General features: G+C 36.1%; 6 protein-coding genes and 1 pseudogene across 14 annotated transcripts; 2 read left to right on the forward strand and 5 right to left on the reverse strand.

Annotated features, from left to right (window-relative positions):
* The first annotated feature begins 5,149 nt into the window (after positions 1 to 5,149).
* On the forward strand, positions 5,150 to 11,202 carry LOC104605319 (putative disease resistance protein At1g61300). Of its 2 annotated transcripts, XM_088888023.1 has the most exons (2): positions 5,150 to 9,240; positions 9,343 to 11,202. In XM_088888023.1, exons 1-2 carry the CDS (start codon positions 8,058 to 8,060, stop codon positions 10,878 to 10,880), a joined length of 2,721 nt encoding a protein of 906 aa, XP_088744149.1. In that variant the 5' UTR covers positions 5,150 to 8,057; the 3' UTR covers positions 10,881 to 11,202. The 2 variants fall into 2 exon arrangements, with proteins under 2 accessions (XP_088744149.1, XP_088744146.1); XM_088888020.1 differs by having other exon boundaries at positions 5,152 to 11,199.
* Positions 11,203 to 14,773: 3,571 nt separating this feature from the next.
* Positions 14,774 to 42,196, reverse strand: LOC104605318 (selenoprotein family protein). Its single transcript, XM_088894331.1, has 4 exons — positions 41,863 to 42,196; positions 31,202 to 31,260; positions 15,588 to 15,769; positions 14,774 to 15,058 (listed from the first exon to the last, which is right to left on the reverse strand). Exons 1-4 carry the CDS (start codon positions 42,128 to 42,130, stop codon positions 14,983 to 14,985), a joined length of 585 nt encoding a protein of 194 aa, XP_088750457.1. The 5' UTR covers positions 42,131 to 42,196; the 3' UTR covers positions 14,774 to 14,982.
* A 2,501-nt stretch (positions 42,197 to 44,697) lies between these two features.
* On the reverse strand, positions 44,698 to 47,785 carry LOC104605225 (B-box zinc finger protein 24-like). 2 transcript variants are annotated; one of them, XM_010269899.3, is made up of 3 exons: positions 47,071 to 47,785; positions 46,024 to 46,326; positions 44,698 to 45,107 (listed from the first exon to the last, which is right to left on the reverse strand). In XM_010269899.3, the coding sequence occupies exons 1-3, from the start codon at positions 47,251 to 47,253 to the stop codon at positions 44,880 to 44,882; spliced, it is 714 nt and encodes a 237-aa protein (XP_010268201.1). In that variant the 5' UTR covers positions 47,254 to 47,785; the 3' UTR covers positions 44,698 to 44,879. The 2 variants fall into 2 exon arrangements, with proteins under 2 accessions (XP_010268201.1, XP_010268200.1); XM_010269898.3 differs by having other exon boundaries at positions 44,698 to 45,110.
* An 8,539-nt stretch (positions 47,786 to 56,324) lies between these two features.
* On the forward strand, positions 56,325 to 67,579 carry LOC104605224 (Eukaryotic translation initiation factor eIF2A family protein). Of its 2 annotated transcripts, none has more exons than XM_010269896.3 (14): positions 56,325 to 56,561; positions 57,016 to 57,151; positions 57,265 to 57,616; positions 57,712 to 57,898; positions 58,372 to 58,606; positions 58,690 to 58,758; positions 58,985 to 59,086; positions 59,209 to 59,249; positions 63,262 to 63,395; positions 65,580 to 65,643; positions 65,731 to 65,827; positions 65,917 to 66,035; positions 67,007 to 67,032; positions 67,147 to 67,579. In XM_010269896.3, exons 2-14 carry the CDS (start codon positions 57,112 to 57,114, stop codon positions 67,241 to 67,243), a joined length of 1,563 nt encoding a protein of 520 aa, XP_010268198.1. In that variant the 5' UTR covers positions 56,325 to 56,561; positions 57,016 to 57,111; the 3' UTR covers positions 67,244 to 67,579. The 2 variants fall into 2 exon arrangements, with proteins under 2 accessions (XP_010268198.1, XP_010268199.1); XM_010269897.3 differs by having other exon boundaries at positions 56,449 to 56,561; positions 57,265 to 57,567.
* A 2,523-nt stretch (positions 67,580 to 70,102) lies between these two features.
* Positions 70,103 to 72,832, reverse strand: LOC104605223 (putative receptor protein kinase ZmPK1). The gene has a single exon (XM_010269895.3). It carries the CDS (start codon positions 72,776 to 72,778, stop codon positions 70,346 to 70,348), a length of 2,433 nt encoding a protein of 810 aa, XP_010268197.1. The 5' UTR covers positions 72,779 to 72,832; the 3' UTR covers positions 70,103 to 70,345.
* Positions 72,833 to 82,220: 9,388 nt separating this feature from the next.
* LOC109115266 (protein NUCLEAR FUSION DEFECTIVE 6, mitochondrial-like) lies at positions 82,221 to 97,883 on the reverse strand. Of its 5 annotated transcripts, XM_019199095.2 has the most exons (4): positions 97,233 to 97,501; positions 97,010 to 97,131; positions 82,697 to 82,726; positions 82,221 to 82,522 (listed from the first exon to the last, which is right to left on the reverse strand). In XM_019199095.2, the coding sequence occupies exons 1-3, from the start codon at positions 97,382 to 97,384 to the stop codon at positions 82,719 to 82,721; spliced, it is 282 nt and encodes a 93-aa protein (XP_019054640.1). In that variant the 5' UTR covers positions 97,385 to 97,501; the 3' UTR covers positions 82,221 to 82,522; positions 82,697 to 82,718. The 5 variants fall into 5 exon arrangements, with proteins under 5 accessions (XP_019054640.1, XP_019054641.1, XP_019054639.1 ...); XM_019199096.2 differs by lacking the exon at positions 82,697 to 82,726 and having other exon boundaries at positions 97,233 to 97,500; XM_019199094.2 differs by lacking the exon at positions 82,221 to 82,522 and having other exon boundaries at positions 82,573 to 82,726; positions 97,233 to 97,499.
* A 13,095-nt stretch (positions 97,884 to 110,978) lies between these two features.
* Positions 110,979 to 119,276, reverse strand: LOC104605317 (uncharacterized; annotated as a pseudogene). The gene is made up of 7 exons (XR_002023118.2): positions 118,997 to 119,276; positions 117,790 to 117,861; positions 117,587 to 117,654; positions 114,339 to 114,495; positions 114,149 to 114,232; positions 113,323 to 113,412; positions 110,979 to 111,365 (listed from the first exon to the last, which is right to left on the reverse strand). The product of XR_002023118.2 is annotated as an uncharacterized LOC104605317 (transcript).
* Between the last annotated feature and the right edge of the window lie 9,284 nt (positions 119,277 to 128,560).

The raw sequence follows: 128,560 nt of genomic DNA on the forward strand, positions 1-128,560 counted from the left end.
GCCAAAATGTATAAATCCTCTTTACGGAATCATTGGCATCAATAGTGGCTGTACTAGCTAAAATATGTACCATATGCAAAAGCATCAATGAAATGAATGTTTCCCATGCACTTTATTTGTATGTTTAACTTACCCAAACCCAATCCCTAAAATTAAGCCTTGACTTTGCACAACAGTCAGGCATTACACACAAGCCCAGTGCCTTACAAACTCTCCGAGTTCAATAACAGAAGGGCTCCAATGCCAAAAACCACTAATTCCGAGGGAGAGGCTCTGGCTCAATGATAAATTTGGTAAAATTAGTAATTTCGATGGGTTCATCAAGAAAAGCCACTTTAATTTTGAAGCGGAGGACAAACCACCAGGTTGCTATTGATCTAGCAAAGGGTGTGAGACCATATTTTAGGCCAGGCAAGACGTTTACTGTTTTAAGGCCGTGTTTGTGAGTGCTTAAAATGAATGTTTATTTGCCCCATTAAACACTTTTTGGTGTTTGGAAAATAAGCTCGAAATAAGTGCTTATTTTAAAAATAAGGGATTATTTTTTAAGCAAAATTTTCTAGCTTTTTATAAGTGCTTATACAATAAGCACTTATTCAATTTTTTCTTCCAAAATTATCCTTAATTGAATTTTATAAATTGCTTTCACAAAAGAGCTTTTGCAAAAGTGCTTTTATAAAAGTAATTTCATAAAAATGCTTTTATTAAAGTGCTTTCATAAATGTACTTTTATAAATTGCATTTGTAAAAGTACTTTTGTAAAATTATTTTTATAAAAGTGCATTCGCATAAGTGTTTTCATAAAAGTGCTTTTATTAAAGTGCTCTCATAAAAGCACTTTCAAAAAAGTGCTTTTGTAAAATTTGAAAGAAAATGAAGGATAAAATAGTCACACATGATTATGTATTGGAGAAAAAGACTACCAAACACCCAATATGAAATAAGTGCTAATTCGAATAAACACTTGCTTTTAAACACTTATTCAATAAGCACTTATTTTTAACATAAGCACTCCCAAATATGGCCTAAATATTGTTGCACCTTTATAAAAAACTAGGTCACCTAGCGATGGGGATGCGAACTTTTTACCCAATTTGAAAATTTTATACTATTGCACCCACAAGAACACTACCAACACCTACCCACTAGAACACTCAACCTAACCTTAACCCAATCTGGTTGGTTGAGTTCGGGTTCAGATTGGACCTTGATCTACCAATTTTCAAATGCATGCACTGATACATGAATTCTGTAGTTTTAAACTCTTAGTCATCAACCTCTCTCCTCTCCCTCTTATGTAAGCATACTTGTCTATATCTATATATCTATCTATCTACTTATATATATATATATATATTTCAAAATTGGATGGTCCATGTCAACATGTTTTTTCTTTGAGTGAAGCTATTTATCTATTTTCTCCATTTTTATATTTTTTCTTTTTTTTTTGTTTTAAAAATATAAAACAGTAATGATTGCTTATCTTTATTAGATTAATAAAGTTGCACGCTCTTAGAGAGACCTTTGGATTTTCCATTTTGTCTTATTTTAATGCATGCTATTATTATATTTAAGAGAGAGAGAGAGAGAATAGTAATAATATAAATCAAGGTTTCTAAAACTGAATCGGACAACGAACCGATCTGAAGTCTAGTTCCCGGGTCGAATGGTTCGACCGTTCAAACCGAATGGATGGTCCATTTTGACAAAAAATAAAAAAATTAGAAAATGGCCAAAACCGATGAACGGTTCAAACGTTTGACCACCCAAATCAGCGGTTTGCTGACCAAATCAACAGTTTTTGGCGAAATAATGGTTCTGGGGTAAAAGGGAACCAGTCACCTGACCAGTTCCTAGTTTTTCCAGTCTAGTCTGGTTTTGAAAACCATGATTAATTAAAATAATATAAATAGGTTGAGGTTAAACAATAAAAAGTTATTAATTTAAAAATCCACTAAACTTTCACTAAAAATAAATATTATCAAAACCTAGTAAATATTAAAAATGTGTTTCAATTCCACTTAAAACTCCAACTTAATAAATGCTAATAAAAATAATAAATATAAATATAAAAATATTAATTGATAGTTTTAATAATATTATTAGATAACTTATGAGTTGAGACCTTAATAAATGCTAATAAAAATATTAATTGAAAGTTTTAACATCCAAAAAATTAATTAAAAATCCAAAAAATTTTAAAAAACCTAAACATAATTAAAATACTAAAAATAATTAAAAATATTGAAAATTAACAATATTTTATATTAATAAGGGTAATTACTAAAAATAATTAAAAAGTATAATTAACGGTATTTTATTATTAAAATATAACAAAAAATATTAAAAAAATACCCAATCCAGAAATTAGTTGTATTTTTATTAACTATGGTATTTATTTGGTTACTTAATTTATTTTTACTAAGAGCAATTGCAAATTAATTTTGTAGTGACTAATAGGAAAAAATAAATAATGAAAATACTGAAAATTATTGAAAAATACTCATATGCAAAAATTACTGAATAATAATGTAAAAACACTAAAAATTAATTAAAAACCCAAAAATTCTGAAAAACCTAAAGCTTAATTAAAATACTAAAAAAAATTAAATAATTAAATTAATTGTATTTTTTTGCAAAATAAAGAAAAAAATAGTATATTTTAATTATTAATAGTAATATAATTAACAATAATTATTTTTAAACTATAATTAATAGTAATTAAAATTTATGTTATAAATAGTATAAAATTACATTTTATTACCAAAAACTTATATTTAATGACCGGAAAATTACATTTAATTTGTTTTAGCCAAGAAATTAGCAATATTTCTAATAATATGATATTTTTTAGAAATGACTATATTTTAAATAAATATAGTAATTTAATAATTACAATATGTTAATAGCTTACGATATTTCAATAATTAATATAAAAAGTAACAAATCATTTATAAATTAACCTAACCCGATTAGATCTACAAATTTGTAGGGTCAAGCAACTATTTTCTTTTGTGTTAGGTTTAGCTGAGATATACATAATGCCTACACATTATCAGGGATAATCATATTCAAAGTCTAATTGGGTATCAAACTTTTGGAGTCCAATGATGGCTTTAGCAAATAGGGCCCAAGCTAAACAACCCATAATAGGCTCAACTTGGAAGTTATATGCATTTATGGTAAATATTATTATATAATACTTAAATAAATTTTTTTTATTAATATATATACATAAATGTTATATATATATAACCCGGCCCGACCATTGGGCCTAGATCTTGAGCCCTAGCCTAGCCCTTATATAAAACTTGAAGCTCGAGTCCGAGTTCGAAGCCTGATATGTACACAAAATGTCTTATTTTCAGCGTACTTTTATAAACTAACATTATATTAATTTAGTAATAATTTAATAAACTAATTTATATTTCCTAATAGTAAATTGATATTTATTAATAATTTAAGAAACATATATATGTATTATATATTATATTTATTATATATAACATAAGTATTTTTTTTATATATGTAATAGTATTAGGCCGAGCTTATTTGAGAAGGCCCAAGCTTGAGCCCACGAGCCTGGAATTTTGTTCAAGCCTAAAAAGTAATGGGTCAAGCCAGGCACGCCGTCAAGCTTCTTGGCCCATGAATAGGTCTAATTTATATATAAATAATTGTATACATAAAAAATCATATAAAATAAAATTTAAAGATCTTTTTTAATTTTTTTTAAAATGGACCTCTCATGGCTTGGTCCGGTCTGCGGCCTAGCCTGGCCTATAGCTCAACCCACCACGACCTGATTTACACATTTACTTGAACCTGCCCAATACTGGGGAGGGGGCAGGGAAATTTGAGGATTCCCCATCCTTAATGAGGAGTGGGGTGCCTTGTCCCTAAACTCGTCCGACATTGAGGAGTTGTTGCCTTGCCTTGAACCCGCCTAACACTCGGGATGAGGCAAGGTTGGGGTAGAGTATCTTCACTATGGGCCAGGGACAAGGATGGAGTGCCCTACCCTGAATCCACTCCATTGTCATTCCTATATAATTGTTAATTGTTAGTGAAATTAATAAAAAATGTTAGTTATTTTAATTATTTTTATTTATTTAAAGTTAATCAAAATTTTATTTAAAAATAATAACAATTTTTAAAATACTATAAATTATTAACAGAACTAAATTTATAAAAAAATATTTATTCATATTAAATTAACAACAATTATTTTCTGTAAATCAACATTAAATGAAAATACATTTATTAAAATTTTAGATATTAACAATAACTTTGAATACTTTTAATTAATTAACAGCAAATTTTGATTATTAATATAATTTTAATTAATAATAAATAAAATTATTAAATCATTCAGATATTCCCATGCATCACATCGCATGAATCTCCGCTAGTAACCCTTACCTAATCCAACATTTGTTTTAAAGATTAGGTTGTGTTAGATTTGGATTGATCTACAACCCTTCTCATAAGAATAACCTTCAGCCCTGTTTAAAATTTTCTAAATTTGTATATGGTATTAAAGAAACCTTATAAAAGACTTTCCATCAACTCTCTATTTTTCCATTATTTTTCTTTGAATCAAAGACAAACCAAAACGCATCCATGGATTGCAATTCAAAGAATGTCCCCACTCATGACCTGTCACCACGTTCTCAAATCTCAATCAGAGTTTTTCTTTTTTTTTTTTTTAAGGACCTCTTGGCTTCTTGCGTTGGCAAGGTGTTTATAGTCACCCCGCGCGCGGGGCCAGATTCCTTTACATGTGAGCTGGGAGTGTTTTTCTTTTCTTTTTCCTTATATTTTATTTTACAAAATCAAAATGGGTATAGGGGTATAAACGGATCGAATTTGAAACGAATCAAGATATATCTGAATTCGAATACGATTGCATAAATAAATATTTGAATTTGATTCGATTTGATATCGGTCAAATATTTAAAATCAGTAATTAAATTTGAATTAGAGCAAATAATCGAATATTCAACCGATTCGAATTCAACTGTTTAAGTTTAGCATAAAACATAAAAATCTAATTCTAATAAAAATAAAATAATTGGGCATAAATGAAAGATGAACACTTGAAGCAAAATCTCGTTGTTCCAAACCCAAAAAACAAGCTACCTATTTCTGTTTGTGAATTAAAATACAAAAATATTACTTTGAATCAAAATATGTTGGCTACAATTTTGAAAAAACTGAACCTAAATTCGGCAACCATTCCTATAGTAAAGATTAAGAAAAATAAGAAATGAAAAAAGCTATGAACACTAGAAAATTTATAGAAGATAAAGCAAAAAAGAACAAATCGAAATCTGGCCTTAGTTGATCGATTGATCTATCATTGCTGCTAATGCTCATTGTCGTCGTCGACAACAATCGCATCTTAGACAAAACGACCTCAATGTGAACATCGATCTTTGTTGAAAAGATGTTAATAATATTTGTGAAGAATGTTGCAGCAGTAGAGGTTTCTCCAACTTGTTCGTTCACCATTTTGCTTGTGCAAAGTTATTAGCACTAAACTTTGTGAAGGAATGTTTCTACGACAAGATATCTCAACTTCAGTTGCCATTTTGGCTCTTCAAAGAATAAGAAAAAAAACAACCTTTTGAAAAGAAAGGACTATTTAGAAAGTTGCAAAAATTCAAAAGAAAGCAGTAGAAATTAGAGTTCAAGAGGTGAGAACTTGGGTTCAAAGAAAGAGATTTTTGAACATAATCTCTTCCCTTACTCCCTTAATTCTATTTCATTATGTTAAACTTTAGTAATTTACAAAGAAGCCCCTAGTTGGGCAGAAAATTAAAATGACATAATATAAGAAAGAATAAAGCCTAGATTAAGGCCCATTACAACAAAGAACATAGAAGATAAAAAAGGATAAACATCCTATGGGCCATTCGGCCCATCTTCTCTACACTCCCCCTCAAACTGAGCATAGATGTCAACCATGCCAAACTTGCCAGTATCATGCTAAAGTTTAGTCTTTGGAATGCCCTTGGTGAGGAAATCAACTAACTGTCCTTCAGAGGTGATGGCGGCTTGATTATCACAGTATAACATCATTGGCTTATCATGCTCAATACTTAGTTCCTCCATCAAGGATCTAAGCCACAATAGTTCAGAAACTCCATGAGCCATGATTCTGTATTCTGCTTCGACTGAAGATCGAGCAACAACTGATTGTTTCTTGCTTCTCCAAGAGACAATATTACCTACCACCAAGCTACAATACCCAGAGGATCTGTCATCAATGTTTCCGGCCCAGTCAGCATCCGTGTAGGCTTCAAGGTTCATATGGCCATGCTTAGGAAATGGAATTCCCTTTCCAGGGGAGTCCTTCAAACAACACAACATCCGCTCTGCTGCCATGTGAGTATCCCTGGGAGCATGCATGAACTTACTGATGCAACTGACAGCATATGCAATGTCTGACCGAGTCATGCATAGATAAAGAAGTTTTCCAAGTAGTCTTTGAAAGACTCCCTTATCTTCTAACAATATTCCATATAACGCAGAGAGTTTATGGCTCATATCGATAGGAGTAGCAACTGGTCTAGCACCCGTCTTCCCGGTTTCAAAGAGAAAAACAAGAATATACTTTTTCTGAGAGATAAGGATCTCATCCTTGGATCTAGCAATTTATACGCCAAGAAAGTATCTTAATTCTCCCAGATCTTTGATCTCAAACTCTGTATGAATAAAACATTTGAGATCATTAATCCCTGAGACATCATTACCAGTCACAATAATATCATCAATATACACGATCAGGTAAATGACCAATGATCATCTCCTCTTTACAAAGAGGATATGATCAGACTGTGTCTGTACATATCCAAAGCTAACTAAGGCAGCCCTAAACCTTTCAAACCATGATCTAGGGGACTGTTTGAGTTCATAAAGAGATTTCTTCAACTTGCAGACCTTTCCTTTCATATCTGTTTCATACACCCCTAGAGGAAGAGACATATAAACCTCCTCATGTAACTCTCCATTCAGAAATGCATTCTTTACATCCAGTTGATAAAGTGGCCAGTCTGAGTGTGCAGCCGAAGATACCAGAACCCTCACAGAAGTCATATTGGCAACAGGGGAAAAGGTCTCTAGATAATCAATCCCATATGTCTGTGTATAGCCTTTTGCAACCAGCCTAGCCTTGTACCTTTTAATGGTGTGATCAACATGATATTTGATAGTAAAACCCACTTACAACCTTTTAAATCCTTCCCTTCAGGCAAATCAACCACTTCCCATGTGGCATTCTTGTGCAGCGCATCAATTTCTATTCTCATAGCATCCCCTCTATTCTGGAATAGTAAGAGCTTCTGACACAGACCTAGGAATTGGGTTAGAAGCAACAAAAGAAATGTAGGAAAAATATGAAGGAGAGAGCAAACTATAAGAAAAGTGTTTGGAAATGCAATGTTCAGTACACTTTCTTTTTCCTTTCCTAATAGCAATGGGGATATCAATGTCTGGGAAGGATGGCTCCAAAGGGTCTGTAACAGTACCTGTTGTCTCATCTGTAACTGGAAGTGCATGATGCTCATGTGTTGGAGGCGAAACAATTTGCTCATTTCTGGTTTTTTGTCGTTGGTACAACTTGGGATTAAAAAGAGGGCGAGGAGGTAAAGGAGGAGGAATAGGAACACTGGAATAAGAGTGAAGTGACTGATCCTCCCTTGACTCATTTGAAGGAGGAAGAGACTTAGCTAAAGATTCAACTAGGACAGGAAGAGAAATAACAAACACCGATGACAAATCCTCCCCCTTTGGACAATGTCTCTCCAAAGAAGAATCATAAAAGGGAGAAAGTTCATCAAATGTGACATCCATTGAGACATACCAAGTGCTAGTCTTTGGATCAAAACAATAGTAACCCTTCTGTATAGGGGAATAACCAAGGAAGATACACTTGTGGGCTTTTGGTTCAAATTTATGTCTCTGGACACTTGGGACACTTGTAGAGGAATAACCAAATTTACAACTGCTCCTTCCTTTCCTCTTTGTAGTTGTTAGAATCTCCAAAGTGCACCATGGCTGACCCGATGTCGTTGTGCAATCTTGTCTTCCAATGCTGGACTTGCATTGGAGGGCCTAACCGTTCAACCTATGTCTGCAACTTGGAAGATAATCAAAAATCTCTGAGTGACCGGTTGGAGGAATTGCAGGATTTACGAAATGAGGTGAAGAGAAGAGCGGAGGAAGCAGAGACGAGGGGAATGACACGTACAGATCAAGTGGATCGCTGGCTGCATCGTGTAGAACAAAAAGAAGGGGAAGCCCAGAATATGTTACATCAGTGTTCTCAGCGGATTGCTAACGATTGTCACTGTCTTGGAGATTACTGTCCCAAGAACTGCTGTGGAAGCTATAAGCTCGGTAAGAAAGTAGCTTTATTGCTATCAAATGTGCTGGAATTGATCAACCAAGGTAAGAGTTTCAATTTGAGTGACTTGGCTTACAAGCGGAGTGCACTTCATGGAGAAGAATTTCCTCTGCCAGCAATTAAGGGCATGGACTTGATGTTTGGGAAGGCGTGTAGTTGCATCAGAGAAAATCAAGCTGCTCGAATTATTGGGTTATACGGTACAGGGGGAATCGGTAAGACAACCCTTCTAAAAAAAATCAACAACGAGTTTCTCGTCAAAACAGCAAACAACAGTGATTTTGATCCTGTTATCTGGGCTGTTGTGTCCAAGGAATTAAACACGGCAGAGATTCGGAAGCAAATTGGCGATCAATTGGGGATTACACGAAAAGAAGATGCAAACCAGGTTGCAGAGGCTACCGTCATTTTCAGGTTGTTGAACCGTCAAAAAAAGTTTTTGCTCCTCTTGGATGACGTATGGGAACGAGTTGATCTAGAGGAAATTGGAATTCCTCACCCCAGTACCGTCACTGAATCAAACAACAAGTCAAAGGTGATATTCACAACTAGATCTGAAAAGGTGTGTGGAGAGATGGAGGCTAAAAATATTTTCAAAGTTGAATGCTTGCGGGATGATGAAGCATGCAACCTATTTGAAGAGAAGGTAGGAGAGGATACCCTGAATTGTGATCCAGACATACGTCAGCTAGCCAGGGATGTTGTGAAGGAGTGTGGTGGGTTGCCCTTGGCTCTCATCACCATCGGCCGCGCCATGGCAAGCAAGAGGACTCGTCATGAGTGGGAACACGCTATCACAGTGTTGCAGAAATCTCCAGCAAAGTTTTCAGGTATGGAAGAGAAAGTGTTTTCTATCTTGAAGTATAGCTATGATGCCTTGGCAGATGATAAAGTTAAATCTTGTTTCTTATATTGTTCCCTCTTTCCCGAAGATTTTCCTATTAAAATCGAAGGTCTCATAGAATATTGGATTGGGGAAGGATTCATAAAAGGAAATGAGGAAATGAGGGAAGCAATGAATGAAGGGTATGATATCATTGAAACTCTAAAACGAGCCTGCTTGTTGGAGCCCGGTGGGAATGATTATTTTTTAAGCAAAAACTATGTAAAGATGCATGATGTGATCCGGGATATGGCATTATGGATTGTCAATGACTATGGAAGGAATGATAAAAAGAAGCATTTGGTGGTAAGGTATGAAGAGTTGATGGATAAGCTTTTCTTCAAATGGCAGGGCGCCAACAGGATATTTATGCTACGTCCACGTCCTCCTTATAATAATAGTGAGAGTGATGCAGAGCAGCAGCAAATTAAAGATGAGGTGGTCGTCCCTCCTGATGAAGAGTATCCCAACCTTATTCCAATTGCAACCTTCTTAGTAGCCTATGATTCAAGGAAGGAATTCCCTACTAGCTTGTTCCGATCTACCAAGTCTCTTAGAGTTTTGGATTTATCTTATTGTTTATTTGGAAAAGTAAAGTTCCCAACTGAGATTGTTGAATTGGCTGAATTGGAATACCTCAATCTCTCATTTACGGATATCAAGGAATTGCCATACGAGTTGGGAAAGTTGAGGAAATTGAGGTACTTGAATTTGTATTATACAAGAGATCTTCATGTGGTTTCAGTTGAGGGGATCCTAAAGCTGTTGGATCTACAGTATTTGGACCTATTTGAATCTAATTTTATGGATTGGGAAATGGAAGGTAGATCAAGATTGATGGAAGTATTTGAAGCCTTAAAACACTTAACTGATTTCCGAGTCACAATTAGCAGTGACACATCTTTCCAAAGTTGGTCAAATTCCTACAAGTTACAGAAGTACACAACAGCTCTCTGTCTTGGGAATTACAAGGCCAACTCTTTCCGCATAACTACTACTCTTGACAATATGTTTCTAAAAACACTCGCGTTTTTCAAATGCGAAAAGTTGAGAGAAATTAGTTGGAGAATGGAGACAAAGAAGGGGTCAGAGAAGGAGTCAGCCTTGAGGCCAGAGATATTACTACTCGAGATCGTTCATCTTCCCAAGTTAGAGATAATAGAGTTGCCGCACATGTGCTTACAGAACATCCAATATATTCAAATTAATAATTGTATGGTGTTGGAGGACCTAACCTGGCTTCGTCATACTCACAAGCTTGAAAGGCTTTGGCTACTGAAGCTGCCAAGACTAAAAAAGATAATAAATGCAGAAGAAATATTGATACCATTCTCAAATCTTGAATTTTTATATCTTTGGGATCTACCGGCATTAGAAGACATCTACCCCGGTGCCTTGCCTCTTCCGTGCCTAATGGAAATTCACATGGTAGAATGTCCAAAGCTGAAGAAGCTCCCATTTGGCTCCAACAGTGCCAACAACAGTAATTTGCGTAAGATTGAAGGAAGGAAGGAATGGTGGGAGGCGCTAGAATGGGATGATGAAAGCAGCAAGTCCATTTTCCAACAATATTTCACCGAAAAGTAGCAGCAAGGTAATAAAGTAATTAACCCTCATGATCGATTTTATTGTTTGTAATGTAGTTTTGGACGACGATAATCGTGACTTTTAATTTTTGTTATCCCTATTTGTATATGAGCTTTCCTAAAGCAAAATAATAATTATTTTCTGTCTTCTATAATATAAATAGAGTATTGATCCCTCCAGTTTGTCCCTGATGCTGTTTCAAGTTATATGAACAATCCAATTTGTCCGCTAACAAATTGAGTATTGCAGTGTAGCAAAGACAAGAGACAAAAGAATGTTTCTCCATCTCCCTAAGGTTTTTTTTTTTTCTCAAATTCTTAATTGCTTAATACTACCTTTTGTTTGAAATAATATCATGCTGTTATGCAAATTTAATTTGAATTAACTTTGTGGGTTTAAGAGAAGAAATAAATTTTAGGAGAGAAAATTGTGGATCTTTTTTGTCTTACTGTTTAATTTTTTTGTAATTTTGTATATCAACAAAATTATGAGCTAGCCATATATATCAACATAAAGAAAGAATGCAGGAGATATGAACCAACCATATTTGATTTCTCGTTGACCCTCGAAAGATCATTTATCGTAAGTTGCTGAAAGGGAGGTTGATGATGGGTCGGATTGGGTCGGTTTATTAGTGTTTTCCGATTTGGTTGGATTGCCTATAGATCAAATCGACCTCTATTAAGTAAAACCGATATGGTCGGTTTATGTTTCAACCAAGGTATAAAATTTCATCACGTATTAACCCATATTCGTCGATACATATCGGTTTTTCGACTTACCGATACGAGAGACAGTCCTAACTCAAAGTTACTGTCTCTTTTTGCCGTGCCGAAATAGTATCAACTTCGTATTGGGCTGGTATCGGCCCATTTCAGTATGTTTCGGCTGATACGCGATGAATTCACTATTACAAACAAAACAACCTTCGAAAGAGGGCTTCTAAACCCATTTCAGAAGCCCTCTTTCTTCCCTAAACCCTCTAGAAACTTTCTTTACATTCCTAGAGACTCAAATCTAGGAAAAACCCATCAAAACACCTACAAAATTGAAATATTCACCAAGTTTTTTTCAAAATTTGAGAAAATAGGATGTTTTTTCAAAATTTTTACATTTTCAGCCATTGTTTTTGTTTTTGTTTTTTTTTTTTAGTTTGGATACTTGAAAACATCTTTGTGTATGTTGACCAGCTACTCGTGTGCAAAAAATCCCACTGACTTTGCTGCTATATGAAACTTTTTGTGAATATTTGAAGAAATTCTACAATAACAAAAAATCTGAAAAAAAAATGAAATTTTTAGGTTTCTCTTTGGATCTGCCTATAGAAATTGATTACATTGTATACCTATGGATGATCTACCATGTCCATAGATCAATTGATTTTTTTCTAAATAATTGTTTTTTTTATTTTTTTTCAAAATAAATAAAATATATATAATTTCTTTAATTTTATGTGATAGATCTACAACATACTAACCTTATAGGTTGAGTATGTTGAGATCTCTGGATGATCTTGATCTACATATCCATAGATCAATTGATTTTTTTTTCTAAATAATTGATTTTCTTATTTTCGGAATAATATATATATATATATATATATTCTTTAATTTTATATGATCAAACCCTATAGGCTGAGTATGTTATAGATCTATGGATGATCTACCATGTCCATAAATCAATTGAATTTTTTTATAAACAATTGATTTTTTATATATATATTTTTTATTTTTGGAATAAAAAATATTTATAATTTCTTTAAATTTATGTAATTTAACCCTATAGGCTGAGTATGTTGTAGATCTATGGATGATTTACCATGTCCATAGATCAAATTCATTCAATTTTTCTGTTACATATTTACTTTTCTTAATTTTCATTTAAATTTTAGAATAAAACATGAAAAATAATTATTTGAACAAAAATAAATAATTATTTAGTTTTTAGAAAATTAGAATGAAAAATGCAAAATAATTACTTGATTTATTATTCCCAAAAATCCATTCGATTTTTCTGTTACATATTTACTTTTCCTAATTTTAATTTAATTTTTAGAATAAAATAAGCAAAATAATTATTTGAATAAAAATAAATAACTATTCAGTTTTTAGAAAATTAGAATGAAACATGCAAAATAATTACTTGATATATTATGTCCATAAATTCATTCAATTTCTCTGTTACATATTGACTTTTCTTAATTTTAATTTAAATTTTAGATTAAAAAATGAAAAATAATTATTTAAATAAAAATAAATAATCATTTAGTTTCTAGAAAATTAGAATGAAACATGCAAAATAATTATTTGATTTAGTATGCCCATAAATCCATTCGATTTTTCTGTTACATATTTATTTTTCTTAATTTTAATTTAATTTTTAGAATAAAACAAGCAAGACAATTATTTGAATAAAAATAAATAATTTTTCAGTTTTTAGAAAATTAGAATAAGACATGCAAAATAGTTACTTGGTATACTATGTTCGTAAATCCATTCAATTTTTCTGTTACATATTTATTTTTCTTAATTTTAATTTAATTTTTAGAATAAAACAAGCAAGACAATTATTTGAATAAAAATAAATATTTTTTCAGTTTTTAGAAAATTAGAATAAGACATGCAAAATAGTTACTTGGTATACTATGTTCGTAAATCCATTCAATTTTTCTGTTACATATTTACTTTTCTTAATTTTAATTTAATTTTTAGAATAAAACAAGCAAGACAATTATTTGAATAAAAATAAATAATTTTTCAGTTTTTAGAAAATTAGAATAAGACACGCAAAATAGTTACTTGGTATACTATGTTCGTAAATCCATTCAATTTTTCTGTTACATATTTACTTTTCTTAATTTTAATTTAATTTTTGGAATAAATTAATGAAACATCCAAAATAACTATTTGAATAAAAATAAATAATTATGTAGTTTTTAGAAAAATTGAATGAAACATGCAAAATAATTACTTGATCTTGTTATGTCCATAAATCCATTCAATTTTGCTATTACATATTTACTTATCTTATTTTAATTTAATTTTTAGAATAAAACAAGCAAATACATTGGAACTGAATTGAATACTTTATTAAATAGTATGTTTTAATTCCTATATGTTGATTATAATATATTTTTTTCATAAAACCCACAAACATATTATTTCTATATATAAATATCCCATTTATGTCATATATTTAGTGATACTGATGTTTATTTATGATTTATTGAAGTATTTATAGCATTTACATGTGTTTCCATGCGTATCTTAATTTTTCATCCGTATCCATGTGTATCCAAAATGTATCCCGATACGTCTCTTATATTTGCCTTTCCAATACGCATAGCGTTTCCGATACTTGGAACCTTGGTTTCAACCAACTCCAAGCTTGTACAATGCACATAAAGTCAGTGCTAATATTATATGTAATCTTTCAGAATATATTTTCTGGAAATATATATTTAAAATCAAAACATATATACAATTATATTGGAATATACTTTCTAATTTTTGAAAATATATATCTGATATATTTCAGAATATATATTTTTTCAGATATATATTTATTATTTAAAACTATCTATATTTAACAGATATTTTTTCAAATAACTCGGTTCGTTTCAATTCAGTTTTCACACATAAAAACCAAAATCAAGCCAAATTATCGGTTTAATTATCTTTGCAACCCAAAACCGACCCGTAGTGAAAAAAACCAACTCAGGTTGGGTCGGGCTGGGTTGATCAGTTTGGTCGGTTTGGATTTATATGTGAACAGCCCTAGTTAAAGGTTCCACAATTTTCAAATCCAGTATTGCTTACTAACGAGTAATGATATCAATTTAGGTGAGTCTTCAAGATCTTGTCTACTCCTAGTCAATTAAGGAACTGGCAACATTAACTTCAAACTGTAGGTACGAATTTATAATCCTCTCACCTTTCTAATATGGAAGTCCACTGCTTTTGAGTTTTGATCTATATATCTTAATTAAGAGCTGAGGTGATTTTCCATTTAAAATGAAACCCCCCAAAAAATTATTAATAATAAGATCAAGCAGAACGAAGAGGATTAATTGCAGATAAACAAGGCTTAATTTGATCTGGTCTCAAATTGCAGATGAACTAGGCTTGACCTTCTCTCTTAGGAAGTGCAGCAAATGTTCACGTTTCCAGTTGTCAACTCTGCAAATAAGATAAACCAAGGCAATATAAGTAAAATGAAATAAACTATAGCTTTAAAACATACAAAAAAAAAAAGAAAAAAAATGAGTGAAATATGAAAACTAGTGGAACCACCTGAACTCCTGAACTAAAGGTCTAAAGCCACATATAAAAAGGGGATTAAAAGGCAAGAAAATAGCAACAAGGTTAACGTTTGGACGATCAAATATATTTGCATCATCAATTTTAGCAGACTACATTGTATGGAAAATTATAATAGATAAAACAACTAGATTGTAGTTTGCTTTACCATGGATGAGTAGGAAAAAACAAAGTTGGCTTTATCAATTCCATGATTGATTTTTTTAAACAAAGGGCTATGCTGCTTGTTTTTGGATTGTCAAGAAAGCCCTCCTGAAGGTTAATGAACAGGGCCCAAACAGAGGAGGCCTTCCACTAAATGCCATAAGCCAATTTTCAGCAGTCCAGATGGCCCATTTTGTGTCAACATTTAATGAAGTAAACCAGCTAGAAGACATGACAAACCTACCTAACGGTTTCCTTATGTTGACCATCATGAGCCAACATGACGAGTTTGGGTGGAGAATTGAAAACATATTGAACTTTGACAGAGGGGAACTGATCTTTCTCTTCCTCAATGAAACCCACAATTTCAGGGTAAAATACTAGTTTCCTCATGCATACTTCTAATACTGCACCAGCGTAAGTAATCTGCAATTGCAAAAGGAGATAAATTACATCATTAAAAGAGATTATAGATTTCCTTTTTTTTTGATAAATAAGAATATACCAAGATCAACCCATTGCATTCATATGCCTAACATAAAAAGTACATCCGGTATTAATTTTGCACAGAGCATTTAAAATTTGGAGCATCGAAGAAGGTATTATATTAACACATGAAAAAAAAGGATGCAGACACCATAGATCACATGGCCTTCACTTTTATGCATATACAATATATATCATTCTACAGGCTACACAACAAAAGAAGGTTCACAAATGATTTTGTTCAATTGCTACAGAAGTTGTAGAATCAATTCTTCCTAAATAGGCAAGAATTTGATCTTGAAAATGGATTAACCACGTTTCCACCAACTTCAAGAAATATTTAACTAGTTTTGAAAGATGTGGCTACTAAATCCCTTAAAAGAAATGAAGCAAATAAACAAAAGGAGGTTCAACAAAATGCAATCCCTTCTAAAACCTTTCATTGGGCCAAGTTTAGACCAATAAGTAGGAATTACATGGCACCATGGTTCACAATTTCAATATCAATGGACAATTTTCCATGAAAAGAAGGGAAATGTTTGGAGATATTTTACTAATTTTACTAAATATTTGAAAAATCTAAAAATATCAAGGAAACTTTTTAGGATCACTAATAAACCTTCATGGAATCATTGAAAGTATAGTTGAACATGAGTCTCCAAAAACCATAGCAAACGACTATATAAATCAAACAAGAAAGGAAAAGAGACTTAATAGGTAAGTTCTCCCCATCTCCCTTCTAATCTTTTAGCCATATTCTCTTCATCACGTCACTTATTTGTCATTTTGACATTGTATTTGTTGTTACTGTACATTTTAATTTTAATTAGATGTTTTTTAGTGCAGAGGAATCGGAGGTGGGGCAGGGCAGGGTGCATATGAGGCCCATCATCCATACCATGGAAAGCCTATGTTTTAATTAGATTAAGGCCAAGTTTGGGAGTGCCTATTTGAAAAATAAGTGCATATTCTAATAAGTGTTCATGAGCGTTTGGTGAAAAAGCATTTACTTCAAATACGGGTAGTATAGATATTTTCAAAATGACATGGACGGCCAAGATAGCCCAGAAAGAAGTGCTTATTGAATAAGCACTTAAAAATAAGCCCGGATTTTGGGTTTCTCAAAAAAATGCTTATTCTCAGAATGAGTACATATTTCGGGCTTATTTCCCAAATGCCAATAAGTGGTTATTGGTGCGGTCCCGGCCCAAAATAACAAATAAGCACTTACTTTTAAGTACTGCAAACATGGCCTAAGAATCTTCTTTTGAGTTCTATGCATCTTCACTTTTCTTTTTAATTATAAAATAGGCCAATCATCCAAATCCCCAGATTTAAATAGCCATTTAAAATAGGAAATCATATAAAGTGGATTCTTTTCTTGCTTTGCTGATTTCTCAAGTAAATATTTTATCCTATTGCAACACATTAATACATGGCATCCAAAGGCATAAAACACTGCCCACATCCAAGAACCCCCAATACGTGACAGGTCATAACCACTCTGGAAAGACCATCTTCTACGTGCTAAATAGATCTAGTGTTCCATATGAAGGGGTGCTCACTCTGGATGCCAAAGCTCTTGCCTCGCTGAAATGCAATATGCTCTGCAGTAATGCATGTTTTGACGGCCAGGGCAATACTCGAACCGCCTTACTAATATACAAATAAAAAAAATCCTACACCTTGACCACATTCAAGTGGCTATGATTAAGGATCTAGCAACTCTCCTACTAAACCCCAGAATAAGAGAGAGAGAGAGAGAGAGAGAGAGAGAGAGATCAAACTAAAAGAAATTACTTCTGGTTCATGAATACTAATAAAATTGGGAAATTTTCTTCAAGCTAGAATTCTTTGAATCTTTTCTGTTCATGCAATTATAAAATACAAAGTAAATATTACCTGAAAATTTACTGGTATCTTAGCTTACCCACCCTATGGAATGACAACAGCATCTAATAAAAGCAATAACTATCGTACTTTAAAAGTTTTCAAATATATAACTAAAGGCAATAACCCATATAAGAGGCTAACATTTTTCTTTTTTTTTATACTTTTACTACACCATCTTCATAGCAACAAAATCATATGGCTAAAGTGTTGGCTGAAAGAATGAAAGGGGTTTTAGGCAGTGTGATTTCTAACGATCAGAGTGCATTTGTTCCAGGGGGGCAGATGCTAGACTCAGTTCTCATTGCTAATGAACTTATTTGATCTGTAAATTTGATATTGAGAAAGCATATATGAACATGTTAACTGGAAATGTCTGGACTTTGTGCTGGAAAAAATAAACTTTAGGCAGCAATGGAGAAACTGGATCAAAGTCTGCATTATGTCTCCTAAATTCTCAATCTTGGTTAATGGGCAGTCTATGGGGGTTTTTTACAATTCCAGAGGCTTGACACAGGGTGATACCCTCTCCCTTGCTTTTTATTTGTGTCATGGAAATCCTTACACTTTTTAGCAAGAAGGCCACAGTTTCTGGAGAGCAGAATAAATGCTCTTCCTCTTCTTCCTTTCAGGATCTGGAAGCTTCTTGTTGGGAAGGCTTTGCAATCTCTCCGCAAAGGGAAAAGGTCAATATCCTCCAATTGCCAGATGACACCCTATGCTTTGTTGATGCCCCTCTGAATCAGCTGCAGATTGTCGTTGGAATTCTTAGCTGGTTTGAAGCGGTTTCTGGGTTAAAGTTAATTTGAGAGATAGTCAGATTATTCCAGTGGGCCAAGTTTCAAATTTAGATGAATGTGCTAAGGTATTGGCTTGCCATGTTGAGTTCCTCCCGGTGAAGTATTTGGGGTTTGCCCCTTGGGACAAAATGGTCTTCCTCTTCGGCTTGGGCCCCAGTCATTGAAAGAATGGAGAAAAAATTGGCTTCTTGGAAGGCAAAATATTTTCTTTTGGGGGTAGAGCGACTTTGATGAAGAGTACCCCCTCAAACCTACCCACTTACTTTCTTTCTCTCTTCCCTATCCCAAACAAAATAGGGAAAAGATTGGAGCAATTACAGAGAAATTTCTTATGGGAAGAAGAACAAAAAGTACACCTTGTCAAGTGGGATCTAGTGTGTCTCCCTAAGGAAGAAGGGGGACTAAGATTAAGAAATCTGAAGAAGTTTAATTCAGCTCTTCTCAGTAAGTGGATCTGGAGATTTGCTTCTGAAAGGAATGCTTGGTGGAGAAACTGTTAGACAATGTATGCCCTTAGCTCCAATCAAATTGATATACATATGCATTTATTGTAAATGAATAAAAGTACATAATTGATTTGTGTTATATTTGGTGTTTTTCTATGTAATTACCCTTAAACTAGACACTTATGAGACTCGTGCTAGTTTAAAATGTTCTCAGCCATTGGAGACCTGGGGAGGTTTATCCTGCCAAGGCTGACACTAATGTGCTGCCAAGTTGGTTGGGGGGTGGCTTGCCTCAGTTGCCAGGGTGAGACCCAAAGCACATGTAGTGTGTGTTTGTTTGAAACACTAAACCCGAACCATTTTCCAATTATGCCCTAGACCTTGAAGACTGGTGGGCAAAATTGGAAAGTTACACCTAACCCCTAGACTCGATTATGGTACTGCACTGGGTGTCGGATTGGGTTGCCTTTGATATGCCAATCAGTGAGATCCTTAGAGGGGGTAAAAACCTGGGCATGTTGGGGCAGTCTAAGAATTCACTTGAGTGGGTGATCATAGTGACAGGACCAGCCCCTTTGTCGAACAATGTGAATGATCGGGGACTGCACTCTCTCTGATGAAAACCTAAAACTACCGGTATTTGACTTCAAACTTGTTTGATATTTGTTTTGCAAAAATATATTTATATGAAAATATATATATATATATATATATATATATATTATATTTTATGAAAAAGGTTTGCAAAAAGTTTTAATTCCTGGAATCCATTCGAGCAAAGAGTGCAAGACTGTACCTTGCAGCCGAGGGAGAGGTCCTCTCTTGTCTGGTAGTGTTTGATCATTAAGGGCTGAGAGGTCAAGTGTAAGACCATTTAGGGCTTTTATACCTGATGGGCTAATCTCACTTAAGATCATTGTCCTTGGGCCTTCATAAGATTGGTGGACTCAAGGACCATTTAGTGTAAATTTCCTCTCTTGTCTGGTAGTGTTTGATCATTAAGGGCTGAGAGGTCAAGTGTAAGACCATTTAGGGCTTTTATACCTGATGGGCTAATCTCACTTAAGACCATTGTCCTTGGGCCTTCATAAGATGGGTGGACTCAAGGACCATTTAGTGTAAATGTCGGGCCCATTAAGAGCCCATACTGATGGACTCAGGGGTTCACTATGTTTAGTAGTGAATTCGGCCAGGCTTTGTCACAGAAGCTAGGTTGAACCCATATGGCTTTTGTGAAGTTCAATGTTAGGGTCCCACGCCATACAAAAAGAGGCAAATTAGCCAGCAATTAAAAAGGAAAGTGAGCCTGTATGCTTAATGGGCCTAAGGCCCATAATTAACTAGATTAATTAAGAAGTCACATGACTGCTTAGATTAATTAAGAAGTCACATGACAGCTTAAGCAATCATGTGACTTGGGTGAATTTGTGCTTAGATATGGGCTTAGATCAACAATGGAATAAGAGGATAACTTTTATCCACTTAAGGAGTCCAAATCCAAATAAAGATTTGGATTAGGAGAAGCTGATCTTTAAGGCTTATAAATAGAGGGGGGGCGAACTGCTCTAGGATTCACCTTTCTGTTCTCAGTTCTCTCCCTTTGTTCTTACCGCCTTAACCCCAATTCGATCTCCAGTTTCTTGAACTAATAGAGATCAGTTCCTACCTCTGATTTTTCTAGAAAATCGGATCAGATTTCATGCTCACACTCCCTTTCTCGATCCAAACTATTGGATTGCATTTCTTGCTGAAGGACTGCATTGCTTATCCTACTTCATCTCAAGCTGCGCCATCTTCAGTGGAAGCGGGTTTTGGTACCCTCTTTGGGTGTGAACACATACTTTGGGAGCTACACATGTGGATTCCATATCAGGTATTGCTCTCATTTTCTTTTGGTTTCAGATCTGATACAGGTTGGTGCAAGAACGATCCTTAAGAAATGTAGTTTTTCTAAAACTGGAAATACGATTCCCAGAAGGGAGAAGAAATTTTTGAAATTTCGCCCATCCACCATGCATGGTTCGACCATCCATATGATGAATTTCCCCTTTCTTCAGAAACCTAAGTATGGGGTGGAGTGGGACAATTGGAGATCGAGGGAACATCCTCCATAGTGGGGCAGCTCTCTTTGGATAGGCATTATGAAGAATCTTCCTACCCTCTTGGAAGAGATCAGTCTTAAGGTTGGCTAAGGAGATAGAATTAAGTTTTGGAAGGCCCTATGGCAGAAGCTTTCCCTCTCCTTTTCCAATGTGTTGTTAACCAAGACTCCTCAGTGGCTAAGAGTTATAACTTTTCTGGAGGAACCATTATCTAGACCCCCCCCTGCAAGAGAAGCTTGTCTGATTGGGAGCTGGAAGAAACTCTGGAGCTGATGGGGTTGCTTCAAAATCAGAGGATAGATATAAATTTGGAGCATGAAAGGAGCTGGAAATGGAATTCAGATGGTTGTTTCTCTGTTATGTCCTTATCCCTCAAGCTAAACAGTTCAGGTACTTCGAATTTTCCTGCCAATCAGACTTGGAGTCCAACAAGTCCCTCCAAGTCTAACTTTCTTGTTTGGACAATGGTCCTTGGTAAATTTTTTACTAGAGCTAACCTGGAGAGACGTGGCATTCAGATTCCGGACCCTTGTGGTCTGTGTGGTTCTACCCCAGAAACTACAAATCACCTGTGCATTCACTGCCCAACTTCCTCCCTGGTGTGGGGACATTTCCTGAAAGTTCTGGGCATTAATTGGGTTATGCCAAGATCAATCAAGGACCTGCTATGCTGTTGGAGATTTAAAAGGCCTCAGCAGTAAAGGAAAATTGATGTGGAAGACCATTCCTGCAGTTGTTCTCCGTCTTGGTGGAGTCTAATCTGGCTTGCTCCCAGGCCGTCTTTTTGGTATGGGTTTTTTGGTATTCCTCTCCTTTTCTGTTTGAATAAATTTGCCTTACCTTTTCCAAACAAAATATCGTAAAAGTGTACTGAGTTAAAGATGTGGAATACAGAAAGTCCACCAAGACTCATAAAAAGAACGATTCCTAGGCAACAGTTAAGACCCCTATCTACAAAAAACTTCCTCAAGTTGACAATGAGAGCTCTATTAAAGATGGCTACTCAATACTCAAAGCTATTTACTAATGAATCGACTGGAACTATAAACAGGAATGCAGGGTTCACACTGGATAACAAAGATCTCTTGCCTCTGAAGTCTGACATAGTGGCATAATCTCCAGGGACCACTTCACAACTCCTTCAACCATCCTATAAAATATGATTATCCATTGAAGCTAGATATCTGGGTTTTTAAGCCATTGGTCAGTGTTCTGCCCATTCACTTCTACTAGATAGACAAGGTATTATACCCCCCATCTCCATGCCCCCCCCCCCAAAAAAAAACACGAAAAAAAGAAATAGGAAAAAAGTGGAGTTGAAGAAAAGAACTCCCATCCATCCAATTCACTATATTAACATGTATAATCTATTACATATATTTGAGCATGGCAGTGTCAATCTGAGCAAAGTTATTAGTTAACCAATTACCAAAGAACTAGGGGCCTTTCCAAATTGACCTTTAGGTCAAATATAGCGGACAGTTTTCAGAACTTGTCTTTTTCAGTTGCTTCAACCTAGGGCTTCAAACAGATCCAATCGAATCAGATATAGTCCCAGCAAGAGAATAAGTTCTATTATTTTTCAAAAAAAAAAAAAAAAAGATATAGGTAGATCCAAATTGGATTTGTTTATATTCAAATTCAAATTGAATCTTATCCATCGAATTTATATTGGATACAAATCGAATTTGGATTGCAATGAGATATCAAATAGTATAAATAAATTAAACTAAAAACAATAAATAAAACATATACTGTTATCAGAATAACTAGAAACAACTTTGATACTGTACTTCATGAACAAAATGGATTGAAAATTACTTGCATGAGACTTTAGCATATCATAATTTAGTAAAAATACAACATTCAACCAGCATTGCTAATAGATACAATATAAATTTTAAGTACATATATACATTTAAATAGAATCAAATTGGATTATAAACGACCGAAATACAGCAGAAGATCAAGACTGTAATCAGTCTTGAATCCTAATAGGTTTTAGGTTTACAAAACAGAAGAAAAGTGAGAGAAAAGAGAAGGAATAGAAGAGAAACAGGAGAACACAAGGGGTTGAAAGGAGGGACGGATTCTAACAGATCTGCCACCGCCACTCTCTTATTATTTATAGGTTATGTTCAGTACATAATGGAAATGACAGATCTAACCTTAGTATTTACATGATAAATAAAGTAAATAAAACTGAAATAAATGACAACTGAATTAACAAACTGACCCAAACTGACACTACTATAACTGAAACAAATAACTACACATGCTGTCCTACGAACACAGTGGGGTCCACTGCTGTGGGGCCCACATCAGTGTTCTCTACACTCCCCCTCAAGTTGGGAGTAGATATCTATCATTCCCAACTTGGATAGGTCTGTCTCTAACTTCTTCCTTGGTACAGCCTTGGTGAGGATATCCGCAAGCTGCATATTAGATGTGATGTACGGAAGACACTTCTTGTGATGTGACCCTCTCTCGCACAAAATGTCGATCAACTTCGATATGTTTAGTTCTGTCATGCTGCACTGGGTTGTGGGCTATATTAATAGCTGCCTGATTATCACAATACAATATTAAGGGCTTTTCATAATCAATACCCAACTCTTCAAGTAGTGACTCAGCCATAAGATTTCAGCCACTCCGTTAGCCATTGACCTGTATTCCGCTTCAGCATTGGAGCGGGAAACAACACTCTGCTTCTTACTCCTCCAAGAGACAAGGTTACCTCCCACAAGGGCACAATATCCAGAGGTAGACCTTCTGTCATCAACACCCCCAGCCCAATCGGCATCTGTATAGACCTCCACCCTCATGTGATTATTGTTCTTGAGCAGTATACCTCTACCCGGGCATCTCTTCAAGTATGCTAATATTCTCTCTGCCGCAAGAAGGTGAGAAGTTCTAGGGGAGTGCATGTACTGGCTAACAACACTAACTGCATAACTGATATCTGGCCGAGTGAGGCAGAGATAATAGGAGCTTTCCAACCAACCGTTGGAACATAACTTTGTCTTCAAGAGGCTCCCCGCCCTCTGCACTAATCTTGTGATTTTGTTCAATGGGTGTATCAGCAGGCTTAACACCCAACTTTCCAGTTTCCGCCAACAGATCTAGAGCATATTTTCTCTGAGAGATAAAAATCCCCTGCTTAGATCTAGCAACCTCAATACCCAAAAAGTACTATAGTGCACCAAGATCTTTCACCTCAAACTCTTGATGAAGGAGTTGTTTGAGGGACTCAATCTCATGGCTGTCATTTCCTGTCACCACAATATCATCAACATATACTGCAAGTAGTGTCAGAGAGGACTCCACCCTCTTGATGAATAGTGTATGATCTGACTGGGCCTGTACATAACCAAACTTTCCAAGGGCTAATCTAAACCTATCAAACCAGACTCTAGGTGACTGCTTCAAACCATACAATGCCTTGTTCAGTCGGCAAACCTTCTTACCTGTCTCTGTATCATAGAACCCAGGAGGCAACTGCATGTAGAGCTCCTCCTGTAAGTCTCCATTCAGAAAGGCATTTTTAACATCCATCTGGAACAAGGGCCAATAATGATTTGCTGCAAGGGATAACAAGACTCGGATGGTGGTCACCTTGTCTACTAGGGCAAAGGTCTCCAAGTAGTCTATACCATAAGTCTGAGTGAACCCCTTTGCGACCAGTCGGGCTTTGTACCTTTCAATGGAGCCATCAGTATTATGCTTCACAGTGAACACCCATCTGCATCCCACCGGTTTCTTTCCTTTTAGTGGGTCAACCAGTGCCCAAGTATTATTCTTCAACAGGGCATCCATTTCGACTTGCATTGCATCTTTCCATCTAGAACTGATAAGGCTTCTTGCACTGTTCTTGGAATAGGGACATCGGCAATGGAAGTGAGATAGGACCGGTAAGATGGAGATAGACAATCATATGATAAGAACTGTGAGATGCTGTGAGCTATAGAAGTGGTGCAATGTCATTTCCCTTTGCGAATGGCAATAGGGAGATCAAGATCATCCACAAGAGGAGAAGTGGCAACAGTGGAAGGTGTCTCAGTAGGCTCTGGATCTGGAACCGCAGAAGGGACTAGAGCTGGCCAGGACTGCCGATGACTAGGATCAACCTGCCTGCATCGCCTGTGATAGACTCTCAACTCCTGCTCCCTCTGACCACCCTCACCACTACAGCCTTCATTACCCAGTGGAATAGGTAAAGAAGGAACAGCCCCACTTCCACTCTCACTGCTCTCCCCCTGAGGAAAGAAACTCAAAACAGCCCCACTCTCACTGCTCTCCCCCTGAGGAGAAACCCTAGGATAATAGGGTGTCTCCTCAAAGAAGGTGACATCCATGGAGACAAACATTTCCCCTGAAACCGGATCATAGCAGCAATAACCCTTTTGAATTTGTGCATAACCGAGGAAAATGCATTTGGAGGCCTTAGGTTCAAACTTGGAATGATGAGGCCCGAGAAGCTGAACGAAACAGGTACAGCCAAAGGTTTTAAGGGGAACAATGAACAACTCCTCGTTTGGGTATAGAAGGGAAAATGGGGTGTTCATATCAAGAACCTGGGAAGGAACTCGATTAATGAGATAAATTGTCGTGAGGATGGCATCACCCCAGAAGCGAATAGGTACATTGGAGGTGAACATAATGCTTCTAGCCACCTCCAAGATATGCTTATTCTTCCTTTCGACAACGCCGTTCTGCCGTGGTGTATAAGGGCAAGTGCTCTGGTGAATAACTCCATGGCTAAGAAGGTAGGAGGTCAATGGCTAAGCAAAGTATTCCTTTGCATTATCAGATCTAAGGACTTTGATTTTGGCCCCAAACTAAGTGAGAATCATCTTATGGAAGTTTTGGGTCAGAGCAGGAACCTCATCCCGAGAACGCATAAGATAGACCCAAGAAAAACGGGTATGGTCATCAACAAACAGTAGAAAATATCTGTACCCACCCATAGAAGAGATATGATATGACCCCCAAACATCAGTATGCACAATATCAAAAGAGGAATTACTCCTTTTATTATTTAAAGAATAAGAGGTTCTACAATGTTTGGCAAACTCACAACTCTCACACCTCAACTTTGATAACTCAACAGACTCAAATAAAGTAGGAAACAGACTCTTCAAAGACTTAAAAGACAAATGACCTAATCGATTATGCCAAAGCATAACCGAACTCACAGACTGGGAAACAAAAGACTTCTTATCCACTGACTCCTCCCGACGAGAACTCTCTCCAAACAGATAGATCTCGTTCGTCTCACGGCCAGTCCCAATCACCTTCCTCGTCTCCAAGTCCTGAAAAACACATCGGTCAGGGAAAAAGGTTACTGAACAGTTCATGTGGTTGGTAATACTACTAACTGAAAGCAGGTTAGTATCAAACTTAGGAACATGCAAGACAGAAGATAAAGAGATAGTATCTGATAGCTTGATGTCCCCCTTGCCTGAAATGGGAACAAGAGAGCCATCAGCAATGGATACTCTATCTCGGCCAGAGGACAAGTGATAAGAAGTGAACAGTGATGGCAAGCTAGTCATATGGTCGGATGCACCTGAATCTATTACCCAGCAGTGGTCAGTATTACCTGGAGCTGAAGCATGGTAAGCTGAGGCTCGAGTACCTGAATGTGCAAATGCAGATGTGGCAGGGGTTGATGGTGACTGAGATGGCTGAGCTGAACTCCCAACTTCCTTTTCCAACTGTATGAGGGCAGCCCGAACAGCAGCTAAAGTCTCTAGGGATGTGCCTGATGAGGATGCTGAATCAGTGTTCACGGCCACATGAGCATTACCCTTCTTATTTCTTAGTTTTGCTGGGACCAAGTGAGGATGTAGCTTCCAACAAGTATCTTTTGTGTGCTTGGGTTTCTTGCAATGTTCACATACCAGGTCCCGTTTATCTTCCTTCTTCCAGTCCCTTTCTGGATCACCCCCTGACTTAGGTTTAATAGCTGTCAGGGCTGGGAAAGGGGGTTGAGGCTGCATCATGACTTTCTTCCTGATCTCTTCACTATGCACCAGGGAGTATGCTTGAGAAAGGGTCACACTATCTCTTGTCAATATCTATTGTCGCACAATGTCATATTCTAAATTCAAACCAGTCAGAAACTCAAATACCCTATTCGCCTTGACTTGCTTTCTGTGAGTCTATGCATCTTTGGGACTCTCCCACTCAAGGGTCTCTAGATGGTCAATCTCATGCCACAAGGATTTCAAGGTAGAGAAGTAGACAAAAACTGGCTTCTCTCCTTGTTTAAGGTTGTTCACTTCACACTTCAGTTCATAGGCTCTGGCAACATTAAGGGGTTGGGAATAGGTTTCTTTCACAACATCCCATATCTCTTTGGTTGTCTTTGCCCACAAGTAATTTTAGTTGATATGTGGCTGCATAGAATTACACAACCATGCCATAACCAAATAGTTCTCTTGAACCCACTTGGTGTATGTTGGGTCCTCCTTGGAAGGTTCTTTCACATCTCCCAAGAGGTAACCCAGTTTTCCCCTTCCTCCAATAGCCATCATGGCTGATTGAACCCACTCCAAGTAATTTGACCCATCAAATCTCATAGTTGTAATCTGAAACCTGGTTTCAGATACACTACCATAACTGTTGTTTCCAAAACTACTTTCTCCCTGACCCTTAAACTCCATCTTTGATTAAGAATCAGTGGCTACAAACTGTTAGAGCCACTATACCAGAAAACAGAGTGAAAACAAGCAGGTCTGAAATCTGATCTGAAACCAACACAAATCTGATCTGATCTGAAATCTGATTTGAAACCAACCCAAATCTGATCTGAAATCAATCGCCTATCACAGTATATGCAAGAAATCAACTCAAACCTGATCTGAAATCAATCGGCATGCACAGTACCAGGCAGCCTGTCAAGGTTTTATCCTCTAGAAGAGCAATCTGAGATGCTATTTTCTGAAATCACTACTGTGGGGCCCACTACTGCGAGAGCAGAATTAGGGTTTTCAATTGTAGGTTTGAAATAAGTGCACAGCTACACTCTCCAAGCAGTCCGTACAAGTGGGACCTGTCGTAGGGTCAATATGAAACCCTAAAACTGATCACCTCTGAGAGAGGGGGTTCGGCCCAACAGTCAAACCCTAGAAACAAACTTAAAACAGTTCGGCCTCTCCTTCTAGATAGGTCCAACCTATCTCGACTGATTGTAGTCTCTGAAACTAAATAAAAAACTTATGGATTTCGGTTTACTGCTTTCCAGGGTTACCTGAACCTTAACCTTCGCTGCTTCTTCCTGATTACCAACTCTCTGCAAGCCGCGGCAAGTCCCCAACTGCTGCGAACCTCTCCCGGTAATCTCCAAGATTCAGCTGCCGAATACTTCTTCATAAGCTTTCAGCCCTAGCTAGTCCTCATGTTGTCGGCTGGACTAGACACACATGAGAAGCCCTAGATAGGCTTTGATACCAAGTAGAAGAAAAGTGAGAGAAAAGAGAAGGAATAGAAGAGAAACAGGAGAACACAAGGGGTTGAAAGGAGGGACAGATTCTAACAGATCTGCCGCCACCACTCTCTTATTATTTATAGGTTATGTTCAGTACATAATGGAAAGGACAGATCTGCCCTTAGTACTTACATGACAAATAAAGTAAATAAAACTGAAATAAATGACAACTGAATTAACAAACTGACCCAAACTGACACTACTATAACTGAAACAAATAACTACACATGCTGTCCTACGAACACAGTGGGGACCACATCAGTGTTCTCTACAAATACTATATACTATTATTAAAATAACTAGAAATGACTTTGATATTATACTTCATGATGGATTGAAAATTACTTGCATGAGAGTTTAACATATGATAATTTAGTAAAAATACAATATTCAAACCAGCATTAATACTAGACAAATATAAATTGTATATATGAATATATGTATTTAAATAGAACCAAATCGGATTGGATAGAGGTGGATCCATATGCAATCCAATTATAAATGGATCAAATTCAGATCACTCTTGACATGATCTAATTTGAATTTGAATTTAGACACATAGTTGTCAAGGCGAAGCCTAGGTGACAAGGCATCGGATTATATTTGATTGGATAGAGGTGGATCCATATGCAATCCAATTATAAATGGATCAAATTCAGGTCACTCTTGACATGATCTAATTTGAATTTGAATTTAGACACATAGTTGTCAAGGCGAAGCCTAGGTGACAAGGCGCTGCCCTTGGAGGCTCGCCTCGCCTAATCGCCAAGAAGTTTTGGACATTGTGTAATACTTTTATGGTCTTAATTTTTTGAGATTATAATTACAAAATAGACATTATTAAACTAAAATGTTCATTTTGTGTATTCACATACTAATCTCTTTTAGGACTTAAACTAAAATATAAATTTTAGGATTTAATCAACACAAACATTGCTGCATACTTTATTTAATCCTCAAAGACTTCAAAATCTGGACCAGTAAGGAAGAACTTAAAAGTGTGTCTAATCAACATATCTTCTTGCTAAATACTTAATTTATCTTCTTCTTCTTCCACTTTTTATTTTCTTCTTTTCCTATAACAAAATAGGGGTTCAGCGAGCCCCCATATTTTTTGGATTTTCTTTTCTTTCTTCTTTTTCTTATGAGTATGTCAATTTTCTATACTTTAACATTAAATTTATACTTTTCTAATGAAAATTGTGGATAACCATTAAGGAAATATGGTTATGGAACCTAGGGAACTACCCTAGGTACTTTAAAAAAATCAATTGCCTAGGCAACACCTAGGCGACTAGGCGACAAGGCACCCCTGCCGCCTAGCCTTGCCTTTGCACCTTGAAAACTATCTTTAGACAATCAAATACCATTTACAGCCCTACTTCAACCCTTGTCCATTTAAACTTGACTCTTTTGAAAACCCTCTACCCTATACTTACATCCAATCCTTTCTACAAAGATAACCAATCATCTTATCTTAGGTTACTTTGCCTCATCTTGTCACCCGTAGGAGCTAGTCCTAGGTTATCAAAATGCACCTATTTCTAATCTTATCCTTCAATCCTTTCTAGTATTGAATGTCCATTAAGTGTCATCTGCTAAGATCTTCCTTCTGATTTAATGGTTAGCATTGATAATTATAACATTATGTAGGAGAATGTACCAAACAAACATTATTATCAAAAAAAAAGAATGTACCAAACATTACTAGTTCTTTTAAACCTTTTTATTTTTTTTTTTCTTTTTCAGGAAAAGGTAAGGTCTTTTAAATCCCTTTAACTGCTTCTGTCAGATGTAATGAAATATTCTGAGATGATTAAAAAAAAGGATGAAACAATGAAGTATTATGGATAAAAAATAATGAAACAGTGAGGCATGAAGATGCTCTAAGAAGGGTTTACAAATGTCAGCATACTTCCTAACATTCCCATGACATACTTCCATTTCCATGAGACCGACAAAAATATTACTGGAACGAACACATTCCTCTTGTGAAAACTACCAGTACCATGTGGAAGAGTACATGAGTTGGTATTATAACATGAAGAATTGGCAATAATGGAGATGATGACAACTTTGTGCCAGCTCAAAATTCTTTCTGAATGTGATGTTAATTCTTAGTTTCCATTTGTGCAATAGATTATTTGATTGATCTATTAGAACCATTTGCACATTTTGTGAGTTCAAATTTTGCTTGAGCTTACTCTATTATGTAGTTTAACCTTAGCTTCTTTGTTTTGATTGATGGTTGAGAACAAGATAGTAATCTGAAAGAGTGTATCTATGTCTCTTTTATTCATAAAATACCGTTGTATATTTCCATTTATTTCACAATGTTTCCATCGCATTCATAATTTCTACAATAATTTTCATACAACATTTCTAACATGTTAATGGACATATTCCCACCAAGACCAATATTTCATAATTTCAAATGTCTGAGCCGTAGCACATATAAAAAATTTAAGTTCAACCCGTTACACATAAAGCTAAAACAACCATTGGAGAGAGAGAGAGAGAGACTTTTAAACTAAAACATTTACAAATAAGAATAAAACGACACAGAAAAAAAAAAAACAGTATAAAAGCATTCAAGAATCAGTAGGAAACTTCTATCCACATAAAGTAGTTCATATTCATACCTTGCTCATGGAATCATCAGAATCTTCTGTACAACACTTCTTACAATCTGACACCAATTCTGCACATTAAAGCAAATGTATAAAATAATTTGTGGAATTGTTTAATTATGTTTTTACATATCAACGAGAAACCAAATCAAGAGGTATGACCACAAAATATTTCTCTTGAGAGAAGCAAAGAAAATAGTGAAGTTCTTCTATTAGATCCCCCCAAGTGGAATCATCTATCCCTAATAACTGTGGAGTTCCTTTCAAAGGAGGTTTAACATCCCATCCTAAAGAAAAACCCGAAGATAAAAATAGATCATTTGTTAATGATGCTAGTATCACTCAACCCAATAGGCAATATTTTCAAACTCAAACTTACTAGGCACATCTGTGAGATACAGAGAAAGGGTCTTCTCTTTTGTAGGTTATCCATAGTGTTAACTTTCCCATGGCACACTTCCCAACATAAAGCCATAACCTTAGGGGGAACTAGCCTACACCAGACTTCTTTGAAAGGGAAAACCTGTTGAGAGGGCGAGTTGCAAAGTGACTTAGAATGGAATGGGATTCCAACTCAGCACCTTTTAAGATTTTGAGAAGAGTTGCTCTTTGGAGAGCACAATGGAGTTATTGTCTATCGTTGGCACTGATGAAAATTTGACTCCACGAGAAATTTGGTTCTTAAAAAGAAACAGTTTGAAAAGGTTCAATTGTCCGAAGCGAAATGAATTTCTAGATTCAAGGATTTATCAACATCAAGTTAGTTGGTTGACACCAACGAGTAAAATCTCCTTGTGCTTCAAGACCCCATAGTAATAGTAGTAACAAGGAATGTGCTAAACTATTAACAAGAGTAAAAACTGCGGTGATTAAGAAATTGCAACCTTCCAAATAGGAACTAGCCAATCCATGGGCATACCATGAAGTTACAAAGGTTGTACCTGTGAACCAACCTCCTAAAGCAGGAAAAAAAGAAAAAGAAAAAGAAAAAAACTTTTGGATGAGGGGCCTAAATCCTCTTATCTGGCTTCGAGAGCTCCAACCAAACCTTTTCAAGGAGACAAAGCAGATTAGACAAACACTGGATTTCGTTATCCCTTAACCCTCTACGGAAACCAAAATCCCAAGTCAAGGCCGATGGGTTTAACATGGAAGGAATTTTGAAATCACCTCATTTTTATACAAAGAAACAGAGAACAATGATGGAAAAAGGTCTTTAAAAGGAAGATCCCCTGCCCAAATATCTTCTCAAAACCGAACAAAATTACCAGAGTCAACATCATAACTGACGAACTGCGGGAGAATTTTGTGAATTTCCTTCCATGGAGTTGCCATATTAGCCCCCTTTGATGCACCAACATCCCATCCGTTCTCTGGGCACCCATGAATACTCTTCACCACATCACGCAAAAGCCTCTCTTGCTCTAGGGGCCACCTCCACAACCACTTCCCCAACAATGCCAGATTCTTTTTTACCACATTTCCTAGGCCTAATCCCCCTTCATCTTTGCTTCTACCCACAATCACCCATCTGATTAAATGATCTTTTTTACCCTCTCCCGATTCCCAAAGAAAGTCTCTCATCAATTCTTCGCTTCCCTAAGCAATATCATAAAGACAAAGACATAATAGGTAGGTAGATTCGTGAGGGTAGCTCTTATCAAGGTGATCCACCCAATGAGATATAATTCTTTTTCCACAAAGCTAACCTCTTTTCAAATTTCTCTATGACTAGAGTCCAGAACCTACTCTCCCTAGGATTTGCCCCTAATGGAAGCCCTAAATAGGGCATAGGCCAAGAGGATATAGTACACTCAAGACAACTTGCAATAGCCTCAATATCCTACATCTCCAAGTTGACCCCCACTATGCAGCTCTTTTCTAAGTTGATTTTCAAATGGGAGATTTCTTCAAAAGTTTTATTCAACTCCTTTAGGTTTCCCACCTTCTCACTATAGCCTCCATTACAGAAAATCATCAAGTCACCTACAAACTGAAGATGGGTCACCGGAATTTGGTTTCTGCCTATTTTCCATCCTTTTATAATCTCTTCCCTATCAGCTCTAATGATAATACAACTGAGGACATCGGCTGCCAAAGTAAAGAGGAAAGGTGATAGAGGATCCCCTTGTCTTAAACCCCTACCAAGTGGAAAAAAAATCCCTTGCCACCCCACTTACCAAGATGGAATAATGACAATTTCTAACACACCCAACCATCCAACTACACCTTTCCCCAAACCCACACTTCCTCAAAACCTCCATTAGAAACTGCCAGTCCACCAAATCATAAGCTTTCTCAAGGTCTAGCTTACAAACAAAGCATCTTTGCTTGGCTCTCTTTATCTCCTCCACACATTCATTTGCAATCAAAATCTGATCAACTATTTGTCGTCCTCGAATGAAAGCCCCTTGTGCCTGACTAATGATGGAGGGGAGGGATTCTTTAATCCTCAAAGAAAGAACCTTGGCCAGAATTTTATAAATACTTGTCATCAAGCTAATCGGTTTAAAGTCTTTAGGATGGATTGCATCAGATTTCTTTGGGATTAGCACCAAAAAAAGTAGCATTAATGCCTCGACTAACTAAGTGTTGATCTACAAACTCCTTAAAGACATCACACAGATCATCTTTACCAACGATCTTGGTAAAATGCTATAGTGAATCCATCTAGGCTTGGAGCTTTCGATCTATCCATTAGGAACATCGTGTGTTTAATCTCTTCTTCCTCAAAATTCTTTTCCAGCCACCTCATCTTTTCTTCATCCATTCTTGGCCAATCTATCCCTTCTATTTCTCTCCTTTCATTCAGGGGTCTATTACAAATCGGTTTCAAGTGGTCCACAAACTTCCTGGCAATATACTCCTAATTATTGAACACCTCCCCTCCAATCTCTAGCTTAGACACAAAATTCTTCTCCTCCTCCCATTAGCCACATCATGAAAAAACTTGGTATTTCCATCACCTTCCTTAATCCACTTGTGCCTCGATTTTTGTCTCCAACTCGTTTCCTCTCTCAGTAGTACCTCTTCCAGGTCCTTTTTTAATTGTCTCCTCTATTCTATATCATTCCTCAGGCAAACCATTTTGAGATTCTTTCTCATCCAACTCTTCTATCCTAGAACTTAGACTCACTTTTTCTTCTTCAATTCCTCCAAATTGATCCTTATTCCACTCTTTTATTTTGGATCTTAGCCTCTACATGTATTTCTTCATGCCATTTCTCGATTTTGGTGAATGGAGTAGCTAGAGATTTCTTCCTGCTAAAAGGGGCCTTAGACAAGGAGATCCTCTACCCCGCTTTCTTTTTACCTAAGTAATGATGTCCTGAGTGAAATGATTGTAAGGGCATATGCTAATAACATGATTACATGATGGAGAGTTGGAAGGGAGGAAGTGGTGGTTACACATCTACAATTTGCAGATGATATTATTTTGTTTTGTGAGGGGAAAGAAGAAGAGATTTATCAATAAAAAAAAGAAAGAAAGAAAGAAGAGTTTGTGAACCTAAAAAGGACAGTGCATAAATTGGGTTAAGAGTTGTGTGGTAGGGGTAAATTTAGGTAGTGAGGAGGTGGATATGCTAACGAGACTCTTGGGGTGTGAGGTGGGGGAATGGCCATTACAATAACCTAGGACTACCATTGGGAGGAAATTCAAAGATAGAGAGCTTCTGGTATCTAATGATTGAGAGATTTACAAAGAAACTTGTAAACTGGAAAAGGAACTACATTTCCCTGGGAGGTAGGGTAACTCTAATTAAATCAACATTGACTAACTTACCTGTGTATTTCCTATCTACCTTCAAGGTATCAGTGAAAGTGGAAAACAAGTTAGAGAATATTATGAAGGACTTCCTTTTGGGAACCAGAAGACTCTAAGAAGGATCACCTAGTGAAGTAGGAGGTAGTTTCTATAAGTAGAGATGAAGAGGCCTAGGGATGGGAAATGTCAGGATGAGAAACACGGCATTATTGGGAAATGGCTATAGAGGTGGCCGTTGGAATAGGATAGACTATGGATAGAGTGATTGGTAGCATACATAGTTTGGCAAACAATGGTTGGGATGCGGGAGTTGATCCTAGGGTTGGAGAGAGTCCTTCCTTACTTTAAACTTGATGCATATGCAGGAAACAAAGTATTGTTTTCGGAAGATGTTTGGGTTGGAAAGTGTCCCCTTAGTGATATTTTCCCTACTATTTATTCGTTGTCAAAAAATAAAAGAAAAGTGATCTCCTCAATTTTTATTGATAATCCCTGGAACTTGGGATTGAGGAGAGGTCTAAGGGAGTTGGAAATGGCAATGGTGGATGAACTAGTTACCCTTTTAGGGTCGACCTTTTTGGATCAGTCTTGTGTGGATAATAGAATTTGGAAAACTCCCCCATCTAGTGTTTTCACTTGTTCCTCTTTCTTTAATGACCTCATTCAATCAAATAACCTTGCAAGGAACTTTTCATCAAAGGAGGTATGGTGTAGCCTTTTACCTCCAAAAATTCGGGCTTCTTGTTGGGAGGTGGTTCTTCAAAAAATCAATACTCCGGATGTGTTGCAAAGAAAAAGGCCAAATTTATGCCTTTCACCCCATGTTTGTAGCCTCTGCTTAGGTTCTAGTGAGACAACCACACACCTATTAATACCTTGTCCTTTTGTGCACTTTATTTGGTCCTGGTTCTCCTCTCTATTTGGTTGCAGGTGGACACCTCCCCCGGATGTGGTAAGCCTTTTTAACCCAAGCTTCTTTGGGCAACTAAAGAAACGTGGTAGATTTATGTGGAGAGCCACAAGAGCATCTATACTCTAGTTAGTTTGGGAAGAAAGAAACAACAGGATCTTTAAAGGAGTGGAGAAATCCAAGGAGGCAACTATAGAAAGGATAACCGTTATGACTATCCATTGGTTGAAAACTCTACATTTCTTTAAAGATTTCCCAACTAAGGACATATTTAGGAATTAGGGAGTGGTGGCATCTATAATATCCATAAAACCTATTGTGTAGGAACTATGGTCCCCTACAAGACAACAAAGAATAAAGTTGAACTCTAATGGGAGCTCTAGAGGTAACCCAGGGCCTTCAAGTATAGGGGGAGTATTCAAAGATGGAGATGGGAGAATTGTTGGTATGTTTTCTAAGCCAATAAGGGTGGGAGATTCACTGAGAGTGGAGGTGATGGCTCTGCTTCAAGTAGTGTTTTAAAAGCGCAAGGTGCAAAAAAGGCACAAGGGCCACTTTGCGCCCGAGGCACAAGGTTCAAGGCGAGGTGTGTGCCTTTTTGAAGCAAGGTGCAAAAATACAAAAAAAAATGCTAAAAAATCAAAAATTCAAAAAATGCAAAAAAAAATAAAAAATATTAAACATAATATTAATAAAAAATATAAACTTAAATTTTGAAATTAATGTTTTCAAAAACCTATTATCTAAAATTAAAATACATAAACATAACATGTAAAGCATATTCAAATGAAAATTTAAAAACAAAACCAAGCATGCAAAAGCCCACGATCTCTTTTTTTCCTCAATTGCATTACCTCAAGTAGTTAATGTGATGTAAAACATATTACATTCCTAATTCTACAAGTCGTTTTTGTGCCATGCCCCTCGAGGCAAGCCCAAACAAGTCCATGTTAGGGTCTTAAATTTTTAATTCTCACACAAAAAATAATGATTTTATAATTTTAATTGCCTTTTAAGAAGATATTTTATTAACATGAATGAATGAACAACATTAACAAATAAGGGGTTCTCGGAGCCCCCGACGCAGCCGCTAGGTTCAAAAAAAAGCAAAAAGGTGTAAATTTTTCAAAAGGCGCACGCCTAGGCTAAGGCGCAAGGTGCATTAGGTGCACATCTTGGCACACCAGGTGTGCGCCTTTCTTTTGAAAGTGTTGCGCCTAGGACTTGGGTGAGGCGCCTACTCTAAAATGTGCCTTGCCTATGTGCCTAGGCGCACCTGGATCATTGGCTTCAAGGTGTAAAATGGCCAAACAATTGGGGTTACACCAAGTTGAGATAGAAGGAGACTCTAAATTGTTAATGGACTGGCTGCAATCAGGCAAGTTGGGAGCATGGATGTATCAATAGCCCATACGGGAAATTCTCAATATAACAAGAGATTGATGCAGGCTTCAAGTGAATAAGAAGATCAGCTAATGGTCTGGCTGATACCTTAGACAAACAAGGGGCAATGAGGGAAAGTTTTTTTTGGACAGCTTTGTAATTCAAATTACTTGGTCTCAACAACTATTTTAGGGATTGACAATTGTATCTTAACTTTGTAGTAATGAAGTTACCATTTCCAATGAAAAATAGCTGAATTTGCTTATAATATCTCAATAAATAGATCCACAAGAAGAAGTCCATTTGAAGTAGTGACTAGTATTCAGCCTAAGCGACAAATTTACTTAGTTACCTTACCACCAAATACATGTATTAGCGTTGAAGCAAAAGCATTTGCTAGGCACATAAGAGAGAAACATGACGATTAGGAAAAAATTGCATTGAACAATGATTTATACAAGGCTAGAGCTGATATTCATTGATGGTTGGCAAATTATCAATAGGGAGACATGGTTATGGTATGTATACGACTAGAGTGTCTTCTTAAAGGTGTGTACAAGAAGCTCCACTCAAGGAGTGCAAGTCCTTACAAAATCATCAAGAAGACAAGTTCTAATGTTCTAGAGTTGCCAAATAACATGGGAATTAGTCCTATCCTCAATGTTGGGGACATGACTCCTTACCATGGACATGTGGATTCTTTTAAGACTCGTATACCTAACTTGCCAACTATTGCAGCTACAAATGACATTTCAAAGGATGCTTTAGATGAGGAAATAATATCTACTACTATAGGAAGATATCAGAAATTCTTTGTAAGTGGAAAGGCAAGCCTATGTCTAAGAGTTCTCGGATCACTGCTAAAGACTTTCATCGTCTCAACCCAAACCTTTATGAAAGGTATCATGCCTTTAACTCGTCAGGGTCAAGTTCTTTCAAGTCAGGGATAGATGATAGGAATCAATGAGTACCCTTGAAGACTTATTCTAGAAAGAAGAGGGCCTTAAAACAGGTCCTCATATGGCATAGTGATGATACTTGGGATTTGGACTGAATTGAACACCAAGGGTATTTTTGCCATTTTACAACTGTTTTGTAGGGTCCAATAATAGGGTTTGATTGTATATTTATAGTTTGTTTATTTCAGAGTCATTGCATAAGTAGGATTAGAGTTATTCAGTCTTCTTTGAATTGAAATAGGATATGACAGCTTAGTTTGAGTCCCACTAGGATTATTGAGTCTAACAGTTTGACTCCTAGGACTATTATGAGTCTAACAGTTTGACTCCTAGGATTATTATGAGTTTAAAGTCTATAGATATGTATGGACATTTTACACGAAGGCAATGAAGCTTACTGAGTTTTCTTCAGCTTATGGTAACTATGGTGAGTGATTTATTTATTTATTTATTTGATCAGCAACATAAAATTGATTCATTAGATTAAAAAATAGAGATACAACAGAGAGTTGTGAGCACAAAACAAAGCCCAATCAAAAACTATTCACTATTTACAGAATTGCCCAGAACAACTATGGTGAGTGATTCCCATGCCCTAGAGTGATTTTAGGTACCTTGTGAGTGATTCCAGGTATTTTCTCTCTTCTTTCTCTCCCTATTTTCTCTCTTATTCCTTCAAGAAGCCATTAAAGACATCAACATCCATAAAAGTCTGATCAAAGAAGACCATTCAACATTCTCTAAGGACTAGACTCAGCTGGTCCTACATCAATTAACCACAAATATTGCAAGTCTCTCCATCTAATACCAAGTTTTTCAACTATTTGATTTGCTCTCCTTGAGTAATTTGTGCCAATATAACCCACAAACGAGTCACTCAGTCACCAACCCATTCCACCACCTCTTCACTCCATAGATGAAAAGGTAGGCCCAACACACTAACCATAAATACTCTAGCCTCCATAACTCCAACTGACAGCTCTCCTTTGGTTCCCACAGAAGTAGATGCAACAACTCCCAAGCAATACTCCAAGGCTCAGTATTCCATATACAAAGAGCTACAGCTTTAGATGGGAGCATCTAGAAGAAAAGCAATTCCAGCATCCTGCACACCTAAATCCCAAATGCTAACCCCATTTCCCAACCACCCACTTCTAGACCTCATCCACCAATAAATGCAACCAGGCAGGATTTAAGGAACTTCCTGTGATGCTCTTTGCCTTCCTTATCTACCACCAACAAGAAGTTCTTGCATCCATCCTTTGACATAGCATTTCCACCCATAAACCATCCCTAGAACTTGGCTTCACCTTGAGCTTCATCATCAATGCCCCTGTTGTCGTATCCATGATTCCATGTTGTAATGGTAACCCCATTTGTTTCTCCAACATCAATACCTTTGTCTCATTAAGATATGTCCTCCCATCCAAGGTTCAAAATATCAATACACCCTAATGGCAAAAGGGTTGTATCAGTACTTTGAATCTCACACTTTATATTCTTTTTGGTTTTTTTCAAAATTTCATTGGAGCCTTTTATGTAATTAATTTTAAAAACAGTACTTTCTTAAAATGCCTTAAAGGTATAATGGTCACAAAAAGATACAATACATCCAATACAGGCCATACCGTATTGAAATTTTGAACCTTGCTCCTATCAACCCTACTCTCTCCAACTACTACAAGTGTGCCTTGTTCCCCACAGCAACCCCCAAGATTTACCTAAGTTGAAAACTATTCCTCTCCAATCTTACTTCTGGCAATCACCACTTTTCCTTGACGATCTAGGCTACACCTACACACCCCATGTGGAAATTCCATATACAGCTCCTCTTGCAAATCACTATTGAAGAAGGCACTCTTAAAGTTCATTGCTGTAAAGGCCAAGAATAGTACACAACTAAAAAAAGAATAGCACAAAAAGGGTTCATTTTTTGCCACAAGAGCAAGTGCATCCTAGTAATCAATATCACAGGTCTGAACATTCCCTTTTGCTACAAGATGAGCTTTGAACCTCTCAACTGAACAATCTGCCATGAAATTCATAGTGTATACCCACTTACAGCCCACTAGTTCCTTGCTTTTTGGGTAAAGGAATCAGCTCCCACATCTGGATTTTTTATAAGAGTATCCACATCTGGTTATTCCACAAAAGAACCCTTGTGATCTCTATTTTGATAAGTATCTAAGCATGAAGTAGGGCATCTCTCCTTTTTCTTTAGATGCAAACTAGGGCTTATTTAGTCCTTACAAATAATATTTTAAAATATCATATCCTAAGCCACATGTCCTTATTTAGTACTGCTCTGGCATACTCAAATGAAAGGATCCAACAACTTGGGTGTATTAATTAAAGAAGAACAAGTTCTTCAACCCTATGACAAAAGTAGAGAAGAAAGAACTAGTATATCTTGCTGTGCTAAGAATGACATTGAGATATTAAAAAGGAGGTTTCTGTATTCATCAAAACTAAATTCATCAGGTTAGCTGCAGCTAACTGTTAGGGCATCCAGATAATGCATAACCTCACTTAATCATTTGCAATAATGACTGAAAGCTCTTTCCAATGGGTTGAACAATAAAAAAGAATAATGAATTCCAATAATGTCAAAAAAGTAATCAAGCATTGTGTGCAAAACATCTACATATTTTCATTGGGACATTTGCAGATAGGAATAGTATTTAACAAATTAATATAATAGGGAAATGCAAGTAGACAATTTCATATAACTCTTGGAATTCTTCAGTGCCTTATAGACAAGGTGGATCCATTGAAAAGACATGTCCGTCTCTGTCTCATGGTGCGTCTTTTCATGGGTTCAACATGTGTTTATGGCAAAGGATATAAGAATTGCATAAAGTTGTTTACTAGCATCATCAAGGACCTCAACATACCACTATCTATTTGACACACACCAACAGTTTGTCTTTATTGAATTCCAAAAGTTCTTATAGAAAAAGAAAATGGAAAAGCTTATTATAGAAGCCTTTTTAACATGAATGATGAGGCAGTAAACTTTAGACATAAGGAGAGGCTTGTAAGAATGTAGTATGCTCTTAAGATAAAATTTTAGCTCATGGAAGCAACCCGACTGCAAACACTCCCCACAAATCGACAACCCTGGGTCTTTGCATAAATGCATATACATGCATATGTATACATGTACATGTACAATGAGCATACTTCAAGTTCATCGCACGAAGAAGAGACAAGTCACAGAAGGGATGAAAGGGACCTAATGAAGAGCGATGACATCAATTGCCAAACCTTTTCCAATAAAGAAACGAGGTATACATAAGCTGAAATAGAGTACAATAAAGCTGAAAAATTAAAAATCCACTTAAACTTCCATTCTAGTATCCTCCTCAGAAACAAGACAGTTTTCTTTATCCATATATTCTGACCCTCTAAACCTTGTTAAACAAACTTTAATTAAGTTAAATGGAAGATAACCTGATCTGTTCGATGAACTAACTTCATAGTCTATACCATGAAGCCCTAAAAATCAAGCAGGAGTTACCGCAATTTCGTTCAGAATGAAGCAAGATCAACGCCCCAATATATGAATTGTTTAAAATAATTAAAAAATGATGGCTGAATTCAGAAGCACATAATCCAGAATACCAATTCAAAAGGAAAGGAAAGGAATATATACCTTCGTTCTTGACATACTCGGCAAACGTGTTGCAGTCGGAACAGAGAGCAAGACCCGTAAACCCTAGATTCTCGCATTCTTTGGAGCTAAGCTGTTCCCCCGAAACCAAAGGAAGAAGAAATAATAGAAGTTTTAGTGCAAGATGCAGACTCATCTCTCTCTCTCTCTCGTGTCCGCTCTGACGTCCGCAGAACGCTGAATTGCCGATAATCAGAAAGACCTGGATCCGGAAGGAATCTATGACAACGTTAAAATGCGGGGTGTTCATGGACCGGTATTGGGTTGGAGCCGTCTAAATTAAAATTGATTTGATTGAATGATGCAAAAGTATTTATTGGATTGAATTGGACGTGTTATTGATAATGGATTTATATTTGATTGGATCAGATTGATAGAATATAAATAATACGACTGTAATGGACAAGTTTTTGTCTTGCAATATATCTAAATTAAAATCAATTTTAACATACTGACATTGACCGCTCCAGACATTAAATTACATCAGTTTAGAAATGGTCCAAAATGTTCATTAGATCGGATTAGATTGAATATATCTAAATTAAAATCAATTTATATTCGACCGGTTCAAATTGGACCAAATCCTGTCCAATTAACATCCTTACCTATATATTATGTATATATATCTATATCCATCACTATTTATAAGAGTGCCAATCGGGCGTACAAGCTTCTAGAATTTTAAACTTTGAATGGAAAGTCCGTATATGTGAATGGGGTGTATTGCATCACGAATTTACACTGGACGTAAAAAATGCGTTCAAACAGATTAATAAGAAATGTGCTCGTCTCATTCTGAGTAAGGTTAGATGGATGGCTATTCGGACTCTGATGTTTTGGTTCCTTCGAGGGCTCAGAAGAGAGAGGCCATTGTCTGTAGTAGGTAAGGTTTCTTCCATGCTTTAGGATATGTTCCAGGCAGAAATTAATGTTAATCTGGCCTGATGGTTTGAATGAATGAAGTGGTCAAAGTGAATTAATTGTGATACAACAGTTCCTCAACCTTCAGGTATAGTTGTTATTACCTGTGTTGTTCATGATTATAATGGTGAAATTATGGTGCGTAGGTGTTGGTGCCAAGGAGTTGCAAAATCACTAATCGATGCCAAAGCTTTGGTGTTGAATCCTAGTTTTGATGTTGCATCTAAGGCCAACTTCCAAGTGTATTATCCTGGAGTTTGATGCTAAGGTGGTAGTTGCAGAGATCAATTCGGTTTTGGGAGAAGTATGGATCAGCCCAGCTCAGAATTTACTAGCCACAAAGTACAGGGGAAATGCATCCGACCGTGAATTGATGTCAAATTCACGGGCAGGATGTGATTTATAGGGGGGGAGAGGGCTAGTTGTAGGGGGTGGCTGGAATTCAGAATTCTGCATCATGTGTATCCATACTTTTTCCTTCGATTTTTGCCTTGGCCTTGTACCCTCGTACAGCTTTCCTTCACTTTTGCAGGCTTCCTCCTGTAGATTCCTAAGCCATAGGGCTAATGTGTTGGGTCATTTTCGTACTAAGAAGGCATTATATCAACCTTTTAATTTTTGGGAAAAATACTGAGTAGCCCAGCTCAGAATTTAATAGCCACAAAGTACAGGGGAATACATCCTAACCGTGAATTGATGTCAAATTCACGGGCAGGATGTGGTTTATAAGGGGGAGAAGGCTAATCGTAGGGGGTAGCTGGAATTCAGAATTCTGCATCACGTGTATTCGTACTCTTCTCTTAATTTTTCTCCTCCCAATCCATGTCCCAGCTTGACTGTTTGATTGCCCTAGACTATTTGAGCTCATCTTGTCAAAAGTTTGGTTCAGCTCAGTTTATGAAGCCTAATCAAGTTTATATTATATATAAATGTTTTTAACTTTTTATATATAATAACAAATAATTTTTAACTTTTAATTTATATGTATTAATCTTTTACATGTATAGTTTTTATTTTTTATATGAAGCTTAACTCACCATCAAGCCAAACTTGAATCAAGCCCAGCTCGAACATACGAATTTTTGTTGAGATGAATTCGAGCTCATGTTTCCAATTCGTATCGAGCTCAAGCCTAAACTCGCCCCTAACGTTTTTGTGCCAAGCTACGCTCGAATAGCTAGACATTTGGAGGGGGGTTGCTAAAATATGGCCATGGATACAGGAGATCAATAGCAACTCATCACTCATCTCCGATTTCATTGAGCTCCTCCATCATAATTTCAACATGAAAGACTTGGGCCCGTTGTTGTATTTTCTGGGCATTCATGTTCAGTGCACCTCTACTGATATTTTTGCAATCAGACGTGAGTGGTTGCAAACATGTTTCTTTATCAACTTCCTCATTGAAAGTCACTCATGATAACAATCCTCTATTGTTATGTCACCATGTACCGTAGCCTTTGGATCACTTCAATATGTAACTCTAAGGAGGCTGGATATTGCCTTCTAGTTAATCAGGCCTTTCAACATTTACAATCACCTATTAAAGCCAATTTCAATATTGTCAAGTTCATTCTTAGATATCTCAAGGATACTCTAACTGGGCTCCATCTACAGGCTGGCCTTTTACAGCTCAATGCTTATTATGATGTACATTAACTGTTATGTAATGTTATAAATTCACTTCTCTTGATCAACCCAAGTGATACTGGTGATCTTTTTAACATATTCTGTCTTGTTTTGTTCGGAGCTGTAAACTCTGAGATGATGTACCCTCTAAATCTTTAGCTAGGTTACTTGGATCCAGTAGCTTGGGATACCTGGGCTGAACAGAGAGAGAGAGAGAGAGAGAGAGAGAGAGAGGGAGATTGCATGACAAGAAGAGTGCAAGACCCATTAGACCAAAAACTACAATGGACACATAATAGCAATTACGGCTAGAACAACTCTTTCTGATCACCTTACAGCACCTACTTTGATACATTAACATCTTCATATAAATATATCTATGTATCCTTGTGTATTTTATCATGCTACTTACAAACACCTATGCCATGTAGTGGATGCTTTTTTCGGCTTTAACCAAGATCAGGGACAGTGAAGAACTCCTCATCATCTGATATCTCGATCCTAGGCTTCTTAAGAGGCATGTGAGGTTTGGTGGGTCTGTATAAGGTAGCATTACTTGGTTGTAAAACGGGAAGTTGAGGAACTTCAGCTGCTGCCAGTGTCTCCTGAGGTACTTGCTCACCAAAGAGGCCAATATCCGTAAACCACTCAAGTTCTCCAAACTCAACAGACTCTTTCTGCTGGACAGGGAAAACGGATGCAAAAAATGATATCTTATGACAGAATGAAATTAAAGCAACTGATAATCAAAATGAAAAGGGCTCTATGTTAGAGTAAGCAGCACGAGCGCATGTAAAGACGGATGGAAATTTTATTAAATACATATGTACAAACACACACACACAGAGAAACACTATATTAATGTGTGAAAATTCAATATTAGTGACCATGAGCCAGAGAGATACTTCTATGCTTACGAGCCTGCAGAAGTATGAAAAGCAGCTTCATAGTAAAAACCAAGAGCCATAGGAGGTAGTGAGGCTTATTTGTCCATATGATCCACATCCTAGATTGCGATTACTGTTAGGGGTCGTCTGATAACAGCTGAAGTTGCTGAACTAGCTAAAAGGCTTTTTTGCTTTGTCTTTTAATGAAGAAGCTTTTGAGGTTGTGAACTTCTTAATGGCTGAAGCTGAAGATGAGTGGACTACCATACCCTTGATTCTCCACCAAAAGACAAAGCAAAGCGCCATTTAGTTCAGCAACTCAGTGGCTGTTATCAAATGACCCAATCTAAACCTTGCTAAGAGATCTCCTAGGTCTCCAAGGGGCACAATGAAATCATTCCAATTGCAAAGCTGTAAAATCTGTCTAATTTAGGTCTGGTAATCTGATCTGCAAAGTCGCTAAGCTCATAGCTGGACTAGTGTAACATTTTTACATGCATGTGGCCCATCCTAGTCATTTACATCACAAAACCAGAAGGTGGAAATTGAAGCAGGTACGTATAAATGCACATGTCGAGATTCAATTTTAACAATGAAGCTCTCCATTTCATGATGCACTATGAAGCTTATGACAATAGCAGTCCATTTTAATCATCTAAGTCTTATGACAATAGCAGTCCTTAAGAAGAAATCAAATTATCCTTACCTTATCACTGGGTTCAAAATCTGAAAACTGTAACAAGTCATCAACTGCCCATGGTGGAGAAGCAAAAGTTGAAGGTTGCGGTGAAGGTATTTTCATGGCCACTGGTTGTGGCTTCTGGTTTGGTGGCTCCAAAAATCCTTTGTTGTTGTCCTTGTTACAACCAGATCTCAAAGCCACTTTGATTCCAGTGGCAAGAAATCTTTGGTGGTTGGCAGAAAGGCTATTTGCAGAGTGGATCGACTCATCACAATCTTGACAGAAGAGAGCTCTATCTTCAACACAGAAAATAAAAGCTGTTTTCTCCTGCAAATTAAACAAACAAGGTAGGAAAAAAATAGACTATGTTATAACTCTAACCCTGGTTAAGAGATAAACCACTAATGCTTCTCCAAGTAAAATCAAATTGAATCATTCCCCTCTTTCTGATAATTATGTATGAAAACCACCCTTGTTATTGTTGCCCCACCACTTAGTTTTTCAAATCTATCAATCCTAAAATGATGCAAACAACTTAGATTACAGACATACCACTAATCCACCATCAATATCCCTATGAAATCTCAGGATTTTGGGATCCATGAGGATAGTCTTTGCTTCCCTTCTAGTTCTAATTCACAGAGGCCACAAGCACCCTGAACTGTATATATAGTATAGAGGAAAAGGGAGCATGCTGCAAATAGTAATATGTGCAACCATTTCTGTAACTGAATCTCTTCTACTCGTGAACTGCTAAAAGTTCGTGCGGGACTCCTCTGCCTAATGCAATTCTATCAAGAACAAGAACAAGAAAAATAACAGCGACAACAAGCAACTCAAACATATGTACAAACCCAAATATCGAGACAAAGAAAGAAGAAAAGGGAATTGATATAGCAATTAGGTGTATCAGTGAAAAAAAAAACAAAGAATCTATACTAAAGCCATAAAACTACAAAAGCAGAGGAATATACAGATGAATCACTCAAATGAGATAAGAAACGCCAAATTCCGGAAGCTAATAAAGCAAAATAGAAAGCAGAGAGATAGAGGAGGTAGGGTTCAATTTACTTGGCAGATATCACATCGGGGAAGTTTGTCGGAGAGGCACTGCAGTAGAAGCCTCTGGTGCTTGCTGGCGAGCTTGTTTGCAGCATGCACTTCGATATCGCACTTGGCACATAAAGCGGCCTCGTCGGCGCAACAAATCACGGTAGCCGGAGCTTTCTCGCAGACATCGCACTGGATTTTCATCCTCCTTCACTTGCTTTCTTTTTTTCCCTTCCTTTTTCTATTTATTCAAACCTTTTCCAAGCTTCTAGATGAGATTTAGGAGGTACCCATCTAACTGAATTGACAAAAAAATGATGATTTGGAGTCTAAAACGCATAATTCTTAATCAGAAAAATAAAGGTAATGAATTTCAGAAGCTAACCCCCAAAAATGGGTCTTTAGGATATGTTTCTGATCTGAAAGTGGAGACGATGTCAAGAAAAATCAAAGAAGAGAAACAAAGAATGAGACTCAAAGATCCCAAATGGGCTGAAGACGAACTAACAAAATGAAGAAACAAATGGAGAAAGAAAATTCTAACAGGAAGAGAAGAGGACTATAAAAGAAGAAGGAATAAGTGGAACCAAACAAGAACTGGAGTACAGACAGAGAAGCGAATGGTGTAGAATGGAGGAGAAGATAACGTTCTGGATTCTCATATCTAAAGCTACACGCTGAACTCTTCTTCGTGGAATCGTCTCCTCGTTTGTGGCCGAGAAGCTCCAACAGTATTAGTGGCCACCAATATTCTGGAATTCTTTAATTGGAGAGAATCGGGTGGGTGTGTCTGTAGTGAGTCGCCACTATTTTGTCCGTTGTTAAGGGCTCCTTATGTCAAAAACCGTACGGTTGGATTTTTTTAGTCATGAGTTAAGGCTTGATTCCCGGATATTATTAATAATCTAGAAACAATCCAACGGTTGAGTGCCTGAGGTAGGTATATATATTTAGTCCATCGGATAGTACCCAATTTTAGAATGTTCATGAACATGCATTATACTGTTAAGGTCCCCCGAGCCCTGAGCTGAGATGAGACGTTAGACCGGCTTCAGTCGGCGCAAGGCCTGTTCGAACACCCCCTTTACAGCCTTGCATCGGGATTTTATGGGAAGATATTTTCAATCGGATAGAGAAAAAGCTAAAACACAAGGTTTGAGCTCAGATTTTCCCCCGAAAGCAGGAACGGAATCTCTCCTCACACATGAGCGCTTCATAGGCACATCCACTGTGTAACCGCATACCCACTAACTTGGGCCGGGTCTTTTGGGTCTCCCACCCACTAAAACACTACCCACATGATACTTCAGCCGTGAATTGAGAAGATCTCCCCATGTATACAGTAGTGTGGGTAGGAGATCCGAACTGCTTTTTATATGGTTAGACAAGTCCAACTGTCCATACTTTCGGGCTTTTAACCTTGTACGCCCTGCACCTGTATAATGGGCTACATAATTTGGGGTAGCCCATCCCCATTCCCTAACTAGGTGCAGGCGGGATTTCATCCTAAGTCTCCATTAAATCATCCTTAGTGGCACCTTGCTACCCCTTCTAAGCCATCCTTATTGAAGATCTTTCCCATAAGAGACTTTGATTGAATAAATTTAATGGTCTAACCATCTTTTTTCATCTCACTAGGTTCGACTAAGAAAGGCATGATCAGGGAAAAACTTATCACTAATAAATCTGTATCATATAAGAGGTGACTAATCAAGTTTTATATTCATCAAAGCTCATGGGATGCTTAATTTGATCGGTAAAAACTCTTATGATTTCATGTTTTTCAGGTATCATATATTACTCTTAGAAAAAATAAAATGTACATCAAATACCATATAAATAATAGGTGTTTTAATAATTTTTTCATAAATTCATTATATATATATATATAACAAATGATAGAACAAAGGCAAAATTACTTAAACCTTCCTTCTATGATATTAGAAAATTTTGTGACCAATCAACAAGTATCATAAACATGTCAGATGGAATTTCTCACGTATGGGCTTTGATTGGTCAAAACTCTTTTGATACCATGTATTTCCGGCATCATATATTTTCATTTTAAATAAATATGTAAATACATTCCTTCTATTAAACTCTTTTTTTCCCATAACAAACTTTTGAAATGAAAGTTTATTGAACAAGAGAATAGCCATGAACTCATAATTCCAATAGAAACGTGCAATAGCATGGTTCTCTTCATTCGACAGTAACCACCCACAATCCCCAAGAGTATCCCTCGAGATCTATAATATAGGAACTGGTAAAACCAAGCTCCTTAATATTCATCTAAAATTTTCCACCAGCATTTCAACATATTATTTTCATATTAGGATGTGGAGGGTTTGTTACTTCATTCTGCAAGGTGAAACAGCTTTCAGTATGAGTAGGTTTAGGCATTTAACTCTACTAAAGTCTCCCTTCGTCGAAGCTCTCTAACAAAGGGTTTTGTTGATGAAATAGTGAACATCAACTCTAGCATGGTGATAAAAGGTCAAGGATATATATATAGCTGGAAGCAAAACCATACACATCAGGCTAGACTATATTTTATCACAACTAAACATGTCAGTGTTCTATGTGCACAGAAACCACATGAGATCAACACCTTATGCATACAAAATACTAGCATGTTCATTCGTGATAAGTAGCCCAGCTTAGTGTGCACGATTAATGGTTGGAAGCGTATTATTTGATGAAGATCAATGCCCACAAATTCATAAACAATATATACATCATAGAAACTCCTTTTTTGGGGGGTTGGACTATAATATCCAAAAGATATCATATCCCAAAAAAATTATGACCAATCAACCAGTATCATAAAGATATTAACCAATCAGATGGTATATATCAAAATTCATGGATAGACTTTGATTAGTCAAAGCTCCTCCAGTGCCATATCTTTCCAGCATCAATGATTTTCTTTCTTTTTGGAGGTTGTATGATGCCTTTAATGACAATAACTTGGGTTAGTTCAAACAAAGCAATCAGGCCTCTATCATGCCAAAAAAAAATGGCAAGAAAGAAAAGTCCTAATAATTACAGCTGTCAATTGGTTGGGTCTAGTTTAGGATGAAGTGTATAGTCTGAACGATTATTAATGGATACCATAACAAAGACCCAGCACCGGAACCGATTAACAAATGGGATAATCGGGTTTAACCCAATTAGACCATATTATACTTTAATAACAATTTAAAACTTTATTTTAATAATGTAACCTTCATAAAAATGTTGGTAAAATAGTAAATTTTTTATATGTTGAGGAAAGAAGAATTTTTAACCAAAATTCTTTTTTTCCTACAAAACATAGCAAAAATTGCAAGATACTGACATGCTTTTAGATATTAATAACAATATAATGAGTTTGGAACAGCTATAGTCGGTCCCAACCCAAAACAAAACCATGTATGCTATAGTACATAATAAGAAGCATAATTTTCTACTGTTGGAAGTAATTTCCTCGAATCTAGATCCCCTATGGCGTGCTCACTCTATTGTTCAAGAATACCAATGGCTAGTTAGAAAGTTTGCTTCTTCTTGCTTATCTCATATATTAATAAATTTGCACATAGCAATTTTGGAAGATGAAGATAGTAATATACATTCAAATATTATGTCTATAAAATAATTCTATATTAAAGATGTCATAAATGTCTTTTACGCGCAAATATTATGTATTTTTTGTATATTTTTTCTTTTTGTCTCTCTTTAAATTTGATTATTTAATTGTGACATAATGGCATAAACTATTTGACCCAGATGATTGAATTGCTTACCTACCACATAGGCAAAAGAATAATTTCATTTTTTGGTTCAATCTTGAAAAAAAAATTAGATTTAGAGTCTGTTTGGTTCGCAAACTGGACCGAAAGTAATTGTATTAGTCTATTTATTATTTTCTTATTAATTTATTAATATTTTATGATTATATAATTATTATTTTATTAGTACTTTGTTATTATTATTTTATTAGTGTTTAATAATTAATACCTTAGTGTTTACTATTAATTTTTATATTGAACAATCAATATGTTAGTATTTTATTATTACTTTAATTATATATATATATTTGTAATTAATTATTCTTATTATTTAATAAATAATATTTTAGATTTTTATTACTACTTTGTTTTTATTATTTTATTAGTATTTATCATTATTTTATGATTATTTTATAAATATTTTACTAATATTTTATTATTATTATTATTATTATTATTATTAGTATTATTATTGTTGTTGTTGTTGTTGTTATAATTAATAATTGATGTATTGTTTTTAATTATTAATTTATTAATATTTTATTATAGTTTTATTCTTTTATTACTATTTTACTAATATTTTGATAATATTTTATTATTTTATTATTAATATATTATTATTTTTTATTACTATTAACTTATTATTAATTTATTAATATTTTTTATTTTATTAACACTAGGGTTTGGGGGGCTTTTTCTCGTGAGTTCTTTATTTCTTAATATGGAATGGCTATTCCCCTAAGAATGGGAATCGACATCCCATTCCACCACATGGGCGTTAGCACCTTAAATATATGACTTAATGAGAGGGATTTGAATGAAGTGTAAAATAATAGTTCAAATTACATGGTTTGCCCTCACAATTAAAAAGGGACTAAATTCAAATTACATTTTTTATATTTTCATGTTTGTAAAAGTAATTCTTATTTATGGCACTTGTTTTATTTTATAAGATGAATATACAATATTAGAGATGTGCCCAAATGTTTTTCTTTTGCAAAACTTTTTTTTTTCATTTTTCATATTTATTATTTAATTATGACATTAAATATTGACCCATTTGACCTTAAAGTTAAACTGTTGATCTAGACCAAATAGGAAATCAATTTCATTTTTTGGTTGGTTTTAAATTTGTATTTCATTTCTGATGTAGCGCAATCTGGCCGCTCCCTACTGGAGGTGATTTGGCTTCCAGCAACGATGGGCTTGATGAATCTGCAAGACATGAACCAGAGAACCCGGGGTAACTTACCCGGCGAGGTCGCTCCGATGTTTAAGTTAGCACTTGATTGCGAGCTGAAAATAATCTTAGATTGTAAGAGAGCTAGAGAGCAGAGATTACACATACCCTCACCCTCGGGGGGTGGAGTCTTTATATACTGGAGTCCTTGCGGGTTTGGTGGAGTAGTTCCGGAATTCTCGCTGCAATAGGATCTGTTTCTGTGTTAGTTAAGGATAACGCTACCAACCGGTAAGGTTGCCCATTTCCGCCTGAATCGGGGAGTGGGGAGATAATACTAGCCGTTACAATGTATGATCCCGTAAGACGCGGAGTATGGTGACGAGATCCTCGGGGTTGCCATACAGTGGTCGGTCAACCTTGCCTGAGCTTGTGCTCTTTAGATCCGACCTGATATGAATGCCAAAGTGCCTTGGGACCGAGGTGGTCCTGATGTGACCTTGCACCGAAGTAGACTCGTCCCGAGGTAGTCTTGTCCCGAGGTAGACTTGTCCCGAGGTGGTCTGTTTATCCGAGCTCGATCCATTGCGAACTTGGCGTGTCAGGCTGAGCTGTTGTCCTACTAGTTAGGTCGCATCCACGTGTCCCCCTACCATTAGGTTGGGCCAAATCACCCTACATCAATTTCCATTATCAATAAAAAACTCCTATTTATGACATTTATTTTTCTTTAATATGATTAATATAAAAATATCAAAGAAATGACATTTTTTTCTACATTTTTTGTTTTGTAAATTTGTTACTATTTTAAATATTTTATTATTAATTATGATATCTTGGATTCACCCAATTAACTAGGATGGTTGAATTGGATTATGATATCATGGATTCACCCAATTAATTATGGTGTCATGGTTGAATTGGATTACCCACCACTTGGATGGAAGAATAATTTTGTTTTTTTTTTGTTAATTAAAAAAGATAAATTGCTAAAACATCCCCTGAAATTTATGACCATTGTTGAAATCTCCCCTAAAATTTGGTAATTGCAATTGCCTCCCTTGAACTTTCTAATACAGTTACAAGTAGATCCCCTCTTACAATCCTCTAACAAGAGGCACAAAAAAGTCCAAAATACCCATGTAGTTATTATTGAGGTTAGTTTTTGCACAACAAACAATACAAACTTTATGGACAACAAGATTAAAGAAAGTTTAAATTGCAACTTTGAGGTATTCATATGAAAGGAAAATTTGGAAAATAAACATTTTAGTCAAATTAACTATATGTTTATTTTTTGACATTTTCATGCCTCTTGTTTGAAGATTATAACAGAAGCGGTCTTCTTGCAACCATGTTACAAAGTTTAGAGGAGGTGATTGCAATTACCAAACTTTAGGGGAGGTTTCAACAATGGTCAAAAAGTTTAGGGGATGTTTTAGAATTTTACCCCTTAAAAACATGGGTTCATATTGTTAAAAAGTATTTGTAACGATCTAATTATTATAATTTATTAAATAAAAAATATATTAAATACAAGATTTAATGTGAAAGAATGTGAGTTAATATCTTAAATACAAGACTTAAGGCTGAGTTTGGAAGGAGTACAAATGCAAATATGTAGAGTGCAAAACCTTGTATTTGTATTATTTTGTGTGTATTTACGTTGTACATATTTGCATTTGTACTCTTTCCAAACTAAACCTAACGAGAGGGAATTAAGTGAGGTGAAAAATTGTAAATGATATTACATTATTAGCCCTCATAATTCAAGATGGACTAAATTAAAAAATAGTGGTGGTTTAGTCAAAAATAAAGTTCCACACTCTTATTATTGTTTAATATGTCAAATGTATGATGTTAAAAATGTCCCCAAAATTTTCTTTAATTTCTATATTTTTTGAATTTTATTATTTAATTGTAGCAACATGAGTTAGATTTGACCCAAAGTGGATTAATTTCTTACCAATGCCTAAATGAAAATGCTATTTTTTCCATTTAGATTTTAAAAGTATAAATTTTTATGTTATTGAAATTGTTAATTTATTATGTATGAATTTAATTAGTATAATTTAGTGATAAAAATAAATAAATGCTGTAAATATATTATTCAATGAGGGTGAATGGGAGTTAACACCTTAAATGTGAGATTTGATGAGAGGAAAATGAATGCGTTGAATAATAATATTCAAAATACATTTTCTACCCTCACAATAGAGTGACCATGTTTCAAAGAAAAAGGGGCATTTTAGTAAAAAAAATCCAAAAATTTTAGAGGTTATTCATACTTTTAATAGTAGTATAGATATCTCCTTCTTGTAATAGGGTGGTCCATGGACTTGCCAAGTATGCCTTAAACCATAATTAGGTCTTACTATCCTGATTTTATTTGGTATATGGAAATATTTGCCTTTTTAGCTTAGAAAAACCTCTAATACAAAAAAGCAAGGTTCAAAGTTACTTAGGACCTACTAGTTGTAACCCTTGTTAGATCTATGTAAAATGAAGTAAGCATGTGAATTCTTAATGCACTCAAGAATCAAGATCTGGTATTAATAATGGTGTGAAGAATTCTTTATGCATTTTAGATCTAGCATTAACAGTGGTGTTAAGTATTGGTTTCAATTTTTAGTGGTAAAATATTAAAAAAAGAAAATAAAAACACTTGGTTTTTCACACAGATGCATACTTGGCAACTCCTTACTAAAAGGAGATGACACAATGTGAAAAAATTTCTGAACCCACCAGATGCATGGGTGTGTTCACGCCATAATAGCACAACCCAGTTGTTCCTCAAGGTATATATGCAAACAAACTAGGTGACACCATCACAAGAAGAATCAGATTCAAGAATCCAGGTATCTTGTAAGTCACTCTAGAACTAGTTAGATAATACCAGAGGAAGACTGGAGAAAATGTAAGGCACTAAAAGTGAAGTCAATATGTTTGTCCTTCTATTTCGTCTCATCAGGCCAAAATCAACGAATAAATTGTAGTGAAGGAATCAATCCATTCGAAATGGGAAGTTCCAAACTCTAAGCCTCCCAACTTGATGGCATTATTGGCAATCTTCTTCCTGCCAATTCCGAGTTCCTTCATGTCTAAACTAGTCAACTTGGTTTTCATCGGATTAGTTTTCATGGCCAGATACTGAATCCTCCCCATTTTGTTTTAGATCTTAGTCCAGTCTTTGAACTTTCGTCTAGATGTGATTAATATCGTGGCAACCCTACATCCTCCTATGAGAAGAGAAATAGGAATTAGATAGCTCTGTACTTGCAGATTTCTCAACAATTTTTTTTTTTTCAAAAGCCCCACATTTCTTGACATCAAATCTATGCAACACATGCAATAAAATTAATTCACATACTTAGAGTTGTTGCAATAGTGATTGATGCAATAAAGTATGGTTTCAAAACATTATCGTAAATTAGTACTCTAAGACAAAACTTCGATGGTGATGGCATTTGAAAATCAAACAAGAGCATAAAGAACAATGATGGTTTCTGTGATAGTGGTGGCGAGTAAATAATTCTTTTAACAGTCTTGTTCTTTATTTTTTTGGTAAGGAGTTGCAGAGAGAGGGAAGCATTGAGAATAGGGTGGAGGGGGCAAGAATTAAAAGAGCAGGGATGGCAATTTCTACCCTTCTTATTGGTCACAATTGGGTGTTTTTTTTTTTTTTTTTTTTTGTTTGAAGGACTGATTTTGTGATGGGAACAAGTTTTGGGATTCTACAACTCATACAGATATGGTATTAGACTAAACCCAACCTCTGTGACCCACATATTATTAGAAATTATATAGATTTTATGTATTAAGTGTTTAATTTAATAATATTTTGAATTTTATGTGAAGGATAATTAATAGTTTATATGTTGTTTAATGTCTTAATCAATTAGTTAGATATTTTGTTATCTATTTGTGTTATTTTATTTTATTTATTTCTTTTATATAATAAGAAATAATAGAAAATTATATGCAAGTTCTAAACTTAATCCACCCTACCCTTGAATGTGGTAGGATAAGATAGGGTTGAAAAGTACTTTGCATTTTTTATATACAGTTAAATTCTCAAAATCCAACTCAGTAGGGAGTTTTAAGTTTAAGGCAGATATTCTTTTTATATATTTGGTTGGTAAAAATTGAAACCGATTCTTAATACCTCGCTAAAGACCATATTCTTAATTTATTGTTATTTCACATGGATATCATATAGGACAGAAGAGATCTAACAAGGGTTACAGCTTACAACTGATAGGCTGGGCTGGGCCCGACCTAGGTTAAGGTTACCACAAATCTAAGCCCAAAACTCTTTCTTTTGGAAGTTTGGACTGGAGACTTTGGTCCAGGACAACCCCGGTTCTCGGAGTCTTTGCCCAACGGCCCAACCCGGCGCAAAATTTAGAATGCATCTCCTTTTTCTCTCTGGGCTTGGTCACAGGTCGCAGCTTAGCTAAGTGCAAGGGTTTGTGAGCTGTTCAAAGACCAGAACAACCAAAGTCGCAGCCATTTTCCGGTCGGCCTCGCAAGAAATCGATTGAATCCATTCTTCAAAGTTTGTGAGTTGTTCATACTTACGACTACTAATTTTTGTTTTTTGCTTTACCGAGCTATTTCGTCAAGCGATTTCTTATTCAGAAGCGAAAATTCGATTCTGGTTAACCAGGTAGTTCCTTTTTGAGGAATTTACTTGTTTTTATTAGTCTGGAATGAATTTTGTATATAACTGAAGCGAAAAATTCTACTCTGCAATAGCTCAGCTCTTTCATTCAAGTTCAGCAATTCAGCAATATCGTTTGCTAAATTGAAGGGATCCAGTCTGAGTAATTTCTGTTTATTTCATAATTTTAATCAATTTTCAGCTTCAATTATTGGGGAGCTTTGTTGGGTTTTTTTTTTTTCTCAGTTGTTGCAAAACCATTTAAACAATGTGTAGAAATGCTAGCTGGGATTTATTTACTACTAAGAAGTAAGAAGAGTGCTTTTGATTTCTAAAATCCTCGGTGACTGCAGTTTGGTGCATTGGTTATTTGCATAAGGTCTGGACTCTCTTTCCACTTGTAATTGGCTATGCCTCTTTAATCTTATTGAATTCCAAACTAGTCTGTAATGGCAGTCATGGACCCTTCACGGTCTTTGGAGATATTAGGTATTTGTACATCATTTCTTCCTACTCTTCCTTTCTCTTGAATCATTTTTCCTTATTTTTGTTTTTCTGTTTGCCTTCATATTCTCTTACTGTTATTACCGTCTCAAATGTAGTCCGAGAGCCAGAAGGGTTTTCTCTCTGTACCGGCCCTCCATTTAGCAATGGGCAACCATGTATTAAGATCGAAAAAGTTCCCTGTACCAATGCCAAGTTCAGTGAAGATGGATCAAGACTCATGGTTACTAAATCTGATTCTATTAGTATCTATGATTGCCGCAGCTCTACAGAGATTAGATCCTTTGAAGTACCCAATGATCTTGCTGTTACCCTTTCTCCATGTGGGACTTATCTCCAGACCTTTCAGAAATCCTCAACACCACAGGAGAAGAACTTGATCTTGTGGAAGATCGAAACAGGTACTTCTGTTTATAGTCAGTTCCAGAAGAGCATGTCTAAAACCACATGGTATGTGAGAATACCTTTCTTTTCTTTCCCTTTTATGCCTCTGTAACTTCCTTTTGAGTGTTTGAGGTGCTTATTTGATTTGTTGGTTTCCTCAGGCCTTCCATCCAGTTTAGCTCTGATGAATCTGTTGCTTGTCGGATGGCAACAAATGAAATACAATTTTTTGATGCTGGTGATTTTTTAAAAGGAATTATATATCGGCTTAGAATCCCTGGTGTAGCTGCAGTTGAGCTATCTAAAACACCTGGATCCCATGTTGCAGCATTTGTAGCAGAATCTAAGGTTGGTGTCCTATTGATTCTATAGAGTGTTTTGTAGTTTTTAAAGAAATAAGAAAAAGGGTATTGTTTTGGAAGTGGAGCACAGTTCAATCATGTTGTGGGCCCTTAGTAACTTACGTAATTAGAATACTGGCTAATCTTGGCTAGATAATTCTGCAAGTCCCAGTTATTTATCTTTTTCTTAAATATCAAGCTTGAATATCCCCTTCCCCTGAAAAAAAGGAGAGGAAAAGAAAAGAATAAAGGAGAAAAGCACAAAGGAGATTACACAAGTAGATGATCAAAGCTGAAGGTTTTATAGACAGGTGGCTAAAAGTTTTGGGTATTAAGAGATGCCAACATTGACCTACCATTTTGACAGTAAGGAGCTAGCATAACCAGATGTGACTAAGCTGTGCTCTGTCCAGAAACCTTATGTTTCTTTTTATTGTAAGTAGCCCTTTTTGACTTCAATTTCTTTCATCCTTTATGTAGGGAATTCCTGCTAGTGTCCAGATATTTGCATGTGGAAAGGATGCACAGGCTCAACCTATTGCTCGACGGAGTTTCTTCCGGTGCTGCACAGTGCAATTGAGTTGGAATTATGGTTCTACTGGGCTTCTGGTTGTAGCACAATCAGATGTTGATAAGACCAACCAGAGTTACTATGGTGAATCAAAGTTGAATTACCTGACAACTGATGGGGTACATGAAGGACTTGTGCCTCTACGTATGTTTTCTAGTTAATTTGTGAAAATGAATGTTGATTTTTGCTCTGAAAGTGAGGATCTGACTATTGGATACGTTTGGCAGGTAAAGAAGGGCCTGTTCATGATGTTCAGTGGTCTTCTTCTGGTTCTGAATTTGCTGTTGTTTATGGATGTATCCTTTTCTCTGATTACAAGGAAAATGAAAATTTCCATGTTGGCTATAGGAAAAAGATACATAAAGGAGAGAAAAAAAGATTAAATAATGATACTAGAGGTCTTCCTTTAGTTATTTTATGGGATAAATATGGAGCATGTGAGGATAACATTGATCAGATTGGTATTTTGACCCTTAAAAATGTGCTACTTCTAATCTCTTAATGTTCCTTGACCTACTTCAGTTATGCCTGCAAAAGCAACAGTGTTTGATAAGAAGTGCAATCCAATACTTGAACTTGGAACAGGGCCTTACAATACTATCAGATGGAACCCAAAAGGGAAGTGTATCCTTAAGCAAGACATTCACAGACTTTCTATTTTATTCTTAATTGCTTAAATTAATATCAGGAACCTTGAAAATGCAAATATATGTTTATACATGCAGCCTTAACTGTCTGACCTACAGTTTTATGTTTGGCTGGTTTTGGTAACTTACCTGGGGATATGGTACGTCAGTTTTAATGTTCTTTGTTGTTTAATAATCTAACCATTCAGTAATTTATGACTGCAATGTTTAATAATCTGACCATCCAGCTTTTAGAATATAAATGCAATTTTGCGTTCTCTTAAAACAATTTCTAGGTCTAACCATGTTAGCATTGTATATCTTTGTTTGCTTTTTCATTTATTTTTATTTCCTAAGAAAGTAACATAAGTTTGATAACTAAAAAGAGGCTGTGCATATTAGAGGATGATTCAAAATGTTCTATCCTCAAAAAAAAAAAAAAGAACAAAGGTATAGAGCTGTCACTATTTACTATAAATATAATAAATATGCTACACTGTAGCAGGGGTAATTATGTCATTTTACCTATTTCTTAAATAATGAACAAATAGAAGGGAGAGATAGACATGGGTCTCTTTACAGTTTTCTCTGAAACATATTTTCTTATTTTCTCCTTTTTTTCCCTCTTTTCTTCCTCATTTGTAAACCACAGAATTGGTTCATAACTTGGTATAAAACAGGTTCTACCACAAAAGAAAACTGATTGCCAGCCTTGAGGGTGGTATCATCATGGTCCCTAGATGATGTCAGAGTGTCAGACTTGTATGGAATCTAACCCTAGAGTGGAATAGGTTGAGACCAGTCTACAAGTGACTAGGGGAGTGACCAGAAGTCACTTGAGAGAGAAGACAGAAAAAACAGAACTACAAGACTCAACACAAGCACTCCAAGTCCAAGCCAGCTTAGCCTCAAAAAGACCAGCAGAAACCAGAACCCACATAATCGTCAAAAAACAAAAGCCCCACAACAGCATAAGATCCCCAAAACAGCCCAAAGACAAAACCCAAAGCTCAAGCCAACAAAGACAATAACCACATCAGAACCCCATTAACATACATCTAAACTCGAAAACAACCAAAACCAGAACTATCTCACAAGCTACAACCTTTGATCTGTTAAAATACTAATGTCTTCTTACAGTTTTCTTGATCTTCAACAACTTCTTGTTTGGTCCAATCCCAAGGAGACCCCCTTTTAGTCTAGTGAAAGGCTTTGAAATCAAAAAATTTCCATGTTTTCTCTGCTTTTCAAGTCTTCTATTTGCTGCAACAATCTTCCTGGATTCCCACGAGCAAAAAGAGTTCTCATTAACCTCCAGCTCCAGGACTGTGTTTTTCTCAAAAAACTGAGCATCAATCAATGCTGTAGTTCTTTCATTATCAGCTTCTTCTGGTCTAAATGTACTCAAGTCATTATGACTCTCATCAGTCAAAGGTGGATGTGCTTGAAGATTTCCATCATTCTCCCTTACAGGCATCTCGTATTGTTCCTCTAATTCTTCTAACGTTTTTCTCGTGAAAGATTCACCTCCCAACACAAGAAAACCCAGTTCTGATTCTTGCTTTTCTTTCCTAGTTTACTTGTAAGATTCAAGGAGGGGCTGCAGCTCGCTCCTCTCCCTGGGATGTTGTATGAATTCACTCTAAATCTGCTTCTGAATTAATAAATTTATTATCATTCATAAAAAAAAACACAAGCAAACCCAGAGCTTTACCTACCTCCGCTACCTTATCAACCCCTTTGTTTAAGTCAAAGGTCTTGTCAATGTAGTTTGTTTCATCCAAATAAATTTCCTCCTCAGTTGCCGCACTTAACCTCTCATATGTCAGAAAAACCATCACCTTCCTGCGTTTTTCTTCATCTGTTAAAGTCTTGTTCGATAAGGATCCATATTCATGAGGGTCTGGCAAAAGTTTTCGTGCTGGCTGTCAACCTGACGCATCTGATGCAACCCTCCTTTATCTGGCTTGGGGCCGGCAGTGTGACAAGCTCACATTGGTGGAGTTCTACAAGTGCTCATTTTTTAATGATGTTATGAATGGTGCAAATGATTTTTTTTCCTAGTATTCAAACAAAATTGGTATTTGGTGCCAAACCTTTTAAAATCCTCCTCATCTTAGATCATCCCTAGTCCTTATCAACACTGATATTACCATTTTTTTGTTGCAAAATTCCATCCATGGTTTTGTATTCTGCTGAACTTTCATGGATTTTGGTTTTGGCAAGCTACATTGACTTGCTAAACCAAATATTTTGCCTAGAATTATCTCCTCCAAAATATCTGAAGTCTTTTTAGTATCTGGCAAGGTTTTTAAAACCGAACCGGACAGCGTACTCTGGTCAGGGGTCCGGTTCCTGGGTCGAACGGTTATTCGAACCAAACGGACGGTCCGTTCTGACAAAAAAAAATAAAAAAATAAAAACGGCCAAAACTGTTTGATGTTTCAAACAGTTCGAATGGTTTGACCACCCGGGTCAGCAGTTTGCTGACCAAATCAACGGTTTTTGGCGAAATAATGGTTCTGGGGTAAAACGGACCGGTCACCTGACCGGTTCCTGGTTTTTCCGGTCCGGTCCGGTTTTGAAAACCATGGTATTTGGGATAAATTTTGAGGAAATGTTAAAATACTTCTAAAATTTTGGAATGTTCTGACATAACTGACATTTTATTCAATAAGTTTTGGTTTTTAATGGGTTTTAATGGTATGTATTGTGGACCTTATAATATTTAATAATTTTACCATTGTTTTTAATGGATAAAATAATGAAATTTCAGTTTATCTTGTTTGAAAGAATGGGACCGAAATGCCCAAAATTTTGGTTTTTTTTTTTTGAAATATTGATTCCTGCTAAAACCCCAGTTCTTAGAAGTTTAGTGTTTATTATCATAAATTCATAAAGAGATTTCCCCAGCCTCCTCAGAATACCTATAGATTAAATCACCACATACAGCCTATCATCCTAAACACCTCTTCAAGTTACTCTGAAAATTCTACCTTGAACTCTTTATTTTAAATTTTGTGTATTTTTTATATCCCTGGCAGAATTTTCAGTTTGCAACAATTTGATGCATGGCCTTTTCAACCCCAACATATGTATATGTTTGGTAATAAAACCATTCCTAATTCTTATTCTAGTGAAATCAATATTGTTGGTAGATTCACCTTTGGGTCAGATCCTACATTAGTTGGTAATGGAGCAGTTAGTCCTACATTAATTTGATATTAAAGTGCTTTTTCCTATATCAGCCAAGGTGTCAATGTGTCACCTTGATACAAATATGATACTAATACAACTTCTTTGCAATCAAAAAGAGGAAAAGTTGAATAAGAAAGGAAACATTCAATTTTGTAATTTCTTGGGTGTTTAAGGGCCTTAAAGGAGCCTGGACAGATTTTAGAGAATATTAAATACTGTCACTATTTCATTTGCACTTCTTTTTTCTGAAGGAGAAACGTTGAAGTAAGAAAAGAATGAGTTAAATACTCATCTTGCATGTGGTTATACCCTTTTCATTGGGTAAATCTGGCTAGGTATACAAAAATAAAATTATATCTTCAGGTGTTGTCTGTGAGAATGCATATTAGTTCTGCCCTTACATGATGATTGCCCCTGGTCCCTCGTTGAGTAAGGGTTTTACCCTCTTTCAGCACTTATGGATTAAGTTAAACTCTTGAAAACTAAAATACATTTCTAGAAAAGGTTAGTTAATCACTATATATAACTTGTATAGGTATATTTTTATTTTCACATAGTTTCTTCTGATACCATTTCTCTGAATTTCTTTAACAGTGTTATTTTTTTTTTGTAATTAATGGCTTAATTTTCTTTGCTTTTTTGATCAGCAAGAAAAAATGTTAATTATTATTAATGTGTGAACAAGTTACAGTAGAATGGGTATTCAGTCATCCAAAAATACAGAAACCTGAAACAACAATAAGTCCAAAACAACTGTTGCCCATTACAGTAGAATGGGCTTAATTTTCTTTGTTGCATTTTCCTTTTTGATGTTTACATTCAGTTTTTGGTTTTGCATATTAGACCAGAACATGCTCCTTTAAGAAAATGTTTGGCAGAGGACAGTGTTTTCTTGTTGATTTTTCATATTCTCCTTTTATTTTCTCCTTTTTTCATTATCTTATTGTTTCTCATTAGTATATGCCAAACCTTTAGGCATTTTGGGACTATGTGGAGAAAAAGTTGCTTGGAACAACAAAAGCTGAATGCTCTGTAACAAGTGAATGGTCCCCAAATGGACTCTATTTCATGACTGCAACAACAGCTCCCAGACTTCAAGTTGACAATGCGTATGTATATCTTTTTGGACAAAAGCATGCACACTTGAAACAAAGAATTTGTATCACTTGGTCAACTTTGCAATTTTCCTTGATATTCAAACATCAGGTTGAAGGATGTTAGATATTTAAAACTCAAATATCTTGTGTTATATGCACTTTATCACAAGATATTATGTTCTTAATGTTTAACAACTGAATAGACTGTTGATGCCTTTGTTATTTAGATTTTATTTCCTTTTAGATGTGCAATGGCAACCATATGAAGAAGGATAATAGCAAAAAATTTGTGGAGGGTACAAGCTGCTTTAGAACAGATTAAATGCCTAATAATTCTTTCTTTAGCTGAAGGATGACATCACTGTCATGCGTTCCTGAGTTAATGTTGCTTATTCATTCATCCTAATAAAAGATATTTTTAAAAGGCAATTAAAGTTATAAAATATTTTCTTTTTTTTATAGGGATTAAGAATTTAAGACCCTGATATGGACTTGTTTGGGCTTGCTTTGAGGGGCTTGGTACAAAGGCGGTTTGTAGAACCATGAATGCATAATGTTTAAGTATGCAACTATGAAAAGGATAATGAGATTGGGAGTTTTATTTGCTTGAATATGCTTTTTATGTTTTGTTTGATTTTACTTTTAAGTTTTCATTTTAAATATGTTTTACATGTTATGTTTACGTATTTTAATTTGAAATAATATGTTTTTTTGAAACATATATTTTAAAATTTAAGTTTCTATTTTTAATTAATCATCACCATCATCCACACCTTATCCCAACTATATACATGAATCCTATCTCACCAACCTATTCTATTTAAAGCCATATCCACTGACAAGCTTTTAGTGCTTAAATCATTTCTTACTACTACCCATGTCCTTTTTGGTCTACCCCTAGCTCTTCTAGCCCCTTCCACTTGTAACAAATAACTTCTTCTAATTGGAGCAGTTGGTGGTCTTCTATGCATGTGACCAAACCATCTTAGTTTACTCTCTCTCATTTTGTCACCTATAGGAGCTAGTACTTCTAGGTTTCTATGGATAACTTTATTCCTGACCTGACCTGACCCGTTTCTCTCACGTGGCAGACAAAAATGTTGTTTTCTCTTAAAACCCGGTGTGGCATTTGAAATATAGGAAATGCAAAAAAAAAAAAAAAAAAACATTAGTTTGGGTGAGCAGGTCAATATCGGTGGGTGAGGGTCAAGGTGGGTTGTGACCCACCAACAAATATATGGGTCACTGGTGGGTTGTGGGTCATTAGTGGGTGGGTTGGTACTCAACTGACAGACCCAATCCACCCATTTGCCACCTCTTAAGGAGGGGAAATATCTCAATATTGATGACTTTGCCGCCATTTAATGAAAGGTTCTTCTAAAAAAAATGAAAGGTTCTTCTGAATTGTTCTCCATTTTAAAATCATTCTTTATGGAAGTGAAAATTCAATTCAATTTTACTATGTCTTTTACAGTTTAATAATGCCACTAAATATACTTCTCATCCATTTCATAAGTTACTTGATGCTAATGGAATTAAACATTAGGTTTTGTGCATTAAGACACCAACAAAATGATGTAGCTAAATGATTAGAAAAGAGAGAATCAGTTGGGTGGTGGTTCTCACTCAACTCTTTTATAAAATCAAACTATGCCCCTGCGCACAAATAAATAGAGAACTACAATCATTCTGTTGGTGGGCAACCATTTTCTAGGGCATAAACCTTCATCAGACTGCTAGGTCCAATTTAGCTGATCATTATTCATTTTCTTTTCAAGCTCTCTGTCATTCTGGTTGTTCAACTATCTTTTTTCATCAATTATATTCTTTGTCCTGAATATGAAGTTAAAAGTGGGAAATAGTGTATTCTTGGGACTACAAGTCATCCAGGAGTTAATTGGAAGTCCATTTGATGCATGTGTTGGTCCTAGATTGGTACTCCAGTTGAGCATTCCATGTGATGCCATAGGTGGCCCTGTGTGTGGTTGTGGCCACGTGGGAACTAGTAAACTGTCTTCTGGTTATTGTTATTTATTAATATGCAACAAAATTGAACTATGGCTTGATGTGAAGATTGCAATAGACTTGAGAAGTGGAATGACTTGGCACTCCTTCAAATTTTATATTTTCATTTGTGTTTCCATATTTCTTTTGCATTCTTTGGTAATCATACAGCTTTTCTTTTCCATTTTAAAGGATTAAAATTTTCCACCACAATGGATCATTGTACTTCAAGAAGATGTATGACAAGCTGTACCAGGTCAGTTTTATGAATAATTGTTCCTCATAGTCTTGAATGATTCCTTGTTATTAACCTTCTAATATGTTCCTGCAATTGTTCAAACAGGCAGAGTGGAAACCAGAGGCTCCTGAAAAATTTGGTGATGTTGCTGAGCTAGTAAAATCTGTAGATGCCTTAAAGGTTGATGAAGTCAAACCACAAGGTTAACAATCATTTACCATATTGAGTTTAATTTGGTTCTGGATTTCCTCTATATGCTATTCATTCATGGGAGATATTAATTATTATCAGGCCAAGGGGCGAAGTCTTCCCAAGCTTCCACAAAGAAAGCCACCAGCACCATACCTGTGCAGAAACCTGCTGCATATCGCCCACCCCATGCTAAAGAAGCAGCTGCTGTTCAGGCACAGGTATGCAGAAATTATATTTCTTTCTCTAACTCACATCTAACAACCTTGGTATGTTAGGATTGGGTTTTAGTTTAAGACATGGATCTTTTACCTTGCCACTAAATCTTTTTTGTAGCTGTCCAATCTATAGCTAAAGTACACATAACCTGCATTTAGGTTACACTTGTTGGTTATTTCATTGGTCTGACTGTAGTTTGAGTGAAATAGACCTCTGTTCCAGGCTGCTGCAGTTGGTAAAGCCTGTCGATGTTTTACCAGATATCATAAATCTGGAGATTAATCTTGTATTCACCTCATCCCGAGGCTAATAATTCATTAGGCCTTTCCTGAGGACCATCTGATTGCTCTGTAATTGTCTTGAGATTTGTCCAATGAATTAGAAATTATTTAATTTAGGCTGTTTCTGTATGATCATCAGTCTCAAGGCATTAATATCAAGGCACTTAATTCTAGGGGTGGTGCAATTGATGGTCCCTTAGGTTGCCTTGGAGCATTTGTATTTCAATCACCAGAGTTGTTGGATACATCGCTTTATTGAATTCACTATAATGACCCCCGTACTAAGTACTGGGTTAGTATTCTGATATTTTTTTGATATATAAATTTATTATTTAATTTAAGAGATTAAATCAAATTTTATTTCTAAATATAACCCACTTTATGGATCCTACATTATTTGAAACGAGTTTTTATTTTTGTTTTCTTAATCTTTTTAGTGGAGGTAACTACCATTTGAAGCTCACAACTTTTTTTGAGTGGATGGGCACATGGTCCGGGAAGGAAGCTTTTGTTTGAAAGTGGGTGTCCACTTTTGAGATGCTCTTTGTTGAGAAAATAAGTTGCTACTTAGACTGGGTCCATTATTAGATTTGAAAATTTGTTTATTAATTTTTTTTTGGTTCAAATTTTGAAAATTTGAAATGTGTTAATTCATTTTTGTGGCTTTGATGATTTCGTTTTTGAAATTGCAGTTGTTTGGAGGAGGTAGTCCTTCAGAGTAAGTATAATATATTATCTGGGTTCATCCACTTTTAACTTGTAGCTTAGATCTTCAGCTTATACTAGATTCCACTACTAACTATTTGGTATATGTTCCATACCATTAATTTAGAGAAATGAGCAAGAATGCATTGAGAAACAAGAAGCGTAGGGAGAAACAGCGAGAGAAAAAAGCTGCTGAGGCCGCTTCTGCTGCTGGTGGTACTTGACTGTGTTGTGTAAAAAGTCTACAGATCCGCATGAAGGCTAATTTTATACATATAGCCTGTCCCAAACTAAATATCAAGTCTTGATAGAAAGCGTGGTTACATTCAAGCCCTTGCTCATGTTCATCATAGTTTTGTTATGATTGGTTTTCTTGATCGGGGTGAGGGCATCATTTGGTTAATATTCTTGATTGGGTTCAAGTTATCCATACTTTCCTTTTTCTTTTCTTTGCAACGGCAAATAAGAGTAGTTTTACCGTCATTTTCCTTTTCGGTTCTTGTGGTTGATAAGCTGGATATCTGAAACTGGTCGAAATTTTATTGATCTTGTTGTCGAAATTGTCATTGATCATACTCTCTCTCTCTCTCTCTCTCTCTTTCTCTCTCTCTCTCTCTCTCTCTCTGCGCACATGCCCAAGTCTGATGTGGAAACTGAATATCATATAATGAATCATACAATAGGAAATTGATGTGGCTTAATAATCTATTACAGGAGATGATAATGAGAATGAGAATGAGAATGACAATTATTTTGAGGGTTGGCTTATAAAAGGCTTGAGACTTGGTTTAATCCAATTCAAACACAAATCAAACTAGCCCTGTCCAATCACGGAACCAAGTTCTCGAAATTATTCTAGAAGTTCTGTAGGAACTAATAATGGGAAAACATTATAAATAGGGGCCCATGCCAACATGGGGACCCAAGACCCAAATAGGGAGAATCAAGAATCAAGACCCCCCCTCTCTGGTTTTTTACCACCATTGCTCGAGAGGCATGATCACTCCCTTAATACACTTAATCAGCTTACACTTCCTATGCATCTCATCAAACCTATTTTTTTATTTTTATTTTTTTTTATTTTTTTATAAATGGACAACTCATTGAGGTGATCTGTTATTTTGATTGTGAGAAGATTCAAAATGGTGTTGCAAAAATCCTATTTGTTAAATCGGAGAATCAATTCACAAATCTATTGTCTAAAGCCTTGAATCCCCATATATATATATATTAATTATTAAGAGAGTTATGAAATGTAGTGATAAGTGTAAAGGGGAAAAATAAGATCATTATTTTTTAATACAATAAGCTCTTTAGTCTAGAAGAAAAAAGAGAGAAATCTCAATGGAAAAAAACTAAAAATCCTTAAGATAATAATGTGGTTTGACCATTACAAGCTTATTTGTAGACTTTGAACTATCCAACTTTGACATGTTCAAACTTAAAACAAAGAAGTAAATTTTACCCAAATAGAAAAGTGACTCAAATTTCTTATTGAGCATGATGAATTATTGACTTTGGACTAAAAAATTGGCGAAATTTCAAAGATCACTAAGGCCCGTTTGGTTTGCGGGAATAGGGGTCTGGAATCGGAATTGGAATGGGCTATTCCGATTCCAACTGTTTGGTTGGGTAGAATCGGAATTCCATTCCCGTTTCTACTGGAATGGCATTCCCCCATTTGAGAGAATGACCATTCCCCGCCCCTCCTTTGGGAATGAAATCCCATTCTTGCTGATTTTAATTCTCATTCCCATTATTGTCTGAACCAAACAGATTATGGGAATGGACCATTCTGATTCCGATTCTGGAGGATTCCAATTCTGATTCCGACCGTGAATTAAATGGACCCTAAAAATAATAATACTCCTAAAGTGGCCAATTTCAGAGTCAGAAATAAAACCTCTGTGGGTCTTATATTCTTCTAGACTGATGAATCATGCCATTGCCATATGCCACATGCATAGTGGCCACTTCGTTTCCCCTTTTTAATTTTAAGGATGGCGATTCAAAGGGGCGATTCTACTCATGGTTTAAAGCAGTTTCAAGTTTTAAACAAGGTCATCTCTAGGAAGGGTATTAATGAATATGACTTTTCTCCCAAAATCCTAGGGTTCAAATGCCAATATAGCGATACACGATAATGCGTTGTGATATTTTAAATCTTGTTTTCTTCTGATCCATCTGCTCTAGGAAGTCCATGGCAACTTGTTCTAAACCATAACAACACTATGAGAAGTCCTTATCTTTTAAAGGGGCGATCACATCATCATCATCAACATCCAAGCCAAGGAACAATTGATTGTGGAGAAACAGAAATTTCGATATTTTCTAACCTAGCTTCTTGCTCTTCCTCCCTACATCTTACCAAAGAAAATGGACCTTATTTTCTTTGTCTTTATAGTTTTTACGATCACTAATCCTATATATTTTAAATTATTAAAATGTTATTAAAGGGCTTAATTTCTTTATATTAATTGATATTTATTAGCTTATAAGGAACTATTTTTATATTATTTTTGTTCCTATTTTCTATTTTTTGTTGGGTTTGCTTGCTCTTACTCATTCTAGGCCTCTGGGGTAATTGGTTCCCAAAATCGGTCCTGATATACCCTTTTAGCGCTAAATTTTAATAAGGAACAAAAGAAAAGATTTGAGACCCCATTCATCCTCATATTCAAGGGAAAGCCAAAAAAGCAGTGTGGATGTGGGTAATCAAACCTATAGAATTCCATTTCGAGTTCAATACTTCCATTTCCATTTTTTTTTTTTTTTTATTTCTACTCCGTCTGTTTGTTGTTTGAATTTTATTTGCAGGGGAATGCAAATAGGCTGAGTCTGAAGTCTAGCTTACTTATTGATGTGATCCCTACTTCATGGGAAAGAGAATGGAAACCGAATGAAGATTTTTTGTTTGAGAGTAAGGTAGGAGGCAAAATCATGGAGTCTCCACTTATATATATATATATATTGTTGTATGTTTGATGTGCACACTCGGACATCTTCAGTTGAAAAAAATCAGGATATTAATTGAGTTTTTTTTTTTTTTTTTGGTAAATAGCTAATTGAGTTCATTCCAGTAGTTGATCTTACAAGTCAAGGCTATGGGTTTTTTAAATGCTCTGAAGAGTTTTCTAGTTCTCTTATTGCTGGAATCTGCAGTAGTTTGCACAGATTATTTATGTAACTAATTCACTATAGAAGTGAAAGTATTACAGGTGAAATAGAGGAACCTAGTAGTAAATACGAGCCCAGATTTCCTACCCACTCTCCAACGTCTGGTCTATATACTTGTATTCTTTGCAAACATATGCACGGCATGTTTGCTAGGGTACATTTGCTGTGTTGAATTCTGGGTCATCTGCACATTCTAGTAGAGATTCTACTACCATATCCATGGTTAGTCTCTTGCTTCTATCCTCCTCCACACAGGAAATGCCTATCTTGATCATAACGACTGCTTGCTTCTTGTTGAACTGCCCATTCAATCTGGGATCAACAATATTCTCAATCCATTCTTCTTCCTCATCCTCCATCTTCTTCTTCACCATCCTCAGAAATCTTGTGAGCTCTGAAATCTCTTCCCCATCTACCACTACCCAATTGGAAAGCCGAATTCCCTGTACAATCTCCAGAAGCACAACCCCATAACTATAAACATCAACCTTTGCAGTGATTGGGAGGTTTAAAGCCCAATCAGGAGCCATATACCCCTTCGTTCCTCGAATCCTAGAAAGCTCTGGACCAGTCCGACCTCTCTCAGGAGAAAACTTTGCCAAACCAAAATCTGCAATCTTGGGTACGAGATTGCTGTCCAAGAGTATGTTCTCTGGCTTCACATCACAGTGGATGACCCACTCGAGACACTCATGGTGAAGGTAAGCCAAACCCTTGGCTGTACCCAGAGCAATTCCAAATCTTTCCTTCCAATTCAGCAGCTGGTTACTGTTGGCATTGGAGAACAAATGCTTGTCCAGTGACCCATTCTCCACGTACTCATAGACCAAGAGTCTGTGATTCCTTTCTGAACAAAATCCCCACATTCTGACTAGGTTTATGTGGTTAATTCTTCCGAATGTGCTCACTTCAGCCCGAAACTCTTCTTCCACCTGAATTACGTCCCCTAGTTTCTTCACCGCCACCACTCTATTGTCCTCTAGGCCTCCCTTGTAAACAGCACCGGAGCCACCCCTACCCAGCTCTTCTCTGAACTTCTTGGTTGCCTTTTTCAGCTCAGAATAAGTAAATCTCCTAAACTGACTGAACATCACACGGTATCCGTCCTCGGTTGACGTTGGCTCTCTGTCTCTCCTGAAAAGACAGCACCAACCAGAAGCAAAAAGGAAGGCTTCTATGGCACCAATTGACAAAGCAAATGAATAGAGATAAACCCATTTTGCCTTGCTTTCTGAATGAAAGATACCAGAGGAACCCACCGAAATTTCGGTTTCTCCAGATCCACAAACTGAATAGGAGGGGTCTGATGTTGGTGATGTTTCTAAATTTTTAGGCAGCTTCAAATATATGGTAGCCGGAAAGGCCGGAGAGGTGTATCCATTATAGAGTGCACTTTTCAAGAAGCAGTATTGTTCTCCTGATATCCTGTAAGTGAAGGCCACACAAGAGCAAATCTGCATGCAGAGATTCCTGCAAGATTCTAGGGGTATGAATTCGGTTTTAGTTCTAATATCAAACCCATAGAAATCTGTATGCGGAAGCTCCACGAATTTCACCTCCTCAGGATGGTGGCAGGTCTGATTGAACTTCGGCTTGCAACCTTCGCTCCAGTCGTTTGGGTTCGTCTTCTCGTAACCAGGTGGGCATGAGCACCTGGGCATTGGCGTGTAGACACAGATGCCGTTTCTTCCACACAGCCTACTCACGTTGCACTGTTGCTGCATGGCTTCCCATGATATTTTCCAGGATCCGTTCGACTCGTTTAAGCTGTAAAGCCTAAGGTTGCCATCGTAATCCATTGTTAATCTCCTTTTAATCCCAGAACCCAAATCAGTAGCAGAAAATTCCATAGTGTCGCTCCCTAAAAACTTGCCTACTTCATCGAGCACTGCAAATCTGGTGCTGTTGTAGTTGGTTCTACTGTTTCCATAAATACTCAGCTCCGGATTTGGCCAGTACAAACTGGAAATCTCAGGTCCATCATACATCAACTTCAAGATGTTGTCGTTATCGAAATAGAAATTATAATAACCCGAGGAATATGCACCATTACCCTTGGAAGATATCAGCCTCGTTTTCTTGTTGAGAGGTTGTAAAGGGAGAAGCGTATCAGTAGGAGAATCAAAGCTTTGCCAGGTTATGTTACCGGAACTGTCCTTCAGCACAAGATTGCCGGTGTTCAGGAGCTGGGCTTTGTCCCCAACGAATGTGGTGTTGGTGGACCAGACGATTGAGCCATCGGCATCAGTGAGGACCAGGGTGCCGTCTCTACGCAGCAGAACTCTCGAGTGGCGTCCATTGACGGGTCGGTCTCGATTAGCCATCCAAACGACGGCCTTGTCTGCAGAATTGGTGAACCAAATGGAGAAACTGAAGGCGTTTGTGCCCACCTGGTAAAACCCACAAGTGAAGGTTTTGTCAGGGGATGTAAGAACGTCGGAAGCATAATTTTCGACTGACATAGAAGAGCCTTTGGAGAGGTAAACCCAGGGAGTTGAAGAGGCGAGAGAAGAGTGGAAGGAGAAGATGGCAATGAAGCCAAGAGAAAGAATAATGATTTGAGGAGGATTAACGTTTGTCATGCTTGAATTTGCAGAGAGACCAAAGGAAAACGATGGAAAGAAAGGGAGCGTTAATCCCTTGGTCAGTCCTGTTGCTAGTGAGTCCTTTTGTCATTCTATATATAGAAATCTGAATCAGAGAGGCTGACCGTTCTTAATTGTTTCTTGACTGAAGTCGCCGCGTGTGGGAGTACATGGTTGGCCGGATTTTGACTGACTTCCATCTGGATCTAGTCTCTGTTATTTTCCAGAGATAAGGTCCATAAGCTAAAACCTGTCGTACAATTTACGTTTTATTAAAACGAGTCCGGATTTCCTGCACTTGGTTATCTATGTGCTGTGGTAAATACGTCAGATTTCGCATGGTATCCCATGTCACATGTGTGATACATTTAACGGGATCATTTGCATTTTTTTAATATTTTTTTTTTTTAAATTAACAATTTAAAAGAAAGAATAAAAATAAATACTTTGACCGCCCAGCTTGACAGACAGTAAAAAATATAGAGAAAACTGTTCAGGCCTAACCTTTCCATGGAATAGATGCCATTAACGAACGATTGCAGGGGAAAAAAATTCTGGTGTTGAATTGTTTATACTGAAGTGCTAGCATAGCTCCTCCATGGTAAACTTGCTTTCTCTAAGTCAATGTTCAGTGTTTCTTATTCTGCAAATGAGAACTGAAGCAACAAATTTGCAAATCTGATGACTTTATAGTGTATACTCTATCCAATTGATTGAGGTAAAGATTCAGAAATCTTCAAGTTGAGATAAGTTCATAAGCAAAATTAGTAGACGTTAATTACTCTGTAACATGCTTCCTAATTTGTCAAGTCTCCATTGTCTTTCTGTTCATGATTCTTTTTCTCAATACCATCACTAGAAATTTGACTTAAAAAGGGAGTCATTACCGAATCCAGTTCATAATGGGTTGCAAGTGTTTTGAAAAAAGCAGAGTACTCAAGTGAATAAGAAACGATGGGCACTTGAAACAATTTCTTGCAAATGACTTCTACCCTTATTTGGTCTGCAATCGTTTATTAATGCATCGGCACCAGGTTAGAGTTGGTTTGGTTTGCAACAGTTTTCTTTGTTTTCGTTTTTCAATACTCATCAGTCAACATTTCATATACTTCACTAATCTCTTGATAGTTTTCCATAGCAATGTGGAGATCAGCATTCATGGAATAATAGATTTGTGCCCATTGACAATAAACTTTTCTATTTTCTTCATCCCATGTTTCATGAGATATGTAGAGTAGAGTGTATATCTCTCTATTTGGAGTTCTGATTTTTCCTTCATTCTCTGCTAAACGAAGAAAAAGGGATTAGGGTTTTACTGACAATATTAAAGTTTGTCATGGAATAGTCATGGGGTTGCGGAAAGTTTTCACCATTTCTTTTATTTTCTAAGTATTATTAAAAAAACTAATAGAGGCAAACTGGCCATTTAAATGGCTCGCATATTTGAGTTAAGAGTACTATCCAAATTCTAACGTGTCCCAAATTGGGAGTGCACCCTTGCACACACAAAACCAGGTGCAGGAAATCCGAACTCTATTAAAACACCCATAGTTTGCAAGCAATCTAGTTCATTCCGATTCCGATTAAATAGTTAGAATTAGAATAGCTAATTTGTGGATTCTGGTTTCAGATCTCTATTCCCGTGAATCAAACAGGGCTTAAATGAATAATTTTAACCTTAATATATTAATAAAAAGAATAAAATAAAAATGTCATTCTTGTCTCTACTAAATTGCAAGCAACTACTCTTGTTTGGATCAATTTTATTTGTTGTTTGAGGAAGAAAGATAGACTGTTTCAAAAAGACGCAATCTACTTCTGTATGGTTTAAACGGAGAAGTACGAACAAGTCCAATGTAGATTTTTGATTTCCTACAGAGTTATAAACATTTGAAAGGTCAAAAATCCACACTCTATGCACCTGTACCCGCCCATGAATTGGCATCAATTCTGAGTTGACACCTACTAAATGTACTTTGACCAAAGGTTTAAAATATCGATACGCCTGATACACCGGTAGGGGCATATCGGGCAAATCGGTACTATATTTTGTCTTTTTTTTTTTTTTTTTGCAACTGATTCAGGGGGCTGGTTTAGGGTTCCTCCACCCCCTAAACTGGTCAGACCCCGATACACCCACTGTAGGGGCATATTAGAGGGTCCCAAAATGATATGTATCGGCCAATATAGGTCGATACATATTGATACTTTGAACCTTGTTTTGACCCTACAAATTTGGACTCTGGGCTGAACCGTCATTCTCCCAATTTTAAACCCATACCTTAACTCAAGTGAGAGATGTTGATGTTGAATTGTTGACAATCAGCAAAGCCCCAAACAATGAAGTTGAACGTTGACTTTGACTTTTACCAAAAATACAAGGGTGTTGACTTCCCACATTTCCGTCTTTTTTTTTTCCTTTTTTTTCGGCACTCCAGGACTCTTCTTTAATTGGATGAGATTTGGATCCGGTTATAAACCTTTGGATCATACTTGGGTTTAATCTGCATTTGTATTTAAAATAATTACTTTAAAAAGATAATTTTTTTAATCGAATGTGATACTATATACTTGAATTAATTCTAAATCCAAGATAACTGGATTCGGAGTTCAATAGGGTATCGGATTTTTGGAATCCACTGACAGCTTCACTTCTACAGTTCGACTCGTTTAACTTATTTTTCTTGGCCTTACCCAGCATTTCTCGCACCTGTGCAAAGTTTGTTACCTGTTGGTGCAACACCTGCTGGCTTGGATATATTCGAATGATTGAATCCTCTACCTGGTCCGGAGGATGCTTGGCCAATTATATACCAGTCAATGGGTCGGGTTGACCCGGAATAAGCAAAACTGAACCAACCCATTGCCCCAACTGTAATTGGATTGATTTAGGTTTTGATATTGTGCCCAGAACAAGATTGGGCAGAATAGTTGTTCCGAACAATGTTTCAAAACCCGACTCGAAGTTTGACATGTTTTCTTTATTTAGGGTTGGATGGGTTGGACTATTAGTCATGGTTTTGAAAACCGGGTCTGGAAACAGATCTGCTTTGACCAACTGTTCCTAAGTCAAAAGGTCTGACTGTCTGGTCTAAACCTAGGTTCGATGGTTTTTGGGTCCAAAATTGGATCCAGAGCCATGACCGGTTCCCTAGTCAATTGGTCTAACTGCCCAATTCAGTCCGATTTCAAAACATGCTATTAGCAATGAATAGAGGTACAAATCAGGTGGGCTAGTGAGGTTTTAGCTCAATTCAAGTGCAACCCTAGGAATTGGGTCTAAAGCCCAAGCCCAAACTATTCAACCCGAGCTTAACTCATACTAAAATTTGATACACTCAAGTTAGATTCAGATTGCTCAATCAACCTACACTAAAAATTGATATACATTATTATATGTATACATACATGCATTTACGTATGATTTATTAAAAAAATATGCATATATGCATGTATATATGCAAATATTGCATATATATAAATGTATATAATCATAAGGTCAAGAAGATTCTAAACAAAAAAAAAAAGGTTAGATTCGAGCTACCTAAGGACTAGGCCTGTGCCTAACCCAAAAAATTGCAAAACCCAAACTTTTGAGCCGAGACCTAAGATTGAAAATTAGAGGCTGAGTTGATCTTGGGCCCCCGCAAGTTGCAGCCTTAGCAATGAGTGACATTTAGATAGTTTTAAGTTCAACCCTTAAAACTAATGCAACTCTTTTTTATAGTTTTTTTAAAATTAGAGGCTGAATTGGTACACGGGTAGGGATGTATCTAATGCAACTGTTTTTTGTAGTTTTTTTTAAATATATAAAAATAATGGGGTATGTCTTAGGTTTGCTTACCCTCTCAAACCCACCAATACGGTTTGAACCTTGATACCAGTCAAAGAAGAAAAGAAACAAAAAAAAAAAAAACACAAAAAAGAGGGTGGAGAGGACTTACCTCTGCTACCATTAAACAATTCTCTCTATTATTATTATTATTATTATTATTATTATTATTACTTTGTAAATTATAATTGCTATATTTAATCTTAGTGCAATCTATTTGAACTGCGACTGTGACCCATAAATGACTTGAATGGTTTACTAATTTAATTGTTCAGGTTTAGGTTTCTGACCAAAATCAATGGTTTTTTATTACTACCAAGACTGGGGTATGACGGACCTATGCTGGGGTGATTAATTAGTTAGTTGATTAGTCTGATCGGTTGGGTCAACGATGGGTAAAAAAATGAATTAAGCCTCCAATGCTAAAGACTAAGACTTTTCGTTCTCTTTTTAAAATGGACTTCATTTGATATTCCTTATTTTAAGGATTTATCTCTTTTTTGCTGTTAAAATGACTCAATAAACACTGAGTTTTTAACTATAAAAAGGAGATAAATTCTTAAAATAAAGAATGTCAAATACAACCTAAGACCTCCTCTATCATATTTTTAACCGTTATATCTAACTGAATATTTAAAAAACAAATATGCCTATTGTTCCAGATATTGGACTTTTGTAGTTCTCATACAGGGTCTGACCCTCTTCTTTTCCTTCAAAATGAAATTCTCCAAGGAGAAAACAATTAGAGAAATCAATACAAAATCATTTGGTCTTGTTCATTAAGGGGATTTTTACAACATGAATGTTTCAGTTTTCATCTGCTGTTGGAATTGCCACAGTAATAAAAAGTAAAAATATATTTTTATTTTCAAAGGGAAAAATAAGTCGGTTTTGTTTCAGAAAATAATACATGTTTTTGGAACCAACAAAATAATATTATTTTGTTTCAGAAAATAATACATGTTTTAAAACAAAAATTTTCTAGTATAAAAATATATGATTTATGGAATATGATGTTAATTAATCAGATGAAACATATTTTTAAAACCAGATTCAAGAACATGTTTTTGTATTTCTATTTTAAGAAACAACCTATTTTTAGACCAAATGATTTTGATTTGTTTTTAGAACTGACAACAAGAAAAACAATTTACATTATAGTTGTAGAACACATCTTAAGTAAGTCGTGGTTATGGACTGCAATGTGGTCATCATGTTTGATGGTGCTTATAATGATGGTCTTGCTAATGCAGCTTGTGTGGCTCTTTTTAGCACAGCGGTACAAGATAATGATAAGAGCTCTCCGGGTTCAAGTAAAACTATGAGAGCAGAGTCTAGTTTGAACTCATTAGGATAATTGTATCTGTCACATATCCAAATACACCTAAGCAAATTTCAACTTTTTAATTGTTGAATTCATCACGTCGAACCTAATTTGGGGATTTTTGGCTCTAATAACTCTTGAACTTTATAATAAGGCTTTGACCTTATATTTTCAAAAAGTTCATTTTCTCCCAAAGTATGGTAAAAAGATCATTTTCGCACAAATGGCACTAGAGATGCCATTGACAATTCGGTTAGATATAATAAAATAATAAATCTTGATAATGTGGCACTATTCAAGTAAAAGGAATTATTCGAAAAATTATATGAGTGCCACATAAGATTCCCACCTTTCACTGTTCAAGTAAAAGGAATCATTTCAACTTAAGTAATTTCAAGGAAAAAACAGGTGAGTCTCACTTAAAATTTCCATTTATACACATTTGACCAAGAACAAAAAGAATATTTTTATTTAATAACTAATTAAGGGGATGTTTGAAACCATGGCCGTTTTTTTAAAAAAAAAAACGGTGCCACGTTGGATCCACATAGGCGCTTCAACAAATGCCGATGTATCTCATTGTTTGGTTCAACAAATTATTAAAAAAATCGGGCATGCCTCGAAAATAGGGACCCCACCGATGCATGAAACGCCGATGCTTACCTGTCAGCACATACATGAAAAACAGTGATGAAAATCACTTTACCAAACAGCATAGTGTTGCTCACTTCCTAGTGGCAGAAGCATTTTTTTTTTTTGTGAAAAACAGGTCTTGGAAGCATGGCATTTTTTCTTGAAAATCGGTCCCAAAAAGTGCTCACGCTTCCAAACACCATATAAATTAAAGAGTAGATTCTTTTATTTTATAAATACCCACCTATTATTTTTCCCCTTGAAATTACCCAAGTTGAAAGAGTAGATTTTTTTTTTTTGTTTTATTCATGATTTATAAATAATTAATTATTAAAAAGTAATTATTTTATTTTTATTCTTGGTTAGATGTGAATAAATGGAAATTTTAAGTGGAACTCACCTATTTCTTTCCCTTGAAATTACTTTAGTTGAAAGAGCTAGACTTTTTTTTTGTTTTATTAGTAATTCATTATTTTATTAAAAAATTATTATTAAATAAAATTAATTATTTTGGTTTTTTTCGTTGTTTATCTTCTTTCCCCAACTCCCTCTCTCTTTAATAAGTGACAGTGTAGCACCATTAGTTTTATTCTGTTTTGAGTTATCAATGATACTTTATTTTGTTCATTGTGCCTCAAGGAGATGGTATCTTTGTGATGGGTGACACTGTGACAATCGCTGCTTTCCTCCTTTTCTTCTTAAACTTTCACACTTGGAGAAGCCTTCACAAGTAGTGAAAACACTTGACATAAACGCAAGGTACATGCATACAAGGTATCTTATTAAACAAAAACCCAAAATTTGGTCTAATCTGATGAGGATATGGATAAATCCTGTATTTACAACATTCCACTTAAATCTGACGAATTTAAAGGAAATAAACTGAAAATAATTTTGGATACTTATAAATAAATTAATCTAAATATATAATACAATTAATGTAATTTTAATATCGTCAATTATTATATCAGAAAAAAATTGTAATTAATCAACCGATATCATAAAAGTGGCAATCAATCAGGAGGTTCTTCATCAAATTCAAGGGTTTTGATTGGTCAAAGCCCTTCTAGCATGTCTTTTCGGCAGCATGGTTTTATCCTCATTAAATTAATACATAATAAAACTTATAATCAGTAAGAATGATATATTAAATAGTATAAATGCTATTAAATAAGTATTATATTATAATAATATTATATATAAAATATAGAACATATATAATATAAAATAACATATTATACACAATATTTATCAGGGCAAGTGACAAATACTACCTATACCCTATCCTCAGTCAGCAGAGTTTTGGATTTCCTCGAAATCCACCATGAATCTGATCAATGGTAAAAAAACCTCCACAATCAGGGTAGGGTGGGTGAGAGCCTTGGTGAGGGCAGGTCATATATCTTTGATCCTCAGAAGCATATTATATTTGATCTCATTCCTTTTATCTTATTATTTGCAAGTTCAAAATATAGATATGTATTGGGCCATATTGGCCAATATGTATTGTATCAGGAGCTTCCCGATATGTCCCTATAAGAGGTATTTCAGGGTTTCAACCGGTTCAGAGGTGGGCAGACCGGATCTTAAACTGGTTCCCCTGAACCAGATTTGAAAAAAAAAAAAAAAACCACGGATTGTACCAATGTATCAGACATCAATATTTTGAGCCTTGATTTTTTGATATCAGATTTTCTTGTACATCACATGGGGCCCTACTAGAGCGTGTGTGTATGTGTATGAAGGGAAAATCTTTAATAATTAGCTTGGGATGCATTGATAAAAGCCGTCCAATCTTTCATCTAATTGCTAGTGATTGCATTTTCATTTGGGAAAAATGACTAGATTTTCAATATCTTTAAAACAAATTTCTGTAACAGGTAATCATTAAAGAGGCTACATTCCCTGTTGGCTTAACAAACTTCTACTTATAGCAAATCCAAGGTTGCGAGAAGAATATAGATTGATTCAGCAGCTGCATAAGAATGGTTAGATATAAGTTTTCTATATAGCTCAACCGTTTTCACATTTTGAGAAACTCCAGTGCAAATACACTTGGATTGATGGTTTTTTTTATTATTATTATTTTTTGAGTAGATGGTTTAAGATCATAACATTTAAGATAGAATATAAAGCATTTAAAGTAGCCAAATATGTTTTCCCAAATTGTGCAGTACGTAGGAGCTAATGATGTGAGAGAAGATGAGGAGTGAAATGGGATGGAGTTTGGCCATTCCACCCGTGACATGATCTAGTAAATTGAAAAACCAATTGTCTGATAAGTATCAATACTTTAAACCCCCTGTGAACTTTGAAGAATATGACTTGATTGGTTATTTGTACAATGCTGATTTTTAGGTACGTTGCTTTCTCTCTTTCTTCAATGGAATCGCTTTTCTACCAAAAAAAGAAAAAAAAATCATGCTCGTCTTTTATTTATCAGAGTTGCAAACTGCAAACAGATCTGACCGAATCAGATACACCTTTGATTCGTTAATATTTTGATTTGGATGCAATTTTGTCCATCAGGTTTGTATCATATTCAGATTCAAATGGAACATTGAATAGCATTAATAAAATGAACTAAAAATGGATTTGATAAACAAAAAGATGAATTTTAAATTACTTGTATGAAACGAAAATCTGTTCTTTTTAATAAAAATACAACATTCACACCAATTTTACTAATACACACGATGTAAATCTTAACTTGCATGAGCATATAAATTGGATAAGATATGGATGGATTCATATTCAATAATTTCAGTCCAATCATAAAAAAGGATTTAATTAAGATCACCCTTAACTCGGTCAAATTCAAATTCAGACATATCATTTTGAAGCCCTAAGTTTAGATATTTCTGGGCGGGTGGATAGGATGAGGCGTGTTCATCCTAAAGGGCAGGTCCTGTAAACACTCTCTGCCTGCTCTACCATGCATGGATTAAGAGCAGGTAGGGACAGCCCCTTTCTGCTGGTGCTTTTTACATTTTACTAAAATCCCTCACCAATAATCTCTACTTAATGCCCAAATCAGATGGTAAAGTAAATATTTTAGTGTGTCCTACTCGGTGGCAAGTCTCAAATTTTAACGTTGAACAGGACAGGTGCAAGGCAATGGCGATTCGAAACGCAAATCAGGTTCTTCAGTTCTGCCACACGATTCAAGATTCTCCATTGATCTTTTTCATGACAACACAATCGGGTAAGTCTACGAGTCAGATCAGACACACTGATTGTGTTGACCAGAGTGCTTAATGTTGTGAATGTTTTTTTGGCATTCCTGAGCATAACCCATCCAAAGAAATTGCGCATGTAAATTCTAGTCGTCCTGGTAGGATGATCAAATTATCTATTTTTAGGGAGGTCATACTTCAGGTTTTCCCTATCCTTATGACCCAGGAATGACAGAATACCAAAGCTGCAAATTATAATCGTACAAGCAAACATTCAGCATAGGACCGAAGCATGGGGATGAAACAATGCACCCTGCTCCTTTGGATGATTTTTATTATCAGAAGTTTGTTTTGAATGGTACTTGCAACTAGATAGGCCCACTTGGGATATTTTGGTTGTCCAAAGATTCTATGATGTCCAAATTGTGCATTTGGGACCCATGAGTACACAGTTATGCACACAGGACACAATAATGTCTAATTGCCAGTCGAAAGAAATGGCTGTTTCATATACTCCTTAATTATTGAAACCTTGTCAGTTGTAATTGTGAAGAAGCCGATTCAAAGGATACAAGCAACTCAACAGCCAGGGTTCTCTTTTTTGGAAGACATGATTTTCTATTGTAAGATTTATCAGACAATGGTCAGAAAATATCTTTCAACCTTGAATCCACACCACACCAAATCAAGAAGTCTCAATCAGGAGCTTTATATGTCCATTGAAATCCATGGAACTACCACCAATGCACTGAAGGCAACAAGCTACACTCATCCATCTACAATACAAGAAAATATGTATGGAACTAATAAGAATTCAGTAGAGAGATGACTGCAAGACATTATGACATAAAAAAAGATGGCATTAACAACTGCCATTTTGTTTAAGATATATGTGAAAATTTCTGTTGCAATGTAAAAGGAAATTAAAAGTGATATTGCAAGTCTCCAACCTCAATTTCCAACGAGAAGTCATCACAGCCCTAAACAAGCAAAAGTCCATATAACAAAGTAAGAACAATGAAGTTGAGTTTTATACTTTCATTTAGCAAGAGTTGTTCATCCTGCCAACAAGCATGTGCAAGCTAAGGTATGTGAATTTGTGAAAAGGGAGCTGCTCCAGAGAACCAAATATACAGCTCAAGTGTTATAAGGGTAAAAAAATAAACGACTGAACAAGCTGCCAAGTGTCGGTCTTTGAGCATAAAATCATGGCACTAGTAGTCAACCTAGTAAGTTATGACATAAGAACACAATTGATCCGCTCTTCCTAGCAGTTCTCTAAGACAAAAATGCAAAGTATTGTTAGATAAGTTTATTCTAAATAAAAACAAGACTTGTATCAGAGTTCTCCCATGCCAGAGAAAAACTAAATGTCTGATGTTCTTCCATTGTATTGGCTTTTGGCCATCTGATCTTTTAGACAAGACCCATCGAATGCAGGTGATACCCTGCTTGCCTACCATGTGTCTATGTATGGCAATACCTGAGACCTTACCCCAGACAATACATCCAACTTACACAAAATCACCACTAGCTAAACATTTCCCAATGTGCACATCTTACTTTACCAATGGAGACAGTATCTCACAATCAGCAAATAATATGCATAAGATCAAAGAAACCCTTTCAATGGAATGAAGAATTAGAAATATTTTGGTTCAATTTGATTCCATTATTGCACAAAAAATAGACAAACCCAATGAACCTTTATAACAGTAATTACAAAAGGCAATTATCCAATGGCAATCCCAGCTATCTAGGGGGGGGGGGGGGGGGGGGGGGGGGGGGTGGACTGGTTACAGTCACCAAGCTTTGGCTTTTTTTTCTGCACAAAGTGGTTGCTCTCAGACTCAAACCTGTTTTAGCTTTTTAAACAAAACCAATGACCATAGAAATTTCATCGCCATTATACTAATCATTGTCATTAGAGAAATATCCAGTTACAGAACCATCTAGTGACAAGATAGAAAGACAGAAGGCCCTTTACATGTAATCTCTTATAGCCTATAGGTGCCAGGATAACTGCAGGGGAGGGGAAGAGAAAACACAGGCATCAAACTTAACTAGTAAAAGGAATACCATCAAAACAGGTATTTGTCATTTAAGTAGAATGATCAAAAGAAAAGACATCATTTGCAGGTCATTTAATGCTTCTAATTTATCAGTCATCACTGTCTTAGAATGCAGGGAATTTGCACATAAAACTTTGCTCAGGCCGATGGACAATCATCATACGTCATCTTTGCAAGCTGATTGAATGACAAAAGAAAAAGAATGCTCCTTTAGCAACCATTAATTAACAAGGCTACAGGGATAAAGTGAAGCAACTTGATATCAAATTGAATATCATGTCTTTCAGTTTAATGTCTGCTGGCCACATACTAACAATCAGAGCATCAAAAGAATGCAGGCATCAAATTTCTCTGGTAGGAGAAGTAAAAATACAAACTTGTCCAAGTTTAGAGACTCAGAAATACAAGTTAGGTGCTTGCAGCTCAATCATTAATTCTAATTTATCAGCCTTCATTGTCTTAGTATGCATAAAACTTTTTCTGGAATCCACTGGAAGTTCATCACACGTCATCATTGCAGGCTGATTAAATACACATAATCAGTATGCTATATCATTCATCTTGACACCAACAATAACAAAATATAGCCAGTTCAAGCAAAATAAGAATGTTTAGACTACACTATTGCAGCTGATCTATCTAGGTTCCATACCAAGCAGAAAAGCAATTGAAGAATTTTGGAAGAACATTGCTGAAAACTGTTTACCAAAAAACTAAAAAAGAACATTTGCTGAAAACCAATAAAACCTCAAGTGTTAAGATTAAAAACAAACATAAAGCTACAACCAATTTAACTCATAAAGATAAAAAAAGAAAGGGGGGGGGGGGGGGGGGAGCCCTTTCATATCTTATACTGCAATTACCCCTGTCATCCTGAAGAAGACAAGTTTGCCTCCCCACCCGCCTACACCCTACCTTAAAATTCGCCCTTCTCCAACTCCCCTAAATCCTCCTTTGAGAAAGTACTTGCTTCTTTTGATTTCCATTTATGTTCAGTCCCTATAAGAAATCACATGGATCCCTCCCAAGAAAGTGTACCTAACCTTCTTACCAACAAAATGTGTTCAATAAATTCTTCCAGAACTGTTACAAATGGTTCTTCCACTGAAGTGATCGAGAATGATTCTCATAAGCCAGATGCCTCTGATTCAGTCCCTTAAGAAAAATTTTATTAAAATAGAAACGGGTACATACCGTTTGGGTGTCAAGATGACACCCCATTACAAGCAAGCATCCATAAACACCTCAATACAAGCAATTGAGCAAACAACAAAAAACATTTCAGACAAGACTGAACGGGTGCACATTACAAGCTTGAATCTCAAGAATGTCCCAAACATTATCTGTAAAATCTGAATAGCTGAAATGCTCAAACTCTTGAAGGGGTAGAACCCAATTAGTAACAAGTTTGCTGACTGAAGCCACAAGCACTTCAGTGTTTCTTTCTTTTCCTTCAAATAGCCTCTTGATCCTCTCCCCCCAGAGACCGGCACACTGCAATGGGGATACAGCTCCAAATAATTTTTGCTCTCTTGCTTCCTCTGAACTTTGGCCGAGAAGATTTCAGCTGCTGAGGAAGGTTGGAAGATGGGTACCCCAAACAGGAAGAAATAAAATCTCCAAATAAAGTTTCCTAGTTGACAAGAGACAAACAGGTGGAAAGCAGTTTCCTCTTCAGATTTGCACAGGGAACAATAGCTGGCCAGACTAAAACCTCTGCTTTTCAGGTGATCCATTGTGAGAACACTGTCCAGAGCAGCCAGCCAAGCAAATGCTTCTACTCTCAGAGGAACTGGGTTTCCCCAAATCCCACCAAGCTGGTCAGTAGATACATCGTCCTTGATGAGAGCCATGTAGAAAGACTTCACTGTGAACTTCCCATTTCTGCACTCTTTCTACTACAGTCCATCTTCAGAAGTTATAGAGATATTGGACTTTTCTAGCTTGTCCAATAGAAGGATGCATTCCTCTACCTCTTGATAAAAAAGTGATCTTCCAAACATAGGACTCCAAATCACCATGTCATCTCTGACTTCATAGCATTCGGCTACTGAGATCTGATGATCAGCCAATCTGTACAATCTTGGACAGATTTCACAAAACTTCCCCAACCCACTCCAATCATCCTCCCAAAACCTCACTCTAGAACCAGCACCCACTTTAAACTTACCAAGCCTCTGAAATCCTGATTAAAGTTCATTATGCCCTTCCAAACACTCACCCCATAGGAATTTGATACTGCCCTTGGCTCCCACCCCATACTTCCCTACCACCACCCTTCTCCATACAGACTCCATTTCTTTTTCTAACCCGAACCTCCATAACCATTTCCTCATGAGTGCTTTGTTAAAATTCCTTATTCTTCTGAAGTCTGAACCCCAAGCCCCCTAGTGCTTTCGGCCTGCACACCTTCTCCCACTTAACTAGATGAAATTTTCTCGATCCCTTTGGCCCTTCCCAAAGAAAATCCCTTTGAATTTTTTCTATCTTGTTGGCAACAATAGTTGGTATTTTTAGCAGTGAAAGGCAGTAAGTGGGCAGACTTGAGAGCACACTTTTAACGAGGGTGGTTCTGCCCCCAAATGAGAAACAGCTTGCTTTCCATCTCTCCAGCCTCATCTCCACCCTCTCTATTAGAGGTTTCCATGTACTTGCTGACCTCTATTTGGCCCCAACTGGGAGGCCTAAGTAGGAGAAGGGGAGCTCCCCTATCCTACAATCCAGGGCTGCTGCAAATAGAGACATCTCTTCCTCACTAATCTCTCCAACTCTATATAGAGTACTCTTCTCCAAATTCACCCTCATACCTGATATCAGCTCAAAATTGGCTAGTATTTCTCTTAAATTCAGATTTGATCCTCCTTCGCATTTAGCAAAATGAGAGTGTAATAATGCAAATTGTAAATGGGAAATGCTTGGCCCCTCTGACCCGACACTAAAACCTTCTAACCAACCCTGCTGAACTCCCCTCCTTAGCAACAGATTTAGAATTTCCATTACCAACGCAAACAGAAAAGGGGATAGAGGATCCCCTTGTCTCAGCCCCCTAGAGGTTTGAAAGAACTCTTAGGATTCAGGATACCCCATTAAGGATCACTGAAAGTGATACAGAAGAGATGCACCCAAATATCCAACCCCTCCATTTCTCTCCAAATCACATCAGCCTTTGAATTTCTTCCAAGAATCCCCACTCCACATGATCATAAGCCTTCTCTATGTCTAATTTGCACACTAGACCGGGTCTTCCACTTCTCAATCTTGAGTCTATGCACTCAGTTGCCACCATCACCCCATCTAGAATCTGTATTCTCTCCACGAAGGCCATTTGAGTTTCCCCTACTACTTCGTGGAGCACTTTTCTCAGCCTATTTGAAAACACTTTGGCCAAGAGTTTATAAGGGCTGCAAATTAAGCTCATTGGCCTAAAGTCCTTTATGACACAGCCCCAGGTTTCTTCTGTATTAGTGTAATGAAGGTTGCGTTGGCTTTCCTTTCTACCAATTTGATCTAACAGAACTCCTTACTCATCTGCAGAAAGTCATCCTCCAAAAAGTGCCCGTGAAATTAAAATTGAAACTATTGGGACCTGGAGCATTGTCTCCATTTATTTTCTTTAAGGCCTCCCTTACTTCTGCCTCTATCTCCTTCTCTAACCATCCAGCTGCTGTCTCACTCAAAACTTTTGATTCAACCTCTCCCAAAGATATCCAACACCACTGCCTACCTGAATAGAACTTTTTGTAAAAGTCCACAGATAGTCTTTGAATATTTTCCCAATCCCCAGCCACTTCCTCTCCTACCTACCTCTACCCTTGTAATTAAATTTATTCTCCAACACCTCTTTCTTTCTACTTTCCTCATTCCCTAACTCTCCCTGCCTTCTTTCTTACAATTCCTCTCTGAGCAGCTGTAACTTCCTCATCACCCTTAACCCAGCTGATCCCTCTACCTGAAAAGCTATCCACTTCTCTTCTACCCAAGCCACAAAGTTATGTTGAAGAAGCCAAACGTTCTCAAATCTGAAGGGTTTTGGACCGAGACTTCTGCAAATTCTCTTAAAATAATGGGTTTGTGGTCCGATAGGAAAATCTGAAGTGGTTCTTCAACCAGAACTCCCAGCTGATCAACCCATTCTCTAGAAAGAAAAAACCTGTCCAGCTGTCTAAGGATAGCTGGATATTGGCTGTTCGACCAGGTGAATTTACCCCCATTCAGGGGGAGATCCAGCAGCTCGTGCTCATTGATGAAAGCCTCAAATCTCCTCATCCCTACACTGACTCTCCTTTCTCCTCCCAAACACCATGGTCCCTCCCAAAACTGCCCTACCCACCTTAGATCCTCCCAAAAAACCGCCCTCTCCTCCTCCACATTTGGCCCATATATGTATGTTCGTCACTCCGCATTAATCTCATGCAAGCACACTGAAACAGAATGATTTCCAGTCCACTCCCCTACTTTCCTGAAAACCCCTGGATTCCACAAGATAACCAAACCTCCTGCCAAACCCACCACATTCAACTCCAACCACTCCCCTCCATCCCTTCCCCACATCTCATTCATCAAAGTCATATAAAATGATTCCAGTTTTGTTTCCTGCAGAAGAATTATATCAAGCTTCTGCTTTCTTATTAAGTTGCTGAACAGAAGCCTCCTATTTCTCTCCCTTAGCCCTCCTAATATTCCAACTCAACAGTTTCATCCTTGCCCCTCTTAACTTACTTCACCTCAAAACATTGCAATCAGTCTTCTACTGTGACTTGGTCCTCCTCCCCCCATCCTCACTCCATCTTTTTCTTTTTTGCTTTCTTCTCTTTTTTTTTCTCTCCCTTCTTTTTTTTTTTTTTCAAATTGGTTGAAGGCAATTTTGGCAAAACCTCCTTCTCCCCAGAAAAATAACCCAAGAAATTTCCTATTGTAACTTCTCTGTCGACTATTTTACTCAGCTCCAAATTCCTTTTTTCGATTGCTGCATCGCTTCCTTTCCCCGACTCCCCTTCTGCTATTTGTTCGCCATTGCTTCCAACCTATCATGAACATGCTTCTTTGTATCAACAGGAATCTTCCACTTTCTACTATAAATCATCACTAATTAATTACCCATTTACTCATATTATTCTTCAACTTATCTCACAGAGAGCCTCAATAATATGATTTGCCCCTAGAGAGTATTTAAAGGGCATGCCTAGGATCACAAGCAAAGCTCATTTTGTGGGGTGAACCTCACATGGTTTGTTGGTATTTCTTGATGAATTAACCTTGAATTTGATGTTGAGTGGGTAATAGACTATAGTGTAGGTTGTACCCATGCTGTTTATGGTAACAGTTTAGCCTATGTAGGACTTGCATGTATAAATCTATGTACTTAGTGTTAATATCATGCTGTAACCATGGGATCCACTAAGGAGATTGAGAACAAGAACGAGGGCCAATTGAAGGCATCTGCGACGATGGTTGTTGCCAGTGGGAAAGGAAGGTGAGGGTAGATTCGAAGAGGGGTCTGGGTAGGTGGGGGCGAGGTAGCGACTGAGAGGCGGTGGTAGAAATGAAGTTGTCCAACTTTTTACTCTTTGAGATCGAAGGCATAAGAAGCGTTGGTAGATTCGAAGGCATCTACGACGATGGTAGTTGCCGATGAGGAAGGAAGGTGAGGGGAGAAACAAAGAGAGGTTTGGGTAGGTGGTGGCGAGGGTAGGAGAGAGAAGAGGTTAGGGCTTGCAAGTTCACCGTGTGAGAAGAAGAAGAAGGTGCGTTGAAGAACCTTTTCGTCGCTTCTGAGTGTGAATCTCAGTCTTCTTCTCACTGAGGTTCATAGTTCTCCATGGCAATGATAATGATGTTCACTGCAGCGATGGCAGCTATCAGCGGCGAAACAAGGCGAGGATAGATGGTGGTGATGAGGGGAACTTTCAGACTGCACTTTGCGGCGAGGGCAGAGAATGGTATGCATAGTGATACTGATAGTGGTGGTCAGATCGGCATAAGGGGTTGCTGGTGAGGAAGGCAGGCGATGGTAGGTGGCGGCGAGAGTGGTGTTCTTCCTTGTGTCCAATGAGTAACCTTGCGGAAGAGAAGGCTCCTTATCAGCTTTGACATAAGATTTGAGCCATGGATCGAAGGGGTAAAGGCCTTAGTTCTAGAGATAGAGGAAAGAGATGGGGGTGGGAAACTGGTATAATAGAGGAAAGGAAGGCGCAAGATCGAGGGCTAACTTTTCTTACAGGAATGCGGTATCTACAAGGGTTTGGCCAGAGTTTGGCTAGGCGAAGTTGCTTCATCACAATGGCAACCAGATTATTTCAACGGAGGCAAGAGGAGTGGAAGCTAGGAAGCGGTTCTTACAGGATTGTTTAGTAGGACGATTCAAATGGGGAGAAGATACATCAGAAGTAGAGAGGTGGGCTAACATAGCTTGGCGAGGAGCTGGCGGAGTTAGGGTGAAAAAGTTGGCAGATGGACTCTTCATCTTCATTCTGCCGTCAAGAGAAGAAGCTGATTGGGTTCAACAATGGACCTTGGTGTATGGGAAGAAACCCCATGCTCATGGATTGGTGGGGAGCAAGTGCAGGTTGTTTCTATCTAGAATCAGAGAAGGAAGAGGAGGGCACAAATTCTATCTGGATCAGGGTCTATGGTTTATCGCTACTTCTGTGATGTCCAAATGTAATCCAATCCATCGAGGACCTACGTGGGGGATTCATAGCGACAGATGATGCGCCGGTAGAGTTGGCTACTTGCGAGTGGGTTTGTATGCAAGTTCAAGGTGGGAACCCCATCCTGGAGAAGGTGGAAATTGTGGTGGGTGAAGTCATTTACACAATAAGAATCTGGTCGGAAATTTTGCCTTCAGCTAGAAGATGGAAACAAGATAATTCGGGAAAGGATATTCCGGAAAAAGATGTTTCATATCACAGGGGCGATCATGGATCAGATATCTCTAGGACGCTGGTTTTGGAAGATGAAGGAGAGACTGTATTGGCCATGCGGATAGTGGAGACCAGTCCTTTCAATCCCGACGAACCCCAAGGGTTTCGGCGGGAACTAGTCCTAATCAGGAGAGTGGCGGTAATGAGAACAATCAATTCAACAATGGAAGGAAAGGCCATCTAGTCCTTTTGCATTTGGATGACCAGGGTGAAGAAGAGGGAACTAAGGCAAAGGAAAATTCTCAATTCTTAAAATATGGGGAAGGAGGGATAAATGTAAAGAAGTTGAAAGAGTTAGTCAAATTATGTCTGGCAGAATTAAAGGTGGAGTTGCTAGGTCAACTGATGGTTGGTGAGGATTCAAGTATAAACAGAGAGGAGAAAAACCAGACAGAAGCGGAGATTGGGATGTAGGGATTCCATTCCTTTTCGGAAGGATTTGTGGTTGGCCAAACCGAAATGGAGAATAGGAGTGTGAGGGAGGATGGCAATGCTTCCTTTCCTCAACGTCCAACCCTCCAAGTGTCTTTGATAACTCAAACTAATCGTCAAGATCTTGCACTTCCTAGGCTGAATGAGGAGATTATGGAAGTGACGCCGATTGCGATTGTGATGAACTCAAAAGACAAAGATAAGAGACCCATCCCACTATGTCCGGAAGTGATTGAAAGGGAGACCTCTGCCTCTATTGAAAGTTCAAGGATGGAAGCTTTGTCACCATCTTCCCCCTGGGTTACTTCGAAGCTCTTGGGGTTGGGTAAATTTCTTGGGATCTCTTTGGAAGGTATGGAATCGGAGACGGTAAAATATCTAGAAGAAGTAGAGCAACGGGTTCTAGTTGAAAGAGGCAAACTGGCGGCAAGGAAAAGAGGGGGCGCAGTCAAAAAGAAACAAAGAGTTGCTGAGATTGACTTGGGGGCTGAATGATACAGCAGGGAGTAGTGGGGGGTCCTCAAGGAGCCATAAGTAGTTACGGGGAGGAGTGGGTTTCTGTTTTTGAATCTGTTTTTATGGATTTAAAAATTTTGTCTTGGAATGTGAGGGGCCTAGGCGCGGGAAGAAGAAGATTGTTGGTGAGTGATGCAATTAAAAGATCGAAGTCACAAATTGTGCTACTGCAAGAAACTAAATTGGAAGTGGTGGAGGCAGTAGTGAGGAGTTTTGGGGGGGCAAGTAAGATGGAGGGCAAAAGCAGCTAGGGGTACTGCAGGGGGTTTATTGACTCTCTGGAATCCTCTGATTTGCAATCTGATTTCCCTTAAAGTTGGGCACTTTTCAATCTCAGTAGTTCTGGAATCTGAGGATGGGAAGCAATTTCAGATAATCAATGTTTGTGGGCCTTCAGTTGCTGGGCTGCACACAAATTTCTGGGCAGAACTGGCTTGATATGAGAGGCTCTTTAGTGTCTGTGGGTAATAGGTGGTGATTTCAATGCTACTCTTTCTTCAGAGGAAAGGAATTCAAGAAATAGAAGATCCAGGGAAATGAGTTTGTTTGCTGAATTTATTAATAATTTTGAGCTGCTGAATCTTCCTTTAATAGGAGCTCAATTTACCTGGACAAATAATCAAGAAACTCCCTCACTGGTAGGCTGGACAGATTTCTTGTCTCTTCAAATTGGGAGGAAATTTACCCAGATTTTAAACAGCTGGCCCTCCCTAGACCAGTTTCAGATCACACTCCAATTCAGCTTGTTTGTGGGAATAGGGAAAAGGTAAAGACTCCTTTCAAATTTGAGAACTCTTGGTTTAAAGAAGTTGGTTTTTTATCTATGCTGGAATCAGTGTGGCAAGATTTCCGGGTGGAGGGTACTAGCTCATTTGTCCTTGCAAAGAAGTTGGGAGCAATTAAGGATAAGGTTAAGAACTGAAAGGCAGAAAAAGGTGCAGATTTTGAAGTGGAGAAAACTAATTACTTGAAAATAATTTCAGATATTGACAAGGAAGAAGAGGGAAGTCCAATTTCGGAAGAATTGAGATTGAGGAGAATTCAGGCAAGACTAGATTTGATAAGGAGACAGTGAAAGAAGAGATTAAATGGAGACAGAGAGCTAAGATAACCTGGCTAAGGCTAGGTGATAGAAATTCCCATTTCTTTCACAAAATGGCCAATGCCCGTATGAGAGTGTCTTCAATCAGAAAGCTGGAATGGGAGGATAAAGTAGGGGATTCAGTAGATGAAATCAAGTCAGTAGCTATAGCTTTCTACAAAAATCTATATAAAGAAAAATGGGACAAGAAACCTTTTCCTCTAGATTTACCCTTCAAGAAGCTGAGTTCAGAGCAGAAGATGTTCCTTGAGAGACCTTTTTCAGAATAAGAAATCAAATCAGCAATCTGGAATCTAGATGGGGACAAATCTCCTAGGCCGGATGGCTTGCCTAATTTGTTTTATATTAAATGTTGGGATTTCATCAAGTCTGATCTGCGAAAGGTGTTCCAAGATTTTCAAAGAAATGCTTCTTTACACAGAAGTCTTACTTCATTTCCTTAATCCCTAAAGTGGATGGGGCCACAAATATCAGGGACTTTAGGCCCATCAGCCTTCTAAATAGCTTCTACAAGATTCTTGGAAAGGTGTTAGCAGTGAGAATGAAGCAGGTGCTAAGTAGTGTTATTTCTAATAATCAGTTTGCTTTTGTGGTGGGGAGACAAATGCTGGATTCTGTTTTGATTCCAAATGAGCTTATTGACTCAAGATTAAGGGAGGGTTCCCCGGGGCTGGTGATAAAGCTGGATATTGAAAAAGCATATGACCATGTTAATTGGAGGTGTCTGGATCAGGTTCTGGAGAAAATGAATTTTGGTCAGAAATGGAGAAATTGGATAAAATTGTGTTTCTTCTCCCAAATTCTCAGTGCTGAGGCAATCAGTAGGGTTTTTTGATAGTTCGAGGGGTCTTAGACAGGGGGACCCACTATCTCCGCTGCTCTTTATCTGTATTTCAGAAATCCTGACCCAGTTCTCATTAAAGGCAGCAACAAATGGCATGTGGGATGGTTTTGCAATTGCTCCGGAAGCGGAAAAGGTTAATCTATTGCAATTTTCTTATGACACTCTCTTGATCAGGCGGATGTCCTACTTGGTATTCTTTGTTGGTTTGAAGTTGTTTCAAGCCTAAAAGTTGATCTTCATAAAAGTAAGATTATCCTGGTGGGTCTTGTTCCTAATATGGATTCTTTTGCTAAAGTGATGGCTTGCCAGGTGGAGTACCTGCCAGGTAAATACCTTGGCCTTCCTCTAGGTGCCAAATGTTACTCTTCTGCTTTATGGGATCCAGTTATTGAGAGAGCGGGGAAAGAATTGGCATCCTGGAAAGCAAAATATTTGTCTATAGGAGGGAGAGTGGTCCTTATCAATAGTACCCTTGCCAACCTCCCTACCTATTTAATGTCCATGTTTCCTATGCCATCCAAAATTGCAAAGAAACTTGAGAAGATGCAGAGAGATTTTCTCTGGAGAGGGTGGGAAGAAGAGAAGAAGATGCACCTTGTGAATTGGGATCAAGTTTGTCTTCCTAAGGCAGAGGGTGGATTAGGTCTTAGAAGACTAAAGGTGGTCAATGTGGCTTTATTGAGTAAATGGTGTTGGAGGACCTTAATTGCAACAAAATTTGGAGTGGATTGGGGTAATTGGAAATCTCAGGATCCATACACAACATGGGGTTGTTCGGTTTGGAAAGGGATTCTAAAATCTCTTCCTGTGATGTATGAGGGAGTGAGACTTGAAGTGGGAAGTGGAACTAGGCTGAAATTCTGGAAAGATCCCTGGTGCATGGACAGACCTTTAGCTGAGGCATTTCCCCTTCTGTTTCAATGTGCAGTTAATCAAGAAATTTCAGTGGCAGAGTCCTATGTGATTTCTAACAACTCAGTGACCTGGAACCCTCAATTCCGAAGAGATTTATTTGATTGGGAAATAGAAGGTGTGATGCAACTTCTGCAGATTTTACAGGAGCAGATGATAAGCATTGCAGGTGAAGATGAATGGAGTTGGTGCTGGAGTAAGGATGGCTGTTTCTCAGTCAAATTCCTTACCTTGAAGCTTAGTAGTATGGGTAATACTGAGTTCCCCTATCAGCAAGTATGGAAGTTCTGTGCTCCCTCGAAGTCTGTATTCCTTGTTTGGACTATGGTGCTGAACTAATGTCTCTCAAGACTCAACCTGGACAGAAGGGGCATTCAGCTCCCTTCTCTGATGTGTGGTTTGTGTGCCTTGTTGCCTGAGTCCACCGACCATTTGTGCTTGCATTGTTCTATCTCCTCAAAAGTCTGGTACCATTTCATTGGAGCGGCTGGTCTTAATTGGGTTATGCCAAAGTCAATGAAAGATCTGCTGTTTTGATGGAATCTACAAGGTTTGAAGAAAAAAGGTAGTTTAATCTGGAGAACTATTCCCGCGGCAGTGATGTGGGCAGTTTGGGCTGAAAGGAATAGAAGAATCTTCAGCAACAAAGCTAAGAGCACGGAGGAGATAGTACAGCAGGCGGTCAGCAAGCTGATTTCTTGGGTGGCTGTTACACCTGATTTTAAAGATCTAAATGTTCCTGAATTAGTTAAGCCCACTTCAATTTGGGGTCTGTAGCCTGTCCTAAAATCTGAGCAGCTACTTGTGGCTGGATCTTTTGTTCTAATGAGATATTTGTTGATTTAATAAAATTATTACTTTACCTTTCAAAAAAAAATATCACGCTGTAACCATGTATTCTGGACCAATGGGCTACTCTTTCAAAGCTGAGTTACTACCAGCACTACACAAAATGAACTTGTCATGGATAGGGGGGGTAGAGTTGGATGGTCATAAGTCTACTATAGGATCAATCATTAGGGCCTTCTTTTGGAGAGTTATCAATCCCAATTTTAGCAGATTTCTCAACAACAGAAAAGAGGATTAGCAATGTGAAATATTAAAGAGTTACAACAGTATTCAACTGGTCCATGTAAAGAAAGTCTTTTAACATTTAAAAGTTAGTTTTTAGGAACCAGCCCTTGCAAGAGCTCAAAAACATCTATATCTATAAGAGAAGAAATGCACAAGGGTGTGGGTGAAGTGGTGAACTATTCTCAGGATAGTGGACTCTGAATGAGGTGGAACATATCTCGAGTTTGAATTCAGATGGAAAGGTTGATGGAGATTCAACATCCTCTAAGATTCCTAATCTTAGAAACCGAGCAAGCAGTGATAAAATATAAGTTGGTAAGGAGTTGAGGTAATGTGATTTAGACTTTAGAGAACAATAGTGAGAAGAAAAAGGAGCTGATAGTTTTGTTTTCCATGAAGAAACTGTTCAAAAGAAGATGGACTTTAGTAGGCCAATCAAGAAGAATGTACAAGTTGCTAAGAGTCTGGAACTGTTCTTTCTGGGTGGAGAAGAATATGCTAAAAGAGTTTACCAAATCAGAAAAATAGAGAGCACTCAAAAATCAGGATTAGCAATTGATGATGGATGTGATATATTTGAAACTGGTCATAACGATAAGCTGGATGAAGAGAGAAGTAAAACCAAATGATGACTTCCAGGGTAGTATTGTGGGACACTAATATTAGTAGAGCTTCTGCTTGGAGCAGTCGTCTATTTAAGCTTTTAGGGCTGGTCCATCTATTTGCTTTAAGTTGTTTGGCATTTGAAAGCTCCGGCTTGTATTTAGTTGTGGGTGTAATTTGATTTTAAAGACCTGCTTGAAGGTATAGTCTTTTCTTTTCTTTTATTATTTTGGCATTTGTTTTTCAATTTCTAGTGCTGTCTGTGTTGGAATGTTCGAGGTGCTTGGGCCGGAAAGCCTCTATATGCTACTTGTATAACTTCTCTCTTTTTATTTAATAAATTTTACTTTGTTACCAAAAAGAACTTATTAAAGAAAAGAAGGAACAATTATAATCTTTAGTGATAAGAAAACACCATCAACAAACAAAAGCAAAACCCAACCATACCCACGCTATATGCCTATATCTCCCCCCCCCCCCCCCCCCCCCAACCGTCACTTTCATACCTCCTCATCCAAATACCCCTGTAGCTTCTGTTAAAATCCCCTTTATATCTCTTATCAAACATGCCACGCCTTAGTTAACACATGTAATGGCTTACTGTAAAACAACAAGATCATGATGAAATATTGCAGTGCCCACAACTCGACTAAAACCCTTGAAATAAAATAGACAATAATAATGAATCAATGAAACTAAACACTCAATCAGTAATCTTTTCATTGCAGCGATATAAAACCATGAAACCAACAAAAAAAAAACATTTAATAATATGAAGAGAATACCTTCAAGAAGCCAACCGTAACTCCTGCGAGAGACCGAGAGCATCGAAGTCAGCAATGCAGAAGCAGTTGCTGTGTGATAGGGCAACATTGACTCTATACAGCTGCTCATCTCAACAGAAGACCTTCACAACCAGAAAAACCACTGCATTAAAATTAATAAATAGCATTTCCATATAAATAGAGGCATTAAAAAAAATGAATGACGAGTTGGTACGAACTGAACCTGAAGACACGGTGCGACAGAGGTTTCTGTGGCTTGGAGAGGCGAAAGGGAGAGCGAGCGGCTTTGGCCTCCACTGTGAGTCTCGCCGCTGCATTGCGGACGGACGTGGACCGGAGGATGGACCTGCCGCAAGTGACGGCGACTGAAGCCATGGAAGGAGAGACTACAATCTACAGAGACGTGGAGAACGGGGAGATTGGTGTAGATTTGGGGAAGAGTGGAAGTCTGCAGGGGCTTTTAGGCGGAGGCACCTCACGGTAGGGTACCCGATACCCGTACCACAATGTCCTCAGGTGCAAAGTCGGGCGAGTTAAATCGGGTTAGAGTTCGGATATGTCAACGTAACCAGCAATGTGTTATGGTCAACATATCAGGAATCGTCGGGTTGAAGTCAACCCTATGGCAAAGTTGTTGAATCACCAACCCTAATCTTAACCCTGTTACCGAACCATCTGGGTTGGCCCAATTAGTGGTCCAACTTGATGGATCAATCCGAACCCAAATCAATTTAACCCAAAATTTTACATAAGTTAAGTTAGACTTGGTGGGTGTTTGACAAGTCTTTTTATGCCGTCCTTCTCCCTTTCCAAAACTTGGAAGACCAAAATTTGGTCTTTCTCTGTTGGGCAAAAGATTGAAAGACTTGTGCCCTAAAAAGTTCATAGAAGATCAAAATGGCCATGGTCTAAATCTTTAAAGACAAGACCTTAAAAGTTCATACATCTTTTGGCCATTTAGGCCGTTAGAAAATCTCCCTAAAATGACTTGTCAAACAGCATCCAATTGGATTTCCTATCCTTAGGCCAGATGCCTTGACCATAATTGTCAAGGCGACTAGGCAAGGCTAGGCAACCATGGGGCGCCTAGGTGATGGAATCTATAAATATCAAATGACTTGTCAAACAGCATCCAATTGGATTTCCTATCCTTAGGCCAGACACTTTGACCATAGTTGTCAAGGCGATTAGGCAAGGCTAAGCAACCATGGGGCGCCTAGGTGATGGAATCTATAAATATCAAATCTATAGATTTCTATACTTCCTAAAGGACATAAACTATTTTATAAGTTATATTTGTTTACTAGCTACACATTACACTAAGCATAATTAATTCAACATAGCATACAATCAAGTTTTAGACTTCAGATTTTCAAAATAAAGCATAATGCGAAACAACAAATTCAATATTGCAAATTTGCAATATTCATGTATTTCCTAAATGCAAAACAACAAACTCAAATTTCAATATTGCAAATCAGCAAATATTGCAATATACTTATACACAAATAGAAATTAAAAAATCAGTCATACAATCAAAACAAAACTGATAAAAAAAATAAAAGAGCACTAGAGTAGTTCAGCCATGTAAAAAAAATTAATGAAACAAAATAAAACTTAAATCATTTCAAATCTCAGATTTTAGATTTAGCATAGCATACAATCAAGTTTCAGTTCAAATAAAGCATTTCAAACATTTCAGATCAAGAAGAAGAAGAGGACTGACTACGGAGAGGAATATAGTTCCGCACCTGTTTTTTCGAAAAAAAAAAGAAAAGAAAAAGAAAAGGAGGTTTGGCGGAGCCCCTGTTTTTTCAACTAAATTTTGAAGAAGAAGAAGAAGTGACTACAGAAGAAGGGAGGACTGGCCCTAGCCTGACAGATTGTTTTTTTTTATTTTTCGAAAAAAAGGAAAAAAATGTTGAAGAAGAAGAAGAAAAACTTACTTGCCGTTGCCGAAGCTGAGGTGCAATGGAGTTGGGCTAGGGCTCGGTTCAGTTCTCCTCTCTCTCCATGAAGCATATGTATTTTAAAGGAATACAACAACCAATAAAATATCAAACCAATAGATTAAAAAAATAATTATATATATATATAGGTGCCCACCTAATATGTAAAACTTGGGGCATTTAGGCGAGGCGACCATAAAAAAAACCGCCTAGTTGCCTAGCCTTGACAACCACTGTCAAAACTGGACCGGATTGGACGGTTGGACCGGAAAAATCAGACCTGACCGGTTCCGTTTTCCTCCAAAACCATTGATTTTGGTCAGTAAACCGCTGAACCGATAGGTTAACCATTCAAACCGTTCGAACGGTTTTGACCGTTTTTCAAATTTTTAAATTTTTTAAAATTTTTTATTTTTTTATCAGAAGAGGCCAGTCATTTGAGTCAAATGATCGGACCATTCGAACTAATAACCGAACCCCTGACCGATTCAATCACTGATTCATTTTTAAAAACCATGTTGACAACTATGGCCTTGACATAGGCCATATATATATATATATATGAAAATATCATCAATCCTTTTGGCTTAGCCGATGAAAGTCATGTAGTATAACTATTCATTAATCAAAATAAGCATAATACAAAGAGAGTTAACCGATCTGGCACCTTATACCACCAAAAACAAACATCCACAAACGATTTAGCTTTCTGAGCTAATTTAGGAGCTGCCACGGTAAATTTCCTAGATTAATTTATAAACATAATTAACATTATCAAAAATATTGCCAAAAATAAGTATTTGGTCAAAATGCCACTTGACCTCCAAGACGATTCCAAAGTTTGAGACTGGATTTTTCGTAGGACAACCCTTCTTGCATCTGAAACAAAACACGCCAATTTCCACCCATAGTCCTTAGCAAAAGACAGAGCCTTCAAAATAATTCTCAATTCAGCATGTTCAGCATTATCTACTTGATCCAACGGACCACCTGCGTCCATGATAAACTTTCTATTGGAGTCATAAACGTAAAATTCAAAGAATTCTCCACCTGTCTTGTCCAAACCTTTGAATTACATCGAGGGGGTGTTCTTTTTTTGGATTTTGAGAGAGAGGAAAGTTGGTTCCCATTGACAAAGAATCCTATATTTTTATTTCAGATTTATGTGAGGATCAGGGAAAGTTTATTTTTCTGGGTAAGTGATACCCATTTCCTAGGTGAGTAAATAACTTTCCCACCTAGGGGGAAGTTGTCAACACTTGAATGAGACAAAAATGCCCCTTTTAATAATGGATTTTTATGACTAAAATGGTCATTGCCTTATTTACATGAAAAACTAAAGAGCATGGGTAAATGCACTTCCTCGGGTAAGTGTTTCCCATGAAAAACTTACCCAGGTAACTGTATTTGCCCAGGTAAGTAACTTACCGAGCGAACATGGCCTGAATAATAAGTCAAATTCTTTATAAAATTGCTCCTTATTTACATTTAACTAGATTTGAATTCATAACTTGTAAATTTTCATGGAACATTATATAGACAAATCAGTCTAAATTTCCTTCACCTAAACCTTTGGGATTAAAGTCAAGAAAGTATGGTTCATCTTAGTAGGGAACTTTTTATTAACAAAAAAAATTTATCGACAAATTCAATTAACTCATCGATCCCACATTTCACTCCAAAACTTCTGGAAGATCAAAGTTGGATTTCATCGGACAGATAGGGGACTTTAGACTATGTTTGGTTTGAAGGAAAAAGTATGGAAAGGCAGGGAAATTTATACAAGGTTTGTAATGGTTTCCCTACATTGCCCTTCCTTTCCCTACCTTTTCCTTCAAACCAAACATGGCCTTAGGGATCTTATTGACATGACCATCCATTTCACCTCCTTAGAAGGTACATTCAAGAGAGCAGCATTTTTATCATCTGAAATAATAAGATCAAACTGGCTTGGGAAACCTTCAAAATCTAAAAGCCCTTTGACTGTGTTTTGGAAATGATGTGAATGCAAATTGTAAAGCGTAAAATATGTGTGAATGCAAATATGCAAATAAGTGTGAATGCAAATATGCAAATATGTGTGAATGCAAATAAGTGTGAATGCAAATATGCAAAGTTGGGTTAGTTTTGCATTGACAAATTTACCTTCCTAGCAAACAGACTTTTAGCTGTAATGGGTGAAAACATGAATTCCAATAAAATATATGTCTTTTTTTTTTTATCAAAAGCCCATTTGAATGCAAAATTACTTCTTTTCTATTGATGTACTTTTACATCTCATTATCAATGTAAACATGCATTAGAAAATGTGTTTTCTATCATCTATTAATGCATAAATGCATTGTTGACAAACACAGGCAAAACTGAACCAGAATGCAATTTTACCCTAAACCGGGATTTACACTCCATTTACATTGTTTCCAAACACAACCTTTAAACTTGAAGAAAGACTCAAAATTATCAATAAAGCATTTGACAATTTCCATATGATTAGAAGTTTCAATCACCATTATCCAACTTTATCCAATCTATTGAGATCTGTTGCCTCTGATACGATGTAGCTTTATGACTGCCTGAATCCTCGCATCTAAAAAGATTCATTTTCATGATCTAGTAATTTTCTACTCAAGGCACACAATCTTTCTATTAACTCAAATTTTTGGTGTGAGTTTACTGCATTTCTAGATCATTCAATTATTTATTTCATCAGACTTACGATTTTTATGGAATTAATGGTGAAATTTTACGATGTTCTAATTCTCCATCTTATGTTAAAATTTCTAGAGGCCATTGTTTGGCACAGGATAAAATCTGTAACAAGCATGAAAAGGTTAGTTTAAGTGTGAAGGCAGTCACTTCAGGCACAAAAGTGCCAGAGATTCAACGTTAGAGCCATATCCAGTCCATCCCTTCAAAGATCAGATGCATTTGGTCTTTTGGTAGAAGCCTGATTTATTGATTCAGTGTCATTGACATGCCTCAGTCAATAAGTTCATTCCCGATCTCTTCTTTACATTCCCTTCTCTTTCTTCTTCACTTCACAAGATCATCCTACTAAACATACAATTGATGCATGTTAAATCTACTTTATAGAGTAGGAAAGGAGATCCATTTTATCATTTAATTGGTTTGGATGTTGTTAAAATAGTAACAATACAACCTTAATGTGTAAAGAAAAAGGTAGAACTTTAGAAGTTGTTTAAACAGCCAATCAAATAGAGCATTTGAGCAAAGTAGATATCCATCGCAGACTTGCACTCCAATTAAATGCGGCTCTCAGGGATAAGGGCTGAATGATATGATATGAAAACCTACACAAAGACATGCCTTGTTATGGTCAAAGATGAAGCTAGCAATGCCCATGCCATGCAACAAACAACTGTAGCTATTAGGCAAGCTAGCTAATTAAACATCATGAACAAACCAGTATCACATGAATGATAACCAAGCAGGTGGTATGCATCAAAATTCACAGAGGATTGTGAGTGGTCAAAGCTCTTACCATGTCATGTTTTCTATCGTTTGAAGAAAAGTAATCAAAGTAGAGGGCTTCCCATTCAGATTTACAAAAAGGGCCATTTACTAAAATGCCTCTGTAAAACCTACTTTATAGTTTGTATTTTACTGAAACATCCCTATAATTTGCAACCAACTTAATTGTTCGTTTGTTGGAAGGAAGTGAAAAATGAGAGAATGCCTAATTTATGAGTCAATACCCGTTTAGGAGGTCTTTTATGCAATAGACTTTTGACATTACACGAGTTCAGAAAACCTAACCTAGAAAGCCATTAAGCTATGTTTGACAAAAAATTAGAAAGTCAAAAATAGACTTAATAAGTGAGCAAAAAAATCAACTCTTTGATGGAGCTATCTTAGATAGCTTCTGCAAAGCGGCTCAGTCAATGGGTCAATGCAACCTGATCAACACAAAAGCCCTCCCAGACGAGCCTTAGGCTATGTTTGGTTTGAAGGAAAAGGTATGGAAAGGAAGGGAAATGTAGGAAAACTAATACAAAACTTATATAAGTTTCCCTTCCTTTTCCTACTTTTTCCTTCAAACCAAATAACCTTAAATTGTCAAACAAAATATCTTGAAAATCGAATTGTAGGTTATTGATGAGATCAACTATGGTCATTAAAAGGAAATCAAGTAGTTACAACCCATCTTAAGAAAAAGGACATTATTACTAATGGCGATTGCAAGTAGAGGGATGGAAGATGGCGAGGTTGATGTAAGAGTTGGAGTAGGCCAAGTGAAAGAGGCCACAGAGGGCAACACACAATTAAGTGCCTTCCATAGATTAAGAAACTTGTAGATGTTTATGTGGTGGTCAAGGAAGTTGTACAAACTGGAAGGCAAAGAAATTAAAAGAAATAAGGTCAGAGAGGTATATTATAGTTTGAATGTAGAGAGTGGAAGTGGAGAGAAATTAAATATATTAGATAGAAAGCAAGTTTGCATGAGACGTGTTTGAATATGTGTTTAGAGAATTAGTCCCAACTGCTGTGTTTGAAAACAATGCAAATAAGTATGAATGCAAATATGTAGAGTGTAAAACGGTTCATATAAATTATAAAGTTGGGTTAGTTTTGCACTGACAAATTTACCTTCTTACCGAACAGACTTTTAGCTGTAATGGAAACAAACAGGAATTTTCAATAAAGCATATGCTTTTTTTTTTTATCAAAAGCCCACTTGAATGCAAATTTACTTCTTTTTATTGATGTACTTTTACATCTTATTATCAATATAAATATGTATTGGTCTATCGCTTGTCAATGCATAAATGTAATGTTGTCAAACAAAGGCAAAAGTGAACCAGAGTGCAAATTTATTTATTTTACTAAATTATTCATTTATTTACTTTAATAAATTAAGTAAATTATTTTTCATAAAATTTTATTTATTGAACTTACTAAATTATTAAATTAGTTAATCATTTATTTCACTAACAAATTATTTCTCTCTCTTTCCGAATCCAATATTTAGGGTTGTTATTTTGTTAACAGGTTGGGTCTAGTTTGAGATAACCTGTACCCATCCCATCCTAAAAAATAAATAAACTTTTATTTATTTACTTACTTATTTTACTAATAGGGACGGGGATTAATAGATATACTTGATTGAGGAAAGTGATGGGGATGAGGAGTGAAATTTCTGCCTTACCTTGACCCTTATCGTGCGTATATATATTATATCAAAATATATTTAATTATTTATTTATTTTAAGTAATTTTTTCCAATAAACTTAATTAAAAAAGCTCAGGGATTCTACTACTTTATTCTATATTGCCCCTAAAGTTCCCACCCTACTTTCTTTCTCTCTATCTGTCTCTTTGTCTTTCTCTCCCCCTTTGAGCCTAATATTTAGGGCAATGAAAATGTTAGATTGGATTTTGGGGATAGATTGTACCTATCCCGTCCCAATAATAAATGAAATATTTGTTTAAATTAAATTGTTCATTTATTTATTTCAATAAATTAAATAAATTATTATCAATAAATTTTTGTTTATTTAATTCACTAACCTCTCTCCCCCTCCCCGAGCCCAATATTCTATATATATATATATATATATATATATATATATTAAAAGGATATGGGTGCTCTTTGCACTCAAGAAATGGAATCTATCCGTGCGAGTAGATCCCACATGCGAGCACCCATTTCCAATAATTAATTACAGTAATTAATAGTGTAATTATATAATTACTGATTATGTTACTAATTGATAGTGTAATTATATTACTAATTAATAGTGTAATAACATGCACCCATTTCCTGTATTTAGTTTCTAATTAATTATTAATTAATAACAATAATTACTAATTAAAGATACTGTAATAATTCTTACAATAATTAATTACTGTAATGATACTTGATGAAGGAAGATTTGGCCCGACCTCGTAATCATTCAACATGTGGCAAGGGCAACAGGTCGGCACAACAGCGTGCCCAAAGCGCGAGCACCGGAGGAGCCTGAACTCATTACAAAGAGCCCGAACTCCCTACAAGGAGCCCGAACTCACTACAAGGGGCCCGAACTCCCTACAAGGAGCCCGAACTCCCTACAAGGAGCCCGAACTCTCCCTTGGGCCCCAAGCCTCACACGAATCCATGACCCGAACTGGCCCACCCCATGGCAATTCGGGACACTCCCCTATCCGAACTCAAGACTTCATCTCGCTCACCACTCCAGCCCTTCACCTCCAGGATGCTAGACTGGACAAACGTACCATACCTGACACCGAGGATGTCCGTATCTGAGGGTGACACACCCGACTGACTTGGGATCTGACGCTTGACAGCCGCACTTCAACGGCCACCTGCCGCCGCCACCCGCCACTATCGTCACCAGCCGCAGAGACGGCTCCGACAAAGAGAGCAGTGGTGGTTCTGCCCAGCCAGAGGGGATCACATCCGAACTGGCATGAGCTTAGAAATAATCATACCCGACCTGACAAAAGCTTAGAAATGAGTGCGCGAGGTGATTATAAAAGGCTCCCTACTCCCCAAGAACAAAGTATGCGAACTTGGCACCATCTGGTTTTATCTTGCCTTTGAAGAATTCTAACTTGAGCTTCGGAGCATCCATACCGGGTTCCCCCCGAAGCTTCCTCATCTTCTCCGTTTCAGGTCCCCTGTAGTTCCGTTCAGAGGCAAGGTCGTTGACAGCTAGGACCAGCCGGATTGTGCACCATCAATACTCTAATAATAATTACTGATTATCACAATAATTTAACAAATATATAATTAGTGATTATAAATAATAATTACTGTTATTATAAATATTTTTAATAACTAGATATTTACTTTAATTTTACTTTAAATTAAAATTATAAATATTGTTATTAAAAAATACTGTTAATAAATTTAGTAAACCAATTTTAATAATTACTTATTATTACAGTAATTTAATAAATATATAATTAGTGATTACAATTACTAATTACTGTTATTATAAATATTGTTAATGAATAGATATTTACTTAAATTTTACTTTAAATTAAAGTTATAAATACTGTTATTAATAAATATAGTAATTATTGTTATACTCAAAATAATAAAAAATGTTATTAAAACTATTGTTATTGATTATTTAATAAAATATTATAATTACTGACTATAACTAATAAATACTGTTATTTAATTTAGTTTTGGTAATTATTAATTTAATGAATATTATTAATAAATCCTATTCAGAAATTTAATAATTACTGTTATATTAAAAATGACTAAATAATATTATTAAAACTATCATTAATGATTATTTAATTAAATAGTATAATTACTTACTATTATTGATAAATGTTGTTAATAACGTTTTGACAACCGACTCTTCGACCGTTTAGATCGAAAGGATGGCCCACTCTGACAACAAAAATTACAAGCAAAAAATTATGGAACCATTCTGGCCACCAGTTTTTGGGTCGACGGTTCGACCATTTGGTTCGAACGGACAGTCCATTTTGACAACAAAAATTATATGCAAAAAATTGAGTTTGTGAGGTCCATTAAGTAGTATCATACATGCTTTGTCATCTGAGTGTGTGACTCATACAACTCGAAAACGGAACCGTTTTCGCCACCGGTTTTCGGATCAATGATTCGGTTCAAACGGACAACCCATTCTGACAACAAAAAATTATAAACAAAAATTTACAGAATTGTTTTGGCCACCAATTTTCAGGTCAGTGGTTCGATCGTTTGGTTTGAATGGACAGTCTGTTCTGACAACAAAAATTACAAGCAAAAAATTGAGTGTGTGAGGTCTATTGAACAGTATCATACATGTTGTCATTCGAGCGTGTGACTCATACGACCCAAAAATGAAACCATTATGGCCACCGGTTTTTTGATTGACGATTCGACCATCCAGTTCTGACAACAAAAATTAAAAAAATAAAAAAAATAGCCAAAAACCATTGAACGGGTCAATGGGTTGACGGTTTGACCACTCAGGTCAATGGGTCGTTGACTGATTCAATGGTTGGCCGGGTCAATGGGTCATTGACCGATTCAATGGTTTTTAACTACAGACCAAGATTAAAATAAAACGGAATCAATTGCCTAGATGGCCAATTAAAAAAATAAAAAACAGCCAAAAACCATTAAACATGTCAATGGGTCAATAATTCGACTGATTAAATCAATGAATGATTGACCGATTCAACAATTTTTTGTCAGAAACCAAATTAACAGGTCAACAGCCTGCGCCTGCGAAGCAAGGCCCTCCGCTAGGTTTTATTTAAAAGGAAAAGAGGAGCGGAAAGAATATGAATTCCTCACCGTACGTCCGTGATGAAACGATTTGATTTCTAGTAAATAAAAAATAATAATAAAAAGAAAAGGAAGGTAATTTGGTTTCTGACCTTAACTTATTTAAACTATTCCTCACCTTAACTTATTTAAACTATTCAATATATCCATTACAATCCGAATTCAATTCGAATCCAATACAAATCCAAATGGATGAAATCCGATTCAAATTCAAATATTTGAATCTACCCATATTGAGCCCCATTTGATCAGTGTGCAGCCCTAGTTCTGCCCCTGTTTCATGTCTTCCATATGTACTTCTAAAAACAATTTCTTTCTCATGTCTGTTGATTAAAGATAATGCAGGGCAGCCAACCTCAGCCTACATAAGAAGCAGTCTGTCTTTCAGATAATGCTGTTTGAAATTAAATGTTATTAATTAGAAGCAATTCCTTTTACCGATCCATATTTTTACACCGGTCGGTATCAAGTATCGACAATTACACGACCCAAACGAATTGATTAAGTCGGTATCAAGTATCGACAATGACAATCATGGCTCGGTGATAATTCGCAATGAGGTAGAGAAAGCCAATCAGTTCCACAATTACACGACCCAACTAGGAACGAAGCCGAACAGAAAATCTAAAAAGCGATTACCCAGTGGAAGAAGGGACAACCGCCGGCCAGGATTAGACGAATAACTGATGAGATTAGCTTTGATGGGTGGAAATTGGAATCCACTTTTACTGAACTGCATCAGTTTAATGACAACAGTTTAGATTGCGACAAACAATTTGGATTTTGGATGGTACAATGCGAAGGGATTTTGGATTGCGACAAACTGCATCAGTTTATTCATATTAGAAGGGTTGTAGATCAATCCAAACCTGACACAACCTATTCTTTAAAACAAAAGTTGGATTAGGAAGGGGATTGATGGCCTGTATATTATATTATATATGATACATCTGCTGTTATATTATATATATGATACAAACAAGACAAATATGTTTATAGAAGAGGGAGAGGAGAGAGGCTGATGATTAAGAGTTTAAGACTAGAGTATTCATGTATCAATGCATGCATTTGTAAATTTGGCAGGCAAAGGTCCAATCTGAACCCTAACTCAACCAACCCAATTAGGTTAAGGCTAGGTTGAGTGTTCTAGTGGTGGGTAGGTGTTGGTAGTGTTCTTGTGGGTGTAGTAGTATATTTTTCAAATTGGGTACAAAATTTGCATCCTCATCGCTTGGTGACCTAGTTTTTTTATAAAGGTGCAACAATACTTGGGTCATGTTTAGAAGTGTTTATGTTAAAAATAAGTGTTTATTCAAATTAGCATTTATTTGCATTTGATATCTAACTTTTCAAGTGCTTATCTTTTAATAAGCACTTATTTCATATTGGGTGTTTGGTAGTCTTTTTCTCCAATAAGCACTTGTACAAGTATTTGTGACTATTTTGTCCTTCATTTTCTTTCAAATTTTACGAAAGCAATTTTTCAAAAGTGCTTTTATGAAAGCACTTTTGCAAAAGTACATTTTGTAAAAGTACTTTTGTAGAAGTGATTTTGTAAAAATACTTTCGTAAAAGTGATTTTATAAAAGTACTTTCGTAAAAGTACTTTTACTAAAGTGCTTTCATAAGTACTTTTGCAAAAGTACTATAAAATTCAATTAGGGATAATTTTATAAGTGGTATTTTAAAATTCAATTAGGGATAATTTTGGAAGAAAAAAATTAAATAAGTACTTATTGTATAAGGACTTAAAAAAAGATGGAAAATTGTGCTTAACAATAAGCCCTTATTTTTAAAATAAGCACTTATTTCGGGCTTATTTTCCAAACACCAATAAGTGCTTAATGGCCCAAATAAGCACTTATTTTTAAGCACTCCCAACCATGGCCTTAAAACAATAAACATCTAGCCTGGCCTAAAATATGGTCTCACACCCTCTACTAGATCAATAGCAACCTTCTACACCAATTTGCCTTCCACTTCAAAATTAAAGTGACTTTTCTATCACCAAACTAGATCAATAGCCTGACCTAAAATTAAGCATCACCCTCTCCTATCCTAGATCAATAGCCTAGCCTAAAATATGCTCCTCTATCACCAAAGTTAAAGTGCCATGGCTCTCATCATCATTAGCAACCTTTTATAAATAAGCAAGTTACTCCCAGCCGGTTGAATAATTCGAACCATCGCCCAGCCAAGTTTCTGGGTCTGGTTCATTCAAGACTCGCCAGATAGTCAAAATTGTTGACTTGTTCAAAAACCATTTGACCCAGCCGTTTTGACGGTTGACCCGTTCGACCCGATCATCGGGTCGTGGGTTGCACACTCAATGTATGCAAACTTTTGGAAGCCATAACTTTGCACTCCGATGTCCGATTGGGGTTTTTTTATTTTAGTAATTTTTTGAGATTTATGCGTTCCAAGGAGTCGTAGATGCCTTTCCCCGCTATTTTTTTTTGCCTCAAATTGTAATTTTTAATATTTTTATAAATAAAAAGAATTAAAACTGAATTAAAAAACATAAATTAAGTATAAAAATATATATAACATATCTAAAATATATTTATACATTATTTATTAATAAAATATATATTTACACACATATATGTACATATATATATTGGAACTGGCTAGAACTGGCCAGTTTATACGAGTAGAATGGCCAAAAAACAATATTCAAAATATATTTTGTATGTTCAACTGTTTCTAATATGGAGATAAATTGAAAAGTTGAATCTTTAGGTTGTATTTGGTTGTAGTGAAATTTTATTTGCATTAGTACAAATGCATGAGAGTGCAAATGAAAAAAATGCAAATCAATTATGGTTAAATTTTATTTTGGGTTTTACATTATTCTATTTTAGGTCTTATTTTACTTGTTTGTAATGCAATTTGAAATAAAAATAAATCATAATTTGCACCGAAAACATTTGCACTATCATGGTTTTGTATATAGTACAAATAAATTCGCATTGCAACCAAAGACAGCATTAATGATTGGAATTGGAGTGCAAAGAGATGCCACTTTCTTTTTATTCTGTTTGGTCAATGGTTGAATTCAGTGAAAATGAAAGTGGAGAGTACGCTTACCAAATTTCTTCAAGCGTTAGGTTGGATCCATCCAGGTTAGGTCTGGTTCAGGTCAGCTTTAATCCAAACCCCCGAACTCTGAGCACTTGTGTTTTGGCGCATTCTTTTCCTCGGGGCATTGCCAAGGAACAGGATTTTTGCTGCCCCACTTGAATAGACAAGACAGACCAATTATCATACAAATTCTATATATTCACTTCTCAATGCAATGACAGATGCTTCATAAATCATTCATCATGGTAACGCTGCAGTCTGCACTACATACCATCCAATTATCCAAGTGGTGGTGGCTTCATAAATCATTCATCATGGTAATGCTTCATAAATCATTACCGTCACTAGTACGGTAATGAGGGTGGTCCATTCAACAACTATGGATTTCATTGTAGAACAGTGTACAAGATTGAGTCTCACAGTTGAATAAATACTACCAAAGGACTTGCCAAGCATTCCAGATGTAGGACCTAGAAACCAAATGGAGATCCCCACCCCCTTTCCTCTCTACCTCCCCCACTTATTCAAAAAATATATATATATATGGAAACAGGAAGAAATTATGAAATATTGAAGTCATGGATATCCGTCATGATTTCCACATGGAACATTTGCAGAACCAGATGACATAACAGAAACACATTCCTGAGTTTAAAGCTTCTCTTTTCCAACTGATCCAAAAATATCCCTACAGGTCTCAGACCTGAACTCTCTCTCCTGTATGTATATACACCATGAACTTTTCTTTTTTTGGTTGTAACATACAAACTAACTTATCGACTAGTTTTTGGGCCTTTCCAAATCATGTTGGCACGCTTTTGAAAAATGGTTTAAAAAGTGAAGCATAATTTGTATGTAGAATTTTGTGCCACACACAAAGAAGATTCCATTTGTGGATAAATACAACTTTATCGACTGGCTTTCAGGCATATGCTTTTGGGCCAATTCTTGGCAATCTTGATCTAAATACAACTTCAAGACAATACAATATACAGAATAGCTTGGCTGTTGTTGAGTTGAAATCAGCAATGGTTTATCATCCCTGTGACAGAGAGGCATAGATCAGATATACATTCCAATTGCCAACTAAAGGGTACTCGAACAAAAAGGAAAGAATGAATAAACTTGTCAGGTGACAGGATTTTGGTATTGATCTAGGGTCAGATGTCCAAGGTTTCATAAATCACAACTCAGGTTGTGCAGCTTTAAACTATTGGAAAGGAACTCCTCAATTAGGGGATTTATAGAGAATATCATGTTTCACATATTCAAATTATAAGCCTACGTATAAATAACATTGCACTGATCTTTTTCTCTTAGTCTACAAGAGCAACAAATATCAGCAATGGGCACTCGATATATACCCTCCAGTCCCAGTGACTGTCATCAAAAAGTTTTCTCTAGAATGGACAAGTGGACAACCTTAGATGACTACCTAAGGAAGACGCCATCAAAACCCTTGATTATGTTTGTTGCTATTTTTGTGTTCCCTGTAATCATTATAAACTAGAGAATGACTCCATATTAAGTATGGGGCAACTACACCTATGTCATTTTGTGTTTGATTTACTATTTATATGACATATTTAATTTGAGTTCCTTATTTAAAAAAAATTAAATCAAGTTTAATTTGTAAACTATTTTATCTAGAAGAAAGAGTCCCATGTCCATTGAATTGGGTATTTTTTTGGATAGGTAGACAAATGTATGAAGAAGCTAACACTTCAACTTTTGAAAGTGGAGTTAACTATTCTCACTATTTCTCAGAGTGGGTGGACACATGTCTAAAGAAGAAAGCTTCAATTTGAGAGTAGATAGACTTTTGATTGAGAGTGGGAGCAATCCACTTCTCAGATGCTCTTTCTTAAAAAACAAAATGCCAAAACCAAACCAGCCCAGTCTGACCTGGGTCACAGGCTAGCAACCGAGCCAGACCTTGAATCAAGTGTAAAGGTCAGTGGCTGATAGCTGTTGGCATCTGGCCACTTATGCTGACAAGCATTCTAAAAAATTCTTTACTTAGGGGAAAAAAAAAAAGAAAAATATATAAATAGAGGGACCTGTTTCCAAATGGGCACCCCCCCCCCCCAAAAGGCCGGATTTTGTCTCTCCCCTCTCTTGCCCAGATTCTTTCTCCTTTCAATCCAAATCCAATACCCACTTTTTCCTTCTCTCTGACCTTCACCGACTTTCTATCCTCACCAAACCATTGCCATTTCCCAGACTTTCAGGGGTCCGACCATGGCTGCCTTGTCCATGGAATTACACTAGATCTAGGAAGGGGTTGTGGACTAGCTAGATACAGACTTTTTTTTACAAAGAGATTGCTCCTGAGACTCGTGCCAACTTTCTCATATTTGTCAGACCAAGATATTCCACTGCACAAAGCATGACTTGCCCCTAATACATGCATACATATAGTATGGGAAAAAGCTTCCACATTCAGGTTAGCTAATGGACCTTCCTTACACAACCCACATATTTTTGCCATATTGAGGGATCTTGTGCCCAATCTAGATCATCCACCACACAGGGACCCACTGGATTGATCCACAATCCATATAAGTCATTCAAAATTTTAATTTTTTTAGTAGAAGTTTACCTATAAAATAATGCTTATTTTGCAGACATGGAAAATTGTTATAATTGGAAATTTTTTCCATGGAGGAATTCAGGGACTCGGATTGGATATCATTTTTTGGAGTATCTGCCTACAAGGAAGGATGGGCGGATATGGTGGAATATTGACCAAGAAAATTATGTCAAATCAGATTCATGTGCCACACCCACTACAACAGAATCAGCTACTGACAGCAGTTTAAACCCGCATATTTCCATGCCATAATTGGTGTTAGCATCTTTTTGTTTCAGATCATTTGAGGGTTCTCCATCACTTCGCCAAAAACCATTGAAGCTTCTGGGTTTTCTTGGGACCCTGAAATATCAAAAAAAAACTATCCATCCCTGACTAACAACTTGATGCGAAATTGAAAACACACCTGTCTCCTCTTTCTGCTATGTATAATGTAACATGAGCAGGCTATGACATAGCATGGTAGAACAAAGCCAGCCAACTGAAGAACAGAAACCTGAAAATAAAATTTATTCAATACCACTTCACCCATTTATAAATAGACAAATAGCATATGATGTCTAGTTTATATTCTTGTTTCATGCATGTTATGCATATATAGCATACAATTACAAGTATTTCTTTTTATAAAGCATAGATTTGAATGCATTTGTCTAAATGATATAAAATTTCAAAATGAACAGCTACCAATTATGGCTGCAAGTCAGATTGCCCAATTTGAAGAATTTCAATTACATCAGGCTCAGATTAGGTTTCGGGCCTATATAAAATTTAATAATTTCCAAAGTCAGCCCTATCCAAGTTTCATACTACCAATGATCATCACATTGTCAAACTGCATATGCTGCATTGACAAAGTATGCAAAAAGCTAGTAGTACCATACTAATCTAGAAAGACATGTTCTACATCAACCTCTCATTATGTAATTCAAGTCCAGATGGCATGATATAGTTATCCTATCAAGAGCTTTGGGTAAAGGGTTTTCCTTCCAAGTAATTTATGCATCTACCACTCATGACTAATATTAAAAGAAATAATGAAATTTACTTGTCATCAATAGCTTTTTGAACAACTACGGAGGGATAGTCTTCCAAGATCAGAATATCAATTTTTTACTTGTTCAGAGCATTTTTCACCTGTATTTTCATAATTGTATGCACATTTATATGGTCATGCGCATCTGAATGTATACATAATATACTAAATATTGTCAAAGCACCAGTAGACTCACATTTAAGTAAGTTGATGCTTCCTGCACCAAGCCAGAGCCCTTTGTGATCATCACAACATGGTGAATTAGAAGGATTAGCATCAACTGCAAAGATAAGCAAACTCACATTATCAATCTCCCAGTGGTGTAAAATCTTATAAGCATAAAAAATACGAGTAATATTTCTTTATGAAAGAAGGAATATGCATACAATGAGAGCAATGGAGCGGAAGAAGGCAACAGCTCCAGTGTTTGCCGCAGCATATTCGTCATATTGTGATAAAAGTAACCAATGCTCTGCAGCAGTTAGAGCTAGAAAACGTGCCTCATGAAGATCAATCTGTTGGCCCCATGCTTGTCTAATTGAACTGAAAGAAATAAAATATGAAAAGGAAAAAATATGGTGAACTTCCTAAGCAAAAATAGTGGATTGGACATGTATCCAAAAAAATGCACAGATGGAAAAACCAAGGCAATTTAAGGAGAACGCTCAAACAAGTAACAAAGTCTCAAGGAACCATTCAATCTAAAAGCTTAAGCTGTTAGGTGAGGTCCCTGAATAGGTTTTTATTCTTTAACATGCCCCCTCACACGAAAGCCCATTGGGCTTGAAGTGTGGACAAGCACAGGCTCAGCCAAAACCTGTGATGAAATTTAATTAATTATAATGGGGGCAACGAGGATCAAACACTAGACCACTTGATCAAATACAATCTGATACCATCTCAAGGAATCATTCAACCTAAAAGCTTAAGCTGTTATCAGAGGTCCCTGAATAGGTTTTATTCTCTAATGCAACGAAAACGTCATGACCAAACAAAACACAAAGATAAATAAAGAAAGAAAAGGACAAGCATTTCAGCAATTAGTTGCTATAATTAGGTAGCATATATTGAGGCTAAAAAACACCATATAAAAATGGGATTCACAATTCAACGGATCTCAAGAGTGTATCTGAATAATAAAAATCTTCTCGAATCATTATTTCCTGTGAAAAGTTGGGGAGCAGGTGGAACTTCATTTAGGTAAAAAAAAAAATATGCAATAACTTTGAGGTCCCAGTACACAGAATGGCACATTAAGGAAATTAACCGTAAGGACATCATTTAAACACAAAATTAAAGACTCAGAGTTCTTTCAATTTCTTCCAATCAAACATTTAAGCAAAGTTCCAGTCAGAATATTGTCCAAATCAAATTCAAACCCAAGACTTGAAGCATTATCCTTCACTCATGCAATACACATGGACCAAAAATGTGCATCTCTAGATTATTTGCCTCATAAATGTGACATAGCCTGATAGCCAGACCATCAATCTGATCCCAAATTGCCTCATAAAAGGCCAAAACCTACATTACAAAGGGAAAGAATTAATGACAACAGTTACTGGTTTGAGAATTGCATAAGTATTAAGACTCAAATGGAATAGTTACTGGTTTGAATATTGTCTAACTATTATGACTTAAATGGGTAAAGTTGTTCACATTTTCTGGTTATGCCTTCCCTAGAGGTAATTCAAATTCAAAAATATAAAACAAAGGCAAAGTGACTGGTCTCAATTAACAGGTCATTCAAACTTCCGAGTCTAGCCCTGTCAGTGTCAATGCTTCACACTCTGCATACTTTAACATTCTAATGATGCTCCAATCAATGTCCAAAAAGAATTATTGCACACTCCTAGACAATGTGTAATGATAAAAAGCACATCTGTGCCGGCACTATAGAGTTTCCAAGATCTTTTTTCCTGTAAACCTTCCAAGTTTTCTTTTCTTGTAATATTTATCATGTTGTAAAATTACTTACATAATTTAATATTACTTCAATAAATTTTGATAGTGTTATGGGCCCGGGAATAGGATCTCGTCACGGGTCGGTCTACGGGGAAAACCTCCTGTTTTCCCTTGTTCCTCCCTGCTCTTGATGAACTTATCTTGGCACCCTAATGGTGATTTGTCCAAGAGATCACCTAACTCTCCTTACTCTCTTTCTTGACTGAAATTTTCGATATCCTCATTCAATAATGGTGCCTCCTTAAATAGGAGATTACAAGAGTCCTAATCTTAGGGAGTCTCCTTGCTGAATAGGAGACTTTCAGTTCTATCTTGCTAAGGATAAGATAAGCTAATCCTAATCTGATAATCTACTAACAAGATAAGATAAGAGCAATAGAATAAAATAAGAACAAGCAAGATGATCTAATCTAATCTAGATAAGGCTGTTGTTGCCGAACTAGGTAGGATGAGAATCATTGAATCACTGCTGCTGCTGGCGGTGGGTCAGGTGCCTATTGCTGGCGGTGGCGATGATACATCTTCCCGAGGAATGCATCCATAACAGATAGTTATTAGTTACTGACCAAAAATATTCAATATTGATTTATAGTTGCATTATCATTATGTGATTTATAGAGGTTGGCAAGTTGCACACTGAATACTTGGCACTGGTGCTGAAGTAACAAAACCAATAAATAGGAAGGCCATGTATAGTATTAGTATAAGATGGCCGGAAGTAGCAAAATTACCAACATGCCCTTACAACTCATGATATCCATTTTATTACTTCCAAGTTCCACCTAATACTCTTCTTAGTTCTTGTTAGTTTCTGATGAACAACCAACAGCATACCATAATTTGGAGTATAATCTGAAAATAAGTTATAATGTATGGTTCAATGGGATGCATAGAGGTAGACCATCCTAACAAAAACAAGAATGTCAAGAATATGCATGTAAACTTTATGAGCGGTCCTTATTGGTTCCCTCCCCCCCCCCCCCCCCCCCTCCCCTCAAAAAATAAATAAATAAAGGGAAATAATAAGCAACAACCTTAGAGGCCATTTTTTAGTGTAACGACAAAATCAAGGGATTGCAAGTAGGAGAATGCAGCTTCAAGTCTGAGAATGTCCATTTCATGTTAAAAATAGGCTAAAGGTTAGGCCCATATTGATTCCACCCCTCCCAAAGGGCCAATTTTGGGCAATGGCCCTTCTAATAAGTAACAACTTTATTTTCGTAATTAGCATACTTCTATCATTTTTTTGAATGCTATTACACTGTATAGTCACTGAATTAGGAGAGTCTCCCTTTTCCACGGTAATAAAAAATTACAAATATACATTACCTTCTCTAAAAATACAACCTTATAATCAACAACAACAACAACAATACTAAGTAACAATTTGAACTGTTAAAAAGACCCAAATATTCTAAAACATGTTAACTACACTATAAACAAAATTTTGAGTGAACAAATTTATCAGAAAGATACCATGTAAAGAAGGGAAAATAATAGAGCAAAAGATGGAAGGAAATGAATTTCCACTGAAAGCTACTACATAATTTTCTTTTCACATCAAGCCTGCTAATTACTAGACCTAAGAAGGTCTATAAAACTATTACAACATGTAGAAATTGCACAGATAAAAGAAATAGGACTAAGGAGTAATTAATCTCAAAGATACCTAATATCAATTGCCATGCCATCGGGATTGGCTCTGGTAGGTGGAAGAGAGTAATTAGGCGAAAATACCTAACAAACAATGAAAAACACAAAGTTTTATACTTCAAAATGTGTTCATATATACTTTCATAGAAACATGTAATGAAAGGATAGAAAATAATGTATAAACTAATAAAACTAATATTCTACAAATCAAAATCTAACCTGATTGCAGATTTCGCAGGTGATATCACCTTTCTTGTTGCACCATCTCTGGATGCACTTCCTGTGAGCAAACTGCATGCCAATAAATGGAAAGAAGAGGTTGGTAGGCCATTGACAACTCCTGAGCTCAAATTATAAGACCCAAATGAACAAAAAGACCAACAATGTAGATATAGACAATGCAGAACTACAAAACCAATATAATGCTCAGACTGGAGATGCTAAAAAGCTACCATTGAAAAATAACAAAAAAAAAATCAAGTATAATTATAATAAGACTCATCGATATAAAATATGAGCGACCAAAGCTTAAAAGGTAGCGGCTCATAGAAGATAAAAAACAAAATGAAGCCTAAATGACATAATTAATGGACAAGTGCACACATAATCACTAACTTTAAGTATAAAAGAAAACCAGAAATAACAAACCAACTCTTCTCCAATGAGAAATGCAGTATAGAAATTTTTTATGTTCTTCAGAACTAGTCAAGAAAATCCAGCATGCAAAACCAACCAATATAAAAAACCACGTTAAAAATAGAGAAACCCCAATGGAACAAAGTTAAAAAGCTCCACGTGCTAATTCTCAGAGCCCCAGGTGGGGAAAAAAAAAGAAAAAGAATAAAGAAACTGCAAAGCTAAGGCCCTAAAGCTAGGAAAGTCGACCAAAACTGACCAAAAAAAGTGGAACTAAACCCCAGGGAGGAAAAGTAAATAGTCTCGAGGTCATCCGCACAGAGACTAATATCCCAATGGCATATCGATATGAACAAATTAGAAGGCATAGAATTTAACGGAAACAGAAGAACTCAGAGACTACTAAACAAGAATAAACAATAGTCTCAAATATCCCAAAGAATGCACCATTTAACCCAGTGGCCCAATGTTTCAAATGCAAAAACACAGAAGACCCAAAAAATTTAGCACCTTTTTGAGGTAACCCACAAAACCCAAACTTTAAAAGATGATAAAAATGAAAATCGAAAGAATGAGAAACAAAAAACAACATAGGTCTATAGAAATCGATGTCACATTGAGAGAGAGAGAGAGAGAAAGAAGGCCCTATTAAAAGTCAAAATCCGAACACTAAATCAACAAAATTTGCGAAAAAAAAAAGCAAGGATTGAAACAACCCAGAACATTAAAAAAATAACAAAAGAAAAGCTCAACCCATAAGATATTAAGAGAAACCCAGAAAGAACAAGACCTTAAGGGTGCCACTACAACCACAAGGAGCTTCCATTTCATGCTCTTCGCCTTCCTCCTGACAAATCCTGCACTCAATCATCTCCCCCTTCTTGTCTTCTTTCTTCGAACAACCCTCTCCATTATTCTTCACAGAAACTCCATTATTTACAGACACGTTCTCCATTCCATCACCCCAAGCCGTCCTCCCGTAACCTTCATTAGCAGAATCGAGACACGTAGAAGCAATAATCCTATTCAACACAGACCATAAAATCATCCACCATGTCGACTCTCCTCCCCTCCCTTCGAGCAACAGAAGGGCAAAAGTAAAAAAACAAAACAAGAGCAGGTGTGTGTTTAAAAAGAAAATTAGAAAACAAAACAGTTGCACGGGCAAGATTTACAAGATCGATCGGTCCCTCGATCCTCAGACAGTTCGCACTTCGCAGTATTCAAATTACATTCACAAAATCTCCAAACGGCAAAATACCAACGACAATTCATTATTCATGTGTAGTTATAGTTCCCAATATACCCATAAAATTAAAATAATTCCTAATAATTTACAACTTAATTATGACAATTGTGTCAATTCAATACCAGAATTGATATTTTTGGGACCGGTGAATCTTGAAAATGCCCCTATTCACCGAAAAACCTGACAAAATTAGAGATTAATCCAAGCTAGTAAGTAGAACTAAAACAAAGGAAACAAACAATGTTTGATTCTATATTTGCCTGCTTATGAAAGTAATGCAGGTTTTGTCTAGGAATTGGGCCAATTTGGTTGATCTAGGAAGCATCAAAAGATTGGTTAGGGAAAAGGTTGAGTGCTACTTCAAAACTCTAACTGGCTAGATTTTCTATCAAGATGATACACTCAAAATGCTGATTGAAAAAATCTTCAATTGTGATGTATTAGGAACTGTTATAGGGATTTGTTATTAATCTACTTGCCTGCTAGATTTGCCTACTAGATTTGTTGCATACATTTCATTCTTTTTCATACTTCCTGCCCCATTTCTGTCCAAACCCTACTTTCTATACTTCCTATTTCATTTTCTTATTTAACTTGGTTCCCTCAAAAGAAAATCCCTGCCTCGTTTCCTTATTTAACTTGATATTGGTATGCCGGCAATTTGGAGAGTTGGGGTTCTTCTCTTTAGAATGAGTTTGATCAAATTATCCAAATAATTCAAAAAAAAAGGAAAATAATTGATAAAGAAAATGGAGAAAGTATGATTACAAAAGATATGCCGAAAGTAATCTAACAATTGAAGATGGCTTCATGGCAGATCTTACAAAGATACTTAATTCCTCCCTAGAACACTCAGATCTAGCTTAAACTGAAAGTAGAATATTGGCGGAGCTAATGTGTGCCAAAACTTTGACATAAAAGAGGCATTTAATGATGACTCATAGGGGAGAGTGTGGTGTTAGTTGATCTCTTATCTCTGCATGCTTCTTCTATAATCTCTTTTAGAAAATTATTGAGAAAGTATATCTCAACAGTCCAGGTTTAATCTAGGTCTTGACATCCTTTTGAAAATTTGTTTTGTAATAAGATTCTTCAACGTGAGTTGAGTTATTTCCCCTTTGTTGTTTATTCTTTCACCTTTTGGTCAGACTTGAAAAGGTAAGGACATGCTCAGTTATTCCCCCCTGTAACTGTCTTTTTCTTAGCCATCCCACGACTGCATTAATCCCCTTTCCCCACTAAATTCTTATAACTTGGGGGTTTAGCTCACATCCCGGGTAGGAATGTAATCAGTTCTTCCATTGTTGAAATGGGCCCAAAGAACAATGCTAGTATGATGCCTCTATCACAATCTTTGAACGCTTATATTCCCAAATTTTCTGGTTTATTGCAAACTGCAGCCATCAAAAGTTCAATTTAATGACATTAGAGACAGGAGGAGACCATGATGAAATTTCTTACCAAGGGGGAGCTCAACACGATATGTTAGTTTCTAATGGTATCATTGAAAGTGAATTTGCATTTCAAGAATCTTTTTGTTTCTAGCAGGTCTAAGACATAATTTTTCATTGTATGCAGGATGACATATCAAAAATCAAGAAAGTCTATGATACTTTCTTAGCAGAGTTACCTTTGTGTTATGTTTACTGGAAGAAATATGCTGATCATGAGGGGCATCTGAGTTCTATTGAGAAAGTTGTGAGGGTATATGAGCGAGCAGTTGAGGCTGTCACATATTCCGTGGACATTTGGTTGCATTATTGTGTTTTTGCTATATCAACATATGGAGATTCAGATGCCATTCGAAGGCAATTCCTATGCACTTGTTTGTGGTCTTTATAGTGTTGCAGGATGAGGTCATGTTCACTTGGCTTTCTCATTGTAGTGAGAATCTGGTGATTTGTTACATTTTCTAACCTTATTTCAGTATGCCTGCAACAGTGGTGCCCCGTGTATGGCGGAAAGGTTTGCTGGGAATGCACTTAGGAAATGCAATTTTCTGATGTGCAAGCCCTCTATTCTGAAGCTACTGTGTTTATAGCCATTTCAAATTTCGTTTAGAATTCAATTAATCCAAATTTGATGCCCTCATTCTCTCCATTCCTCTTTCACTTTTCTCCAAGGCCTGTGTAGTAGTCATGTAGTTAGTCATGAATGTCTGTTGTCTTTAACATTGACACTTTGAGGCTATGGGTGCATCAATATACAAAATGTTGCTGGGAAAATGACTTTCAGTAAGGCATAGTGATTCTGTTTGTCAAGTCCTAGTGCTAGTGAAACAATGTTATTGTGGATAGGTCATGGTTGGGTACTCAGATTCAGGTAAAGATGCTGGCCGCTTTACCGCTGCTTGGGAACTGTGCACAGATATTGTTCTTTACACAGGAGGCCTACAACTTCCAATTGTAGTCACACTTATTGCCTCATTTTTCTGATCTAAGGTGGCATTTCTTGATTTTGGTCATGCAGGTTAAAACCATATTTCTCCCTATAGAGAAGCCTATGACATCAGAGGCATGTGCTCCACTGATTGCACTCTCATCAAACTCAACCCAGATCAGATGATTGCCCTGAAACATTCCAATTATTCTAGAAAGATGAACAATACGAGGAAGAAGGTTGTAGAAGCCAAATATCATGGGAAGAAGACAGTAACAGTCAGAGATCAAAGGAACAATAAATTGTCATAGATCAATAAATTGTATTTGAACAATTTGTTTTCGATATTATAAAGATCAATCTTTATATTAATAGATTGAGTTTTACATTTAAACTTTTATTTAAGTTGTGTATTAAGTATGTATTATACTGGTGAATCAATAAAGTGTAGATATACAAAACTATTGAAAATAATATAATATAAAAAAAATATATTGATCAAAGTCGGCGGTCATCTAATCGCCGGCGTAGCTATACATAAGGCTTAAAATGGCAAACTAGATATGGTCTAAGCCGGCGGTTCAGGCCGCCGTTAAAAGGAGCATGCCAATTTTTGACAAAACTAAAGCTAGCGGTTCCGACCGCCGCCTAAAATAGTATGGTTTTTTACCAAAACCTACACCGGCGGTCCTTGTGTCTATGCCGGTGCTTTACACATTGCCGGCACACATGTAAATTGAAAATCATGCCGGCGGTATGCTTTTACTTGTACCGGTGATTTGTAATGTCGGTATTTATAATCTATCTTAAAATTATTTATTTTTTTTTTTTTTTACTTTACCGATGGTTTATGACTGCTGGTATAATAAAGGATAAGCCGACAATTCTGACAAACCGCCGGCAATATTTAATTTAAGAACCCAAACTGATGTCACCTAGGCGGTTTTGTACAGATTTGTCAGTGGTCATGATTTTTCCTGACAGTGGCTATACCGGGAAAGAAAAACCATCGGTAGTTCGCCGGCATTGGTCAATGCCGGCGATCATGTGGTTTATGGTGGTCCCATAAACCTGTTTTTTTGTAGTGTTGTTTGGGTCTTCTAATTGTGTTAAGTAATAAAATTGCCCAAACTGCATTAGAAACCACACCAAATCATAATAAAAATAGTTTGGTTTGGTTTGCAAATTTCTCAAACCATATTTTACCGGTTTGATCTGAAATGTACTATAAATCATAGTGAACCATACCATGAACACCCCTACCAACAACATCCCACAAATAGCTACATCATTGCGTCAAGATATACAAGAAATCAAGTAACTAGAGTTCAGATTAGTTGAACACTTCTCGCTGTTGAGAGGGATGTGGATCCAATAAGAAGACTCCATGATGATTTTGTAACTTTATATATCACTTTTGTTCTTAAATATTGACATCATACCATTGTTTCTCATTCATCAGGCATCTTTTTTTTTCATTTTCTCATTAAATAACTTGATTAGCCATAACAAGCCTCCCTCTCCCATACATTTCCATGCTTTTTGTTGGAATCCTATTAGGTCTTAATGCCTTTTCTTTCTTATTCTTATTTAGTGATTTTTTTTCACTTTAGTGGGTCTACCTTTATGAAAGTACATATTATTTTTAACACTATTAGTATTGCTAGATTTTCCATCATTAACTTCCTCTTCATGTTGTTCATTTAATAATTTTTTTAAATGATTAATTACTTATATATACCTTGTATATTTAAAAAACTACTTAAATGTATCATGAACTTTCTAAATCTACTTATATATACCTTGTTAAACGGCCCCACATAACATATATAGGACCATTGTTCATGGACTGCTTAGAACCATTAATACCTTGCTCTAAATGTTTTTATAATGCCAATATTACGTAGATTTTTTACATTATGTAATGTCAAGGTAAATACACAAAAATAGTATTTTTAATATTATGTAATGTTTAACTGACGGAATACTAACCAAGTGCCTATCTCTGAGAGTTCAGGGTACTCTAGTGTTACAATGGAAAGTTCAGGGTACCTATTTGTCACAACCCCCAAAGTACATGGTGCCTATATGTAATTTACCCTTTAAATTAAAATCAACTTTGAGGACTTGGGTTGGACTTGGACTTTCAAACATCTATATATATACTAAAGTAAAAATGTGCCACGTAACTTTCTCCCTTACCCCAATTGAGAACTCTCAACCCCTCTTCATTTTAGCCTTCCTTGCTCCCTCATGAAGCCACCTCATCACTCCCTTCTCCCTCTCTCATTTTGACGTCTCAGCATGCCTGGCCCATTCCTCTTTTCTCTATGTTTATCCCTTTGGATATCACTTCCTAAAACTATAACTAAAATCTCTCTCTACCAAAACCTAATCTAGCCAACTGGCACCACTATCTCCCACTTTCTCCTAAATTATCTATAATTCCTATTTATCTCTTAAATTATATACAATTCCTAATTATCTTTAAAATTATCTCTAATTCCTATTTATCCAATCCCCCACTTTTCATCTATATCTATCAAAATAAAATTTGAATTAAAAATTTAATAATTATTTAAATAATATAATGAAATTAAGTAATAACTTTAAATATTTATTAAAAACACAAAAAAATCACAAATTTAATAGTACTCATATTATTAATAATATTATACTTTTATGAAATCCAAAACAAAATTATGTACTAACAATATAAATTATAATTTTACAAATTATTCAATTTAAATATTATTCAAATAATAAAAAAATATTATTTAAAATTTTCAATAACAAAATATTTAATATTATGTAATAACTTTAAAATAAATAAAATTTAAATAATGAAATTTTTAAATATTTTACATTTTATTTAAATATTTAAATAACTAAACATTTAACATAACAAAATTTTAAATAGTTAAAATAATGAAATTATGTAATAAACTTAAAAATGTTATTAAAAGAAGAAAATCGGTATAATAGATTTCATAATATTTGAATTAATAATAATTTTATATTTTACAAAATTAGTAACGAAATTATGTAATAAAAGTATAACTTATAATTTTATGGATTATGAAATTCAATAAATAATTAATATTGAAATCACTAAATAATGATATTATTTAAATAGATAAATAATATTATAAATAACTAATTTTAAATGTTAAAAAATTAATAACTAAATCATATTTTAAATATTATTTAAAAGCAAATAAAATAAATTAAGTAAAGAAACTATGTAATAACCTTAAAAATTTTATCAAAAACACAAAACCATTATAATAAATATATAATTATAATTACAATTATTAATGTACTAATAATAAAAACATTATTTCACTTATATCAATTAATAATTATAGAAAATAACTTTCAAAAAATTATATTTATTATTAATAATTTTAAAATCTTAATCTATATTTATTATATATTTGTATATATATATATATTAAATTTTATATTTATTGTATTTTTATGATAAATGTATTTTTAATAATTATGTATAAATCTATTTTTGTTTTGTTGTTTCAAGATTAAATTATTGTTATTTATTAGAGATTTAACTATTAATTTAGCTAAAATTGAGAGTGTTCATGGGTTGATTTGGTTCAATTGGGTTGTTTGGCCAACCAAATTGGCTTGGTCGGGTTGGGGAGGCCACTTAAAACCAACAAACCATTAGTGAAAATCATTCAACTTGGGTTATATTGGTTTGGTTAAATTTTCGGTTTAGTTGGTTGATTCAAAAGATTTAAACTTAAAAAAAAATAAAAATTGTAGTGGTATTATTAAAAAATAAATTAAAAATTTTTAATTTATAATATAAAATATTTTAGACTAAGGAATATGGAAAATTTTCCACTTTTATGTATTAAAAAATATATTTAATATATATATGGCCGGTTTGGTTTTTGTCGATTTACTAATGGCCAAAACGAAATTGACCCGACTTGGTTAGGTTGGGAAATTGTTAAACCGAAATCCACCAAAAACTCTATAAAATCGACCAACTCGAGTCGAGTTCGATCATGTTGGTCGGTTTCACCGGTTTGATGAACAACCTAGCTGAAATTAATTATTGTTATTTTTGTATTATAAAAAATTATCAAAAGTAGTATATAAAATATAACCAATTATTAATTAGTCAAAGTGTTAAAATATAAAACAATTGTCTACTCATATTTGCTTTTATTGTTTATCTTTCTCTTAACAAAGCCCGTACATCGCATGGATCCCTGTTAGGTTCAACTTGAGTGGGTTGGGTCGAGTTGAGGGTTAATCCAATCCTAAGCGTCAAGCCTCAAGCTCAAGCTTGGTCCAATTCAAGGTTAAGCCCGAGTTTACAACCTATGACTAACTCAACCTTAACTAAGCATCTTGGGCTTAGGGGTGACAATCTCTACCATACATGGTGGGTATCCACCCCTACCCACTTCGATGGGGTGAGTTTTTTGTTTAAAGGATGGGTTTTGGGGTAAGTGGGGTTTAGGGATTCTACAGCCTATGAGTTACGGGTAGGGTATGGTATTAGGCTAAACCCAACCCCCTTAGCCTACATATTGTTGGAAAGCATATAAACTTTATGTAGTAGGTGTTGAATTTAATAATATTTTGAATTAGATGTAAAGGATAATTTATAGTTTATGTGTTCTTTTACATCTTAATCAGATAATTGGAAATTTTGTTGTTTATTTATGTTATTTTACTTATTTGCTGCTTTTATATAACAAGAAATAGTAGGAAATTAGATGCGGATTTTAAACCCATCCGTACCCTTGAATACGGGGAGGGTTTTGCATTTTTCATGTGCGGGGAGGGTTTGGATTCTCAAAATCCAATGGGTAGAGTCTATAATTTACAGAACCCTCACCGGACCCACTCTGTTGCCATCCCTGTTCGGGCTAGGCTTAGCTATATTGAGCTTTGTAGCTAAAATGTTGGCTAAACTTAAATTGCATTGAATCATTACCGAGGCATCAACCTAAGCTCAATATGCATTTAGTTTAGGCCCGAGTTTTTTTTGGCTCAAGCCCATCTTAAAGTTCAGAAATTCAAACCCAACCTGTGCAAAAGCTTTGATTGAATCGGGTGGGGCTTGAATTGGGTACTCCCAAATTGCACCCCTAGCTCTATTGCTTGAAATTGTTTTAACAAAACCCATGCGTTGCACAGGTCCCTGCTAGTATATATATTAAAACACAACAGTCTAAAATTTTTCTCATTTTTTTATTGTTTAGTCCATGTCATATTTTAAACAGCTAATGAGATGCTCTCCTTATGCATAAAAAATTACATAAACTCTCTCTCTTTCTCTCCCACATACGTTTCTCAATAACCCCAATAATATAATCACCTAAAATTTCTCCTAGACTACCTCCTTTACTATCCCCCACTTTCTCCTAAATTATCTATAATATTTCTTTCCCAGATTATTTCTAATTCCTATATATCTTCTCCCCACTTTTTATTTATATCTATATAAATAAAGTTTGAATTAAAATTTTAAAAATTATTTAAATGTCCTAATGAAATTATATAATAGTTGTAAAATATTTATTAAAAACAAAAAATAATTACAATAGATTTAATAATATTCATATTATTAATAATTTCATGTTTTCACAAAATTCATCATGAAATTATGTACTAACAAAATAAATTATGGTTCTCCAAATTATTTTATTTAAATGTTATTCAAATAATGAAAATATTAAAAATAGCTAAATAATATCAAAATATTTAATATCATGCAATAACTTCAAAATAAATAAAATTCAAATAACAATTTTAAAAACTTAATCTTTATTTATTATATATTTATCTATATGAAAATTAATATTATTGTATTTCAGTAATTATTTATTGTTTTTCTGTGATAAATATATTTTCAATAATTATGTATAAATCTATTTTTCTTTTGTTATTTAATAGAAAATTTTCAATAATTATTGGAGTTTAAACTACTGTTATTTAGCTTTTTAAATTTAATTTATTGTGTATTTTTGTTATAAATTTTCAATAATTATTGGAGATTAAACTATTGTTTATGGGTTGGTTCGGTAAAGTTGTATGTTGTTTGGCCAAGCAAATTGACCTGCTCAGGTGGGGGGGTTGGTCGCCTAGGTTATATTGATTTGGGTTAATTTTCGGTTTGGTCAATCGATTCAAAAATCTAAACTTAAAAATTTAAATTTAAAAATTGAGTTTAAATTATAAAAAATACAATGACATTATTTAAAAAATCAATTTAAAAATTAAATTTATGATATAAACTATTTTAGCCAAAGAAATATTATAATTTTCCCACTTTCCCATATTAAAAAAATATATTTAAAATATAAAATATTATTTTATTTCTATGGTCGGGTCATTCGATTTTAGTCAGTTTACAAATGGCCAAAGTGAAACTAATCCAACCCAGTTGGGTTGTGAAATTGTTGAACCAAAGCCGAATGGAAATACTAGAAATCGGGTTGGTTAGTTTCATTCGTTTGATTCAAAATGGCAACAGGGCGGGGTGGGGACGAGGAACCTTTCCCCATCCCCGTCCCCACGAAAATCCCCATCCACGTCCCTGTCCCCATCCCCGCTAACGGGGACAAAGTTATCCCCATCCCCATGTCCACGGGGATCCCCACTCCCCATGATTCTTTATAATGTCAATCATTATGTTTTTGTTTTTAATTTATTTAAAAAAATAATTAAAATGTACAATCCTAT

Source organism: Nelumbo nucifera, chromosome 1, assembly GCF_055504915.1.
Source record: "Nelumbo nucifera cultivar China Antique chromosome 1, China Antique-T2T, whole genome shotgun sequence".
Taxonomy (NCBI): Eukaryota; Viridiplantae; Streptophyta; class Magnoliopsida; order Proteales; family Nelumbonaceae; genus Nelumbo; species Nelumbo nucifera.

What these genes read in the sequence shown, in the direction of transcription:
- LOC104605225 (XM_010269898.3), bottom strand. Translation starts at nt 47,253, where the DNA reads ATGAAAATCCAGTGCGATGTCTGCGAGAAAGCTCCGGCTACCGTGATT. An exon ending in CCCGATGTGATATCTGCCAA is followed by an intron (nt 46,327 to 47,070) that starts GTAAATTGAACC and finishes TTTAATTTGCAG; the next exon opens with GAGAAAACAGCTTTTATTTT. An exon ending in ATTTTGAACCCAGTGATAAG is followed by an intron (nt 45,111 to 46,023) that starts GTAAGGATAATT and finishes TTCCCTGTCCAG; the next exon opens with CAGAAAGAGTCTGTTGAGTT.
- LOC104605318 (XM_088894331.1), bottom strand. Translation starts at nt 42,130, where the DNA reads ATGAACACCCCGCATTTTAACGTTGTCATAGATTCCTTCCGGATCCAG. An exon ending in CTGATGATTCCATGAGCAAG is followed by an intron (nt 15,770 to 31,201) that starts GTATGAATATGA and finishes TTGCAATTGCAG; the next exon opens with ATTACTTACGCTGGTGCAGT. An exon ending in CAACATAAGGAAACCGTTAG is followed by an intron (nt 15,059 to 15,587) that starts GTAGGTTTGTCA and finishes TCTTATTTGCAG; the next exon opens with AGTTGACAACTGGAAACGTG.
- LOC104605319 (XM_088888020.1), top strand. Translation starts at nt 8,058, where the DNA reads ATGGCTGACCCGATGTCGTTGTGCAATCTTGTCTTCCAATGCTGGACT.
- LOC104605223 (XM_010269895.3), bottom strand. Translation starts at nt 72,778, where the DNA reads ATGACAAACGTTAATCCTCCTCAAATCATTATTCTTTCTCTTGGCTTC.
- LOC104605224 (XM_010269896.3), top strand. Translation starts at nt 57,112, where the DNA reads ATGGCAGTCATGGACCCTTCACGGTCTTTGGAGATATTAG. An exon ending in TGATGAAGTCAAACCACAAG is followed by an intron (nt 65,828 to 65,916) that starts GTTAACAATCAT and finishes AATTATTATCAG; the next exon opens with GCCAAGGGGCGAAGTCTTCC. An exon ending in GGAGGAGGTAGTCCTTCAGA is followed by an intron (nt 67,033 to 67,146) that starts GTAAGTATAATA and finishes CCATTAATTTAG; the next exon opens with AGAAATGAGCAAGAATGCAT.
- LOC109115266 (XM_019199093.2), bottom strand. Translation starts at nt 97,384, where the DNA reads ATGGCTTCAGTCGCCGTCACTTGCGGCAGGTCCATCCTCCGGTCCACG. An exon ending in CTGTCGCACCGTGTCTTCAG is followed by an intron (nt 97,132 to 97,232) that starts GTTCAGTTCGTA and finishes CTGGTTGTGAAG; the next exon opens with GTCTTCTGTTGAGATGAGCA. An exon ending in TTACGGTTGGCTTCTTGAAG is followed by an intron (nt 83,996 to 97,009) that starts GTATTCTCTTCA and finishes TCATTCAATCAG; the next exon opens with CTTGCAAAGATGACGTATGA.